This window comes from Saccopteryx bilineata, chromosome 1 (genome assembly GCF_036850765.1).
Source record: "Saccopteryx bilineata isolate mSacBil1 chromosome 1, mSacBil1_pri_phased_curated, whole genome shotgun sequence".
NCBI classification, from domain to species: Eukaryota; Metazoa; Chordata; class Mammalia; order Chiroptera; family Emballonuridae; genus Saccopteryx; species Saccopteryx bilineata.
Window position 1 is genome coordinate 259,280,768 of NC_089490.1, and position 122,003 is coordinate 259,402,770.

Sequence of the window (122,003 nt, forward strand, 5' to 3'; positions counted from 1 at the left end):
TCAATAGCCCTTACCTTCCATTGTTTCCCCCATGTATTTCCTAGTCATTTCCTTACAATTTATCCTCCCCTGAAGCCCAAACCCTCTTTCCTTTGTTAAGAAGGGCATATAAGCTCCTGGGTCTGCCTGCTTCTTTGAGTTTCACTTCCTTTCCATGAACTCTGCACATAGGCATTAATAAAAATTGTGTGCCTTTTCTCCTGTTAATCTGTCTAATGTCAATCAAATTGTCAGGCCCCACTCACCGAACCTAAGAAGGTGGAGGAAAAGGTTTCTTCTCCTTCAAAGCAGACATTTTCCCAACCTAAAGACCTACACCTTTTTCCTGGAAGGTTCATTATAGTTTATCAAATTAGCAAACAATTATTGATTCTTAGTGCATGTGGGGCTGCTGATGGATAATAACAAACACTTACTTGCCCTCAAACAATGGCTAGGCTGTCCGTGGTGGGATGAGGGAACACCAAACAATTACAGCACAGCATGAGATAAGCTATTGAAGAGGAAAACACAGAATGCTCCACTTGGAACTCACAAGCTGTGCTTCTAGCCCCTTCAAATCCCACTCTCCAATACAAAGGCCATAGTGATCTTTTTAATATAAATCAAATCTTGTTCCCCTGCTTAGACCCCTTGAAGGTGTACCTCTGCACTTAGAATGGACTCCTTACTACTTTCATGGCCTACAAGATGCAGGGTAGGCTGGTCCTGGCTCCCGCTCCACCCTCATTCACTAGACTTTTGAACATCAACTAAGCAGTCGGCCTCCATTCATCTCATACCGTGCCATCCCCTTGACTCCTTCCTACTCCTGGCTGGTTCCTTTTTTTTTTCTTTTCTTTTTAATTTTTTTTTTCTTTTTAATTTTTTTACAGGGACAGAGAGAGAGTCAGATAGAGGGATAGATAGGGACAGACAGACAGGAACGGAGAGAAATGAGAAGCATCAATCATCAGTTTTTCATTGCGACACCGTAGTTGTTCATTGATTGCTTTCTCATATGTGCCTTGACTGTGGGCCTTCAGCAGACTGAGTAACCCCCCGCTCGAGCCAGTGACCTTGGGTCCATGCTAGTGAGCTTTTTGCTCAAGCCAGATGAGCCTGCGCTCAAGCTGGCAACCCCGGGGTCTCAAACCTGGGTCCTTCCTCATCCCAGTCCGACACTCTATCCACTGCACCACCTCCTGGTCAGGCTCCTTCTTATTCTCTAGGTTTTGCTCTGATGTCACCTCAAGGAGTCCTCCAGCCACTCAAAATAGCTTCCCTGTATTTATTTTATTTTATTTTATTTTATTACCCCCCCAATGAGAAGTGGGGGGTGGGGATTGGGCAGACAGACTCTCGCATGCACCCTACCGGGATCCACCTGGCATGCCCACCAGGGGGCGATGCTCTGCCCATCTGGGGCGTTGCTCCACTGCAATCGGAGCCATCCTAGCACCTGAAGCGGAAGCCATGGAGCCATCCTCAGCACCTGGGCCAACTTTGCTCCAGTGGAGCTTTGGTTGAAGGAGGGGAAGAGAGAGACAGAGAGAAAGGAGAGGGGGAAGGGTGGAGAAGCAGATGGGCGCTTCTCCTGTGTGCTCTGGCCGGGAATCGAAACCAGGACTTCCACACGCTAGGTCAATGCTCTACCACTGAGCCAGCCAGCCAGGGTGCTTCCCTTTATTTTTTATCACAGAACTCTATTTCCTGCAGAGCACTTATCACTTTTTATAATTGATTAGCTTGCTTCCTTGTTAAATGTTTACCTTCCTCCTTAGAGTATAAACTCAGTGAAGACAAGGATCTTTTCTGAGTAGAACAGTGCCAGGCAGTGTCCAGGGAATGAACAGCTCTGCATAAAGAAATAAGTAACAGGTCAGCCTTCTGGGCCACTCCTCACCTCACCCCCGCCCCTGACATGCCGGCCTGGTGATGTCGGCAGCCAGCCACCCCTCACCTGATCCATGCTCAGACCCCTTTGCAGCTGCATTCCTGTTTCCCTCCCTTCCCTGGGAAAGCTTTGGAAAGCCAACGGGCTGGAAATAGAAGACTGTCCCTCCCCCACCCTCCTCATCCCATCTCTCATGCTAGCAATCTCTCTCTCTCTCTCACACACACACACAGACACACACACACACACTGGAGAAGCACACCTAGGGTTTCACAGAGGGAGACACAAACTTCCCAAGAGCATGTCTTATTAGGTGCCGTTTTGGCTTTATTCTAAGATCTTAAATTCCTGGTCCCTCACTCCCAGGCTGTTTCTCAGGGAGTTTGTGCTGGGCCTTTGCTCTGAGGCTCCAGCTGAAACCCACAGGTCAGGCCTGGAATGACCTTGAGGCTGCCTCCCAAAGCACCAACCATGACCATGGTTCCCGACAGGGCCAGTGAGTGACTGTGCACCCTTGGGTGACATCATGCGTGACCTAGCACTGGACTTTCAGTGCCACACAGCACTGGCTTCATCATCAGATCCGGAAAATACAAATTGGATGCCTCCAAAGCGAATTTGCTAAGAGTGGGATCAGACAGATTGAGCTGAAATGGGTGCTGGTAATACCCACTGATTGCATCTCAAGGACCATTTCCCTGAATGAAGCCTGGGACTTTCTGTCAGCGAGCTTATTCCTTTATAGCTGCATCCACTGGGAAAATTTTAGTTTGAAAGAACCTTTACAATTGTATAGTGAAGAGGGGATGATAATAATCTAATTTATTCTTAGGCTAGCATAGAACTTGTTATTGAACAGTAGCCGTGAAGAAAAACACATTAGTGCTCTCGGGGGGACACACTCAAAAGATTTGCCATCTGAACCCCACCATGTACGTCAATAACAGAAGCTAACAGAGCCCTTACTCTGGGCCAGGCATTGAGCAAAGAACATTTAAACTGACCACCACGAGTTATTCTCCCAATTTCACAGGTGAAAATTAAGGGTTAGAGAGGTTGAGTGGTCACACAGCTTGTGGGTGGTGAGTCTGAGCCCTTTGGCACAGGGCTCCATCAGCTTTTCCTGCCACTATGTCTGTGCTTTTGAACCAGGGGGTCAGCGAGAAAGCCCGGGGAGGTAACCAGCTTGAAATCCACCATCCACGGCCACACTGTCCTCCCTCTGCCCTCGTCTAAGTCATCTCATCACAAGCCACCCTCGACAGAAAGTTCTTAAGACCAACTCTTCGAAACAGGACCTGCAGGAGCAGTGAGGAGAACGAAGGGCAGGAAAGTGGAAGCCTCCAGACCCTGACCTGCCGCCTGCTCACACGGCCCTCGTCACCTATCTCCAGGCCTCCCAGTACGCAAGACGCTGATGACTTGGCTTGGAAACATAACAGTGCTTGGCACTGGTCACCACATTTTTACTAAAACTGAAAACAGCTTTTAAAAGCTGCTCTCTTTCAAAATGCTATAGACAGAGCTGAATTTATTGGATGCCCTTTAAATATAAGCTAGCACACATTTCTTCCCAATATAATAATAATAATAATAATAATAATAAATTCCATCTGTTTACTATTTACTACATGTCAGATGCTTTACATAGATATTCCTCTTAAATAGCTGTATCAGAAATAATGTACACAAAACTAATGCTTGAATCACTATTAACTTCATATTTATTAATGGTATGAATATACTAGTAAAGCATTTATTCATTTTAAATCATTTGCAAAATTAATAATTTCATTCTTTCAGACTCTTATACCACTTATAGTTTGGAACAGTTGCAGGCCTTATAAAATAAATGCAATGCTATTATCCCAGTTTTTGCAAATGACAGAACTAAAGCCCAAAAAGAGAAAGTAATTTTCCCAAGGTCATGTATCAGGTAGGTAGCAGAGCTGAGATGAGAACACTGGAATTCTTATTTCAGAGTCCAAACTATGCTCTGCTGCTTCACCTGCTTAATGATCTCAATGGCTAGATTCTTGAGAGGGTTAAGGAAAATTACATGAAATTAATAATTGTTGTTTTTTTTAAAAAAAGAAGGGGTAGCAGATTTAGGCAAGAGTCCAACCTGTCACAATCAGAATCACATACAATTTGCAGAAACACAGTGTTGAGATCAAAATAAATGATAAGGTGCTTAATGTTAAATGTTATAGAGATACTAATTTTTTTAATATTAAGTAAATAAAAATTTAGAAATGCCTACAACACTTATAAGCACTCCTTATTGTCATTGGTTAGGTCACCATTTATAAATGAACAGGAAGGGTTTGTAATCTATTCACTGGATGTTTATGTGGTCAGTGAATGATCAGGTAAAACCCGCATATAGATGATTCTTGGGGGAACATCCCTAGATGCGCAGCTGTATATCTGTGTAAAATATGTCTCAGCCTCGAAGACTTGCTGAGGGGAAACAGGCCCCTGGGGAGAATCCGTGTCTCCACAGCCGCAGTGAGACCGCGGCAGAGGCAGGATCTGAAGCAGGCCTGGCCCACAGCACATGGGCTTCCTCTCTCCACACTGCCTTCCTCAAGAACAGGGTGGGAAGGGATTTCAGTCTGTTTTCTTATAGAGCCTTGAATTGATGTTAAAAAACTATTAATCAAGAGAGGATAAACAGAACTAATACTCATGAAGTAAAATACATCTGCCACTCTTTGACTTACTACTTTTCTATCCTTCATAAATTTTATATTGCCAGGGTCTTAAAAAAATCATATGGGTTATCATTAAAAGGACTATTTAATTGATTGGTTTGAGTATGAAATTCTGTGAAGTTTGCGCGAAGCTTGGAATTCACACCTCGCAGTACTTTCTTCTAGTGGACCATAGAACTGTTCCTGTCTCCCTTTTTAGTAAACAGCTTATTTTAAACCAAAATGTACAGCAATTGTAAGGAATTTTGTGGGAAACATATCTGTGGATATCATTATTAGTTCATTGTCTATTGTTAGTAATTGAAATCATAAACCTTATCACCGAGAACTCTGGATAAGACGTGGTCTACAAAGCAGGCAAAGGAGAAAGGGGAGAGAGAAGGAAAATGGCTAGACTTCATCCAACTGGGTCACACAGACTGAACAAAATGCCTCTAAGCTGTGTTCCTTCCTTAAAATGCTTTATTTAAAAACCACAATTTGGCTTTCTTTTCCTTTAATCACATTTTCTGGAAAGTTTCTATCTTCCCCTTCACTTCAATTGGCCAGCTAACCCTGAGGTCATTCAAGATATCCTCCCTGATCATGTTAGGCACACACAAAGGATAATGGCTGTGACGTTAAAGGCACAGGCTGCTCCTAAGTTATTTAGATAATCACAACAGCAAGTGCGCCTAACCAGAACATGGAGGAGGTGAGGATCTGACTGCCCCGGCCCTCCACAACTTGAAGAAGAAAGGGACCCACTTGGTGGAAAGACCAGCTCTATGCTCTGTTGTCTATGCATGTCTCTCTCAGACACTTCTGAGACATGGGGTAAGGTTAAGACATGGGACAGGAATGAGCTAAAGCAATACTCTCAATTTTCACAGGCTGGGGCTACTTCCCTTCTTCCTCTGCAATCATCCTGAAGTGCTCTTAGTACATCCCAAGCAACCATAATGGCGTGGCATTTTCTGGCACCATGCTGAGCCTTACCCACATTACATGACAGTTATGTGGAGTGAGTTCTATCATTTGCATCCTCGCCCAGGTGAGCAAAAGGAGGCACCGGCTGGGACCACAAAGCCAGGCATCTGGGCTCCAGAGCTCGCTATACCAAAGACACAATTCTGCCAGCAGAGCACCCCCACACCCCTGCAGGAGTCTGGGTGCCTTGAGCAGAGTAATGGGCAGTAAGAAGGCAGGAGACTGAATGCCACGGAACAGCCTCATCTGTACCATGTCCTCAACCCTCTGGGTCTCAAGAGGTGAACAAGAGCTCCAGGCCCATCTTCTGGCAGCTATCCAGGCCTCAGATGTCTGAAGACGAAGATATAAATTTTCAACTTTCATTTTGGATCTACTGAAGAAAAAGGAAGACCTGCCTGAGGAAGGCTGTCGTGTGTCCCTGGTAATGGACTCCACAGGAGAGAACAGTCCTCTGTGCTGGTACTGAACTTGCTCTGGCAAACCAGGATGTTCTGCTGCGGCCCAGCCGACCTCCAGGGCAGTCCTCTTCTCTCCTCCTGTCTGTCCCTTTCTGTCTCCTCTACGGAGCTTCACTAGCTCCGTAGCTAGTATTTGACATTTTGAAATATTCTACATGACTACATTTTAGACAATAATTCCATGAGCTCCTTGAAATACAGATAATTAAATAGTTCTTGGCTCAGTGATAAGACTCACTCTGTCAGACTGAAAAAGATATAGTGTTTCAAAACCATTTATTCTCACAAATCACTACTCTTTCAAGCCTGAAACAAATATCTACAATTAAATGTTGATTGAATAAATTTTAAATTTTTTCTATGACCCCTAATTTTTTTTTTTTTTTTTTTTTTTGACTTTTCTGAAGCTGGAAACAGGGAGAGACAGTCAGACAGACTCCCGCATGCGCCCGACCGGGATCCACCTGGCACGCCCACCAGGGGTGAAGCTCTGCCCATCAGGGGGCGATGCTCTGCCCATCCTGGGCGTCGCCATGTTGCGACCAGAGCCACTCTAGCGCCTGAAGAAGAGGCCACAGAGCCATCCCCAGCGCCCGGGCCATCTTTGCTCCAATGGAGCCTCAGCTGCGGGAGGGGAAGAGAGAGACAGAGAGGAAAGCGCGGCGGAGGGGTGGAGAAGCAAATGGGCGCTTCTCCTGTGTGCCCTGGCCAGGAATCGAACCTGGGTCCTCCGCACGCTAGGCCGACGCTCTACCGCTGAGCCAACCGGCCAGGGCCTATGACCCCTAATTTTTTGAGCAATAAAATTATTCATGTTGACACCATCCCTGTAAATCTTTTTTATTTCTTCCTGTTGTTCTCCATATATCTCATTCAGCTAAATGACCGATGTGGATTTATTTATAAAATGAGGAGACCTTTAATGTCTCCCTTGCCCAAGGCCCCTCTGGATGACTACTGCCTCTCACAACAATGTTCATCGCTGGGGAATTTGTCCATTAGCCATGGGTCATTACCTCTCTCAGAATGTATTAAGTGTGGCTCTACATATGACTCTGTAACTGAGAGAAGTATAACACAGTGCTTTGGCATTAAGCAGGCCTAGGTTCAATCCCAACCTAGAAGTTCTACTTTTCCACATTTGCATAACGAGCCACGCACAGGGATAAATATTATAGCTTTGTTGTTGTTGTTTTTTGTCTTGTTTTATTTTTGTTTTTTGGGATTTTTTTGTTTGTTTTTTTGTTTTGTATTTCTGAAGTGAGTAGTGGAGGGAGGCAGAGAGAAAGGCTCCTGCATGCGCCCAACTGCATCCACCCAGAACGCCCACCAGGGGGTGATGCTCAGTCCCTTTGGGGCGTTGCTCCTTGCAACCAGAGCCATTCTAGTGCCTGAGGCAGAGGCAATGGAGCTGTCCTCAGCATCGGGACCAACTTTGCTCCAGTGAAGCCTTGGCTGCAGGAGGGGAAGAGAGAGACAGAGAGAAAGGGAGGGGGAGGGGTGGAGAAGCAGATGGGCGCCTCTCCTGTGTGCCCTGGCCGGGAATTGAACCTGGGACTTCCACACGCTGGGCAGATGCTCTACTGCTGAGCCAACCGGTCAGGGCTTACAGCTTTGTTTTTTTGTTTTTGTTTTTGTTTTTTGTTTTTTTAATTGTTTTTTTTTAATATTTTATTTATTGATTTTTTTTAGAGAGAGAGACAGAGAGAGAGAGAAGGGGGAGGAGCAGGAAGCATCAACTCCCATATGTGCCTTGACCAGGCAAGCCCAAGGTTTCGAACCGGCGACTTCAGTGTTCCAGGTCGACGCTTTATCCCACTGCACCACCACAGGTCAGGCTACAGCTTTGTTTTAAACAGAAAAATAAATAGAACAACCTAAATGTCCATCCTTAGGGAAATACATTGAAATGATACAATATACAGGAGTTAAAAGAAGTTATTTAGATAATCACAATAGCAAGTACTTACAATGGAATAAGTGGACACGTGTCATTTCTATAGCTAATAATTTTATGTCTATCCCTGTGCAGCAGTGTTGGTAACGTGTGCTTGAGAATACAAGAAGAATTCAGAGAAAATCTATAGCACCAATTTAATAAGCAATTCAACCTCTTTGTCTTGGAGATGCATAGCCAGGGGCATCTTTAATAACAGCAACAGCACAAATGCAGTTACTGAGCATTTCCTGGGTCGGGCACTGTTCTGAGTGGTTTACATGCTCAACCCAATTGATCCTCCTGACAACCCAACAAAATAAAAACTGTTAGAATCTCATTTTACAGATAAAGAAATTAGAAACAGAGAAGGCAGGAGATCTGCAAAGGTCACAAAACTAGTAATGGTAGAACTAGAATTCAACCCAAGCAGTCTGACTCCAATCCCGTGATCCTAACCACTTTTCTTTCTGTTTCTTTATTGGAATCTAAATGGATGGATGTCCAAATAAAATTTGAATTGAGTTGGGAAGGAGGATGCAGAATTTTATGTAAGATATCATTTATGGAAACTTCGCAAGCATATATAATAATGCCATGTATATTTTAGCTACTAATATATAAATGTAATACAGTGGTACCTTGAGATATAAGTTTAATTCGTTCTGTAACCGAGCTCGTAAGTCAGTCAACTCATATAACAAACAAATTTCTCCCATTTAAAATAACTGAAATAGATTTAATTCGTTCCAGCTCTGTGAAACATCCCCAAACCATCCTAAATTATGAAAAAAGACAGGTTTTTAATTAAGAAACACACATGTATACTTTACCAATGCATAACAAAATATATTAAATAAAAGAAAAAAGTGTTATTTAGTACGGTATTCTTACCTTGGAGACAGACGAGTGCGGCTAAGGGAGGTGAATGGCAGAGGAGGAGAGAGGGAGGGAGGGAGGAAGGGATGCAGGCACTGTAGACACGTAAACTAAAACTGCACTTTCTTAACACTAAATGTAAACTAAAACTGCATTTTCTTTACTTTAAACAAAACTAAAACTTTCTTTACTTAAAATGAAACCACAAAAACTTAATTGTAAAAAAATGCACTTTCTTAACTTTAAACTTAACCTAAGCTTAACATTACGTATTTTTCATTTAATCATCACCTATTTTTGCCTTTTTGGCTGCACTTCTAGCACTTTCACTTGCAGGACTTTTGAATAAAAATCTATCCAAAGAGGTTTGCTTTTGCCTGCCTTTTAAAATGTTACAGAAATGTGACAAACAAGTGTCATTAAAAAGTGCTGAAACACGACCAGTTAAAACTTTTTTCTGGGTGTTTCTTTTCAATGAAACTTGAAAGCTTCTCCCACATTGCCAGCATGTCTTTAATTTCACTTGTAGAAATCACTTCCTCTGACTCTACCTCCTCCTCACTACTAATCTCTTGCAGAAGCTCTGTATGTAGCATCATCTGTAGCTCCTTCAAGTCCTCAGTTGAGAGTTCCTCCTCATGTTCCTTAACAAGCTGGTTTACATCACCCTCATCTACCTCCAGACCCTTTGACTTTCTGAGGGACACAATCTCCTCCAATGCTTCTACCTTGGTCTCAGTCTCTGGTTTGAAGTCCCTGTCTGCAACAACATCAGGCCAAAACTTTTTCCATGCTGAGTTCTAGGTTCTTCTTGTAACCTCTTGCCATGCCAAGTCAATAATGATAAACATATCACGATGTAGTAGTGATCTTTCCAAAACTCTTGAAGGGTTAGAATTGTATGCTCAGTCACTTCAAAGCAGTGGCAGAACAAGTGCTTTGTGTAAAGCTTTTTAAAGTTGGAAATGACCCACTGATCCATAGGTTGCAAGATTGAAGTCATGTTGAGTGGGAGGTAGAGGACTTTCATGAATTTGAACTCATCAAGAATGTCATCTTCAAGACAGGTGGGTGGGCTGGAGCATTTCAAGGATTAGTAATGCTTTCATCGGGAGTTTATTTTCTTGAAGATATTTCTTCACTGCAGGATCAAAGATAAGATTTACCCATTCAATAAACTGCCGTGTAACCCATGCCTTAGCATTGGTGCGCCACATAACCTTCAGTTTTTCTTTAAGAATCTTGTGAGTCTTAAAGGCTCGAGGATTTTCGGAATGGTTCACTAGCAGTGGCTTTACTTTACAGTTACGGCTAGCATTTGCACACAATGCAAGGGTCAAATGGTCCTTCATGGGTTTATGGCCTGGCAGCTTCTTCTCCTCTGCGATAATGGAAGTCCTCCGGGGCATTTTTTTTCCAAAACAATTCTGTTTCATCACAGTTGAACACTTGTTGAGGGATGTAGCCTTCCTTTGCGATAACCGCAGCAAAACGTGTGATGTACTCCTCAGCTGCCTTAACGTCAGCACTCGCAGCTTCACCATGCCTCACCACCGAGTGGATGCCAGATCTCTTCTTGAAATTTTCAAACCAGCTGTGACTTGCCTTAAACGTATCTTCTGCTGCCTCTTTTGAGGTTGATGGTTCTTTCTTCTTCAAGTCACCATAAATAATACGTGCCTTTTCACATATTACAGGCTCCCTCACTGTCTCTCCTGCCAGCTCTTTCTCTTTCACCCACACCAGCAGAAGCTTCTCCATTTCTTCATGGATATTTGTCCTTAATTGGGACAGAATTGTAGTTCCTTCTACTGGATTTGTGCTTTTGATGGCATCCTTTTGTTTAAGGGTGGTACAAACTGTAGATGAATTGTGGTTGTACAGTCCTGCCAGTTCAATCACTCGTACACCACGCTCATGTTTTTCTATTATTTCTTGCTTTACTTCTATCGACATCATTCTCTTCTTCTCACCACTGTCCTTTACACTCACTTTCTTCGGCCCCATGATAGCACACAAAAAAAGTTAGTAAAAAATGCAAAAATGATGCAAGAATGAGTACAGCGCACGAGATTCGACTTGATTCTGCAGGTAACACGTGAGAAAGAACGAGATGCTGGTGTTGTGCTGCTGATACTGGACCCGTGCGCCAATGCGCCAACTAGCGGCAGCTTCCCAAATCACGACTCATATCTCAGAATTTCACTCAGATCTTGAACAAAGATATGGACCGAGTCACAGCTCGTATCTGGAAAAAAAAAATCGTATGTTGGTCTGCTCGTATTTCAAGGTACCACTGTAGTATTTTGTGTGTGCATGTTTAAAATTTCATTTTTATACATATTACATGGTTTAATGGTTTGAGGAATAGAAACAAATCACTGGTCATTTTCACCCCCAAGTATTTTCCTTCTAAAAAATATACAAAACCAAGATTGTAAAAGCATTTTTAAGTGGACTGGAAGAAGCTACACCCAGCTCCTGAGAATGGTTCATTAGAGAAAGACTGGGAAACACATGGGAATAACACATGGGGAGGCAGAGATGATGAAAGGTTGACTATCTCTAGTATTCTATCTCTTTTTAAAATAGATTCCTTCAACTTCAATGAGCATGTGAGGTTGATGCATTGCCCTTTAAGTTTTCCCTGTGCTCTTACAAGATATCCTCATTTCCCCCCTTACATTCATATTTGCATATGCTTTAATTTTAATCCTATCAATTACTATTTGCATTTTGAGAGAGACTTTAAATGGCATTTCCTTTTAAACAAATTTTATTAAGGTATGCATTTTAACAGTGTGAAAAGATTAGAAGGAAAAAGCAAAATAGTTTAAAACAAATTTGTTGTCTTATAATAAAAGTGACACAGATTCATTTAGAAACTTTAGAAAATTCCAATACGCAAAAAAAAGACACTTCACTACTATACTACTGTTTACATTCACTCACATGTATGTTATCCCAGGGTTTTTCTGATTAAATATGCCTGTATAATTTTATATAAAATGACATTATACTATTTATCCATCCCTATAAAAGGTGATTTTCCACTTAACATACAGCAAGTGTCTTTAAATGTACTTTGCATTATTTTAAACATATATTTCCTTCTATGGATGCACAATTTCACCAATTGTTATCTCCTCCTCAAAACGCATTTTAAATAAATAAAGACATTTTCAGAAAAAAGAAAGATGGGAAAATTTGTTGCCAGCAGACCTACACTACTAAATATGTTACAGGCAGTTTTTAGGGCTGGAGGGAAATCATTCCAGATGGAAACTCAGATCTACCCAAAGGAATGCAGAGGATCAGATGGTAAATATGTGGATAAACAACTTTTTTGTTGTTTTTTTACATTTCTATAAAAATTACTTACCATTTTAAGCAAAAATGAATAACGATGTATTGTAGGTTTTATAAAAATGTAAAATCAAAAGGTATGACAATATCACAAATAGGAGGGAAAATAGAAGCAAACTGTTGTGAGAGTCTTTACTATTCATGAAGTGGTGAAATATTATTTGAAATAAAATGTAATAAGATGCACACTGTACACCCTAGAGCAAGCACTAAATGATTACAGCAAAACGTATGAAGTAAGACAGTAAACACATTAGTCAAAGCAACAACTGGTATTTAAAGAAAGGAAGGGTCCTTCACAGAGAGATGCAGGCAGACTTTACTATTTCCCCTGCTTCTATCCAGAAATAAAAATACCGTGAACAATTTGACTCTAGTCTAATTCTTTAGTCCCACCTTTCAACTCAGGATATGGAGCCAACCAAATCAACTTGAGCAAACTCCTAAATAAACTGAATATAGGCAAATAGTCAAGAGGGGTCCACAGAGAGGATTAAACTTGATCAATTCCAAATATCCTTGTCCTAAGCCCATGACCTAAGCAGAAAAGCTTGGGATCTAAAGCTTTGACATGAATCACCTGTATTTCAGTTTTAACAACATTATCACCACTGAAGAAATATTTTTAGATTCCCTTTTAATTCAGTTTGATGTATAATAACCAAAGTGAAATGGTCCTGGAATTTTCAATATCGAGTGATTGCTTTTGCTAAGGTTCAGTTCCTTTTTGCATCCGTGTGTCCGCAGAGACAAAAACATTATGACTTGGGCGTGAATGAGCCATTCAGCGAACATCCAGCTTTTGATGCCAAATACAAACCAGAGTTCTGGTGATGGAAATCAAATAGACTTCCTCAATCATCACATCCTGTCGCCTAGACCCAGGCACAGCTCTGCGTATCTCTGTAAACTCCTCCTGCTCAGGAAGGTGCAGACAGTGGTTGCAGGGTGCCTACTGGTAGGATTTTTTAAACGGTCCCTGAATCTCAAAATATATATTTATTACTCAATACCCACCCTAGACTTCCTGTGAGGCTTTGGGCAAGTCACCTGAACTCCTAGAATCAGTCATCTCGTAATTATAGCTAACACTTAAGGCTTAGTATTTGCTTTCCATGTACTTGAAGTGACTATATATGTGTATGTGTATCTCAACACAATAAACCATAAAATATTGGTATAATAATATATAATATATATTCACTTAGTCCTCACAACAGATAATAAAACTGAGACAGAGAGAATGTGAGTAACTTGCCCCCAAATTACAGAACTAGCAAGTGGTGGAGCTTGGACTCAAACCCAAGACTCAGCGGCAGCTCTTCACTTCTGTATCACATGGCCTTGGATTAAAAAAAAAAAAAAAAAGAATGGTGGGAGACTGAGACATCATGAAATCAACTCTTAACAACAATTTCTTTTTCCTAGCAACAATTTAAGGTGACAGTAGGCAGACCTGGGACAGAGTAATCTCACCTCTTGCTCATGTCCCTACCACCAACCTGCTGCCCCCACAGCCTCTTTTGACCACCCAGATGTCCACCTTGTGAGCACTTTCCCAAAAGGGTGGTGGGTAATAATTGTCCTGCAGTCATACTCGAGAGGTCCATCTGTGTACCAGATCCTGTTCTAGGTGCTGACATGTCAGGCTCAATTGGCTTATTTTCCCTTCTTAAGGTATGCATTAATTTGTACATCCCGTAAACATTACAAATCACCTATTATGTCCTAGGCCAGGTGTTGTGCCAGGGACTGGGAATACAGTGCTGAACAAAAAGGGACAGTCCTCATCCTTGTGACACATATAACACTGGGGAACAAAATTTTTTTTTTTTTAAAAGACTTTTTTTAAATTTATTCATTTTAGAGAGGAGAGAGAGAGGGAGAGAGAGAGACAGGCAGACAGAGAGAGAGAGAGAAGAGAAAGAGACAGGGGGGAGGAGCTGGAAGCATCAACTCCCATATGTGCCTTGACCAGGCAAGCCCAGGGTTTCGAACCGGCGACCTCAGCATTTCCAGGTCGACGCTTTATCCACTGCGCCACCACAGGTCAGGCGAGGGGAACAAAATTTTTGTTGCATCCACAAAAACACTTGTTCTTACATAATTCAAGTGTGCTGATCTCAAATCTGACATTAGTTTTTCTCTGTAAGCTACAGGATTTTTTGCAATTCAAGGTTTTAGGTTTTCATCTTATTGTAAAATTTTCAACATTTAGTTTACATAATGAAGTAGAATGTCTTCTTGGACATCATCTTTGTGAAAATATAATTTATATAATGCAGTAAATACACTAATACACTAAAAGATATGATTGCATCAGAATTTGTCTACAATTTTGAAATAGAACATATTAAAACACTTATTTTAATCATAAAATTTGTGCAAAACTTATTTAAATTATATTCAGGCAAAAATTTGCATTTATAGCTCTTGCATTTGTGTACTTGTTGAGGACAATCTCATTTAATGCTCCAACAGTAGTCTGCTTATCACTAACAGCTCCAAGATTTTTGGGAAACTTATCAAGGTGACTGTTCAGGAAGTGAATCTTAACACTCATGTTACATCCAATGTTGTGGAAGCCAACAGCATCCTTTGAACCAGAAGTTCATAGTTTTCTGCTTTTTTTTGCCAAGGAAGTTCTTTGTAACTGCCATAAAAGACTGCCATGCTGCTTTCTCCTCCTTATTCATCTTCCTGGCAAATTCTTCGTCACATATGAGGGTTAGAATTTGAGGTCCATTGAATACACCTGCTTTTATCTTCTCAAAAGACAAGGCAGGAAAGCAGAAATAATATATTGAAAGCATTCACTTTCTCTATTCAAAGCCTGAACAAACTGCTTCATTAAGCCAAGTGTGATGTGAAGTGGGGGAAAAATGATCCGGTCTCAATTAACTACAGGTTCATTCACAATATTTTGCATCCCTACTTCCAGAGCTTCATGTTTTGGCCACTCCTTCTGTGTCTAGTGTTTCTCCCGAGCTCAGCTGTCCCACAAACACAGAATGCAAGGATACTTCGTAAAACCTCTCTGTTGTCCTAGAAGGAAATTTACCATTTTAAGATCCACACAAATGATCCAGTTATATTCCTCATACTTCAGAAAGTCGAGGACAATTTTTATGTCATTCTTACTAAGTCATTCAATTTGAATTGGCTAAACTGCTGAGGGGTTAATGACTGCTTGGCATCAGAAGAAGACCCTTCATATTCTACAACCATTTCCTCATGTATCTTATCAAAATACACTTAATCACCATGCTCACTTTCTTTGTCCTTAGAAGAAATAAAACCATTGAAAACTGGAACTGGGAGTGTCTCAGAGTGTGGGATAGGTGGTATTGCTGAAGGAATATTGGAATATGCTACCATATGCTGTTTTTTCTTGCTCATGCCCTTTATATGGATCAGACAGAAATAACAATCACTGCTGTGGTCCTTAGGTTCATGCCAAACCATGGGAATACCAAAAGGCATTCCTTTGCATTTTCCTTCTGTCCAGTCACAAAGCATTTCCTCACAATTATGACACACAATATGAGGGGTCCAATTCTTGTCTTGATCACCAAGGGGAACTTGAAAATAGGCAATATATGCACGTGTCACAAATGATGAAATATTGTGCCATTGACGTTGAAGTGTGTAACAGCCACATGTATAACAGAAGGTGTCAGGACTATGATTACATTTATGCCTACTTGAAGAAGCCATGATTCAGTCTTAAAACAAAGTAAGAGGGTGTTTTTATCAGATAATAATTTTTTACATTTAAAAACAACTACAATTATGTAAAAGTGATGTTTGTAAAACATTAATTGCATTGTGGTTATGTTCAATCCAAGAGTCGTTGCCTTTTAACTCCAATTTAAAAACCAATGCATGCCATTAACTGTAACAAAAAGAAATTAAAAGTGCATAAAAAATAGAGCATGCACCAAAAACCATATTTCAGATTTGGAATCAGAAATGCAGAGATATATAGAAACAGTTCTAAAACCTCATGCAACAAAAAATGAAAAAAAATTGTTCTCTAGTGATAATCAAGTAAAGAAGAAAGATGTCAAATTCATAATTATCAACTGCTTGAAGAGGGACGGCAAAATTAGGGGAAGTGTAATAGAAGAGTCAACATTTGAGCAGAATTTTGAAAAAAGTATAGTGGACTTTCAGATTAACTTTTAATTCAGTCAGACAAGGAGAATAACATTCTAGGCAGAGAGAGAACACACACAAAAGCATGAAAGAGGGACACATTTAAGGGTTTAATGGCTGTGGGATTATAGGCAAATGATGGCAGAATAGTAAATCAAGTTGAAGAGATTAGGCAGCCCTGGCCAGTTGGCTCAGTGGTAGAGCATCGGCACACCATATGGATGTCTCAGGTTTGATTCCTGGTCAGGGCACATAGGAGAAGCACCCATCTGCTTCTCCACCCCTTCCCCTCTTGCTTCTCTCTCTCTCTCTCTCTCTCTCTCTCTCCTCTCTCTCTCTCTCTCTCTCTCTCTCTCTCTCTCTCTCTCTCCCCCTCCCTCCCTCCCACAACCATGGCTTGATTGGAGCAAGTTGGCCCCCAGCACTGAGGATGGCTCCATGGCCTCCATCTCAGGTGTTTAGAAGAGCTTGGTTGTTGAGCAACAGAGCAACATTCCAGATGGACAGAGAATTGCCCCTAGTGGGCTTGCCAGGTGGATCCCAGTCGGAGTCTGTCTCTGCCTCTCCTCCTCTCACTGAATTAAGAGGGAGAGAGAGAGGGAGAGAGAGAGAGAGAAAGAGAGAGAGAGAGAGATTAGGCAGGCTCTAACTGAAAAAGGCCAAATAAGCAAGGCTCTATGCTCCCTCACCCCATTTATCCACCAAAATGACAGAGGAGCATAAACAAATAAGCTGACAACAACTGAAATGTAGTCAAAAGGTTATTCATGGATGTACAAAATAATTCATCAAGGTGGAGTGTTGACTCATGACGCGGAGTAGAGGAAGCCACACTCTGCACAGAGTGGCTGCAACCAAATTCAGAGCCCTTGACAGAAATCTAAATTTGAGGTTTCCCAAAAGCAGACCCTGAGACAAAGACTTGTATACAGGTAGTTTATTTGGCATGTGATTCTCAAAAAGCATAATGAAGAAGTCAGAAAAGTGAGATTGGAAAGGAGAGGAGAAAAAGCCAATATATATACTGTCTACAAGAGACCCACCACAGAATGAAAGATACACACAGACTCAAAGTAAAGGAATAAAAAAGATATTTCAAGCGAACAGAAAATGAAAAAAAGCTGAGCTACCAACACTTACACCTGACAAAAGAGACTTTAAAACAAAGGGTATAAAAAGAGACAAAGAAGGACTCTACATAATAAAGGGAACAATGTAACAAAAAGACATAACTATTATAAACATTTATGCACCCAACATTGGACCACCTAAATATGAAAATCAAATCTTGATGGACGAAAAGGGAAATATTTAACAATCCCATTGACATCTATGGATAGATCATCCAGACAGGAAATCAACAAAGAAATGGCATCCTTAAATGACACACTAGATTAAGTGGTTTTAATTGCTATTTTCAGAATAGTATACCCCAAAGCAGCAGAATATACATTCTTTTCAAGTGCACATGAAATATCTGCTAGGACAGACCACATGTTAGGACATAAAAAAAAATCTTAGTAAATTTAAGAAGACTAAATTTATACCAAGCATCTCCTCTGACCATAATAGTACAAAAGTATAAATTAACCAAAAATAAAACAAGAAACACACAAAGACATAAAGGCTAATAAACATGTTACTAAACAATAAATGGATTAACAATGAGATCAAGAAAGAAACCAAGCCTGACCAGGCAGTGACACAGTGGATAGAGCATCGAACTGGAACACAGAGGACCCAAGTTCATAACTCCAAGGTAACTGGTTTGAGCATGGGCTCATCAGGCTTGAGCACAGGATCATCAGCTTGAGTTCAGGATCACTGGCTTGAACATGGGATCATAGACATGACTCCATGGTCGATGGCTTGAGCCCAAACATTGCTGGCTTAAAGCCCAAGGTTGCTGGCTTGAGCCTAAGGTTGCTGACTTGAGCAAGGGGTCACTTGCTTTGCTGTAGCCTCCTGTCAAGGCACATATGAGAAAGCAATCTGTGAACAACTAAGGAGCCATAACAAAGAACTGAGGCTCCTCAACTCTCTCCCTTCCTGTCTGTCTCTAGCTGTTTCTCTCTCTCTGTCTGTCACACAAAAAAAATTAAAAGTATCTTGAAACAAATGAAAACGAGAACACAACAACACAAAATCTACTAGACACAACAAAATCAGTCTTAAGAGAAAAATTCATAGCATTACAGGACTATCTCAAGAAACAAGAAAAAATTCAAATAAATAATTTAACTTTACACTTAAAGGAACTTGAGAAAAACAAAGTTGAAAGTGAGCACAAGGAAGGAAATAATAAAGATCGAAGCAGAAATAAATGAAATAGTGTCTAAAAAACAATACTAATGATCAGTAAAACAAAGAGCTGGTTTTTTGCAAAGGTAAATCAGATTGACAAACCTTTAACCAGACTAATCAAGAAAAAAGAGAGAGGATACAAATTAAGAAAATCAGAAATAACAACTGACACCAAAGAAATTACAAAGGATCATAAGAAAATATTATAAACTATATGCCAACAAATGAGACAATCTGGATGAAATAGATATATTCCTAGAAACAAATAATCTTCTAAAACTGAATCAGGAAGAATCAAAGAATCTGAATAGACAAATTACTACTATTGGAGTTGAAGCAGTAATCAAAAGACTCCCAACAAACAAAAGGTCAGGACTAGATGGCTCGACAGGTGAATTTTACCAAACATTTCAAGAAACTCATTCTTCTGAAACTATTCAAAAAAATTCAAAAGGAGGGAAGACTTCCAAGCTCTTTTTACAAGACCAGTATGATCCTAAACCCAAAACCAGACAAAGACATTAAAAATAAAGAAAGCTATAGGCCAATACCCATGATGAACATAGATGCAAAAGTCCTAAATAAAATACCAGCTAAATGGATTCAGCAATACATTCCGATCATATACCATGATCATGGGATCTATTCTGGGAATGCAAAGTCGGTACTACCTCTGCAAATCAATATACGTGATACACCACATAAACAAAATGAAGGATAAAAAACACTGGATCATATCAATAGATGCAGAAAAAGCATTTGATAAAATCCAGTATATATTTATGATAGGAAAAAAACTCTCAGTAAAGTAGAAATAGAGGAAACATACCTCAAAGTAATAAAGGCCATCTATGACAAACCCACAGTCAACATCATACTCAGTGGGCAAAACTACCAGCATTTTCCTTAAGGTTACAAATCAGATGGAAAGAATGAAATTGCAACTGTTGTTATTTGCAGATGACATGGGACTGTATATAGAGAACCCTAAAGATTCCATTGAAGAAACTACTGGACCTGATAAATGAATTCAGTAAAGTAGCAGGATACAAAAACAAATATCCAGAAAATAGTTGCATTTTTATATACCAATAATAAACTATTTCAGACAGGAAAACTAAAAAAACAATCCCATTCAATTTGCTTCAAGAATAAAATACCCAGGAATAAATTTAACCAAGGATATAAAAGACCTGTACTTGAGAAAATTATAAGACACTGAAGAAAAAAATTAAAGAAGATACAAATAAGTGGAAGCATATACCGTGTTCACAGACAGAAAGAATTAACATCATTAAAATGTCTATATTGCCCAAAGCAATCTATATATTCCATGCAATTCCTATCAAGATGTCAATGGCACATTTCACAATACCAGAACAAATATTCCAAAAATTTAAATTGAGCCACAAAAGATCCAGAATAGCCACAGAAATCTTGAGAAAGAAGAACAAAGTTGGAAGAATCATGCTACCTGATATCAAACTATGCTACAGGACCATAGTAACCAAAACAATATGGTGCCCTAGACATTTCTCCAAAGAGGACATATAGATGATCAACAGACATATGAAAATATGCTCAATGTCACTAATCATCAGAGAAATGCAAATTAAAACCACAATGGATATCACCTCACACCTATCAGAATGGCACTCATCAATAAATCAACAAACAACAAGTGCTAACAAGGATGTGGGCAAAAGGGAACCTTCGTGCACTTTTGGTGGGAATGCAGACTGGTGCAGCCACTGTGAAAGGCAGTATGGAGTTTCCACCAAAATTAAGAATAGAACCACATTTTCACCCCGCAATTTTACTTCTTGGAATTTATTCAAAATAACCCAAAACAGTAATTCAAAAGAATATATGCACCCCATGTTGATTGCCATATTATTTACAATTGCTAAGATTTGAAAGCAGCCCAAGTGTCCATCAGTAGATGAGTGGATAAAAAAGCCATAGTACATTTACACAATGGAATACTACTTAGTCATAAAAAAGAAAAAATATTACCCTTTTGACAGGATGGATGGACTTGGGAGCATTATGCTAAGTGGAAAAAAGCAGGCAGAGAAAGACAAGTACCATATAATTTCACCCACAGTTAGAATCTAATGAACAAAATGAACTAACAAGCGAAACAGACTTATAGATAGAGAGCATGGTGACAGCTGTTGGGAGTGGGGCTAGGGGTGTGTGTGAGTGGAGGTATGGAGAAATAAAGAAAAAGAAGCAGAAAAACTCACGGACACAGACAACAGTGTAGTGATTGCAGGAGGGTGGAGAGGAGGGAAGGAGGTGGAGGAGGGTATATGGGTGGAGAGATGACTTAGGTGTGATCACACAGTACAGTGTACAGACGATATACTGTGGAACTGTGCACCTGAAACCTGTATAATTCTATTAACCAGTGTCACCCTGATAAATTCAAAAAAATGAAAAATAAAATTTTGTTTTATTATAGCAAGAATTAAATAAATAACTTCTAAAGTTGAAAAGCAAAGAAATGCTAATGTACACATTTATGTACTCATATCACCAAAATAACACAGAGAAATGGTTAAAAATGGATGCCTCTTTTGATAAGGAATGGATAAGAAAGCTGGAGTATGGGACTGTTGTGAGCTTCTCTATTATATTTATTTTTTAACTACTTGTAAGTATTACTTCATTTTTAAAATTTTTATTGATTGATTTTAGAGAGAGGAGGGGGCGAGAGAAAAAGAGAGACATTGATTTGATATTCTACTTACTTATACATTTCATTGGTTGATTCTTATATATGTCCTAGTGGGAATCAAACCCACAACATTGGCATATTGGGATGACACTCTAACAAACAGAGCACCCAGGGAAGACCTAATTTTTTTTTTAATTTTAAAGATTTTAAGCAAGGTCCAGAAAACTCAAGGATAACAAGTAAAGACATTTGAATTTTATCCCTAAGTAATAAGAACCAAAAATGGTATTTAAGCAAGAGTATGGCATAAATGAAAACATTTTTAAAGCAGGTCAGGGCAGCCTGCAATGTGAAGAGTGCACTGCATGACTCACTTTTCTGTGGAGTCTAAAAATGTCAAATCACTGAAACAGAAAGCAGAGTGGTGGTTACCAGGCGCTGAGATCCGGGGGAAATGAGAATTTGATCAAAGGGTACAAACATTCATTTAGAAGATGAATACATTTCAGAAACCAAATATACAGCATTGTGACTTTAGTTATTAATAACGTACTGTATTCTTAAAAGTTCCCACAAGAACAGATTCTAAGTGTTCTCACTGCATGTGAAGAAAAACACAGATCATTGGGTGATGGCTACGTCAGTTAGCTTGACCGTGATCATCACTTCAACAGCATGTATCAAAACATCACATTGCACACCTTAAATATATACACCTTTTATGTGTCAATCATACTCAATAAAACTGAGGAGAAATTAAGATTTTTTTTAAATGTAAAAGAAAGTAAATTGGAGGCCTACAGAATTCAGGGCACAAGATTGTATTGATGGTCAGAGGGGAACTTCCCACACAGGTTCTCAGAGCTGAACAGAGGACAGTGCATTAACATAGGCTTTTCATTTTATTCTACCAGTTATTAATTTGGGATATATGACTTATATATGGCCCCATACTTCACTGAGGCCCGATCAGGATGACTAGAGGAAAAAAAATCTTCCACTGTGAACCAGAGTCAGAGTGGACGCCTGAGGTTTAATGGTCATGGGATAAAGGTGGGGACAGAATGAAGATCTGAAAGGCAAGTATGTGTCTTCTCCAGATCTCTTCAGGTACCCTGGGTACTTCCATGCCCAATTCCCTGCAGCCATGCATGCGTGACACTTGGAGGTGGAAATAATCAAGTGTTAAGATACTTGATATTTGGCCTGACCAGGTGGTGGTGCAGTGGATAGAGCATCTGACTGGGATGCAGAGGACCCAGGTTTGAAACCCTGAGGTTGTCGGCTTGAACACGGGCTCACCAGCTTGAGCATGGGGTTACTGGCTTGAGTGTGGGATCATAGACATGACTTCACGGTCACTGGCTTGAGCCCACGGTTGCTGGCTTAAGCCCAAGGTCACTGGCTTAAGCCCAAGGTCACTTACTCTGCTGTAGCCATCCCCTACCCCATCAAGGCACATATGAAAAGCAATCAATGAACAACTAAAGTGCCACAATAAAGACTTGATGCTTCTTTTTTTTTTTAATAATTTTATTTTTTTAATGGGGCGACATCAATAAATCAGGATATATATATTCAAAGATAACATATCCAGGTTATCTTGTCGTTCAATTATGTTGCATACCCAAGGACTTGATGCTTCCCATCTCTCTCCCTTCCTGTCTGTCCCTATCTCTCCTTCTGTCTCTGTTTCTGTTGCAAAAAAAAAAAAAAAAAAAAAAGATACTTGATATTTGAACTGATTATGAATTTTCAAATTACATTTTAAAATGTTTCCCATAAAATCTTATCCCAGATGTTTATATAGAATGCATGAATGAAGAGAGAAGGGAAGAGTTTCAAAATGGTGGTTCTATCACTATGTGATGTGATCAAGGACCCAGATCATTTCAGCCTGCTCTGCCACCCTGGATGCCAGCTTCAGTTAACCTAGAACTGGAACATTCATAGAGACAGAAAGTAGAATAGCAGTACCCAGGGGCAGGGAGAAAGGGAAGCATGGGGAGGTACTGTGTAATGAATAGAGTTCCAGCCGAGGAAGATGAAAAAGTTCTGGAGATGGACAGTGATGATGGATGCACAACATTATGAATGTACCTAGTGCCATTGAACTGTGCACTAATATATGGTTAAAATGGTAAATTTTATTTTGTACAATAAAAAAGTCTCAACTATCCTTGTTGGTGAATATTCTTTTCTTTATCTAGAGATGGTTGGTTGGCAGAACTGACAGAAGTCCTCAGAGGCTTAAGTCCTCTGTTTAATCCACTGAGAAGTTACATCAAAGGCACCAAGGCATAAACACGTAACTCAGAAAACAATTCTGTGGAAGCGAAATGTCATCTGTCACTGTGGCCCATTATGTAAATACTTCTCCTGTTCTTGCTCGCTTGTTTTTGGTTTCATCTTTCTTCTTCCCCATCACCTTGGATAAAGCTCATTAGAAACTTTCAGTTATTGGTAACCACTTTTAGTAGTCAGTCTGAAGTGAGGTACATATAGATATCAAAATAAGGCAAACTTTTATCTAGCTTGTTAGCTAAAAAAAAAAGATATATACAACTTAATCTTTTAAATTCATGGAAATTAAATGTCTTGAAATGAACAGGTGCTCCATTCTGAAGTCCCCTGATCTACCCTTCCTCTGTGAAGTGAATCAGCTTTGGCTGTTTGAAGAAGCCTTTCAGGTGATTCTGATGCCAGCTAAAATTGAGAACCTTTGATCTAAAAAATTTATGGGGTGCTTTAAAATCATTCCTCCTAAAGATTTTGATTCCAATATTATTTTTTAAAACTCCTCAGCTGGAAAAAAGAGAGAAAGAAAAGGAAGGGAAGAGGAGGGGAGGGGAGGGGAGGGGAGGGGAGGGGAGGGGAGGGAAGGGAAGGGAAGGGAAGGGAAGGGAAGGGAAGGGAAGGGAAGGGAAGGGAAGGGAAGGGAAGGGAAGGGAAGGGAAGGGAAGGGAAGGGAAGGGAAGGGGAGAGAAAAGAAAATTAGAAAAAGACAGGAAAAAAAAACCTCCTCAGCTGATTCTACTGCAAAAGCCAGAGGAAAAAACCACTAATATAGTCCCACTCCTGTATAAGAGCTAAGGAAAGACTAGGCCAAGATCAGACAGCTAGTGAGTCCCACTACTTAGACAAGAACCAAGTCCCTTGTTTCCAAACTGAGCTCTCTGTCCAGCAAGCAATTCTAGTTCTCTTACTCAGAATGCTAAATCCATTCTGGTGCAGACTTAAATCAGCACGAAGACCCCCACTGTTCCCTTACTTGTAATGTTCAGTCCTAGGAACTTAATCCTTGTAAGGCCAGCAGTTGCCATCATCGTGGCCATGCACATGCAGGTTCGCATTGAATTCAGGCAGACGGTAAAGAAACAATGGAGCCAAAAAATGGTGGGCTATTCCTTTATTAAACTCTTCCACCAGCTGAGACAAGAAAACACACAGGGCTCCCAAAGCCACTGACACATTCTCTTGTTCCACATCCAGGAGAATCTTCTCTGGTTTCTCCTAGAATCAAAGGCTTCACCAGTCCCAGCGGAGCTCGTGAAAGCCCCTCACCTCTGGCTCCCCATCTGCATACCTTCTCCCTTCTCTGCCCAAACTGGCTTCTTCAGCACCCTGCTTTCTCTTCGCTCTCCCTGCAAAACATGGCTTCCCTCTCTTTTCCTTCTTCTCTCTTTTCAAAACTTTCTGGAGAAAGCCTCTCCTCTAGCAAACATTAGCAAAACAACGGCCCTTCCCAAGCAGGAATGCAATTTGCAATTTCACAGACCACATATACCTGGCGCTGTCCAGCCCCCAATGCAAACTATAAGTGAGCAAACATAAAAATCGCATTTTACAAACTTATTTGACCAACAATCCTCTAGTCACCTTTCCTATCCCTCAAGGTGGAAAGAAGTTAGAAGACAGGACACATTAAATCAAAGTTAAAGTAAAAGTACCAACAGTTCCAAAATATAAACGGGAGCCCCAGATATACTTGCAAACATTCCTGCAATAAATAGGCAGCATTGGCCCTGGCCGGTTGGCTCAGCGGTAGAGCGTCGGCCTGGCGTGCGGGGGACCCGGGTTCGATTCCCGGCCAGGGCACATAGGAGAAGCACCCATTTGCTTCTCCACCCCCACCCCCTCCTTCCTCTCTGTCTCTCTCTTCCCCTCCCGCAGCCAAGGCTCCATTGGAGCAAAGATAGCCCGGGCGCTGGGGATGGCTCCTTGGCCTCTGCCCCAGGCGCTAGAGCGCCTCTGGTCGCGGCAGAGCGACGCCCCGGAGGGGCAGAGCATCGCCCCCTGGTGGGCAGAGCGTCGCCCCTGGTGGGCGTGCCGGGTGGATCCCGGTCCGGCGCATGCGGGAGTCTGTCTGACTGTCTCTCCCTGTTTCTAGCTTCAGAAAAATACAATAAATAAATAAATAAATAAATAAATAAATAAATAAAATAGGCAGCATTAACATTTCAGAAGAGATCACAAATCATCTTTTTACCATTCATAAGAGACCAGCACTGTGGTCTTAAGGCTACCCAAGAAGTCACTTCAGTTCTACCTCCTGTCTTTTGGTATGGCTGTGTTTAAAATATCCCTAATGAAAGACTGTCAGATCCTTTTAGCCAGATTCTTAAGAGTAATCTAGAATCTTGCTCAGTGACATATTTCAGTAATCAAAAGGTTGCAATAAATCAAGTTTCTCATGTGGCAATTTAAACACTCAATCCATCCTATTTTTTTCAATCCTACTGATGGTGGTGGGGAGTCACATCCCCACCACCTCCTTTGAATGCTCATGTCCCCGAGGGATACAGCCCACAGTTCACTTCTCTATTACCTTTTTGACTCAGATACCATGTTCCAGTGGTTTCATTTCTGAAGTCTTTTTTTAAAAAATGTAGGCAGAAAAGTTTTCTTGAAAATAACACTAACCTATTTTATAAACTTTGACCTGCAGAACTTGCTAACCAGTTAGTGTGTGTTGCTACAAGCACAGAGCCCGACTCTGGCATATATTTTTTAAAAGATTGTTAAAAAAAAAAATACACCTGCCCTGGCCAATTAACTCTGTGAACAGTGTCGGACCTGCATCCAAGTTGCCATTTCGATCCCCGGTCAGGGCACAAACAGGAACAGCTTATTGTTTCTCTCTCTCTCTTTCTCTGTTCCCCTCCCTCCTCTCTTCCACTAAAATCAATAAATCTGGTGTGAATAAATTAACATAAAAAAATACAGGATGCCAGGGTACCTCTGCTCACATTGTCAGTAGCCAGACTGCCGGGGAGCCCAGAACAGGAGTGAGTGAGCAGCCTCTAACAGTTGCCTGGAACAACTCCAGGCCACTCGTCTTCCATCTTGATCCCTAAGCTCAAGAATCAAATGCAAGGGGGTCAACCTGGCCAAGACTCAGTGAGACGTCCTACGCTTAGCAGGGGACCAGGGCTGTTTGCTTGACACTCACCAAGACTGCAGAGAGCAGAAGGATAGCTCCCACAGGAAAATGAGGGTGCAGTTACCGAAAATGGAGGGGGGCTGAGCAGCTGAAAATACTCTCAAGACACTGATCCTGCTGCACAGGGACAGGAGCCAAGCCATACGTCTCTCTGTGCCCAACCCCCAAGGCAGACAGAGCAGGCCTCCAGGAGATGTTAGTTCATGTGAGCAACGTCAACTCTGACAAAGCTGAAGGATGCATCATCTGGTAACTAGTCTGTCTCACCAAGCCATCTGGCACACACTTATGTGTAGAATTTAAAAAGTTCTTAGCATGCCCTATTTTTTTTCTCCAGCTTACTTCTAACAATGTCATGTATTCTCTTCAGTAAGTTCTCTATTAAACCTTCACCTTCTAAAACCTTTCCCTCACCCCATCCGTCTACTTGCCCCAGTATTGAGAGAAATAAATGAGGAGGTAGAGGAAAAAAAAGAAAGAACTTGGACATCCGGAAAGAGAGAAGAAAAACCGGAAGGTCAGAGAGGCTGATTTTCCCCACAATTTTCCTCAAGTTCACACAATTTTCAGTAACTTGAACTAGGGCTGAACCAGGGCTGAACTGGTCTTCTCTGTGTCCTCCTCCCAGTCTAGGGTTCTCTCCAGAACCACGATGCCTCCCATGCATCTGTGCCGAGTCTTCACGACTTGTTAGCAATGTGCCATTATCACCTACATGCAACTTTTTTAAATTAAAGGGAACACTAGTGTCCTAAACAATTTCATTCCAATGAAGTCATTTCAGTATATAAAAGCACCAGGCTCATTATAATATCGAGCAGTACCGTACTTGTAGCATAAATGTACACTTATAGTGCAGCATTTAGCAACATGCCTTAGAAGTCTACACACACTTTCATCCAACTTCTAAAATTTTGTACAAATAATTGCAGTTATGTAAAGCAACCACAGGACATTTACTACAGCATTATTTATATTTGTGGGAAACCAGACATTACTGAAATGCCCAAAAGGGGAGTGGTTAAATCAAACAGAGCACCCATACAACGTAAAATCACACATCAAAATTATTGTACAGCAAATATTAAAAGACATGGAAACATGTCAATACATTTACACCACATTGCCGATTCACATTTTACAGAATGACTTTTTGCATGTGCACAAACTGGGATCCACCTAGAAACCCGTCTGGGGCCTACAACCAACCCAGCTATCTTCAGGTCATAGGGCTGATTCTCTAGTCTAACCAGTCAAGCCACTGGCTGCGGGAGGGGAAGAGGGAGAGAAGCAGAAGGTTGTTTCTCTTGTGTGCCCTGACCAGGGATCCAACAGGGACGTCTGCAGGGCTAGCCGACCCCCTATCCACTGAGCAACCGGCCAGGAAAAATCTCTTCCTTCCAAGAGCCTGTTCTCCGTGGACACTCCTCTCCCTCAACATAGTAGTACCTCAAACCTGGGACCTCGGATCACCTTTGAGAAAGAAAAAGCTGCCAGACACACCGGAATACTGGGTGCCCCAGAAAACAAAATCACCCTTGCACTATGGTAAACTCTTCTCTAGAGTCAAGTAAATGGCTCTGTAGAATGCTAATGCATATCACATATTTGATAACTTTCTGAAATCGATATTAAAGTTACAAAGCAGGCCAAAGGCCCATAGAAGCCAAAAAAAAAAAAAAAAAAAGGCAAAAGAATGAATTCCCCTTCAGTTTCCAGAAGGAATGCACTTCCAGAATGAAATGAAAACATTTCATATGCTCATGACAGTCTTCAATACCCTTCTAAAAATAAAACTTGCCTCTGAATTGAAATAATCAGTACACATCTCAAAATACTAAATTGACCTGATACAAAGGCAGCCTAAATTGAACACCACAACAAATGTTTGAAATGTTTATTAGGAAAACATCTGATCATTGTATTAGATCATATGATCAAATCACTTAATTTTAAAGTGGATAAACTAAGGACATTAATTAAAATATAGCTTTCTTTAAATTCACTCCACAGCTATTTGAGACCAAGTGTCAAACATCGGAGATACAGGGTAACAGGAGGATCCTTGCTCTGATAGAGCGTACATTCTAGCAGGAGAGCAGTATTACAGAAATGTTTATATTTCCTATAAACATAAGACAGACAGAGGGAGTGTATGGTGCTTTACAAAGGCACACTGTAGGTGAGGTGACTGACCCAGCCCAGGGAAGTCAGAGAAACAAAGACACGTGTTTAAGAAGATGAGAGAGAAGAACAGTTCAGGCAGAAGGAAACTTATAGACCCTAAGGCGGAAAAGGACTCTGTAGAAGTCTAGAATGGCTGAAGGACCAAGGGTGTAAAGAGGAGCCAAGAAGACGAAACTAAAGAATGGTCATGTAGGCCATTAAGGGTCTGGCAATTCTACAGAGAACCAGTGAAAGATTTAAGTAAGGGAGTAGAAGGACCAACTATGCATTAAGAATGGCCATCCTAATTCCAGAGTGATGGAGATTAGACCAGGTAAGACTGGAAGCAGGTAGACCGCTTCTAATGCCTGTGGCAGTGAAAGGAACATAACCGGGGAAACTCAAATAGGAGGAAGATCCATAGAGCTTGTTGACTGACTCTGCAGTTACAGTTAGATCCTCAGTGCAGAACCCAGCATATCTGTCAGACACGCAGGTCTGATGGTCGGAGAACTGTGGTAGGAACTGTCAACGCCGGAAACATCCTCATTTAGATGTCAACTGAAGCTGTAAGAAGGGCTGAAATGATCCAGAAAGATTCAATGAAAAAATGAAAAACACGTACATTTAAGAATAAGGAGACAGGCCAGGGCTGGGAGTTGGAGAATGTGAGTTAATGTGTTAATGTTTAACAGAGTTTCAGTCTGGGACGATGAAGAGTTCTGGAGATGGATGGTGGTGATGGCCGCGCAACAATGTGAAGGCACTTAGTGCCACAGAACTGTACACTTGAAAATGGTAAAAATGGCAAACTTTATGTTAGGTATATTTACCACAATTTTTTTCAACGAGGACAAATGGTGAAGAGGGTTGGATCAGCAGAGGAAGAGGGGCCGGCAAAGAAAACTGAACAAATGGCCAAAGAGGTGGGTAGGAAGCCTACAGGATTACACCACGGAAGCTGGCACAGCATTTCTAGAGGAAGTGCTCAGGAGACCACAGAGAAATTAAATCAGATACAGTTTAAAAAGAACCCACTGGTTTCAGCAACACAGAGCCCTAGCGAGGGCTGTTGGCAGTGGAAGCCAGCGAGGGGTTGGGTGAGGAGAAAATGGGTTGGAAATAGAGCCCCAAATGCAGACAGCAAGAGTCTGTAATGGGAAGAAAGGGGATGATGGCTAGAGGGAAAAGGAGGAGATACTTTTAAAAAATGTGTTACAATATCACCCATAATCAACAAAGCAACATTTCAGTGGTAATACAACTTTCTATTAAAAGTTTTGATGATACATGGATTTTATAGGTTATAGAACTTTCCGTTCCACTTGTGGGTTAGAAAACTAACTGTAAATTATCTCTCCATTTTAAGGGTGGTAGAGCTGAGTCACAGAAAAATCTAAAAAAATTTACAAGTTCATGGAATAAATATCTTCATTGATTTTTTAAGGGAGAAAAGTACAATGCATTGTGTTAATGAAACTATTTTATTATACTAGTCAAATATGGAAAAAGTCTAAAAAATGTAATGCTACTGAAGTATCAAGTTCTGGTGCATGTCTCATGGAAGATGCTTTGATATTCCAGTTACATCCTAAAGATGCCGAAGTCAGTCTTCTGGATTGGGGCGTTAAGGGCCGCACTAATACTCAGACCCAGGATCAGTCTGGTGTCCGCTGGATCAATAATCCCATCATCCCACAGCCTGATGAAAGAACAAAATATGAGTTACTAGGAATCCGCCACCAAACTAGCATTTCTACAGTCCCTGCCCAGAAATGCTGAGCAGGTTTTTCTTCAGATAATACATGGATCTTGTTGTAGTAATATTATGTTAGAGTAATTAAATATATAGAAATATAAAAAACAAAGATATGGAAGATATATAAAAGTAATTAAAATATAATATTAAAAATAATTAAGGAAATTAAATAAAATTATGCCATCTGGATAGGAATTAATATAGTGGGTGGAGATTTGATAAACAGACTGACTTTCAAGCAGGGCCCAGTTAGTGTGTGTGTGAAGTTACACATAGATAAGAAGTGGCTTGGCATCATAACTTTGTAAGTTAACGTAAATAAGAACATCTTAAAAAGTGGCTTGATGTAAACATTTCAGTAGATTAACATAAAAGGGGTTCCCTGCGAGAAACTCCCAGAAAGATAATTTGAGGTGATAATCCTGTAGATTGACACCTGTTAGAAGGCGTTGGCCAGAAAAGGTACTAAAGCTGAGGGCCCGGCTGCAGTAGTCGCCCAGACTCCAATGTGAACCTGAACTGTCTCCACACTGTTCTGAGCTCTGACCAAAGACAGCCGAGAGGAGCACACTGACAGGGCCCCTTAAACTGTACCCAGGCACGCCAAAAGGATTTGTGAGTAATAAATTGTCTGCGTGATTCTTGCAATTAACTCTGTGTGTTGGTCGTGTATTTCCTGTGGTGGCAGTTAGTGTCGGCACTGATCAGTAGCATCCTCATAGCCGCCTCAAGAGTAGTCTCGAAGAGGCTGCCAAGCCCTGCTGATAAGCAGGAATGTCCCACTGCATGGGGAAGTCGAATCAGGGACGCCTGATCCACCTAGAGCTTGGGCTCAACTGGGACAGATCTACTCATCAGCTTCTGTGTACTATTATGTCACAGCCTGAACTGTGTTCAAGAGGGGGGAAGGCCTGACCTGTGGTGGCGCAGTATATAAAGAGTCGATCTGGAATGCTGAGGTTGCCAGCTCGAAACCCTGACTTGCCCAGGCAAGGTAAGACGCAACTACCTATGAGTTGATCCTCCCTGCTTCTCCCAGCCCCTCTACTTTTTGCCCTCACTCTCTCTCCTCTCTCTAAAATCAATAAATAAAACAGAGTGGAGGAGAAAAAAAGAAAAATTAAGGAATTTCTCCCCAGGATGCCACACAACGTCAAATCAAGCTTATGGCCTTAAAATCAACTTGCTATAAGAAACCACAAAATAATCCCTGGCTTAAAAATATTTTTACTGCCCTGGCCGGTTGGCTCAGCGGTAGAGCGTCGGCCTAGCGTGCGGAGGACCTGGGTTCGATTCCCGGCCAGGGCACACAGGAGAAGCGCACATTTGCTTCTCCACCCCTCCGCCGCGCTTTCCTCTCTGTCTCTCTCTTCCCCTCCCGCAGCCAAGGCTCCATTGGAGCAAAGATGGCCCGGGCGCTGGGGATGGCTCTGTGGCCTCTGCCCCAGGCGCTACAGTGGCTCTGGTCACAACATGGCGACACCCAGGATGGGCAGAGCATCGCCCCCTGGTGGGCAGAGCGTCGCCCCTGGTGGGCGTGCCGGGTGGATCCCGGTCGGGCGCATGCGGGAGTCTGTCTGTCTCTCCCCATTTCCAGCTTCAGAAAAAATGAAAAAAAAAATATTTTTACTTATTTCAGGAAAACTTTCCTGTACCTCTTCTGCCCACATAAACATACAAATCAAGTTCATATATTCCTGTTATTAATAATATGAAGAGCCACATTATACCCAGGTAATAGTCTCAAACCGAAGTCTCTAACTGAAAAGGTATATCCCCCCAAAACTCCCTCATCTCTTAAGAAACTATGAAAATTACTAACTAGATTTCAAAGCATTTTAAAATAAAATACCTTTATATGCAGTTCTTTATTATTTGCTATAATATTCAATAGAAAAAAATACCTTTAAGCTACTTTCTGAAGAAACATTTAAGTCGAAATTTCAGTTTGCTTTTCACTGACAACATCAAATTTAGAAAACGAATGAGAAACATTCTTCTTTAAAGGTCATTGATAGGTGGCACCTTTGCTTTCTTTAAACAAACTGCCTTAGTACCTGGACACAGCATCAATTATTAAATCATACTTATGTTGACAGATCATGAATCAAATCTCTGCTCATAAAACATTTATAATAGGAACCCTGCCATATCAACTGCCAATAAAATAAAAGGCCACTCATGTAATTCGTAACCAGGTCAAGTGATTACACTCCCTTCGGAAGCCAACAGCAGAGTAATGCACAAGCGTGATGGTGCCGGGGGCAGGTAGGAGGCTGCTGCCTGATGGTCATTACAAAGACTGCTAAGAGTTCCTAATCAACTGCCTAGAAAGTTGGATTATAAAAACAGCTCTGCAGAATAAAACTGAGATGCTGCATATATGTAATGCCAGTGGCCGAGGCAATGCAGGTCCGTCCACATTGGATTCGGGCAGACGGTAGAGAAAATGCGGAGCTGGAAAGCGTTGGGCCATTCCGTTTAATTAAGTCGCAAAACAGTGGATGAGCACACAGGCAGGGGAAACTGCTTCTCAGGCAAAGAAACAGCAAGAATGGCCCCTCACAGGGGCAGGCAGGCAATCTGCCATCCGCCCTCTGCAACCCCCCTGAGCGCAAGCACCCATAGCCTTATATAGGCTGTGCACTCATGCCTCTGCCAGGTGCTTATGCATTGATCAAGGAAAGTGCTTGCAGCTGGTACCAGCGAGCAAACCTAACACAGCTGCCCCACATTCCACCCCTCTAGGGTTGCTCACCTCACAATAAGTATATATTATATACATATCAAAAGTGACAATTACAAAGATGCCCTTCACAATGTCTCCCTGAGCACTCTGCCCAGGGAGTTAACTGTAGGCCCACCTCCAACTCCCCACCACATGGTGCCAACATGCCACCCATCATAGGTGGGGGGCCTGTATAGTCCAGGGCCATGTCCATTGGAGAAAGTGACCTTGGAGCATCTCTGCAACTGGGTGGGAAGCAGTCCATGATAGACAGCCCAGTTGTCTGTGCAAATCACCAAGGTACAAAGTCCATTACAGGCAATGCCAACACCTGCTGCACATTGGAAGGGGACCAGTGGATTGCCAACTTCACATGGGGCCTCTGGCCACCACCCATCCTTCTCAGACAGGTCCATTACCCTTCCCCCTATTCAAACTGGGACAACAGGTCTTGAGGATCCTGCAACCTTAATGCCAGCCATTTTACTGGCAGATGCAAGGGCCAGCTGCTTTCCCCACTTTTTCAGAGGCTGGAACCTCTGTTCTGACTCAAGCTGCCACCAAAGTTCCAAGACTTTATTAGGCTTGCCATCTAATTTCTCTTTATCTGTCCTGGTTGCAATCAACTCTACCCACATCTGTGTTTGGGTAATCTTCACAGGCCCAATTCTCTTGCTAGTTGTACGGGGTTGGGGGCAGCAGGCTCACAGCCCTATGGTCCATCTCTGTTCTGGAGAGCATGATGCCATTCACCCCTATGTCCTGCAACTGCACCAAGCAGGCTGCCAGGGGCTCAGTGGGTTTCTGCCTGAATTTTACCCCCAACTCCATCAGCTCTGCCTGGGTGTAGGGCCAGACCACAGAGTGCTCCACTACCTGGGAGGGGTCTGTGCCTGCCCCTGAGGGGCTCTTGGCTGCTGGGTTTTTACCCTCTGGATGACCACTGTCTGGGCTCTAAGTCTGTAAAAAGCAGTTGCAGCCCAAGTCTCCCCTTCAGAAGAGTCAAAAACACCTGCTCTCACTGACTCAGAGCCACTCTGCTGGCAGGAATGCAGCTCCGTCTTCCACGCCCGCTTTAGTTCCTGTGGCTGCGGCTCTCAGCCTGAACCTGACTTTTGAGCTCCTGAGCCCAGTTATTTCTCCAATAGCTGTTGCTGCCAACGTTCAGCTTCCAGGGAAAACTGGAGCTCATGAACCTGCAACTCCTTCTCCAGAGACCATTCCAGTTCCAGGTGTAATTGGTGCTCAGCCTGCATCTTACACTGTAGCTTTCAAACCCGGTCAGCCTCATTCTCCAGCACTGGTTCCAGTTCATGCCGTTATTGCCGCTCAGTCTGCAGCTCACCCTGGAGCTTTAGACCTCGCTCAGCTTCTCACACAGAGCACTTGGTTTCTTCTCACAGGGTAAAAAAACACCCAGCCCAAAATCCCCAACAGGAGAGCCACTGGGAACAGCCACTCCTCTATTCTACCATTCAAGGGTGTCGGTGACTCCATACCAACCCGCTCCAAATCCTGCCAACTACGCCAAATGTAATGCTGGTGGCCGAAGCCAGGCAGGTCTATATTGGATTCAGGCAGACAGTAAAGAAACTTCAGAGCTGGAAACTGTTGAGCCATTCCATTTAATCAAGTCTCACAATGGCAGATGAGCACACAGGCAGGGTGAAACAGCTTATCAGGCAAAGAAACAGCAAGAATAGCTCCTCACAGTGGCAGGCAGGCAATCTGCCATCCACCCTCTGTAATCCCCCTGAGAGCAAACACCTGTATCCTTATATAGGCTATGCAAACATGCTTTTGCCAGGAGCTCACACACTAATCAAGCAAAGCAATTGCAGCCGGTACACCAGAAAGCAAACCTAACACAGCTGCCCCATAATATGTAACATGCAAGGATTAAGAAAAACAAAGGTTATAGAAGAGCAAATGACAGCTTTCTCTGAAAAGACATACTGAGCCATATGAAAGCCTTTTACTGTTAAGAGATTTGTCAAACCCAGGAACAGTGCTATATACCAGCTTAAAAAACCTTTCATCTTTGGAAGTTGCTGTCCCCGTGCCCCCAAGTGTTTCAACAGAAGAGTTAAGCATCTACAAAGTAACAGAAAAATCTTTTAATTTCAATATTACCAAAGATAAGTCTTGTGGGACATTTGCCCTCCAGCCTTGAATATAATCCATTAAAAAAATAATAATGTAAGTATAAAAATAATCAAGGATTTAGTCTTTCTCAAAATATGACTTAGCCAGGGCTGAAAAAGATTAATGACTCACACAAAGTATGCTATTTTTCAAAGTTTCAAATTTCAACTATTCTTGTGAATTCAGTCAAATCTTATGTTTAAAAAAAAATGTAGGTGTGCTTACAATGTATATTTTCTCTTAACCTTTTAAATGCTTTTATAATTCTTCTTTGCTTCTACTGGCTATTATAAAAAAGAAAAATATGTTTATTTCTCAAATCAAAGACTATAAAATATTTTGTTCTGAATTCAATGAATAACTCACCCCCAAAAACTATACCTGTAAGATTACTTGTTAAAATAAATATTTAAAAAAGAGCAACAGGCTTTTAAAAAAATCCCTAATGGCATCATCTGAATTCTGAGACTAATTATGCTCTGGAAAATAAGCATGTTCACTCTTTGAACTCCCAGCACTAGAAGCAGTGCCTGGAACAAAAGACAAGCTCACATCACTGAAATGGATTTTAACATTTGATTTACTTCTCTCCCTCCTCTTCAGTAAATGGCATAAATCACAGTGTAACCTTATTTTATTTTAATTTCTTTTTTTTTTATTTTTCCAAAGTGAGAAGCGGGCACGGGGGATTGGCAGACAGACTCCCACATGCGCCTGAATGGAACCCACCCAGCATGCCCATCAGGGGGCGATGCTCTGCTGCAATCTGAGCCATCTAGTGCCTGAGGTGGAGGCCATGGAGCCATTCTCAGCACCCAGGCCAGCTTTGCTCCAATGGAGCCCTGGCAGCAGGAGGGGGAGAGAGAGAGACAGAGAGAGAGAAAGAGAGAAAAGGAGGGGAGTGGAGAAGCAGATGGATGCATCTCCTGTGTGCCCTGACTAGGAATCGAACCTAGGACTTCCACACACTGGGTCGACGCTCTACTGCTGAGCCAAACGGCCGAGGCCGCGTAACTTAATTTTAAAAGACACAAATAGTTATTTTCTTTTTTCCCATCTGGACAAGGGATGAAATGAACCCATGAAGCTTATCCTTCAAATACAAAACATGAAAGTTGTTGACAACAGGAGACCTGCAAGCATGTGTCAGCAGGTCTCCAGCTGGGACAGGCCGGGATCACTTACCAGCTTATTCAGTGGCATGAGAAACAAGCAGAATAAGATCTGCACAGGAGTGTGAGGGGATTACTTGGGGGACACACGGGCTCTGGCTGTGCCTAATCACCTTCTCAATGAACAAGCACTTGTTAACAAGTGCCAAATAGTCTGCAACCAATCGCATGCTTAAATGGGGTAAAAACAAAATAATCAAAGAAAGGGGGACAACAGGAGTCCACGGGTTTAAGCAAAAATTATAACAGAACTGATTCCGGAAAGTTACAAAGCCAGGATTACAGCCCTTCACTTCCCTGCCCAGCCTGGCCCGCATCTGGCCGCGGTGCCCATCCCGGCCCCAGACACCTCAAGGAACAATGGGAAGAAGGCTGGAGGCTGGCAGAATCAGACCAGTGGCGCTGGATCCATAGCCCAGCCTGGGGGAAGGGGCTGTGTTTCAGCAGCAGGCATTCCCATTACAGAGACAGCAGGACTAAATTGAGTCCTAATGTTAAATATTTTTTGGCTCTCATAGCGGCTGGACCATCCTGGCTGCCCAACCCTGTGAAGCTGCTGCCCTGACTGCCAACACGCACGCAGCAAGGAGTTAGTCATTCTCTGGCTCCCACCTTGCGCTGGAATAGTAAGGGTTGCCCTCCTCTTCAAACCTCTTAATGATAGGCTCTTTTAAAGCTGCTTCATCAGCACTGGAGAACTGAAAGAAAGGAACCATGAGTAAATACACTGCAGTGAACACGGATCCACCCAAGAGAACCTCAGAATAAAGGGATACAGGTAGCATGAATAATACTACAACCAACATCTCAGGGAGTACAGCTTACAGGTGATGCTTTAACAAGCGTCTCTCACCTGAGACACGACTATCGAATTAGTGAAGCGTACATCTCCCTCATCAGGGACAACAGTCTGGGCTGTTGAATGATAGGTCAAAACCAAAGGTGTCATGTATTCCCGCACGGTCAGCCATACAAAGCAATTCTAATATATAACAAAAGGGCTACACAGCATTTAGCAGCTTCTGTTTAAGAAGTTGAAGAAATGGGGGATTTATCTTTCAAAACAGACAATTTTTTTTCTTTTTTTTTTTAACAGAGACAGAGAGAGTCAGAGAGAGGGACAGACAGGGACAGACAAACAGGAATAAAGAGATGAGAAGCATCAATCATCAGTTTTTCGTTGCGACACCTTAGTTGTTCATTGATTGCTTTCTCATATGTGCCTTGACCGCGGGCCTTCAGCAGACCGAGTCACCCCTTGCTCGAGCCAGCAACCTTGGATCAAAGCTGGTGAGCTTTTGCTCAAACCAGATGAGCTCAACCTTGGATCAAGCTGGCAACCTCAGGGTCTCGAACCTGGGTCCTCCGGATCCCAGACTGACGCTCTATCCACTGTGCCACCGCCTGGTCAGGCCAAAACAGACAAAATTTTAAACAATTTAAAGCCAAAAGGGATAAAATATCTACCATACCAAAAATAACCTCTTCAATTTCCCAGGTAGTTCAGATATTTTTCCCTAATATAAAATTTAATGGTATGCCCATCAGTATTGCCAGAAACAAGGGATAATCACTTCAGCTGTAAAAATTTTTATGCAAATTGATTTTGAAACCCTAAAATGTATTTCCAACTTAAAAAATATTCTACACCAAAACAAATGACTTATTTCAAATAAATTCAACCTTATGCTACATATTTTCCTAGTTTAATATCACTTATAGGTCAAGAATTAAGAGGGAGAACCACTAAAACCCTGTACTTTCTTATGTAAAAACAGATGAATTCATATATCTGTATCTCTACATAATCAAAAAAAAACTATTTAGGAAGAGATAATCGTGCTGGGCTAAAATTAAAGACACGTCTTCCAAATAATAGGTAGAACCATTTCCCCATCCTCCCCATTACCCCTCTACGCGCGTGCGCGCACACACACGCAGGCACACACGCAGCTACAATACACACAGGTGTAAGCTTTCCTTTTGCTTGGACACTGCTCAATACTCAGGTGAATCTGAAACCTCAGTTGGTCTTCAGAGTTCCTGCTGCTAGAAGACAACTGAGGGTGTGAGGCACGGCGGGATGCGTTCAGGGAGGCAGGAACCACCCTGGTTCTTTATTAGCTACACCACCAAGTAGGCGCTGGACCAGCTGCTCCCTAAAAGGCAGGACTGACAGCCTGAGCAAACTGGCCTCCTCCATGTTGCCCCTTGTTAGGAAACAGTGCACCTAGCATTCAGGAACATGCAATCATTTTCAGGTCTCGTGCTCACACAGAATAGTTAAAAGCTGTAGCTAGTAAAAATTAATGCAAACTTTCAGGTGACTCTACGGAGACACAAACAAAAGAATTCACTTGAAAAGCGGCCACTTGCTGATCTCCTTTGCGTCAAGCTTCCAGCCCCTTCACATCTGACTTCATTTACACCCTCACCCTTTAATACTGCTGATCAATTCCCACCAGAACCGAGCCCTCCCACGCCAGGTTTCCTTAACAACAATCTCAAAGTGAAAGAGGAAAAACTATTCTGCTGCTTTAGGTCATAAAATCAAAGAAGAAAACCAGATCTATTTAAAGCTCACTAACTGCGAATGACTAAGAACCAAACATCTTGATGCCTTGGCACTCGCAGTTTCTGAAGAGTTTCCTTGGGATTCTGAAACATCTGCACATTGCCACAAGAAGGCACCTCAAATGAATTGGCGCTAAAAAGACAGACAGAGAATGCGAAAGTCTCAACTCCTGAAACACTTCCAGAGCAGCGTCTTCTAAAGAGGGACCCAGCACATTGGACCCTGGCGCCCGACACGGAGGGCCTCCAGATGCGGATGCGCTGCTCCCTGGTTCAGGGTGTGCGCTGGTGAAAGCCAGACCTGGGGACCGAGAAGAAATGGCATTTACCTCCTTCCCTTCCCGCGCTCTCTGGTCCTTGGCTACTGTTGCCAGCACAGTGGCCGCCTGCTCTCCTCCCATCACCGAGACACGAGCATTTGGCCACATGTAAAGAAATCTCGGGCTATGAGGGAAAACAATGAATGACCAAATTAATCTACTGTACAACACAGATTTTCAGGGGCCCATGTTTACCTTTTAAACTTCTAGCTGCACATGAAATCAGCCGGGAATTAAAAAGATGCCAATGCCTGGAACCCACCCCAGGCTATCTCCAGAGGTGGGGCCTCAGAACAGTGACAATTTCTCAGTTCTCTAGGTGATTCTGATGCTGTTTGCATAAACTGTTTTTTTTCCATTTCAAGGAGATTTACTGGGTACAGAAGTATTCCAAACATGCCCTGTTATCTGTGGTCACGTCCTACTGTCCTGTCTAGGAGCTGCTCACTTGTGCCTTCTCACTTTATCTTTTAGTTTCACCAGGGGAGCATCGAGTTTGTCAGCCTTTCAAACAAAGCAACCTTGGGCTTTCTTGATTCTTCCATCTTATGTTTCTTCCTTATTATGTCCTATTTTCTAATTTTCTTGTATTCAAAATGCTGTTCTTGGCCTGCCTGAGCTAGCTGCTGGCTCATTGATTTTCAGCCTTACTTCTTTCCATGGCATATTTATGTCTACATGCCTTTCTCAAAACATCTGGCCACATCACCGTAGCTATGACAAGTAGCATTCTCATTATCAGCCATTTCAAAATGTTTCCTGATTTCCGTCAGGGATTTATTCCCAATAGTACCTTTAATATTAAATTCCATTTCGCTTCCCAGGATGATACAAATTACGGTATAATTGCTCAAGACCTATGAATGCCATTCTATATTTCAAATAAACTGGATAACTATTTATAATTGCAGCTGAGGGACGATGCTTTCCTTCAGAGAAAACTGTGACGATCACGTACCTATATGCTCTGCCACACATGCCGTAGTTGCCAGCCCCGTAGGATCCCCCAATGATGACAGTTATTTTAGGCACATTGGCACAGGCTACGGCAGTCACCATCTTGGCGCCATCCTTGGCAATTCCTTCAGCTTCATAGTCCCTACCAACCATAAATCCTACGAGAGAGAACAGAAAGACAGCTTCTGGCTGATGGATTAATGTGCAGAAGTCAATCCCACCAAGGCACTGGAAGGACAGGCACCTCGTCAGATTACAGTTTACTATAGGCCTCTCAGCCTAACTAAAGACTGATAACGTGAAATAAACCCCCAGAAAAGATTGCTTTAAAAATAAAATAAAATGTTCTTCAAATGGCCCGGCCAGTGGTGGCACAGTGGATAAACATCAACCTGGAATGCCAAGGTCAGCGGTTCAAAACCCTGGGCTTGCCCGGTCAAGGCACATAAAGCAAGCAATCAATGAACAACTAAGGTGAAGCAACTATGAGTGGATACTTCTTACTCCCCCACACCTTTCCTCTCTCCGTAAAGTCAGTGTTTAAAATAAAAAATAAATAAAATTTTAATAGTTCTAATGGATGCAGTGATCTTCCAACAAGGTAAGGGTTCAATTTAATTTATCTTTAAGGACTTATCTCAAACCAGTAGCTTGGTGATGACCGAATGTGACATGGCACACTAAGGAAAAATACTGTAGTCAGCCGAGCAGGGAAGGTTCGGTATTCAGTGACCTGGTTCAAAAATACAGAGTGTTCCTTCTGAAGTGCTGCTTAAACTTTGATGAAATAGAGATTAATGTTTCATAGAGCTGCTAAGAGTCCCTGTCACTGCCTCAACAGCAAAGTGAAAGAAGTTTTCATTGTAATTATGGAATCCTTCTGCTCCTTCAAACTCCCATCTCTGCTGAAACTGGTCTGCAGCTGCACTGGCCTCCCAGCCGGGGGCTCCTCCCTCTTTGCCTCATGACCACCAAGTCAGGCTTCACGTGTCTCCCTCCCACCTGGAGACTCACAAGCCCACTTGACTGTGACTGTTCTTGCTTCACAAACCTCCAGCTTCAAATCATCCCATTCAATCCGACCCGTTTTTATGGAGCACCTGTACTGCTGTGGATACAAAGGTAGTGACCAGACAGCCCTTTTCTCATCGGGTACCGTCTGCTTCCTCCAGCTACGCCTCCGAACCTGCTGGGCACTCAGAATATCTCAAGCCTCCTTTATCTCCTTTATCTCCATTCCTGCAATATTCCCCCAATAGCTCTCTCCAGTATCAGCATGCTAAGCTCTCCCCCCGCACCAGCCACAGCCCTTTTAGTACCTGTAGATGACTTTATCCTCAGAAACATAAAAAGACCCTGCATGAGCAGCTCAGGGTCTATTATAGCATCATCCCCACAACCCAAAGTTGTGGGTTCGATCCTCGGTAGGCCATACACAAGAATCAACTAATGAGTGCATAAATAAGTGGAACAACAAACTGATGCCTCTCTCTCTCCCTCCTTTTCTCTCTAAAATCAATAAATATATTAAAGAACAAGACTGAAGCCACTTCAACTGGCTTTTTCCTTTCTTCTCCCTTCCCCCGTACAAAACAACATAATCGTGCCCCGTTTCTCCTTTACTCTCATCTTTGTGAAAGAAAGCAGTTATTCACAGATTGTCCCTGAGCCCTCTTCTCTCTTCAAGGTATTCTCTATTTATTTTTTTTGTATTTTTTTTTTTGTATTTTTCTGAAGCTGGAAACGGGGAGAGACAGTCAGACAGACTCCCGCATGCGCCCAACCGGGATCTACCCGGCACGCCCACCAGGGGCGATGCTCTGCCCCTCCGGGGCGTCGCTCTGCCGCGACCAGAGCCACTCTAGCGCCTGGGGCAGAGGCCAAGGAGCCACCCCCAGCACCTGGGCCATCTTTGCTCCAATGGAGCCTTGGCTGCGGGAGGGGAAGAGAGAGACAGAGAGTAAGGAGGGGGGAGGATGGAGAAGCAGATGGGCGCTTCTCCTATGTGCCCTGGCCGGGAATCGAAACCAAGTCCCCTGCACACCAGGCCGACGCTCTACCGCTGAGCCAACCGGCCAGGGCCGGTATTCTCTATTTATTATACATAGCTTCAAATTCCGTCTCCACATTCTGATGATCCCTCCTTTTCACCTCCAGCTAATACACCTCTTCCGTGCTCGAGATTTTTCAACTGCCTACTACATGTCTTCAAATGGATGTCACACAGGTCCCTCAAGTGCAATGCAGCGAAACCAAACTCAGTCTCGTTCTTCTGCCCCCAACCCAGCCAAAAATAGAAAAATACAACAAAACAAAAAGTTGGGAGTCCTCCAAGCACACAGTTTAACTTATCGGCGGCTAATGAGTCACGGTTCATTATTAGACACAAGGCCCTGCCCTAGTGAAGTTTCAGAATTTTTTTTTTATTATTCATTTTAGAGGGGAGAGGGAGAGACAGAGAGAGAGAGAAGAGACAGAGAGAGAAAAGGGGGGAAAAGGGGGGAGGAGCTGGAAGCATCAACTCCCGTATGTGCCTTGACCAGGCAAGCGTAGGGTTTCGAACCGGCAACCTCAGCATTTCCAGGTTGACGCTTTATCCACTGCACCACCACAGGTCAGGCTCAAGTTTCAGAATTTTTATGTGCCGTTTTTTTTTACATTTTATTTATTCATTGTTTTTTTAGAGAGAGGAGACACAGAGAGAGAGAGAGACAGAGAGAGGAAAGAGACAGAACAGAGGGAGGAGCAGGAAGCAAGGCACAACTCCCATATGTGCCTTGACCAGGCAAGCCTGGGGTTTCGAACCAGCAACCTCAGCGTTCCAGGTCGATGCTTTTACCCACTGCGCCACCACAGGTCAGGCTGTTATGTGCCGTTTTTACAAGGTTTGCCACATAGGGCCCTCTCAGGCTGCTGTCTGGATATAACTCCTCTCAAAACTCATCTAACCAAGGATCTTAAAGTTAAGATGAAGATGTTTTAGCACCAGTAATATTTAAAGCTCTGTTGACTCTCAAGAGCCAAACTCCTTCTCATGACGATTTGCCTGATCGGAACAACTAATTAATAAGGCTCTTCTTCCTTTAAAATGGAGAAAATGATGGACGAGTTTGAAGACTGAAGAAAAAAAGTTTACAGCTAACCTGCTTATCTGAGTGTCTCCTGTATGTCAGGCACCATACAACACACAAGAAAGGGTAAACAGGAAAATCATGGAGTTCTACAAAAAAGAACTCCTGAACCACAAGGGACTTTAAATCATTTCATCCACCACGTTAAGATCATCTATGGAACATGAAATTCAGAGAGCTGTCAGAGATAACACCATTCTTCGGAGTCAAAGTCCCCCCCGGGGATGCAATGTACAGCATAGGGAATACAGTCAATAATATCGCAGTAACGATGGACAGAGACAGACGGTTCACTAGACTTACTGTGGTGATCACTTCTGAAGATATGCTGGACAGTGCAGCCCTGGAGTAAGTGTAACCAAACTGAATACACTATTTTCTTACCAGTAATGTTCTGAAGGAACAGCAGGGGGATCTTCTTTTGGCAGCATAACTGGATAAAGTGAGCTCCCTATAAGCAAGAAAGATCAAAGTCTTTTCAAAAGGGGGGTTAACCAATCTGGGTCATCATGCCTCCTACAAATGCCACACTTGAGGGTCAAAGAGAAGAATACCGCTATTTGGCTTTTCTGACTGTAGTAATAGTAAGAATAATATGCAGTGCTACCCATTATCAATGGACATGTGACTGTGGTTATACAGCATGTTTTGCAGTCACCTGTGTCATTAGGGGCACACGGCTGTAGGAAGCTGCTGTGACACGGATGAAGTCAATCACTAATGTTCCATAGAGGAAATAAAATTTATGTAACAAAAAAGGACTGCTTGTCTGTGAGACTTTCTGAGCCTCACTATGAGATAACTATCTAGTTCTCCACTTTAAAAAAGATAAAATATAAGCCCTGCAGGAAAATCTATGATATTTATATTTAATGCTCACCTGAAATTCTTTCATACACCAAGATTATATTAAAATATATACCGTATTTCCCCTTGTATAAGACGCTCCCATGTATAAGAGCCCGAATTTTGAAAAAAAAGTATTACATAAAGTTAATGAACTCAAGTTTTATTCATCATAAAATTCATACAACTCATCACTGTCAAAACTCCCATCCATTAGCTTGTCCTTATCTGTGTCTGATGACTAATCACTGTCTTCAACAGTGAGGGTAAAAACAAGTGCAAAAAAATGGGAAATGCAAGTGAAAAAAACATAACCACTGTATAAGATGCACCCAGTTTTTAGACCCCAAATTTTTCAAAAAATGGTGCATCTTATACATGGGAAAATACTTACATCTCTCTTACCAATATATCCCAAATAAATGGAATTTTAGATAAATGTTGGAGACCTTCTAACCTTGAGTTTAGGAAACTGTTTAATGATACAAAAATGTAGTCCTTCCCTGTCCTCTAAACATTATGTGAGTAAGAACACTCTTATAAATCATTTCCTTTGTATTTTACCATCTATTCACAGATCCCTTTAACTCTGCTGGAAATGCTTGGCAGGTACAAAATTTCAAAGCATTTGCTCAACCTCAAATACAAGAATGCCAAAATCACAGGCCTTTGATGCTTAGTTCTACATCTAAAACATCGGACTGAGCCAGGCTTAACTCCTCCATGTTTATTTGCGCCAAACCACCAAATAAAGCTAGGTAAAGTGTGTTGGCCTCAGCCTGACAGCTCCTCTATTGTAATAAATGTATTATATATTCATTAAAAGTCATTAGTTCAGGAATATTTAATATTTTAGAAAACACTCTCTCTATATATACTATTAAATAAAAACAGAGTGACGTCACGGAAATGGCGCCGTGAGCAGCGCGTCTGACAGATCTCCCCAAAATCTCAACAAATTTATCAACTAGAAACAGAGAAATTTATCCTCGGAGCATTCCGAGTTCCACACACACACTGAAAGCAAAAGGACTGTTGCTGAGGAGAGAGTACACCTGTGGTGAGTCAACCCACACGTGCAGCTGCCCGCCCACACTCGGGGACGGCTGGCGGCCGCCCCAGCATACCCTGAGAAACCGCGCGCGCGCCCCGTGCCACGGTCCCCGGCCACTGGCGTGCTGAGAAACCGCTAGCGTGCCCCCTGCCACGGTCCCCGGCCACTGGCGTGCGGAGAAACCCCGCGCGCGCCCCGTACCGCGGTCCCCGTCCACTGGCGTGCTGAGAAACCGCGTGAGCAACCTGTGCCGCGGTCCCTGTCCACTGGCGTGCTGAGAAACCGCGTGAGCAACCTGTGCCACGGTCCCTGTCCACTGGCGTGCTGAGAAACCGCGCTCGCGCCCCGTGCCGCGGTCCCCGGACACCGGCGTGCGGAGAAACCCCCCGCGCGCGCCCCGTGCCACGGTCCCCGTCCACTGGCATGCTGAGAAACCGCGCGCCGCCCCCCCACGCCAGCCGCAGTCCGGGAGGGGCGCCAAGGCTGTCTTTCCTAGTCAGGAGATTCTCTCCGTGGGCGGGGCACCTCACCCAGCCATTCAAGCTAACAATCAAGCGCTGGGGGAAGGGGCGTGCAGACAGCCTGAAATACTTTCTGGAGCACAGCTGCGGATCCAATCACTGAAATTAGCTTAACCCACGAAATCTACGCACCCATAGGGCTCTAATTGATAAGATCTCTCCCAGTTCAGTGATCCAAGACAAGAGGCGTGATATTTTTCAGTGTCTTTCGCTAAAGGGGCGGGGGCAACTTCTGATTGACAGAGCCTCCATATTCAGGGATATACCTAACAAGAGGGACTTGGCAGATATTAAGATCCATAAAGCAAACAGCGACTAGTGCTTCTTCTTCCCAGCCAAAACAGGCTACCAAGTGTGGAAAGCCTGGGTTGAGTGGTCCAACTGAATGATAAGCGCTGAACAGTCACCTTGACAAAAACTGACTCCCAGCCCCACCTGATTACGCTGGAGGCTCTGACTGCCAGAGCCTTACCCAGAGCCTTGCGCTGAGTGAGGATAGAGTGGGGATTTCCCAGCTCTTTGAGACTCTTACTCCCCAGACAGAAGCAGTGGCAGCCTCATAGCTGGATCACCAGGCTGCTAATTCAGGAAGGGGAGACTAGGAAAGAGACTCCAGGAAAGCAAACTCTCTCATTGTTGGACTTTGCAAATGCCAACAAGCCTTGACTACCAGCGAGACTAAAGCCAATTATATGACATTGCCATAGAATACCATCAACTGCAAATTCCTACCTAAGAGTGACACAGGGGCAGAACCTGGGGTACAGAGTCACCGACCAGGAAGATGGGGAGAAAAAAAAAAGGAAGAAGTTAGCCTCTCAAAATCAAGAAAAATCCACAGACTTTATAACTTGTTCCACTAATTCTTTGTTGTTGTTGTTTCTTTCTTCTATCTTATTGCCTTTATTATTATTTCTATTTCTTCCACCTCGGTCCTTTTACTCTCTGCCCATCTTATGCTACCCTTTTCTTGAACTACACTACCCATGAGTGTTACATTTTATTTCTTTTCTTCATCCTAACTCTCCTTTAGGGTTACACTCCAAAACCCTTAACTCTCACTCTCTCCCCTTTTGTTTTTCTTTCCTTTCCTTTTTTTTCTTCCTTCGTTTATCTCTTACTCTTATTTTTTCCTTTCTATTCATTTCTTCTTTTCTCCTTTTACTTTTCCTCCCATTTAAGCCTCAATCACGAACAAATTATTTAATTTGGGACTCAAGTTTTTGTGGGGGGTTTTTTTGTTGTTCTTTTTTTTTCTTCTTCTGCTTTTGTTCTTGGTTTTTCTCTATTTGTTTGTTTTTGTGGCATTTTGGGCACTTTTTACATTGCTTTTTAACTCACTAGCATTCCTCCCAACCCAAAGTCTCCATTGTATTTAGTCTTCGCTCCACTTAATACAACAGATTTTTACTTATTATTTTTATTTTTTTATTTTTTAATTATTGTTTTTTCTCTCCTTTTTTCTGTTTCCCTCTCATCCCTCTCATCATATCTCTTAGTCGACCATCACTTACAAGCAAATCATTTTATGCTTGTCTAAGATTTTCTCCCCCCCCCTTTTTTTTTTTTTTTGTATTTAGTAGGTCCCTACTCCCTTTTTTGCCCCTTGAACTCTTCACCCCAAATTAGGCCCTCCATTATAGGCAGTTTTTGTTCCATTTAGCATAATATAATTCACAGGTCACCACGATATTTCCCTAAGGAGGTGAGAGGAGGGGAAGAGAAGAAAGAAAAAAGGGGGAAATAATAAATTATTACTTTTTTTCTGGAGTGTTTTCCTTTTTTTTTTTTTTTTCCTTTTTATTAATTCCAATGAACACTATCATCAAGACCACCTTCAGATGCCAATAAGAAAAAGGAAATTGAACATTATGGATACAAAAGACAGAGAGGTAACACAAATAGATGTGGAAAAATCTATGGAGAAAAGATTTAACATATTGGAAGCCTTGGAGCCAAATGACAGAGAATTTAAAATAGAAATCTTAAAAATACTCAGAGATATACAAGAAAACACAGAAAGGCAATTTAGGGAAATCAGAAAACAACTCAACGATCACAAAGAATATATTACCAAGGAAATTGAAACTATAAAAACAAATCAAACAGAAATGAAAAACTCAATTCAAGAGCTGAAAAATGAGGTAACAAGCTTAGCTAATAGAACAGCCCAGATAGAAGACAGGATCAGTGAAATAGAAGACAAGCAACTTGAGGCACAACAGAGAGAAGAAGAAAGAGACTCAAAAATAATAAAAAACGAGAAAGCCCTACAGGAATTGTCTGACTCCATCAGAAAGAATAACATAAGAACAATAGGTATATCAGAGGGAGAAGAGAAAGAAAATGGAATGGAGAATATACTCAAACAAATAATAGATGAGAACTTCCCAAGCCTGTGGAAAGAATTAAAGCCTCAAATTCAAGAAGCAAACAGAACACGAAGTTTTCTTAACCACAACAAACCCACTCCAAGGCACATCATAATGAAGATGACACAAACCAATGACAAAGAAAAAATTCTCAAGGCAGCCAGGGAAAAGAAGAATACAACATATAAAGGAAGGCCTATTGGATTATCATCAGATTTCTCAGCAGAAACTCTACAAGCTAGAAGAGAGTGGACCCCAATATTTAAAGCCCTGAAAGAGAGGAACTTTCAGCCAAGAATACTATACCCATCAAAGCTATCCTTCAAGTACGAAGGAGATATAAAAATATTCACAAATACAGAAAAGATGAGAGAATTTATCATCAGAAAGCCCCCACTCCAGGAAATACTAAAGGGGGTTTTCCAACCAGATTCAAAGAACAAAAGAAAACATAACCACAAGTAACAGCTCCACCAAGAAAACAATAAAACCAAACTTAAACTGTGACAACAAAAGAAAAAAAAAAGGGGGAGAAAGGATGAAGATTAACAGTAGCAAAGGACGATGAAGCGCAGAAATACTCACAAGAAAGGGTACTACAATGAATATGGTAGGTACCCTTTTCATTACTTAATGGTAACCACCCTTGAAAAAACCACCACAAAAACACTTGACTTAAAAAAGGTAGCAACAGAGGAAAGAAGTATGAAATACAAACAAACAAAAACAAACAATAGAAAAACAAAAGAGAAGAATCAAACAAGATACAAAACTAACAGAAAGCAATTTATAAAATGGCAATAGGGAACCCACAAGTGTCAATAATTACACTAAATGTAAATGGATTAAACTTACCAATAAAAAGACACAGAGTAGCAGAATGGATTAAAAAAGAAAATCCAACTATATGCTGCCTACAAGAAACTCATCTAAGTAACAAGGATAAAAACAAATTCAAACTGAAAGGCTGGAAAACAATACTCCAAGCAAACAACACCCAAAAAAAAGCAGGTGTAGCAAAACTCATATCTAATAATGCTGACTACAAGACAGAAAAAGTACTCAGAGACAAAAATGGCCATTTCATAATGATTAAGGGGACACTGAATCAAGAAGACATAACAATCCTTAATATATATGCACCAAACCAAGGAGCACCAAAATATATAAGACAGCTACTTATTGACCTTAAAACAAAAACTGACAAAAATACAATCATACTTGGAGACCTCAATACACCGCTGACGGCTCTAGATCGGTCATCCAAACAGAGAATCAATAAAGATATAGTGGCCTTAAATGAAATACTAGAACACCTGGATATGATAGACATCTACAGGACACTTCATCCCAAAGCGACAGAGTATACATTTTTCTCTAGTGTACATGGAACATTCTCAAGAATTGACCATATGTTGGACCACAAAGACAATATCAGCAAATTTAAAAAAACTGAAATTGTGCTAAGCATATTCTCTGATCATAAAGCCTTGAAACTAGAATTCAACTATAAAAAAAGGGGGGAAAAACCCACAAAATTGTGGAAACTAAACAACATACTTCTAAAAAATGAATGGGTCAAAGAAGAAATAAGCGCAGAGATCAAAAGATATATACAGACAAATGAAAATGAAAATACGACATATCAGAATCTCTGGGATGCAGCAAAAGCAGTAATAAGAGGAAAGTTCATATCACTTCAGGCCTATATGAACAAGCAAGAGAGAGCCGAAGTAAACCACTTAACTTCACACCGTAAGGAACTAGAAAAAGAAGAACAAAGACAACCCAAAACCAGCCGAAGAAAGGAGATAATGAAAATCAGAGCAGAAATAAACGAAATAGAGAACAGAAAAACTATAGAAAAAATCAATAAAACAAGGAGCTGGTTCTTTGAAAAGATCAACAAAATCAACAAACCCTTAGCAAGACTCACCAAGGAAAAAAGACACAGGACTCAAATAAATAAAATCCAAAATGAAAGAGGAGAGATCACCACAGACATCATAGATATACAAAGAATTATTGTAGAATACTATGAAAAACTATATGCCACCAAATACAATAATCTAGAAGAAATGGATAAATTCCTAGAACAATACAACCTTCCTAGACTGAGTCATGAAGAAGCAGAAAGCCTAAACAGACCAATCAGCAGGGAGGAAATAGAAAAAACTATTAAAAACCTCCCCAAAAATAAAAGTCCAGGCCCAGACAGTTATACTAGTGAATTCTATCAAACATTCAAAGAAGACTTGGTTCCTATTCTACTCAAAGTCTTCCAAAAAATTCAAGAAGAAGCAATACTTCCAAACACATTTTATGAGGCCAACATAACCCTCATACCAAAACCTGGCAAGGATGGCACAAAGAAAGAAAACTACAGACCAATATCTCTAATGAATACAGATGCTAAAATACTAAACAAAATACTGGCAAATCGAATACAATAACATATTAAAAAAATAATACATCATGATCAAGTGGGATTCATCCCAGAATCTCAAGGATGGTTCAACATACGTAAAACAGTTAACGTAATACACCATATCAACAAAACAAAGAACAAAAACCACATGATCTTATCAATAGATGCAGAAAAGGCTTTCGATAAAATACAACACAATTTTATGTTTAAGACTCTCAACAAAATGGGTATAGAAGGAAAATATCTCAACATAATAAAGGCCATATATGATAAACCATCAGCCAACATCATATTAAATGGCGTAAAACTGAGGACTTTCCACCTTAAATCAGGAACACGACAAGGGTGTCCACTCTCTCCACTCTTATTTAACGTGGTGCTAGAAGTTCTGGCCAGAGCAATCAGACAAGACAAAGAAATAAAAGGCATCCATATCGGAAAAGAAGAAGTAAAGGTATCACTTTTTGCTGATGATATAATCCTATACATCGAAAACCCAAAGGATTCCACAAAAAGATTACTAAAAACAATAAACCAATACAGTAAGGTCGCAGGATACAAAATTAACATACAGAAGTCCATAGCCTTTCTATATGCCAACAATGAAATATTAGAAAATGAACTCAAAAAAATAATCCCCTTCACGATTGCAACAAAAAAAATAAAATACCTAGGAATAAACATAACAAAGAATGTAAAGGACCTATATAAAGAAAACTACAAGGCATTGCTAAGAGAAATAGAAAAAGACACAATGAGATGGAAAAATATTCCTTGTTCTTGGATAGGAAGAATAAATATAATTAAAATGGCCATATTACCTAAAGTAATATATAAATTTAATGCAATTCCCATCAAAATTCCTATGACATTTTTTAAAGAAATGGAACAAAAAATCATCAAATTCATATGGAACTATAAAAAACCCCAAATAGCCAAAGCAATCCTAAGGAAAAAGAATGAAGCTGGGGGCATTACAATACCTGACTTTAAACTATATTATAGGGCCACAATAATCAAAACTGCATGGTATTGGCAGAAAAATAGACACTCAGACCAATGGAACAGAATAGAAAGCCCAGAAATAAAACCACATATATATGGTCAAATAATCTTTGATAAAGGGGCCAACAACACACAATGGAGAAAAGAAAGCCTCTTCAACAAATGGTGTTGGGAAAACTGGAAAGCCACATGCAAAAGAATGAAACTCGACTACAGCCTGTCCCCGTGTACTAAAATTAATTCAAAATGGATCAAAGACCTAAATATAAGATCTGAAACAATAAAGTACATAGAAGAAGACATAGGTACTAAACTCATGGATCTGGGTTTTAAAGAACATTTTATGAACTTGACTCCAATGGCAAGAGAAGTGAAGGCAAAGATAAATGAATGGGACTACATCAGAATTAAAAGTTTTTGCTCAGCAAGAGAAACTGATAACAAAATAAACAGACAGCCAACTAAATGGGAACTGATATTTTCAAACGACAGCTCAGATAAGGGCCTAATATCCAAAATTTACAAAGAACTCATAAAACTCAACAACAAACAAACAAACAATCCAATAAAAAAATGGGAAGAGGACATGAACAGACACTTCTCCCAGGAAGAAATATAAATGGCCAACAGATATATGAAAAGATGCTCAGCTTCATTAGTTATTCGAGAAATGCAGATCAAGACTACAATGAGATACCACCTCACCCCTGTTAGATTAGCTATTATCAACAAGACGGGTAATAACAAATGTTGGAGAGGCTGTGGAGAAAAAGGAACCCTCATACACTGTTGGTGGGACTGTAAAGTAGTACAACCACTATGGAGGAAAGTATGGTGGTTCCTCAAAAAACTGCAAATAGAACTACCTTATGACCCAGCAATCCCTCTACTGGGTATATACCCCAAAACCTCAGAAACATTGATACGTAAAGACACATGTAGCCCCATGTTCATAGCAGCACTGTTCACAGTGGCCAAGACATGGAAACAACCAAAAAGCCCTTCAATAGAAGATTGGATAAAGAAGATGTGGCACATATACACTATGGAATACTACTCAGCCATAAGAAATGATGACATTAGATCATTTATAGCAAAATGGTGGGATCTTGATAACATTATACGGAGTGAAATAAGTAAATCAGAAAAAAACAAGAACTACATGATTCCATACATTGGTGGAACATAAAAACGAGACTAAGAGCCTTGGACAAGAGTGTGGTGGTTACCAGGGGTGGGGGGAGGGAGGACGCAGGAGGGAGGGAGGGAGAGATTTAGGGGGAGGGGGAGGGGCACAGAGAAAACTAGATAGAGGGTGACAGAGGACAATCTGACTCTGGGCGAGGGGTATGCAACATAATTTAATGAGAAGATAACCTAGACATGTTTTCTTTGAATATATGTACCCTGAATTATTAATGTCATCCCATTAACAATAAAAATTTATTAAAAAAATAAAAAATAAAAAATAAAAACAAGCAATACCTCTATATATAGTAAGTCCATACTTAATGGTGTTAAAGGTTTTGCAACTTTAAGCAAAATGACACAAAAAAACCATTTTATCATAGGATCCTATGGCATCTCATCAATGTTATAATGAATTTGTTTTTCTAGAACCTATTGTATGTTGACACTTCAATTTCATTTTTTTAAAGGGAGACTGTTTTGCCCGACCTGTAGTGGCACAGTGGATAAAGCACTGATCTGGAATGCTGAGATCAGCAGTTGAAAACTTCGGGCTTGCCAGGTGAAGGCACATATGAGAAGCAACTACTATCAGTTGCTGCTTCCTGCTCTTCCCCCACCTTTCTCTCTCTCATTCTTTCTATCTCTTCTCTCTCTCCTCTCTATAAAGTCAATAAATAAAATCTATTAAAAAGGGGGATTGTTTTGAGCGAAAGGCAATTTTAGCTTCAGGTTCAAAAGACGCTTCTGCTGCTCTTTTTAGAAGAACTTGAATAGGGGCCTTCACCCACAATACGAGAGTATCACTGATGTATGGCAGCTACCTGGCAGGGAAAATTTCTATTTACTAAAACATCTGCTCTCCATATCATCCTGCAATGACCTGTGAAGCCCCCAAGGTGCGCACTACCTCCTCCCCAGCTCAGAATATCTTACAGATCTAGATTCACCTTTCTGTCTCTGACTCTCTCACGTATGTGGGCTTCCCATACATATATATACGTGTTAAATTTGGTTATTTTATCTTGCTAGAAAAAGGTGTGGGGGACACTAAGTAACCATTATAAAATGTTACTCAAGATTATTTCTGGTATGAGTATAGGTGATTTTTATTTTCATTATTTTTACTTTCTTGTTTTTGTCTTAGAATTGTAGTGTGGGGAACAATAATGATCAGCAGAATATAGAAACTAACCTACTGATAAAACATTCCCCCTAAGACAATTCTTCCTCAACAAGGTCTGAAAGAGCTTAGCTGTTACCTGCATCAATGTGAGACCATTAACCTTGTTATTTCCTCCATCATTAGAAGTAGAAAAACAAGGCTAGACATTTTTTTCCTTAAGAAAAAACTTTATCAAATAAGTACATTAACTACATTTATTCAAGTTAGGCAAATGAGACAATGGTGTATGAAATTGAATACTAACCCAAAAGACATTTGTGAATTCCCTATTTCAAAACCAGAGATTCAGTAACAAAACCCACTACCTTCCCATTTCCAAAGAGTGAAAACAGTATCGAGTTAGACTAAGGATGGGAGAGAATAGAACAAACAGATCATGTCTCAGAACCACCTGGAAAGTACCTTTGAATTCCTCACATGTATTAAGCACCAGGGAGCAAAACACTTTCAAGACAAGTATTCTTATATTCCTAGAATATGTAAATGTCATTCAAGTAGCTGTAACTCAAATATAAGAACTTTCCTTAAAATTCTTTTGAACTTTTTAAAAATTGATTTTAGAGAAAGAGAGAAAGGAAGGGAGAGAGGGAGTGTGAGAGGAAGAGAGACTGAAAGAGATCAGTTTGTTGTTCCACCCCTTTATGCCATCACTGGTTGATTCCTGCATGTGCCTGACAGGGTATCGAGCCGGCAATGTTAGCATATTGGGTCAGTGCTCTAACCAACTGAGCTACCCAGCCAGGAATTTATTTTGAGAGTACATTTATTAAAGCTGGGTACAGTAAAACAAGGAAGGGCATAGGGTAAAAGAAACAACAAGAGAGAGCCTAGGTGGTGCTGCTTTGGCTCACTGGTAAGTCAGAAAAAAAGGGGGGCCTTAAAGACAGTTCAGGGCCTTGGCCGGTTGGCTCAGTGTTAGAGCGTCGGTCTGGCGTGTGGGAGTCCTGGGTTCAATTTCCGGCCAGGGCACACAGGAGAGGCGCCCATCTGCTTCTCCACCCCTCCCCCTCTCCTTCCTCTCTGTCTCTCTCTTCCCCTCCCGCAGCCAAGGTTCCACTGGAGCAAAGTTTGCCCAGGCACTGAAGATGGCTCTGTGGCCTCTGCCTCAGGTGCTAGAATGGCTCTGATTGCGGCAGAGCGACGCCCCAGATGGGCAGAGCATCGCCCCCTGGTGAGCATGCCGGGTGAATCCCGGTCGGGCGCATGCGGGAGTCTGTCTGATTGCCTCCCTGTTTCTAACTTCGGAAAAATAAAAAAATAAAATAAAATAAAATAATAAAAAATAAAGACAGTTCAGGGGGTTAGCCCAAAAGGAGCTGCCACTGCCCACTGCTTTGCTGGTTGCAAGTCTCATGGGGACGCTTACAGTTTAGGAGATGTGGCCTGAGAAGAAGGCGTGGTTGTGGCCTCAGAGGGAGAGCATGACTGAACTTTACTAGTGCTCACGATACTTCATTATGTTTGTGTAAACCTTCACAAAACAGTTTCAAACACTAACGCACGCACACACATACATGACCGTGCACACACACACACTATTCCTTTTTCCAAAGGCACCTGGTTAAATATCTTAAAGCTTTTATGCAATAAATTTTCATGCTTTTAAAAGAGAAAATCTTGAAACCTGTTTATCAGTACTTGCCTTTTTTGCAGATTCAGAAAAAAGAACTCCATTATTTCCAATGATACCAATTGGGTAGCCAAATATTCTGGCAAATCCTCAAAAGAAAATTGAAGTATAGGTTTATGTATTTCAGAAGGCTTTTAAGTCACAACAAACAGACATGTTTAACACTCTTTAATTCAAATCAAAGTTTTAAATGTTGAGATTTTGTCTATAGTAAAAAAATCAGCTCATGTCACATTTTATTTCTAAGGTACTGGAGTCTGGGTTTTTTGCTTTCTTGAAAGGGGTGCTTTCCATACGTGACCCCGTTAAGGCACATATGAGAAGCAATCAATGAACAAGTAAAGTGATGCAACTACGAGTGGATGCTTCTCATCTCTTTCTCTTCCTGTCTCTCATGATAGAAAAAAAAATGACAAGGACAACCAATCTATCTTTGAGAAAGAAGCAGAAATAGCTTTGACTTGCTTTAAACTGCTGCACAACGAGAGCTACATCCTGAACTAGTAAAGGACAAATCCTGTCCATGTATCAAACAAAAGCTCTTAATCACTTAACACCTAAATGCAAAAACATAAATTCCACTCCCAATGCAAACACTTCTCTTGTTCACAAATCACACCAGGAGAAAGTGAGGTGACTTATACATAAGCCTCAGTTTGTAACTTGTATTTTTGTAGCTAGTTGTTCATCCATTCTGAACTGTTGTCTTCAAACTAACTGCTACATTTCCGAGCTCTTAAAAGACCAAATAAAATACCCACATTTGTTTTGCCATTTGTCCAAGATAGATTATTATAGATCTAGCATCTATGTTTCAAATACTTTTCTTTGCAGGCCTAAAATTTAACACTTTAGATAAACGAATTAGCTTTTATAAATATCCTTGTTTTATTTTTTTCATATTTGTTATTCTGTCCTGTATTCTGGATCTAGTGTTTGCATAGATCAACATAATACCTACACAGAAGCTGTAAGAGGGTTTAACTCAGTCTATATTCTCCTGGGAAGGTGAAACATCATACAAATCTTCCCAGTTAAATTAGAGGCTAAATAATAAAAAAGTACTGAAATTCTCAAAATAATTATAGTTATCCAGAGAAACAAAAAGAACAAATATTTCTGCTAATTTTACTATGATAAGAAACTTTTCACAGATAATGCTGCTAAATCACAGATAAGGGCCTACACCTCAGCATCTAGACATCATCACTTTAAATTCTGGGTTCATGAAGCCATTCAGCTACAAATGATCTTTACAAAACAGCTCCCTTTAAATATAAACTCACACATTTGTACTGCTCTAAATAACAAACCTCATGCCAAGTGCATGAGGTAAGACATCACTTATTTTCTAAGCATCACAAAATTTCGTATTCAATTCTTCATCTGTATACCTGTAACTAATGTGTCTCCATATAAGGCTTTGAACTCATTGAATCTGCTCCCATCCACGATTCTAGCAATGACCTAAGAGGAAAAAATAACAGTGTCTCTCAGAAAATGTATTACAAAAGAACTGTTGCAGTAAAGTTATTTATAAGGAAAACAAATTTGTAATAAAGTCGTCACAAAAAATTTCATTCTACACACAAAAATCTTCTCACTAGAATTTCAATTTATACGCATGAAGTCACTCTGGACTCTGATTGTACACTTCACCATAAAGCAATAGCACCATGTTGCATACCAGAGAAGCAGAGACTCCATGGGCTGGTTGCTAGACTCAAAGCTTCACTGGCTGTTCAAATCTACCAGCCCAGGGTCAGGGATTCAATCAGAAAGCAAGGTATAGAGCTAGGAGTCAGAAGACTTAGTTAGGCGCCAACTTTAAGTATCACATGATTTGTGTACCTGGAGTAAGATACTTCAACCTCTGATCTCAGCTCTCGCTTCTGCAAAGATGAGATAAAGCTATGAAGATGTGAAGACCTAGTAGTAAAGTAACCTAATAAAATAGTGCTAAGATGAAGAACAAGCTCTGAGTCTCAGCCCACCACTAAGAAATGAGTCACAGTCTGGTTATCCAAAATCCTCTAGGCCTCAATTTCCTTATCTGTTTTTTCAAAAAAGGGTAATACTTTAAAGTGCTAACTACAGCTCACTTTCGGGTTGTCATTAAAAGGTAGCTAGTATTATTAAACCTTTGAAGGGGTTCAGAACAGGCCTTCCCAAGACGTGCTATTTTAGTTTGGAGATTATTTTGAGCTAAAGAAAACCAAACCCTGCAGGCTCATAAGAAACTTGTACACCTCCACTGAATAATTGAGATTAGCGGCCTTGCCCACATTGAGTTATCACTGACCTACCTCTAAGACGGGGCAAAATTCTAATTACTGAACATCTGCTCTTGTTACCGTCCCGTGAACGACTTTCCTCCCCTCTGAGGTTCTGAGACACCTTTCCTCATCCTGAGCTCCGAATGCCTTTCGTACCTAATTCTAACTTCCCGTCTCCAAACCTCTCGTGTCTTTGCGTCTCTGATTCTCTCGTACATGAGGGGGGCCCATACACACACGCCTAATTAAATTTGGCTGTTCTCTCTTATTAATATAATCTGCCTTGTGTAGATTTAATTATTAGACCAGACTAAAGAACCCTGATGGGTGGAGGGAACTTTCTTCCTTCGCCATACCTCAATAAGGTTCACTGATTCTGAATCAGATATACTTAAAGAATCATCTCATAGATATATGTGTGTGTGTGTGTATTATGTGTGTGTGTGTGTAATTAACCTAAAGGGAACAGAAATTACTAAATAGTTCATTGTTGGGGATCATCATTATACATTAGGACTATTTCAAAGATTTTCATATAAGAAGCATATTCCAAATTGCTTTGATACATGTCATTTTTCTATCTAGTTCAAAATTTATTTTCCTATTTACCACATTGATCTAAGCCTTCTTTTGCAAGATGCAAGAGTTCAAAAATGAATGAATGCTTGCTTCCCAATATCTTTCTTTCCAAAACATAAAAGCTTACTTTGAATTATTTTTATTTTCCTGAAAGATCCAATTATACAGTGGAACTATGACAGTCATTTGTTCTGAGTTTGTACCTACAAAATGGTACCTATTAAAAACAATCAACACATAATAGCTACCATTCTTCCATATGAAGATGAAGGCACTCAAAGGGCACAACAGCAGAGGGTCACTTAGTATGAAACTATCTTCTATTTGCTTGACGACGAACATCACCAGCCACATAAAATACAGAAACTCACCTTCACAAGGATTCAAACTTCAGAAAGCAGACCTGTCATGTATAGTAGTACTACTATTTTGTATCCAGAAACAGAAATCAGTGCTCCGAGTATCAACCCCAGAAGCACTGACTAGGGAAACAAGGGTTAGAACCTGGGTTTTCTAGTTCCTATTCCGTGGTCTTGTGCCACAGCTCTGTACACTGCAAAGACTTCCACACAGGCCACTTTGCTGTTATCAAAAAATATAATATTTTTTATATTATCACCACAATGATGAATATGAGGTAACAAAAGGTAGAAGTCCAGGATACTATTTCAGAAGGCAAAAGCCTATCTTATAAATAATCTCATTAAAATGAAACGGAACTACCATGAAATCATGGATTTGCATCTGTTTGGCTCTTTTCTGCACTCCTGGTACCCGAAACAATACCTTCATAGAACAAGTACTCAATAAATACTGTTGAATAAAGAAAAATGTGGTTATTCTTTTTTTTTTTTAATTTTTTTTTTTTTTTACAGAGACAGAGAGAGAGTCAGAGAGAGGGATAGATAGGGACAGACAGGAACAGAGAGAGATGAGAAGCATCAATCACCAGCCTTTCCTTGTGACACCTTAGTTGTTCATTGATTGCTTTCTCATATGTGCCTTGACCGTGGGCCTTCAGCAGACCGAGCAACCCCTTGCTTGAGCCAGCGATCTTGGGTCCAAGCTGGGGACCTCGGGGTCTCGAACCTGGGTCCTCTGCATCCCAGTCTGATGCTCTATCCAGTGCACCACCGCCTGGTCAGGCTATTCTTAAAAATAATAAATTCTTAACCATATAGAAAACTTTGCCATCTAGAACAACTCATTTGTCAAGTACATCAGATGATAAGTACCATTTTTTCCGTGCCTGTAATCAACTGAAAAGTCAAACTAAAATCCTAATTCTAAAAGTTATAGTTAACTAAGTCACCTTGTTAACCCTTTTAGTACGAACGTTCATGTATGTCCTCATCCCTCCTGACCATCCAGAGTACAGTCGTACATGTATGTCTTTAAACTTGGAGCTGGAGCAGTAAAGGCGTGCATACACGCCTCCCTTTCAGAAGCATTATAGCATGTGTTGCCATCTACCCTAGAGGCTGGTGAGCCCAATCATCACTATAAAGTATGTCTAAAGAGTGCTACCACCATATATACTCATAACTACGTTCAGCCTTGAGTACATGGCATACCATATGTAGCTGCCATAGTTCTGTTGACAGAACTTATTGCATTCACAGCTGGTTTTTGTCATTTTATGTTATTATTGTTGTTCTAATACCACGATATTCTAGATCTTACATGGTACAATTGTTGTTTTTATAATTTTTTGCTTTTTCCTCAATACTATACATCATTCATTCATCTAAAATTTTCAGCTCTTCCCCAGGAAAGATGCTGAGACATAATCAGGCAGTAAGGCTAGCTCTGAAGATAGTCATGATATCTTGACAAATGCAGAGTCTGATGATGAATATTCATCTTGCAATGATAGTGATTTCACTGATGAAATCATTAATTCTTTGTATGATGAAAGTTCTTCTGATCTTGGGCCAGCAACACAAGCAAAAAGGACTCATGTGACACCAGATAAACCACCTGTATTGAGGAAGTGGAAGTCCGCAGAAAAGTTTCTTCCAACAATTTCTCCTGTCTTTGATGATTCAAATTCAGGTATTTTCGATAGTTTTTCTCAGAAACTGGATGATGCTGATGACAATAGACTGGAAATTTAAATTTTCAAAGAGATTGTTGACGAAGGTTTTCTGAGCAAAATTGCAATTGAAATGAATAATTATAAATTTATTCTTGAAAATACAGACATAAAAGAAAATCAAAGTTACACAAGTAGAAAGGAATTACTGTTGAAGATTTGTATGTTTTTATAACTCTTCTTATGTTGATGGGGCACATAGAAAAGAACAGACTGAAGGACTACTGGTCAAAAAATTCTTTGATTGAAACGCCAATCTTTGGAAAAATTATGTCGTTGGATAGTTTTCAGCTGACACTCCAATTGTTGCACTTTTGTGATAACAATATTCAACCCCAAGGTGATCGACTGTATAAAATTAGGGCTGTTGTAGACCACTTCAGAAGACAATATCAGTCCATTCTTTACCCATTTAGAAATTTGTGCATCTGTTCACAGTGGCCAAGACATGGAAACAACCAAAAAGCCCTTCAATAGAAGACTGGATAAAGAAGATGTGGCACATATACACTATGGAATACTACTCAGCCATAAGAAATGATGACATCAGATCATTTACAGCAAAATGGTGGGATCTTGATAACATTATAAGGAGTGAAATAAGTAAATCAGAAAAAAACAAGAACTACATGATTCCATACATTGGTGGAACATAAAAATGAGACTAAGAGACATGGACAAGAGTGTGGTGGTTACCAGGGGTGGGGGGAGGGAGGACATGGGAGGGAGGGAGGGAGGGAGAGAGTTAGGGGGAGGGGGGGGCACAGAGAACTAGATAGAGGGTGGTGGAGGACAATCTGACTTTGGGCGAGGGGTACGCAACATAATTTAATGACAAAATAACCTAGACATGTTTTCTTTGAATATATGTACCCTGATTTATTAATGTCATCCCATTACCATTAATAAAAATTTATTTAAAAAAAAAAAAAAGAAATTTGTGCATCGATGAAAGCATAGTGGCTTTGAAAGGGTGCATTCAATGGAAACAGTTTATTCCATCTAAATTTGGGATAAAGATGTTTCTTCTTCGTGACTATGAAATGGGATTCGTCCTTGACCACATAGTTTATACAGGGAAGGAAACTGAGATTGAATATGATGAAAAAGTTGGAATCTCAGGTTCTGTGGTAAAGACATTACTTATTCCTTACACAGGAAAAAACCATAATGTCTACCTTGACAATTCATATACAAATCCTAATTTGTTTGAATATTTACATGAAAACAGAACTGGTGTTTGTGGTACCGTTAGAAAAAACCGAAAGGGAATGCCCAGTTTCCTAAGAATATAAAAAAGGGTGAATCCATCTCAAGACATACTACAATCATGTTAACTCAAAGATGGCATGACGGGCCCTGGCCGGTCGGCTCAGCGGTAGAGCGTCGGCCTAGCGTGCAGGGGACCTGGGTTCGATTCCCAGCCAGGGAAATGTAAGAAAAATCATGAAATGGTATATAAAATTTTTTTTTCATGAAATTGACATTGCTGCTTTGAACTCATACACTGTGAACCAGAGGAAGACTGAAAGAAGACCACAGCTATCTGACTTCAGACTGAAGCTCACTGTTCAGCTTTTGGAGGAGTTTGTGAAAGAGAGGAAATCACTCAGAGGAGGCCGACCATCATCAGTAGGAGACAGCCTTCGTCTTTCAGGGCATCACTTTCCAAAGCCAATCCCTGCCACAGCCTCAAAGGATTAACTAGGTCGAAAATGCTCCGCATGTCAGCACACTACAAGGAGGGAGTGTAACCCGAGGCACACAGGGTGGTGTGTACTGAACATAACAAACCACTTTGCTGCATCCATGCTTTGAGAAATACCACAGTCTGAAACATTTTTAAACATAAGGAATAAATAAAAATACCTCTAAATTGTCCTAAGAATATCATCATATGTGAGTACATATTTGAGATTCTGCTAGTAACAATACTTTTTATTTACAGATGGTAGGTATGCAAAAATTGCATAACAAAAATTTTTATTTTAAAAATGTGTAAAGCAACATTAAAAAAAAGGCAAATGTATGATCTTCTTGTTTCCCTAAATTGGTTATCAAACAAACATGTTTTTAAGTTAATAAAACTAAAACTAATTTCATTTTTTGAAAAATACTCACTCCTGAGGGTCAGCAAGCATGAAAAAAACTCACTACTCAAAGGGTTAAACAGGAACTCCAAGAATATCCAGGATTTAAGTCCTTCTAACAAAACAAAACAAACAAAAAAAGACCCTCAACAACAATAGGTTATTTCCTAAATAAATAATTATATACATCCATGAGAGAAATACTGAGTAACTACCACATTGCCAGGTACTTTTATAAAAAGAATTAGGATCTAGTTATGGAAAATGTTTCATGAGGAACCTTTAAATAATGGGGAAATGTTTGTAATTTAAACTGGAAAAGTATACTATCTCAACTATATAAAAATGTATGTACATACACATTAAACCAAAACACCAAAATATTGGCTGCTTTCTCTGAATAGTGAAATTACAAGCAATTTTATTTTATGTTTTTCTGTATTTCTATACTTTCACAATTAGTATAATAATAGTTTTATAGTCAAAAGTAAAAGTAACAAAATAGAAGGAAGATAAGCTGGTATTACAAAGATTTTGTAGCTTAAAAAGTATTCTGCCAGATACAGATATTGAATGAAATAAAAGATGACATGCTATATGCAGGGGCGAAAAGTATGACCAGTGTTGGGCAGATAAAATATATTATGCTCACTTTGTTAAAGATGGCACTGCACACATGGAAGTCAATCGCCCAGGTGATATTAATGTGTTGGGGCGGGCTGTGGGCAGGCAGGATCCTTGTAGCCTGGGGCTTGGTTTTAGGACTAAGCCTTTCTCACCCTTTTTGATGTGGGGTGGTGAAATCTCATCATGCCTCAGATAGGTGACTTTGTATTAGAGACTTCCTTGTTTGTATATTGGATTAAAGGTTTTGATTTCTGCACTATAAACTGGGGCAGACCAGGAGCTTGCTCTCTCAGTTCCTGAGATTAGCATTAGAGAGGAGAGCAGAAAAAGGCCACATGGAGGAGGCCAGGAGAAGCAGCCAAGATAGCAGTGCTGAAGGAAAAGCCAGTTGTGCAGAGAGAAGAAGATGGGGAACAGAGGTGAATAAGGCTGGTGAACTAGAAATCTTTGATTCTAGGAAAACTAGGATAGGTCAGTAGCTTTGTGAGCACTGAATGAGTGGGTTTTGGAGCCCAGTGTGTGTTTTTACTTGCCCGCTGGGTGCAAGCTAGGATTAAAGATGATGGCCCACCAGTTCTTAGCTCCATTGTTTCATTATCATTTGTCCGAATCCAGTGCGAACCTGCATGGGCCAGGCGGCTGTGATGGTGGCCCTGGCTACTGGCTTCACATTTGGCGTAGTTTGTGGCAGGATTCGGAGATCAGTATGGAGCCACCACTACCTTTGATGTGGATGGTAGAGGACTGGTTGCTGTTATGATTCCCCATGGCTGTCCTTTTGGGGACCATAGGCTGGCTGACTTTTACAGCCATGTGTGAGGAAACCAAGAGCTCTGTAAAAGAGGCTGCCTGGGACCCGCAAACCGAGCAGTAGAAGGAGCTGGAGCAAACGTGAGAGAAAGAGATGCCAACCCTGGAGCTGAAGCAAGCACCGGAGGAGGCCAACCAGGTTCGCGAGATTCGTTTGGAAATGGAGCAGATGCTAGAGAAGGAATCACAGGTTCGTGAGTTGGAGATTGCCCTGGATATTGTGGAGAGCCAGCAGCAGTGGGAGGCCGAGGCTGAGGGCTGCAAGGCCGGCAGCAGGAGCTGATGCTTCCAGTTCCTCTTTGGAGGACGAGGAGAATCAGGCTGGAGTGGCAATCCACAGTCTCCAGAAGGTGAGAGCCCAGCAGCAAGGAGTACTTACTATGTTCCTGGTAGGTCTGCGATTTTGATGGTGGCCACGGCCACTGGCTTTACAACCAGCATAAGAAACGGGTTTGTTGCTATTTTGAAAGAAAAAAATTAATCACGAGATACTTACTAACCATTGCATCATTCATCAAGAAGCCCTTTGTGTACGGACATTTCCAGAAGAAATTTGCAAAGTTAAGGAATTGGTGATTAAGATTATCAACTCCATTATAGCTAAAGCTCTTAATCCTCGCCAATTTAAAGACTTTTTACTTAAAACAAAAACTGACAAAAATACAATCATACTTGGAGACCTCAATACACCGCTGACGGCTCTAGATCGGTCATCCAAACAGAGAATCAACAAAGATATAGTGGCCTTAAACAAAACACTAGAGCACCTGGATATGATAGACATTTACAGGACATTTCATCCCAAAGTGACTGAGTATACTTTTTTCTCCAGTGTACATGGATCATTCTCAAGAATTGACCATATGTTGGGCCACAAAAACAACATCAGCAAATTCAGAAAAATCGAAGTTGTGCCAAGCATATTTTCTGATCATAAAGCCTTGAAACTAGAATTCAACTGCAAAAAAGAGGGAAAAAATCCCACAAAAATGTGGAAACTAAACAACATACTTTTAAAAAATAAATGGGTCAAAGAAGAAATAAGTGCAGAGATCAAAAGATATATACAGACTAATGAAAATGACAATACGACATATCAGAATCTATGGGATGCAGCAAAAGCAGTGATAAGAGGGAAGTTCATATCACTTCAGGCATACATGAACAAACAAGAGAGAGCCCAAGTGAACCACTTAACTTCACACCTTAAGGAACTAGAAAAAGAAGAACAAAGACAACCCAAAACCAGCCAAAAAAAGGAGATAATAAAAATCAGAGCAGAAATAAATGAAATAGAGAACAGAAAAACTATAGAAAAAATTAATAGAACAAGGAGCTGGTTCTTTGAAAAGATCAACAAAATTGACAAACCCTTGGCAAGACTTACCAAGGAAAAAAGAGAAAGAATTCATATAAACAAAATCCAAAATGAAAGAGGAGAAATCACCACGGACACCGTAGATATACAAAGAATTATTGTAGAATACTATGAAAAACTTTATGCCACTAAATACAACAACCTAGAAGAAATGGATAAATTCCTAGAACAATACAACCTTCCTAGACTGAGTCAAGAAGAAGCAGAAAGCCTAAACAGACCTATTAGTAGAGAAGAAATAGAAGAAACCATTAAAAACCTCCCCAAAAATAAAACTCCAGGCCCTGACAGCTATACCAGCGAATTTTATCAAACATTCAAAGAAGACTTGGTTCCTATTCTACTCAAAGTCTTCCAAAAAATTCAAGAAGAAGCAATACTTCCAAACACATTTTATGAGGCCAACATAACCCTCATACCAAAATCAGGCAAGGATGGCACAAAAAAAGAAAACTACAGACCAATATCTCTAATGAATACAGATGCTAAAATACTAAACAAAATACTAGCAAATCGAATACAACAACATATTAAAAAAATAATACATCATGATCAAGTGGGATTCATCCCAGAATCTCAAGGATGGTTCAACATACATAAAACGGTTAACGTAATACACCATATCAACAAAACAAAGAAGAAAAACCATATGATCTTATCAATAGACGCAGAAAAGGCTTTCGATAAAATACAACACAATTTTATGTTTAAGACTCTCAACAAAATGGGTATAGAAGGAAAATATCTCAACATGATAAAGGCCATATATGATAAACCATCAGCTAACATCATATTAAATGGCACTAAACTGAAGGCTTTCCCCCTTAAATCAGGAACAAGACAGGGTTGTCCACTCTCTCCACTCTTATTTAATATGGTACTAGAGGTTCTAGCCAGAGCAATCAGACAAGACAAAGAAATAAAAGGCATCCATATCGGAAAAGAAGAAGTAAAGGTATCACTTTTTGCAGATGATATGATCCTATACATCGAAAACCCCAAAGAATCCACAAAAAGACTACTAGAAACAATAAGCCAATATAGTAAGGTCACAGGATACAAAATTAACATACAGAAGTCAATAGCCTTTCTATATGCCAACAATGAAACAACTGAGAACGAACTCAAAAGAATAATCCCCTTCACAATTGCAACAAAAAATATAAAATACTTAGGAATAAACATAACAAAGAATGTAAAGGACTTATATAATGAAAACTATAAACCATTGTTAAGGGAAATCGAAAAAGATATAATGAGATGGAAGAATATACCTTGTTCTTGGTTAGGAAGAATAAATATAATCAAGATGGCCATATTACCCAAAGCAATATACAAATTTAATGTAATTCCCATCAAAATTCCAATGACATTTTTTAAAGAAATAGAGCAAAAAATCATCAGATTTATATGGAACTATAAAAAACCCCAAATAGCCAAAGCAATCCTAAAGAAAAAGAATGAAGCTGGGGACATTACAATACCTGACTTCAAACTATATTATAGGGCCACGACAATCAAAACAGCATGGTATTGGCAGAAAAATAGACACTCAGACCAATGGAACAGAATAGAAAGTCCAGAAATAAAACCACATATATATAGTCAAATAATTTTTGATAAAGGGGCCAACAACACACAATGGAGAAAAGAAAGCCTCTTCAACAAATGGTGCTGGGAAAACTGGAAAGCCACATGCAAAAGAATGAAACTGGACTACAGTTTGTCCCCCTGTACTAAAATTAACTCAAAATGGATCAAAGATCTAAACATAAGACCTGAAACAATTAAGTACTAAACTCATGGACCTGGGTTTTAAAGAGCATTTTATGAATTTGACTCCAAAGGCAAGGGAAGTGAAGGCAAAGATTAATGAATGGGACTACATCAGACTAAGAAGTTTTTGCTCAGCAAGAGAAACTGATAACAAAATAAACAGAAAGTCAACTAAATGGGAAATGATATTTTCAAACAACAGCTCAGATAAGGGCCTAAGATCCAAAATATACAAAGAACTCATAAAACTCAACAACAAACAAACAAACAATCCAATAAAAAAATGGGAAGAGGACATGAACAGACACTTCTCCCAGGAAGAAATACAAATGGCCAACAGATATATGAAAAGATGCTCATCTTCATTAGTTATTAGAGAAATGCAAATCAAAACTGCAATGAGATACCACCTCACACCTGTTAGATTAGCTATTATTAACAAGACAGGTAATAGCAAATGTTGGAGAGGCTGTGGAGAAAAAGGAACCCTCATCCACTGTTGGTGGGAATGTAAAGTAGTACAACCATTATGGAAGAAAGTATAGTGGTTCCTCAAAAAACTGAAAATAGAACTACCTTATGACCCAACAATCCCTCTACTGGGTATATACCCCCAAAACTCAGAAACATTGATACGTAAAGACACATGCAGCCCCATGTTCATTGCAGCGTTGTTCACAGTGGCCAGGACATGGAAACAACCAAAAAGCCCGTCAATAGATGACTGGATAAAGAAGATGTGGCACATATACACTATGGAATACTACTCAGCCATAAGAAATGATGACATCGGATCATTTACAGCAAAATGGTGGGATCTTGATAACATGATATGAAGCGAAATAAGTAAATCAGAAAAAACCAGGAACTGCATTATTCCATACGTAGGTGGGACATAAAAGTGAAACTAAGAGACATTGATAAGAGTGTGGTGGTTACGGGGGAAGGGGAGAAAGGGAGAGGGAAAGGGGGAGGGGGAGGGGCACAAAGAAAACTAGATAGAAGGTGACAGAGGACAATCTGACTTTGGGTGATGGGTATGCAACATAATTGAACGACAAGATAACCTGGACTTGTTCTCTTTGAATATATGTATCCTGATTTTATTGATGTCGCCCCATTAAAAAAATAAAATTATTTAATAAAAAAAAATTTTTTAAAGAAAAAAAAATAATTTTTAGTTGAAATGGAGAGTGAGTATGCAGATCTGCTGCTGCATAAGAAGGTATGTTGGTTTTCAAGAGGAAACGTTTCGAAACGTTTCGCTTCCTTATTAACAGAGATTAAAGCATTTCTCCTTGAGAAGGGTGTTCACTATCCAGAACTAATGAACAATCAGTGGATCCAAAAATTTTATTTTATGGTAGACATTACATCTCATCTAAATCAGCTTACTCGTAAACTACAGAGGAAACACAATTTTTTCGATGTTAGAAGAAGTTATTTCATTCAAAAACAAATTATATCTTTTTGCCAAAGATTTTGAAAGGAAACTTTGATTTACTTTCCAAGTCTGTTGAAACATTGCCAAGAAAGTAATTTTGATATTGACATTTGCTCTTTCAAAACAACACTTTTAAATATGAGGGAAGCTTTTCTCAACAGGTTTCAGGAATTCAGAAACAGCAAAGTGATGTTAGTATTTGTTAAAAAACCTCTTACTGCTACTGTAACAGAATTAAATTTTTCTCCCTTTAATATTGACATTTGGCAACTTTGAAATACAATTGCTGGATTTAAAAAACAAAGAATTGTGGAGTTCAAAATTTAAATGTCTGTGCTGATATAGAAATATTGGAGAAAAACAAATGTGAACTTAGTTCACAGCACAAGTGGTCTGCTTTGAAAGACCTGGAGAAGGAAGATGTGTTGGTTTTTAACACTTGGAATAGTATCCCTGACTCATATAATCAGCTGGAAAAACTAGTATTTGCTGTTCTTTCCTTATTCGGGTCTACATATTCATGCGAACAATCATTTTCAAGCATGAACCTTATCAAGAGTAAATTGAGAAGTCGTCTTATTGATGAGAACCTGGAATCGTGCCTAAAATTAAAAACAACAACATACAAACCTGACTTCCCAAATTTTCCAAGGAGATGCAAGGCCATTGTTCACATTAGTGTTTGTCCGTCATTGTCATGATTTAATTTTATGGATACCTTACAATTTAATTTTATCAATAAATAATATCATTATTAAGTAATCAAGTTTTATTCAATGTACCTATAATTTCACTAAGACTTAAAACTTTAACTAAAGATTATTAAGTTAACATTAGGGAATGCTGTAGAGTGAAAGAAGATGTAGTGTTGAGGACAGAGAAAGGTATGTTGAGATGGTTTGGACATACAGAGAGGATGAACGAAAGGAGATAGACAAAGCCAGGATACAAGATGAGTGTGGATGGGAGAGTTGGAAGGGGTCGACCTCAGCGAACATACCTCAATCAGATTGAGGACGTTTTTAGCAAAGGCCAGCTTAGGAGTATCCTAATTAAGTTAATAACAATGTACCTACCTATATAGTTTAAGTTTAAAAAATCTGGCTCTTAAAAGAAACTTTAATCACTGTACTGTTGATATTTGGCCCTGTTGACTAATGAGTTTGCCAACCACTGCTCCAGACTATACAAGGTTATGTCGACAATCTATAACCAAAGAAACACCTTCACCTGTAATCAAAAGTCTAATCTTTGCTAATGTAATATTGATCTAGAAAGGTATGTTGTTTTCTTTCAAAGGCTTACTGACACTTCATACATTTCCTCAAAAAAGAATACTGAAAAGAAACAGCTGAAAATTATGAAGTTACCCAACATCAATCCTAATCTACACATTACAAAGTACTATTACAAACATATTCCCCTGGCTGGTTAGCTCAGTCAGTTAGGAGTGTCGTCCTGAAATGACAAGGTTGCGGGTTCAATCCCTGGTCAGGGCCCATACAGGAGCAGCTCAACATTCCTATCTCTCTCTCCCTGCCTCGCTCAAAAAATTTAAAAAAAGAAAAAAGGCATTGCCATTGTGCAATGAAAATTTTCAGTAATTAAGAGGTTTACCCCTCCCTTAGTATTTGCTATGTGCCAATGATACCTACCCTATGGGAAGACCTTTCCCTTATATTCACTCCTTACTGAGACCCAAACCAGTTCCTAGGCATGAGCATTCTAAACAGACTCGGGCTTTGAAACCAGATACCCACAGCTCCATTTCACAAACCTCTCGGACATCAAAGTTCCTCTTAAGGTTGGCACCAACTATTCCGTACAATTCATCAGCAGGAAATAAAGGATCCTCAGAAGGCTCAATGGTAACCTGCAGAAAATAGAAGAACTCTATCAGCCATTTTAAAGAATTGTTTCAAGATGACACACATCAAAATGCTTTTCAGGAAAATGAGATATAAGAACACATCCAACTCACATCCAATTTTTTCTGATAATTTAGACTCCTCACAATCTTCCTAGTTAAGTGAAGGGCATGATTATCATCCAAAGCATAGTAGTCACTGACTCCAGACTTTCTACAGAGTAGAGCACATAAAATAATTAGAATATTGAAAGGGGAAATAATTCAATATCTTAATCCCCAAATATCTTCTTTCTTTCAGCTAAGGATGTCATCATTTTGACTTCCTAACCACTTTAAGAAATGTCATTTAATTTGATCTTCATAATGTCCCTGGCAAACATGGGCACGTACCTGGTATTATCCTTGTTTACAAACAGGAAAAACTGAGGTATGCATTAGAACCTCGCCCACAACCACCAGTAGCTGCACATAAACCATGCCCTCTGTTTCCCACGCTGACCTTCTCTATTAGAGCCCGGGGCCTTGTGGATAAGGACTTCCAGTTAATGGTCAGGCCATGCTCCTCAAACTATATTCTATGTGATAAAGATGGCATGCTTTTGTGATGCTCTTGGCAACAAAAAGTGTTTGTACCTAACTCAGCTCCCAAAGAAGATGCCAACTAAGGTCTCTCATTTCTGAAAGACTGCTGAACCCCCTCCCTACAAGGTTACATCTAAGAGCAAGCTGTCACAGGGTAACAAACACAAAGGTATGAAGACATTGTCCCTCAGATCATGGGTAAAACAGGTATTGATAAAATGATTCTATGATAGAACCATGGAAGTTCCTGTTCAATTTCAAGTTCAGTGTCAATGAAGTACGGGTTTGTTCTGGTTATTCTGTTCTGATTAGATGGCTTGTTATTTCAGATGTAAATGTTCTATGATATTCTAGTAAAATACATACAAAACTGTAAATGCACACAAAAGAACTGATTTTGGTTCATTTTATGAGTGAGTACTAAGCTGCTGCAATCTAAATTTTCTTGTCTTGCCTATGAAAAATGTCAAACCCTTGGGAGCATTTCGAAGAATTGGGCTCTCACAGTGGTGTTATGTCACTCTCCACCTCTGGACTGCATGTCTCTTAATTAACAGCAGAGCCAGTATTTACTACTTTTTAAGGCCCTCCAGAGCCTTTGCAATGGCAGGCTCTACCAATTCTTCAATACGATAATTTACAACTGACCATTTCATTTAAACATTTTATATGTAATACCAGCCACAATTGCTGACTTCTGGCTACACTGCAGTAATTCAGAAAGCAAACAGAAGCAGAAGGAACTGCTTCCAAATCAGTACATATTTAAAATAAACTGTTTTCTTTTTAAAAACTGCCTAGTATTTACCAAAACAGGAAAGGGAAACCTTTGATGAGTCTGTGTCAAACTAATTTCTCAGGATGACTCATTAGAGAGATATAAATATGTATTCATAAAGACAAAGAGAACCTTTAGAAATACACATTTATACCTCTTTGTTTAGACAGAAAGAGCCCAAACCAATCTGTGACTACTAAATTTTATGACACTCTTCCCATAAAAAGCCATCACCATCTCATCATTGTCCCATGATTTTGAACAGTTTATTGTTAGTAATAATAGCTCATAAATAGAGTTCTTAGTATGTACCAGGTACTGTGCTGTAATGGAGGAACTATTCTTATCTTCATTTTACATATGAGGAAAGGAGGCTCAGGGAGGTTAAGTTGTTTGTCTAGTCAGAATGGTACCAAGTGAGGAAAGTGGAAGATGAATTCCAGAACCTATACTCTAAACTGACACACTGCCTACAGCTTTCATGGGCACCAGATTACATTTATTAAACAGTCAAAAAAATTTTTAATTAATGCTCCTCAAATACTACCTTCATCGACTTTCCCTGATTAAGCACATATGAACAATGGCAGCCCATTCTGTCCTAAACCCACACTCACCCTATTCTACCCATGTCCTCTTTCTCTGCCAGCTGAAACATCCACTCACTGTCTCCTTGTAACAGTCAGTATATGGCTAGATATGGCCAGATAAGACAGTCATGTTGCATATCCACTCACTCGGTCATACTCAGGAAATAAAGCCATTTCATGTCATCATCTTTGTCACCTCATCCTTCTGCTCCCCTTACATGAAATCTATTAACAAGTCTCTCCATCCTCCCTTCAAATGAGAGCTCAAACTGTTCTCTCGCCTCTACCTTCACTACCACCATAAGCATCTATGCCACCAGCATCTCTCACCTCTGCTATCGATACAGCTACCCAACCGGTCCCCCATACAGACTCCTGCCAGCACTCCAAGCATTCTCCACTAACAGACAGAAGGAGCTATTAAAATAAAATACTCAGTAATAGCACCTTCTGCTCAAAGCTTTTAAGTGGTTTTCTAATTACTCTTAAAAGAGTCCAAAACTTTTAATGACCAATTAGGATGATAAACCACAGTAATAACAATGGTTGTTAACATTTATAGGTAAAAATTTTAAGTGGGTATTATTTCAAGTAATAATGTGTGCAGCTTTTCCTGATTCCATGCTCGGTGGTATCCTGTTAGTAGCTTGAAATCGGCTACAGTGGGATAATTTATACTACGGAAATGGGCAGATGCCACAAAGCAGGACATTTCCCTCCCCCTGGGAGTCAGCTGTTGAACATTTACCTGCCAAGAGAGAGATACTCCATGGTATTGTTGCCTCAGTATTCATTAAAGGCCCGGAGGCCTGCAGCAACTTTAAACTGACACTAGTACAGCTGCAGAATCACAAGCAAATGTAAGACCTGATGTGACTTTCCCAACAGCTCTGTGATCAGCAGTTCCCTTTTTCCCAGCGCCCCTTACATAAGAACCCCCATGGCGCTTACCAAAATTCCGCTCTTTTGGATTGAACTGACCTATCTGCCCAAGCCCAGGAACCACAAGCCACTCCAAACCTAGGACTCTATTAAATATACATGTCCCAGTATCTTTCTCTGTCTGCATTCTGCCTTGACCTTCCTGTGTGGCCCCTGGCCTCATGCCATGTACTTCCTTCAGGACCTGTGAGTAATCAACTTCTCTATCTCAGTTTCTCTTGTGGTCTGCTCTTTTCTCTTTTGTTTCTTTTTTCTTTATTCTTTGTTTGCTTTCCTTTTCTTTCCTTTTTGTGGTCTGTTGGTGAATTGCAGCTCACCACCCAGCACCCTGCACTCCACTTCACAAATGTTAACCAACCCACAGCATTTGATCCACCTCCTGTACTCTTCCTGCCGTTTAGCTTTTGTAGGCTTTATTACACATACACATTTATACGAATCTCCGGTAATGGTTCCTTTATCACCCACCTCCCTGCTTACACTGTAAACTCGAGGTCAAAGACATTGTCTATCTTAACTCAAGCACCTACAATAGTGCCTGTCTCTCCACTTGAAAAAATACTGTAAACTTTTAAAAACAAACAAGCAACAATCAATCCTGAAAAGATACAACCACTTCTGTTTCACCTGCAGTGAAGGTCAGCACCTCCAAGGTCCTCAGCTGACACGTCTTCTCCAGTTGCTGCTTTAACCTACAAGAGGAAAGGCATGGTGACATCTGTCCATCTGGAACAGACAACTGTTTTCCTAACACGCACATCTCCTATACTGACTATACGCACTGCTCTTTCTTCCACAGAGCTAAAGAATATCTTGGTTTTACATTCAACTGCCTAGCAAACCTAGATAACATGGTCTCTAGTCTCCAAATGAAAACTCTGAACCCAGAGTCATTAACGCACTTGCCCACAGCCCCTGAACAAGTGATGGAACTTGATGTGAACCCAGGCATTTCTGGCCTGAAGCCGGCACTGTCCCCTCCGTTAGGCCCCTCCCTCCATGTGCACATGTCTGTGCCTTTGGGTCTGGGCCCGCCCAGCGCCGGGGTGCCCTTCTCCCTCTCTCACCGTCCTGGTGACTCCTTGCCTATCCATCAACCCGCCACCCCCACACTGTGTGGCTTCCCCTGACCCACCCAGGCCTCTTCATCATTAATGACACTGCATGGTAATAATACAGCAAAGCTTGCTTATCGGTGACCCCAGAGAATTCCTCTTATACCTGCAACATGGCACTAGCCAGACTGCATCTCGGTAATTTACATGGGTCTCTGTCGTCTCCTCTATACTGTGATTTCTTTGATGGCAGGAACTGTGACTTGTGCATCTTTGAACACTCAATAAATATGTGAAAGTAATACCTTTTATTCACCTATGCTGAAACCTCCAGTGACTACTAAAAACTGTGATTATTTTCTTTTACTTCAAACAGGACATGCATTAATCAAAATAATAAACATTAGTATAAAATACAGCATAAAATGACTTATTCACTATATCAAAAGCTGTCATAGGATCAGAAGATGGTGACGGAGTAGGCGGACGTTCCAACTCCCACCTCCCAGAACCAAATTGGAATACAATTTAATTTAAGAACAATCATCTTGAAAAACCAACTTTGGACTACACTAAGGAATGTAGAACCAAGGATCACCGAAGAAGCCACACTGAGACTGATAGGAAAGGCAGAGACGCAGAAAGGGCTGACCCGCTCCCAGGAGCGAGCGGTGGCCCAGAGGGACTCTCACGGTGGGGTGGGTTGCCCTGAGCAGTGTGGGGGGTCCTCAGCTCCAGGACCGAAGCCCTAGAGACTAGAAGAGGTGTACAGAGAGTATTTAACTGAGAAAAGACCCAGGTCACTGTTTGACAGAAAGAGACAGAACCCTCAGACCGAGGCTCCGTCTTAAAGGGACTGCAGACAAAACATCGTTCACAGCCACTTACCTGGAGCTCCAGCAGCGGGGACAGCCTAGAGGACTGGAGTTGCCAGAAGAGAGTGTAATCTCAGGGGCACAGGGAGAGACACTGTGAGAAAAGGCCACCCCGGTGCTGAGCCATTTCTCAACATTAAAGTGGCCCTTTTTCTAGGAAAAGCAACACCAACAAAGGGAAGCAATTACCATGCCCACCAGAGATTCTCCCGCTCCAGTCAGAGCAAAGACTCGCTCAGAAGCAGGGGGCACGTCAGGGACACAAGTTTTGAGTGCTTGAGTGCTGAAGTCTGAGCTACACCACCATCCCACCCCCCCACTGCTGAGTACTTGCTGGAGGGCGGGTGGGCCCAGCTATTGGCAGTGGCGGCTGGTAGGAAGGAGGGTTCCCCACTAGACAGTAGGCAAACCAAACCTCTGGATCTGAGGCCACACCCACTGGACCTCTGTGGCCACACCCTTCTGAGAGTAACAAAAAAAAGTCTGGACAGAAAGACATCTGAGGCTAAGGGGCAAGCCACACCCACTACCCTTCCTAATCCCTGAATTACCTACCATGCTGAGCCCAACAAGCAGCCAGCAGTAAGAAGCGGAAGAAAGCGAGACTTGGGAACTTGAACTTTTAAGCAGACCTTACCCAGGCCAGCTGATATTTACAACAGTGCCTGGGCCCAACAGAGGCAGCCATAAATTCTGGATCTCTTGTAGCTCTAAGAAGGTTGCTAAGGGCCAGTCATAGGCAGTGACCCCCACTGGTCTGTGCCAGGTTCCTGCTAGGGAGTTCCAGGGCTGGCACATCCAGCAGCCAGATGCAGAGAGCTCAGGACCTAACAACCCTTGTTACAGTGGTATCTTATAAAAGGGCTCCTCACACTTGACCCAGCTAACGCACAGAAAATGCTGACACAAACAGCAAAAAGAACAGTAGCTGCAGACAAGTAGCCCACAGCAGGTTACAAACAACAGCTGATGCCAACCCAAGAAGATCTAGAAACAACACAACTGGAAGCTGGACACAGCTATCCCACTTTTAGGAATATATCCTAAGAACACCAAATTATTGATTCAAAAAAAGATATGTACCCCCATGTTTATTTCAGCATTGTTTACAATAGCCAAGATTTGGAATCAGCCCAAGTGTCTGTCAGTAGATCAGTGGATTAAAAAGCTGTGGTACAATGGAATACTACGCAGCCATAAAAAAGAAGAAAATCTGCCCTGGCTGGCTGGCTCAGTGGTAGAGCGTTGGCCTGGTGTGCAGAAGTCCCAGGTTCGATTCCCAGCCAGGGCACACAGGAGAAGCGCCCATCTGCTTCTCCACCCCTCCCCCTCTCCTTCCTCTCTGTCTCTCTCTTCCCCTCCCGCAGCCGAGGTTCCATTGGAGCAAAGATGGCCCAGGTGCTGGGGATGGTTCCTTGGCCTCTGCCCCAGGCACTAGAATGGCCCTGGTTGCAACAGAGCGACGCCACAGAGGGGCAGAGCATCGTCCCCCGGTGGGCAGAGCGTTGCCCCTGGTGGGCGTGCCGGGTGGATCCCAGTCGGGCGCATGCGGGAGTCTGTCTGACTGTCTCTCTCCATTTCCAGCTTCAGAAAAATACAAAAAAAAAAAAAGAAAATCTTACCTTTTACTACAGCATAGTCTGGAGACTATTATGTTAAGTGAAATAAGACAGGCAGAGAAAGACAAATATCATATGATCTCACTTATATGTGGAATGTAATGAACGAAGTGAACTGAGGAAAGGAACAGAGGCAGAGAAAAGGTCACAGGGACCAAAGGGACAGCAGTCAGAGGGAGGGGGGATCAGGGAATGGGATCAGAGAAAGTAAAGGGATTCGTGAAACTATATATACATAACACAGAGATATAGATAGCAGGATGGCAAATCCTAAAGGGAATGGGGGAAGAAGTTGAGGAAAGTGGGGCAAAGGGAGTATGGGGGATACATGGGGGTAGGGGATGAGGGAGCCGTATTTGGTGGGACACTTGAATCCATGTAAACACAATAAATTAAAATTAATTTTTTAAAAAGCTGTCATAAAGAAAAATTCTGGTCCTGGCCGCTTGGCTCAGTGGATGAAGTGTCAACTCGGTATACAGAAGTCCTGGGTTCAATCACCAATAAGGGGATGCATGAGAAGCACCCAACCACTTCTCTTCCTGTCCCTTTCCCCATTCTCTCGGCCTTCCCCTCTCACAGCCAGTGGCTCAATTAGTTCGAGGATCAGTCCCGGGCGCTGAGGATAGCTCAGTTGATTCAAGTTGCTGGGTGGATCCCTGTTGCAGTGCATGCTGAAGTCTATCTTTCCACCTCCCACTTAAAAAAAAATGATTGCACATGGAGAGGTAATTGAAATGTTCACCTCCAATTAATCCATGCCCAAAACTTAATTTCTGTTTCTCCTCACAAAAAATTTCAGTGTAAAATATTATTGGGTCCCGACAATAACAAATTATGAGAGGTGTCTGGATATTTAAAGTTGTATAAAGGAACAAACAACCAATATACTATGTTTATTTTCAGAGCTCTGACTAAACAATAAGGATTTGTCATCAGAGGGAATAAAACCAAATTTCCTCAAAAGGCAGATAGATGCTGTTCACTGCAGTATACAGGAACGCTACAGGCCAGAACTGTTTTTGATACCAACATTCAAACGATTTCAAACAAGAAAACTGCCAAGCCTTGAAGTTTTGACGAGGGAATAGAAACGAGGATGGGCTGAAGCACTCCTGACTATGAGTAAAGAGAAAAGGCTCGACGGGAGATGAACCTGACAGGCTTAGGGAAAGAACAGAGCCTGATGCCAGAATCCCAAGTGTAAAATTCACGCCCGAAGTAGAGTTAGCGGTAGGTGACTGAAATAGCACTGCTTCAGATCTAAGGACATCAGCAATGGCCTTTAAGAAACTTAAGTAACTAATTACAGCTGGTTAGCACTGAAAGGAAAGAAATAAACAAAAAATTCAAGGAGTTATGTTAGAATTTGTTTACTTTCTCCACAAACTTTTAGGAAATATAATCCACTATAAATCCCTGAAGTTTAAAATATTTCACTACTGCTGTGTAAAATACTGGTAAGGACAACTCATTTTACTTTTATCCCATGTTGTAAACTAAAGGGCTCAATGAAAATTTACCCAATGTAAAAGAATTAATGAAATTAAAGATAAATACATAAATGAGGACTGGTCATTGGTTAATATTTAGTGAACACCCACAAGACATTTGGTACTATGATATGTACAAAGATAATAAAAATCAAAAACAGAATTAAAACAGCTCATTCTACTAAATTCCTAGTTCAGAACATAAACAAGAGACAGGAGAACAAAAAGCTCCTTCACACTCTTGTATTATCACTATGCATTTTCCAAACCATGTTAAGCTACTGAAAACTACAGCAACTCAATCCCATATTATGTGTGAAACCTACAAAGCCTTTCCTCAATTTTCATAAAACAAGTGTCAAAATTTAGGTAAGGACACTGCTGCTGCTTCTGCTACCTGTGAACAAGTCCTTGGATGGTAGACTCCTGAACGAGGTTCAGTCTGTGACAGAGTACTTGTTAAATCTGAATCCATCAGTAACTGCCGACCTTTAGACAAAATCTTCTCTCGAAAATAGTTAGCATTGCCTGACCAGGCAGTGGCGCAGTGGATAAACCGTCAGACTGAGATGCGGAAAACCCAGGTTCGAGACCCCGAGGTTGCCAGCTTGAGCGCGGGCGTGGACCCAAGGTCACTGGCTCGAGCAAGGGGTTACTCGGTCTGCTGAAGGTCCACGGTCAAGGCACATATTAGAAAGCAATCGATGAACAACTAAGATGTCGCAATGCGCAACGAAAAGCTAATGATTGATGCTTCTCATATCTCCGTTTCTGTCTGTCTATCCCTGTCTATTCCTCTGTCACTGAAAAAAAAAAAAAAGAAAATAGTTAGCATTATTCTAGTGTCATGATGCTGCCTTCATTCCCAAAAAGATGTTTTCAAATTTTAGTCATATCTTTACTCATTCACTAATGAAAAAGAAACAAGAACTACTCATGAAGTTATGCACCCTTTCTAAACAAAGGTGAATTTTGAGTGAATTTTCCTTTAAGTGATAACTGCTATCACATACAGCTATAAAATTGTTAAAGAATAACAAACACCACAGGCTTTTTAAACGTGCCTTGAGGCTGTTGTCACACTTGAAATGGCAGGCTGATCTGACCCTCAATAAAAGTTATTAAAAATTAACACAATTGCCCTGGCCGGTTGGCTCAGTGGTAGAGCGTCAGCCTGGCGTGCAGAAGTCCCAGGTTCGATTCCCAGCCAGGGCACACAGGAGAAGCGCCCATCTGCTTCTCCACCCCTCCCCCTCTCCTTCCTCTCTGTCTCTCTCTTCCCCTCCTGCAGCGAGGCTCCATTGGAGCAAAGATGGCCCGGGCGCTGGGGATGGCTCCTTGGCCTCTGCCCCAGGCGCTAGAGTGGCTCTGGTCGCAACAGAGCGATGCCCCTGGTGGGCAGAGCGTTGCCCCTGGTGGGCGTGCCAGGTGGATCCCGGTTGGGCGCATGCGGGAGTCTGTCTGACTGTCTCTCCTCATTTCCAGCTTCAGAAAAATACAAAAAAAAAATTAACACAATCATTTAGAAAATGTATTTGCTTCACAACAAAGCATAAGCTCTTATCACACTTTTTTTAAAAAAAACTTGTTATTATTCCAAAAACAAAATGATTCACTGACAGACTTTTGAAGCAACAAACTTACTTTTTGAGATACAATTCTCATAACATAAAGTTCACCATTTAAAGTATACAATTCAGTGTTTTTAGAGTATTGACAAACTTGTGCAACCAGTACTGCTGCCTGCCTCCCTGACGTTCATCACTCCCAAAGGAAGCCCTGTGTTCATTAGCAGTCACCCCCTTCCACCAGCCTGGTCCTGGCAACTACTGATCTACTTGCTATCTCTACATATTTTACTATTCCAAATATTTCACAGATGTAAACCTATACAATCTTTGTCCTTTTGTGTCAACCATAACGTTCGCAAGGTTCATCCATGTTGTTTCATGTGTCAGAACTACATTCCTTTTTATAGCTGCATAATACCCCACTGTATATATAGTTTCACAATATGACATTCTTCTTTTCACCTATTTAGTATTCTTGAATTTCACTTATATAATGGGACATTGTGTTGTAAGGTGTAGGTATTACCTGTACCTTCACCCACCCTCTATCACGTTCAAGCCCAGGGCCACGCTGTGACGCCAGCACAGCCAGTGATGACTGCATTACTGGAAATCACTGGAATGGAGCTGAACAAGGGGAGAGGAGAAAGAGCCAGAAGGATATAATCCAGGCCTCAGTGCTGCAGCACCGGCAGGTGACCAGTGAGGTTACACAGGTCCCTCTCTCAGAAGAGCCCTGTGCTTCAGGTTTAATGCACACTGGTGGTCACCCTATTGTAATTCTGATTTATCTTTGAACTTGTGTTCTGTAAAAAAAGCTCTGAGAGGACATGGAGAGTGTGTGTTGGGGTTTACAGCTTCAGCTCTTGGCCAGTCTTCCTCCTGCCACTCTCAGGGATGGGTTCTTGGCTTCCTGGGTCCCTGCTAACTGCTGCCTAGGCCCTGGGCCCTGCCCTACCTTCTCTTCCCTGCCCCCTTCCTAATGACTATTACATGTGCGCAAGTGAGAGCCTGGCATGGCCTGGGATCAGCGCTCAGGCACTCAACCCACGGCATCTCGGGGTAACGCACAGCAGCACCGTCACTGTCCTGGCCTGGAAGTGCTGAACCGTGTTCTCCAGCAGATGACCCGCGGGCAGGGGGCATGAGCTGAGGGCTAGCTTTTCACCCACTTCCCATCCGGGTACCGGGCACATCCTAGGATGGAGGCTGCCCACCCTTGGGATTCATGTAAACACTGGGGTTGGTCTGGTAGGCTGCTGGAAGAAGAGATAGCTGGAAGGGAAAAAATGAGAAGGTTCTGGAGATAGATGGTGGTCATGGTTGCACAACAAAGTGAATACACTTAATGCCACAGAACTTTACACTTAGAAATGATAGATTTTATACTACTACATACATTTTACTTCAGTCAATCAATCGATACTATATACTATATTCTTACCAAGGGGGGTCCAGCCAAGGAAATGAAACCCTGCTTGCGTACAATGATTATTTCATCAGCCATTGCAGGAATGTAAGCACTTCCTCCTATGGAGGAACCCATGACAACCGCTATCTGGAATACAAGCATAGAAGAAACCGTCAGGAACAGCCAAGCAGGAAGTTATATGGTCTGTGACTATATGGTCCCATAAACACTGCTGTACCAGTGATACCACTAGCTGGGCCCTCTACTTCATTTTAAAAGTAGAGTCCTCTAAATATGAGAAATCATTTCCCAACTTCTTGTATCAAAGCATTTAGAAGAATTTATGTCAAACTTTTACAAAGTTTATAGACAATTTCTCAGACAGAGAACAGAATAGCCAGTCCATTAGCCTAAACAACTAATGGATAAGAAACTCACAACCAATACCCAAATTAGCAAAACTGTATAAAAGGATAACTCAAGTCTAATAATAGTAAGTTCTCTAAACAACAGCCATTTACCTCACCAGCATACTGAAATAATTCTCAAATGAGTGATGTTAATACTGTGGGTTACCCTGAATATCATATGTTCTAAATATAAAACTAATGTTTACATCACGGTTGAAATTCTTATGCAAAAGAAAGCCAATTGTATTGAAGCTAGGTGATGCGCAGAGGAGGGCTCACAGAACTGTTTTCTTGATTTTCATTTGCGTTTATATTTTTCATTAATAAAAGCTTAGAAAGTATTCTTTCTTAAGAGATTATTATGACACCATGACACAAAAAACAGTAAATATGGGTTATCTCTAGATAGGAATAAATATCAAAAAGAAAAGATGGTAATATTTTTTGAATTATCATATGAAATCAGTTTTTGCTAATAATTCAGATATTTTACCAGTTTTCCTGTGGTCACACAAATAGTTGGGTTTTTTTAAATTAATTGATTTTAGTGAGAGAGGAGAGGAGTAAAAGAGAGACAGGAACATTGGCCTGCTTTTTTATGTGCCCTGACCAGAGATCAAACCAGCAATATATGTGCTTGGGGACAATACTCTAACCAACCAAGCTATCTGGCCAGGGCACAAATAGCTGTTTTATTTTTTAAATGCCACACTAGAATTAATCCTAAAATGCAGCACAAGTCAACATTTTTCCATCGAAATGGGTATCACAAAAAGCATTTTCCCCTATTTCCTGACCATAGAACAAGTTTTGCAAGATTTGCAGATGAGTAAATAAAAAGAGTTGTATAAAGACATAATGTGCCTGACCAGGAGGTGGTGTAGTGGATGGAGCATCAGACTGGGATGCCGAGGACCCAGGTTTGAGACCCCGGGGTCACCAGCTTGAGCACAGGCTCATCTGGTTTGAGCAAAAGCTCACCAGCTTGGACCTAAGGTTGCTGGTTCGAGCAAGGGGTTACTCGGTCTCCTGAAGGCCCACGGTCAAGGCACATATGAGAAAGCAATCAATGAACAACTAAGGTGTCGCAATGTGCAATGAAAAACTAATGATTGATGCTTCTCATCTCTCTGTTTCTGTCTGTCTGTCCCTGTCTATCCCTCTCTCTGACTCTCTGTCTCTGTAAAAAATAAAAATAAAAAAAAAGATATAATGTTAGTTCTGTTAAGGCCATAAATGTTTCCTGATGTCTAGATTCCAGAAAAGCCCTCAGGATGCTGCTTTAACAACCTCTGGCCAAGATAAAAGGCCAAGATGACCGAGCACATTCTTTTGCTCTTTGTAAAATACTTCGCTGAGCACTCTCTCCCTAGATTGTCCCAACAATAACCAAAAGCTTGTTTCGCTTCTGTAAAACTGCTTTGCCTGGGTGCTCACCCCCACCCCTCGCTTCTTTTTGCCTTTAAAAGCAAACCCCTAAGTTTGTTCGGGGCCGCAAGTTCTTTAGGATGTGAATCCACTCGTGGTCGCCGGCATTAAAGACTCCTTAATTTAGCTACTTGATTATGTGGCAAAACTCACTGTCCAACTACAACAATGTATGTTATCAATAATGGCTGCAGCCTGACCCCTGGTGGTACAGTGGATAAGAGCATCAATCTGGGACGATGAGGTCCCAGGTTCAAAGAATTGAGGTCACATACTTGAGCCAAGCTCATCTGGCTTGAATGCAGACTCACCAGCTTAAACATGGGATTGCCAGCTTGAGCATGGGATCATCAACCCCATGGTTTCTGGCTGAGCCCAAACATGGCTGACATAAAGCCCAAGGTCACTAGCATGAGTCCAAGGTCACAGTTTAAACAAGGGGTCACTGGCTCAGCTTCAGCCCCCTGGTCAAGGCACATATGAGAAAGCAATCAAGGAACAACTAAAGTGCCACAACTATGAGTTGATGGCTTCTCATCTCTTTCCCTTCACCCTCCATTCTCACTCGCTAAAAAAAAATAATAATAATTTTTTTTAAAAAGCCACAATATTTCTTTGTCAACATACTACGGCAATGTTTGTCACTTATCCTTTTACTTATCAATCACCCAGAAATTTGTTTCAAAAAAGGGAAATTTGTTTTCAAAATATCTATAACTACAAAAACTCACACCTGTGAGCACAATGACACATTCTTTGTAGCAGCGTTCATCACAGTGAAAATATACAAAAAACCAACATGTTCATCAAAACATTTTGAAAAGACAAATAAATTATTAATAAGTTCTTAAAATTTTTGAGGCAATAACACTGAAAATGTTAATACTTCATAATTTCGAGTTGAGGGTAGGTTTTGTTCTATTATTCCTGTACCTTCTGCATGTCTGAAACACTTAATGGGATTTCCTTTAAGGTTCTATCAGGAGTAAAGGACCAGATTTCACCTTGTAGCCTGTTCTCTGTTCCAGAACACCGGATTCCGCTTAAACTAGTTCAGTGCTAAAAGAAAGCCAGGAAGCAGAGAACAGGTACGATGATGTAAAAATCTGAAAGAAGACACTTTCCAAAAGTAAGACCTTTAGGACTCAGCAGGCACAGCAGGGTTCCATGAAAACAACCAGGGACAAAAGGAGAGAAAAGAGCAGCACTGCCAGCAAGTATTCAGACACCAGGGATGGCGAGGAGGTGGGGGTGGAGGAGACAAGGACAAAGGAAGGAATTACCGTATTTCCCCATGTATAGGATGCACTCTTTTTCAAAAAATTTGGGGTCTAAAAATTAGGTGCATCTTATACAGTGGTTGTAGGTTTTTTTACTTGCATTTCCTGCTTGTCTACTTTTCAGATTTTGGGCCCCAAAATTAAGGTGTGTCTTATACATGGGGACATATGGTAGTGGGCCAAAATGTAGCAAGACAAAAGTTGAGGGAAATGACTGTGTTAAATGTCAATTAAAAAAGAAAATTAAAAACAATAAGGAAAATTAAATTGAATGCCATTATGCTGTCTCAGGGGACGAAGAAAGATCTACCAATTTAGTAGAATGGTCTCACAGTAAATCACACATTTATATCTGGGAATTTTACCACATTCTGAGGACACTTCCGATGCATTTTCTACACATAACCACTGAAACCAAGAAAATCAACAACCCACTTCTCTGACACCAGCTAATTACATCCCCTAATAATCCCTGACTATGGTACCACAGACCTCTTAAGTGTGTAGTGGATCTGGTCGTGTGCTTCTTCTACCAAATGGCAAAAGTCATGTCTGTGATCAAGTTATGAGACACTGATTTGTATTCTTGCCAAATTTCTCTCTTGCCCACCTGCTTGCTCATTCTGATGAATATAGCCGACACATGGTAAGACACTCTATGGCAGAGATAAGGAAACTTTTTGGCTGAGAGCGCCATGAACATCACATATTTTAAAATGTAATTCGTGAGAGCCATACAATGACCCGTGTATGTTACACATTATCCAATAAAAATTTGGTGTTGTCCCGGAGAACAGCTGTGATTGGCTCCAGCCACCCACAACCATGAACAAGAGCAGTAGGAAATGAATGGATTGTAATACAAGAGAATGTTTTATATTTTTAACGTTATTATTTTTTTTATTAAAGATTTGTCTGCGAGCCAGATGCAGCCATAGGTTCCCGACCCTGCTCTATGGAGAGAAGCCCATATGGGAAGAAACCAAGGAAACCTTATAATAGCTGGTAAAGAACTGAGTGAGGCCTGCAAAGAACTAAATCCTGCCAACAACCTGCTCATATAAGCTAGGGCTCAGAGCAGTGGTGGGATTCAAATAATTTAACAACTGGTTCTCTGCCCTAATGACCATTTTAAGTATAAAAAAACAATATATCGAAAAGTAATTATTTCCTGCATTTAATACTTAAATAAGAATAAAAGAGATACACAAAACTAGATTATAAAAAAGAGTTTTAAAATATTAGTGAAAAAATATTAAATAATACCTGACAAAAAACAATAAAACTGTTATTTATATCCATATTGCTGCCTTTTTTCTTTTTAAGCGAGAAACACAGAGTGGGACAGAGAGAAATAGGCAAGATGGGAAAGAGAGGAGACGCATCAATTCTATGTTGTGGCACCTCAGTTGTTCATTGATTGCTTTCTCATATGTCCCTTGACCAAGGGGCTACAGCACAGCAAGTGACCCCTTAGCCAGCAACCTTGAGTTTCAAGCCAGTAACCTTTGGGCTCAAGCCAGCGACCATAGGGTCATGTCTATGATCCCACGCTCAAGCTAGCGACCACGCACTCAAGCTGATGAGCCTATGCTTCAGCCGGCAACCTCAGGGTTTCAAACTTCAGTCCTCTGCATCCCAGTCCAATGCTTTATCCACTGTGCCACCTCCTGGTCAGGCCCATATTGCTTCTTGATTGGCATCCTCACTTGCAATTTTTTTCACCTATGGACGGAATGAATATTAGTCCAGGTATTTAGAATATGCTGTTGTGCAAATGAACGTTAAAAAAAAAGTACGGAATGTAAATTTGTGATTTGCACATTGCGAAGCTGCCAAGCTCCCTTTAGAGAGAACTCTGATTACAAGTGCCATTTTAGCAACTGGTTTGCTGAACTCAACAAAAAATTAGGTATCCGTTCTGCCAACCCGGTGTGAACCGGCTGAATCCCACTACTGGGTCAGAACCTTCCCACTCAAGCCCTGAGATGACAGCAGCCACAGGAGAGAGCCAGAGCTAGAGGATCCAGAGGACTGTGCTCAGATTCCTGACCCACAGAAATTGCAGATAATTAATGCTGATGTAATAAATTGTTGAGCAAATAAGTTTGTAAAATTTGTGTTATTTGGGTTTGCTCACTTTTATTGTTAAAAATGGCCGCTGCCAAGGTAAAACTGCTAATTGCCTTTCTGCTTGGAAGGGACTTTATTATGCTAGTGTGTGCTGGAGAAGGGGTTTTGGCACCAAAAAGTTTTAAGAAGAGAAGAAGGGAGAAGAAGGAGGCCATTTTTTGCAGAGTGAGAACAGAGAGGAAGTGCTGGAGAAGAAAAAGTCAAGATGAAAGGGAAGGAGAGAGAAGCCAGTTTGTGCAGAGTAGAAAGCCATGTTGGCAGATGGAGAACCAGAGGTGACTCAGACTAGTGGGGGCCTTTGATTCTAGAAAAAAACAGAAAAGATTCTCCTGGTTGTGGAACCAGAGAATGTGTGAGTGAGTTTTGGTGCCCTTTGTGTGTTTTCACACACCCACCAGTTGTGAGGCTAGAATAAAGGAATGGCCTACCAGTTTTTGGCTCCACTGTTTACCTATCGTCGGTCAGAATCTAATGGGAACCTGCACCTGAATGGCCTTAAAGGCAGCGGCTACTGGCCATACACTTGTCCTGCAGCGATACATAACTAGTACAGGGAGCCAAACTGTCCACCTTAAGACACTGCAACTAGCTCACATCTGAAGACTTAGCACAGTCATAAGTCATGAGAAAGACGTGGATAAACCCTGAAGCCATTATGCTAGGAGAAACCAGTCACAAAATACCACTTATCCTATGGTTTTCTCCACTTGTATAAAATGTCCAGAATAGGCCAATCCATAGTCACACGGAGTGGATTAGTGGTTGCCAGGGGCTGAGGAGACTGGATAGAAATGGAGAATAACTACTAACGAATATGGCATTTCCTTTTGGGGAGACAACAATGTTCAACAGTGTAAATATTCTAAAAAACATTGAACGGTACATATAAAATTGGTAAACTGTATGGTATATAAATTATATCTTAAGAAAGCCGTTATAAAAATATTTTTATAAAAACATTCACAGATACAGAAAAGATGAGGGAATTTATCATCAGAAAACCCCCACTCCAGGAATTACTAAAGGGGGTTCTCCAATCAGATACAAAGAACAAAAAAAAAACAGAGCCACAAGTAAAAGCTCCAAGAAGAACACAATAAAACCAAATTTAAACTGTGACAACAACAAAAAGAAAGAGGGGGAGAAGATGGAGATTAACAGTAGCAAAGGACGATGGAGTGCAAAAGTACTCACAAAATAGTTTGCTACAATGAACAGGGTAGGGACCTTTTTCATTACTCAAAGGTAACCACCATTGAAAAAACCACCACAGAAGCACATGAGATAAAAAAGATAGCAACAGAGGAAAGATGTATGGAATACAACCAAATAAAAACAAAAGATAGAAAAACGAAAGAGAAGGATCAAACAAGACACAAAACTAACAGAAAGCAAGATATAAAATGGCAATAGGAAACTCACAAGTATCAATAATTACACTAAATGTAAACGGATTAAACTCACCAATAAAAAGGCACAGAGTAGCAGAATGGATTAAAAAAGAAAATCCAACTATATGCTGCCTACAGGAAACTCATCTAAGTAACAAGGATAAAAACAAATTCAAAGTGAAAGGCTGGAAAACAATACTCCAAGCAAATAACATCCAAAAAAAAGCAGGTGTAGCAATAGTCATATCGGATAATGCTGACTACAAGACAGGAAAAGTACTCAGAGATAAAAATGGCCATTTCATAATGGCTAAGGGGACACTGAATCAAGAAGACATAACAATTCTTAATATATATGCACCAAACCAAGGAGCACCAAAATATATAAGACAGCTACTTATTGACCTTAAAACAAAAACTGACAAAAATACAATCATACTTGGAGACCTCAATACACCGCTGACGGCTCTAGATCGGTCATCCAAACAGAGAATCAACAAAGACATAGTGGCCTTAAACAAAACACTAGAGCACCTGGATATGATAGACATCTACAGGACATTTCATCCCAAAGTGACTGAGTATACATTTTTCTCCAGTGTACATGGATCATTCTCAAGAATTGACCATATGTTGGGCCACAAAAACAACATCAGCAAATTCAGAAAAATTGAAGTTGTACCAAGCATATTTTCTGATCATAAAGCCTTGAAACTAGAATTCAACTGCAAAAAAGAGGAAAAAAATCCCACAAAAATGTGGAAACTAAACAACATACTTTTAAAAAATGAATGGGTCAAAGAAGAAATAAGTGCAGAGATCAAAAGATTTATACAGACTAATGAAAATGACAATACGACATATCAGAATCTATGGGATGCAGCAAAAGCAGTGATAAGAGGGAAGTTCATATCACTTCAGGCATATATGAACAAACAAGAGAGAGCCCAAGTGAACCACTTAACTTCCCACCTTAAGGAACTAGAAAAAGAAGAACAAAGACAACCCAAAAGCAGCTGAAGAAAGGAGATAATAAAAATCAGAGCAGAAATAAATGAATTAGAGAACAGAAAAACTATAGAAAAAATTAATAGAACAAGGAGCTGGTTCTTTGAAAAGATCAATAAAATTGACAAACCCTTGGCAAGACTTACCAAGGAAAAAAGAGAAAGAACTCATATAAACAAAATCCAAAATGAAAGAGGAGAAATCACCACGGACACCGTAGATATACAAAGAATTATTGTAGAATACTATGAAAAACTTTATGCCACTAAATTCAACAACCTAGAAGAAATGGATAAATTCCTAGAACAATACAACCTGCCTAGACTGAGTCAAGAAGAAGCAGAAAGCCTAAACAGACCTATCAGTAGAGAAGAAATAGAAGAAACCATTAAAAACCTCCCCAAAAATAAAAGTCCAGGCCCTGACGGCTATACCAGCGAATTTTATCAAACATTCAAAGAAGACTTGGTTCCTATTCTACTCAAAGTCTTCCAAAAAATTCAAGAAGAAGCAATACTTCCAAACACATTTTATGAGGCCAACATAACCCTCATACCAAAACCAGGCAAGGATGGCACAAAAAAAGAAAACTACAGACCAATATCTCTAATGAATACAGATGCTAAAATACTAAACAAAATACTAGCAAATCGAATACAACAACATATTAAAAAAATAATACATCATGATCAAGTGGGATTCATCCCAGAATCTGAAGGATGGTTCAACATACGTAAAACGGTTAATGTAATACACCATATCAACAAAACAAAGAACAAAAACCACATGATCTTATCAATAGACGCAGAAAAGGCTTTCGATAAAATACAACACAATTTTATGTTTAAGACTCTCAACAAAATGGGTATAGAAGGAAAATATCTCAACATGATAAAGGCCATATATGATAAACCATCAGCTAACATCATATTAAATGGCACTAAACTGAAGGCTTTCCCCCTTAAATCAGGAACAAGACAGGGTTGTCCACTCTCTCCACTCTTATTTAATGTGGTACTAGAGGTTCTCGCCACAGCAATCGGACAAGACAAAGAAATAAAAGGCATCCATATCGGAAAAGAAGAAGTAAAGGTATCACTTTTTGCAGATGATATGATCCTATACATCGAAAACCCCAAAGAATCCACAAAAAGACTACTAGAAACAATAAGCCAATACAGTAAGGTCGCAGGATACAAAATTAACATTCAGAAGTCAATAGCCTTTCTATATGCCAACAATGAAACAACTGAGAAGGAACTCAAAAGAATAATCCCCTTCACGATTGCAACAAAAAAAATAAAATACTTAGGAATAAACATAACAAAGAATGTAAAGGACTTATATAATGAAAACTATAAACCATTGTTAAGGGAAATTGAAAAAGATATAATGAGATGGAAGAATATACCTTGTTCTTGGCTAGGAAGAATAAATATAATCAAGATGGCCATATTACCCAAAGCAATATACAAATTCAATGCAATTCCCATCAAACTTCCAATGACGTTTTTTAAAGAAATAGAGCAAAAAATCATCAGATTTATATGGAACTATAAAAAACCCCGAATAGCCAAAGCAATCCTAAAGAAAAAGAATGAAGCTGGGGACATTACAATACCTGACTTCAAACTATATTATAGGGCCACGACAATCAAAACAGCATGGTATTGGCAGAAAAATAGACACTCAGACCAATGGAACAGAATAGAAAGTCCAGAAATAAAACCACATATATATAGTCAAATAATTTTTGATAAAGGGGCCAACAACACACAATGGAGAAAAGAAAGCCTCTTCAATAAATGGTGCTGGGAAAACTGGAAAGCCACATGCAAAAGAATGAAACTGGACTACAGTTTGTCCCCCTGTACTAAAATTAACTCAAAATGGATCAAAGATCTAAACATAAGACCTGAAACAATTAAGTACATAGAAGAAGACATAGGTACTCAACTCATGGACCTGGGTTTTAAAGAGCATTTTATGAATTTGACTCCAATGGCAAGAGAAGTGAAGGCAAAAATTAATGAATGGGACTACATCAGACTAAGAAGTTTTTGCTCAGCAAGAGAAACTGATAACAAAATAAACAGAAAGCCAACTAAATGGGAAATGATATTTTCAAACAACAGCTCAGATAAGGGCCTAATATCCAAAATATACAAAGAACTCATAAAACTCAACAACAAACAAACAAACAATCCCATAAAAAAATGGGAAGAGGATATGAACAGACACTTCTCCCAGGAAGAAATACAAATGGCCAACAGATATATGAAAAGATGCTCATCTTCTTTAGCTATTAGAGAAATGCAAATCAAAACAGCAATGAGATACCACCTCACACCTGTTCGATTAGCTATTATTAGCAAGACAGGTAATAGCAAATGTTGGAGAGGCTGTGGAGAAAAAGGAACCCTCATACACTGTTGGTGGGAATGTAAAGTAGTACAACCATTATGGAAAAAAGTATGGTGGTTCCTCAAAAAACTGAAAATAGAACTACCTTATGACCCAGCAATCCCTCTACTGGGTATATACCCCAAAAACTCAGAAACATTGATATGTAAAGACACATGCAGCCCCATGTTTATTGCAGCATTGTTCACAGTGGCCAGGACATGGAAACAACCAAAAAGCCCGTCAATAGATGACTGGATAAAGAAGATGTGGCACACATACACTATGGAATACTACTCAGCCATAAGAAATGATGACATCGGATCATTTAATACAAAATGGTGGGATCTTGATAACATGATACAAAGCGAAATAAGTAAATCAGAAAAAACCAGGAACTGCATTATTCCATACGTAGGTGGGACATAAAAGTGAAACTAAGAGACATTGATAAGAGTGTGGTGGTTACGGGGGGGAGGGGGGAATGGGAGAGGGAAAGGGGGAGGGGGAGGAGCACAAAGAAAACAAGATAGAAGGTGACAGAGGACAATCTGACTTTGGGTGACGGGTATGCATCATAATTGAACGACAAGATACCCTGGTCTTGTTATCTTTGAATATATGTATCCTGATTTATTGATGTCACCCCATTAAAAAAATAAAATTATTTAAAAAAAAATATTTTTAAAGCAAGACCTAGAGTTTCTAAGTATACAAGAATCAAAATTCTCAAATTTTCATCAATAACAAAGGCCATTCCAGTCACACATATCCAACAGGAACAAAAGTTAATATCACTAAAGCCAATTCCAATTAACAGAAATAAAAGTTACTGTCCTGGACAGATAGCTCAGTTGGTTAAGCATCATCCTGAAGCCTGGTCAGGGCACACACAGGAACATATCGATGTTCCTGTCTCTCTCTTTCCCTTCCTTTCTCTCTCAAGCTATCAATAAATAAATATGTTTTAGAAAGAAATAAAAATTAAACAAAGAAACACAGGTAGGTCACCATTGTCGCACAATTTCCTCTTCTCATCATTTAATTCTGAGCCATTCCCTCAGTCACAAAATAGAGTGAATGTGCACCAAGAACAGCCCTGCCTCTATCTGCTGCTGCTTCTCAAAACCGCACCGAGGGCCCTGGCCAGTTGGCTCAGTGGTAGAGCGTCGGCCTGGCGTGTGGGGGACCCGGGTTCGATTCCCAGCCAGGGCACATAGGAGAAGCGCCCATTTGCTACTCCACCCCCCCCCCTTCCTCTCTGTCTCTCTCTTCCCCTCCCGCAGCCAAGGCTCCAGTGGAGCAAAGATGGCCCGGGCGCTGGGGATGGCTCCTTGGCCTCTGCCCCAGGCACTAGAGTGGCTCTGGTTGCAGCAGAGCAACGCCCCGGAGGGGCAGAGCATCACCCCCTGGTGGGCAGAGCATCGCCCCTGGTGGGTGTGCCGGGTGGATCCTGGTCGGGCGCATGCGGGAGTCTGTCTGACTGTCTCTTCTGGTTTCCAGCTTCAGAAAAAAAAAAAAAAAAAACCGCACCGAGGACTTTGCAAGTCCCAAAGCACTGGTGTGTGGTACAACAAGATCTGACACTGGGCTACGCTGGACAAAGGATCTGGAACCCCAGAAAGGAAATGCCGCCGCTTTCTAAACTAAAAGGACATTAAAAGGACATAACATGCTTGGCCATAAACTCTTCTGACCACACTCAGTGTTGCGTGGGAGGCTCAGTGCAGGAGAGACATCACAGCGACCCTCGGTACAATGGAGCACTCCCAAGGACTGCACAGAGAGGCTACGTCCACCCATTCACCTGAGATGGGTCTGCTCTGTGACACGGACAAACCAAGAGTCTCTCTTGCAGGGTGAGGAAGTTCAAGGTAAATCCAAGACCTGAACCAACAGTAAGAAAGACAGCAGCAAGAAAGGCTAAGAATGATGTGTAGCTGACAGTATGGTACCAGTCATCACCAGCACAGAAGGCACAAGCTAAACTTTTGAGTAAAAAGCAAGAAAGAGAGATGCTATAAAACTGAGGTAACAATCTTAAAGAAAAACAACTATACACAGAATTTCATTACCCCCCAGGTCTTGTCTGAGCAGAGGATGGTTCTTACTGTATCCAAAACAAATTACAAATCATAGGTCAGCAATCTGTCCGATGGAAAGGGTCTCTGAGAGGAAATCAAGAGGTTTCATACCTAATTCTGAAAAGCTGTGTGAGATCCTAACGACCTCCATCTTTCCACTGAAAAACTGCAGACTATTCACTTCAAAGATGCAGGGTGATAAATGTAATATAACTTCAAGGGGAAAAAACATGTCAGTTGCTTGATAAAAAAGCCATTAAAAATGTATTTTTAAATCTCTCATCTTACTTCTTTTTCAATTCAAAGTAAATGCAGAAAGCAAATACTGCCTTGGCCCTGTCAGGTTGGCGCAGTGGATAGAGCATCGGACTGGGATGCGGAGGACCCAGGTTCAAGACCTCGAGGTCACCAGCTTGAGCAAAAAGCTCACCAGCTTGGACCCGAGGTCGCTGGCTCGAGCAAGGGGTCACTCTGTCTGCTGAAGGCCCACGGTCAAGGCACATATGAGAAAGCAATCAATGAACAACTAAGGTATCGCAACGAGAAACTGATGATTGATGCTTCTTATCTCTCTCCATTCCTGTCTGTCTGTCCCTGCCTATCCCTCTCTCTGACTCTCTCTTTGTCCCTGTGGAAAAAAAAAAAAAAGGAAGAAAAGCATCCACCTTAGAAGACAAGGATAAGTCTCACACTTAGAAAACCAGCAACATGAAAACCACAACGAGGAAAAGAAAAGAAGGGTTCTTCCAAGCTCATCATGGATCACACACAGCAATTGGCTGTATATTTATTCTACTTTTTTTACTTAAATATTTGACACTTATGTTGATGCATACAATTATACTTCACTCACTTTAACAGCTCAAAATTGTATTATTAATCTCCCATTAATAATCATTTAGGTTGCTCTTTAACTTTTGCTGTAACAAACAATGCTACAACGAACTGTCTTATACATGTCTCCTCATATATATGCTCCAGTTTCTCCAGAGCACAGTTCTAAAGAACAATTATTCAGTGCCCAGTCTTTTTAAAACTCTTTTTCTTTGGTGAATCAGTAGAAGGGTATTCCCATAATTAAAGAATCTGATTGAAAGTAACCTTAATATATTTTCTGTGAAAAAAGCCTCAACACTGAATTCACTAGTGTTAAGTCATCTCAGAGTGCCTACATTACAAAATCATTTATAACAAAAAGCAATATTATCTCACTCATGAGAAATTACCTGTGCAATATTTTGAGAAGACATAATCGCTTGATGATAGAATATGCGGCCAAAGTGATCTCGATCTGCAAATGCTTCTGCTTGTCGAGTTATGTTTCCCCCTCCTGAATCAACTGAAGAGAAGGGAAATGAAAAACAATAAGGACATCTCTATGAACAAAATACGCTACACTCAGGAAGAATTTATCAATGACAGCATCATTTCTTAACCACATTCACAAAAACTTGCCATCTTTCTAATTGTTCTACAGCATCTTCCTCCAATCCAACGCAGCCTAAAGGGTTCACTGTTCCCTCAAATCCATTAGGCTCTCCTACCCCTATACAAAAGGCAACTTGAAATGTGTAGGGTATTCTCTCCTCTGAGAACCAGCCTATTAAAGCTCCAGAAATATTGTAAATGCTTAACCCATTCAGCTAAAAAAGTCTCTTTTCCTCTTTTTAATCAATAAAAACCACCTACAGAATTTAGTGACAATTTAGCACATATAGCCTCTGGTATGTTTTTTCTGCAGGTTAGAGTGGTGCATAAGAATGTGTGCTGAGTTCAAAACAGAGTTTGGTTACTTCATAGCTTTTGGTCACAGGAGTGTTTCCTAGCCATTCTATGCTGCGGTTCCCTCACCTTAAAATGAAGATAACAACAGTAGCTATCCCACAGAATTCTTATTGGCATGACATGAAATATGTGTGTGATATACTTCGTTCAGCACATACTATGCACACAGTCATACTATAAAAGTTATTAGTATCATACCTATTATCCTTGCCTCCAACCATAAGTCTTTTATTGTTGTTTGATACATTATATCTTGTCTCCTATCATTACAAGTGGACTGAAGACAAGGACACCATAAAACTCTTCACTGCACCCTCTAGTGTGTAGCATAGCACCTGCAAGCAGAAGGACCTCATTTGCTGTATTCTAGATATACAAAGTAGTCAACCAGGCAAATTGATGTTGTCAGGGAAAAACAAAAATTGAAAAGAAAACATCTCTACATCAGTACCTGTACATTGACAGAAGTGAATAGTATCTCTTGGCATTTTACTGAAGTAAACAAGTATCCTGAAAGTGGCAATATTATACTGTCTTACATTTATGTTCTTTTTCAAATATCCTTATATTTAATTGTATTTTATTTTTAAATATATTTTAATTTTAAACATAAATTTACTTTCATTTAAAATTAAATTAACATATTAGAGTTAGTAGGGTGAACATTTTGTAAGTACATAATTGTCTAATCACTATTTGTACACCTAAAAGCAATATAACTGTTTAGTAACAGTTACTAAAACATTTTTAATAAATAAAATTTCTTCTTCAAGTTTTATCTGCTCAAATTATATACATACTCAAGCACTTAACATAGTACTTGACATAAGAGATCTAAAATTATTAGCTATTATTTCTTCATTGTTTGAAACCATTATGTTTAACAGAAAAATAAAATATATAGAAAAAAAGAAGCACACACAGGTAGAGAAAGAACTGGCACAAACCAAAATACTGTCAGAGATTATTCCTCAGTGAGTTTATTATGGGTAATTCTTTTCTACTTTTTCTCCCCAAGTTCCCAGCCAAGACCATGCATTTCTTTTGTAATTACGGAAGAAACTAATAGTTTTTTAAATACTCATTGATAATATAATGAGTATTTATATTAGAAGGCTATACAACCTTCTAAGCCGTCATGTATTTTACCAGGTTGTTTCATAAGTCTGTGACTTGCCCAGGTAGATGCAAGGGAGCCGGTTTTGCAGTGCGATTTCTTGTGCCCGTAAATGTTTTTTCACAGTCACTGGGTAGTAGACACCTCCTTTGATAGTAGCATCATTGGCAAAAATCATGCATTCTACTCTGAAAGGCAGAAATTTCATTGGAAAGAGAAGATGAGAGATTTCTTCATAGTTAAAGCCAATTACATCGCATTCTAAGACACTCCAATGTCACCTTCAACTTCTAGTACAGATGACCAATGACAGATACTACTAGACAATCTTATGATATAAAAGAAAGATTGAATCACAGGTCACATATTCATTTCTATAACAGAAAATGGTCGCTTTTAACAAGAGTTATCAGTCCTACATTAGTAGTGAAAAACTAACAACCTACGCCACATTTCATAATTGTTATTTAAAATGAAAGGGTCCTAACAAGATAATAATAATGCTGCTACTCCCTGACCCCCCCCATCCAAATCTCAAGGGTGAGGAAATCCCTCATAATTAACTACAAGTTTCCTTTTAGTAAGGTAATTTGCAAAAATAGAAACTGACCCATCAAAATTATGTACTTTTCATGTTTTCAAATGTTCTTCAACATTACTGCCATACTCACCTTGCTTAAAGAAACATCAGATGCAATCTTTAAAACAGCATATTAAAAGCGTATGCTATAATGAGTCACCAACGGAACCCATTCTCACCAAAACCAGTGTGTTGGGTACCTCGGCCCACAAGGAACACACAGAGACCAAGGTGGTGAACAAAGATGTCAGGTTAAGGAAACTGCTTAGCACCGCCAGGAAATCCGGAGATCAGAGGTTCCACTTGAAACCTGATACAGTGACATCCGAGAAATGGCACCGTGAGGAGTGCGACCGACAAATCTCCCCAAAATTTCAACAAGTTCATCAACCAGAGACAGAAAAATCTATCCTTGGAGCATCCTGGAGTTCCACACACTGAAGGCGAAGATAGGATTGAGCGAAAAATTGACTAAATATATAATCAACCCTAAAGGAAATAAGTCGGACAAAGGAACACTCTGCCTTCCTCACTAACCTGAGCAAAGGCTGTTTTCACTTGGAACTGAGTGTCAGGGGGGCTAAGGGTGTGGAGGAGGCTAGGCTGTGGCACAGACGCTGGTTCAAGCCAAGGAAAGAGTGTGCCTGTGGTGAATCAGCCCACGCAAGCAAATGCCCGCATGCCACAAGCAGCAGCTGCCAGCGGAGCGTGGGGAATGCGCCAAAGCGAACTTCCCTACGCCCCAGTTTCTCTAGGTGGGCGGGGTGCCTCAACCAGCCATTCAAGCTAACAATCAAGCGTCAGGGGAGGGGCGTGTGGGCAGCTTGCAGTCCTTTCTGGAGCAGATCTGGGATCCAATCGCTGAAATTAGCTTAACCCACAGTCTGCTCACCTCCCAACTGACCTACATGGCTCTAATTGACAAGATCTCTCTCAGTTCAGCGATCTAAGACAAGAGGCGTGATATTTTTTAGTGCCTCTTGCTAAAGGGGTGGGGGCAACTTCTGATTGGCAGAGCTTTCATACTCAGGGATATACGCTAAAAAGAGGGACTTGGCAGATGCTAAGACCTCCTGTACTGCAGGCAGTGACTAGGGCATCTTCTTCCCAGCAAAAACAGGTTACAAAATGCAGAAAGCCTGGGAAGAGTCGTCCCACAGAGTGCTAGGCATGCTGAACAGGCCTGGAGGTGCACAGAAAGTCACCTTGAGAGCAATTGGCTCCCAGCCCCACCTGATTATGCTGGCGGCTCTGAATGACAGAGCCTTACCCAGGCCCTGCGTTGAATGGGCATAGAGTGGGGATTTGCCAGTTCTTTGAGCCTCTTACTCCCCAGGCAGAGGCAGTGGCAGCCTCATAGCTGGATCATCAGGCTGCTAATTCAGGAAGGAGAGACTAGGAGAGAGGCTCTGGGAAAATGGACTCTTTCATTGTTGGAGCCTGCAAACGCTAACAAAGCCTTGACTACCAACGAGACTGAAGCCAAATACATGACATCGCCGTAGAGTCTCATCAACTGCAAATCCCTACCTAAGCGTGCCACAGCGGCAGAGCCTGGGGTGCAGAGTCACTGACCAGGAAGAGGGAGAGGAAAGAAAAAGGAAGAAGTTAACCTCTCAAAATCAAGAAAAGTCCACAGACTTTATAACTTGTTCCACTATTTTTTTGTTTCTTTCATCTTCTTGCCTTTGTTATTATTTCTATTTCCTTCACCTTGGTCCTTTTATTCTCTGCCCATCTTATTCTTTCCTCTTCTTGAACTACACTACCTATAAGTGTTACACTTTATTTCTTTTCTTCTGCCTTACTCTCCATGAGAGTTACACTCCAAAACCCTTAATTCTCTCTCTCTTTTTGTTTTTTTTTTCTTCTTTTCCTTTTCCCCTTATTCTTATTTCTCCCTCTCTATTAGTTTCTTCTTTTCTCCTTTTACTTTTCCTGTCATTCAATCCTCAATCACGAACAAATTATTTAATTTGGGACTCAAGTTTTTTTATTTGGCTATTTGGGTGCTTTTTACTTCGCTTTTAAACTCATTAGTATTCCTCCCAACCCAGGATCTCCATTCTATTTAGTTTTTGCTTCACTTAATACAATAGTTCTTTTTTTTCCTTTTTCCTGTTTCTCTCTTATCCTTCTCATTATATCTCTTAGTCGACCATCACTTACAAGCAAACCATTTTATACTTGACCCAAATTTTTTCCTTTTTTGCATTTTGTGGGTCCCTACATCCTTTTTTTCCCCTTGAACACTTCCCCCCAACTCAGGCCCTCCGTTATAGGCAGTTTTTGTTCCATTTAGCATAATATAATTCACAGTTTATCATGATATTTTCCTAAGGAGGAGGGGAGAGGAGGGGAAGAGAAGAAAGAAAATGGGGGGGGATAATAAATTATTCTTGGTCTTTTTGTGGGTCTTTTCCAAATTTTTTTCCATTTTTTTTACTTTTTTTTCTTTATTAATTCTCATTAGTGCTATCAAGAAGACCACCCTCAGATGCCATTAAGAAAAAGGAAATTGAATATCATGGATACAAAAGATAGAGAAGTAGCACAGATAGATGTGGAAAAATCTATGGAGATAAAATTTAATATATTGGGAACCTTGGAGCTAAATCACAGAGAATTTAAAATAGAAATCCTAAAAATACTCAAGAGATCTACAAGAAAACACAGAAAGGCAATTTAGGGAGCTCAGAAAACAACTCAACGAACACAAAGATTATATTACCAAGGAAACTGAAACTATTGAAACAAATCAAATTGAAACAAATCAAACAGAGATGAAAAACTCAATTCATGAACTGAAAAATGAGGTAACAAGCTTAGCTAATAGAACAGGCCAGATAGAAGGTAGGATTAGAGACATAAAAGACAAGCAACTTCAGGCCCTGGCCAGTTGGCTCAGTGGTAGAGCGTCGGCCTGGCATGTGGGGGACCCAGGTTCGATTCCCAGCCAGGGCACATAGGAGAAGCGCCCATTTGCTTCTCCACCCCCCCTCCTTCCTCTCTGTCTCTCTCTTCCCCTCCCACAGCCAAGGCTCCATTGGAGCAAGGATGGCCCGGGCGCTGGGGATGGCTCTTGGCCTCTGCCCCAGGCGCTAGAGTGGCTCTGGTCACAGCAGAGCGACGCCCCAGAGGGGTGGAGCATCGATCCCTGGTGGGCAGAGTGTCGCCCCCGGTGGGCGTGCCGGGTGGATCCCGGTCGGGCGCATGCGGAAGTCTGTCTGACTGTCTCTCCCCGTTTCCAGCTTCAGAAAAATACAAAAAAAAAAAAAAAAAAAAAAGACAAGCAACTTCAGGCACAACAGAGAAAAAAAGAGAGAGACTCAAAAATTTTAAAAAATGAGAAAGCCCTACAGGAACTGTCTGACTCCATCAAAAAGAATAACATATATCAGAGGGAGAAGAGAGAAAAATTGGAATGGAGAATATATTCAAACAAATAATAGACGAGAACGTACCAAGCCTGTGGAAATAACTAAAGCCTCAAATTCAAGAAGCAAACAAAACTCCGAGTTTTCTTAACCCCAACAAACCTACTCCAAGGCACATCATAATGAAAATGGCACAAACCAACGACAAAAAAAAAAAAATTCTCAAGGCAGCCAGGGAAAAGAAGAATACAATATATAAAGGAAGGCCTATTAAATTATCATCAGATTTCGCAGCAGAAACTCTACAAGCTAGAAGAGAGTAGACCCCAATATTCAAAGGCCTAAAAGAGAGGAACTTCCAGCCAAGAATACTATACCCATCAAAGCTTTCCTTCAAATATGAAGGAGAAATAAAAACATTCCCAGATACAGAAAAGATGAGGCAATTTATCATCAGAAAACCCCCACTCCAGGAAATACTAAAGGGGGTTTTCCAACCAGATTCAAAGAACAAAACAAAACCACAAGTATAAGCTCCACCAAGAACACAATACAACCAAATTTAAACTGTGACAACAAAAGCAAAAAAGGGGAGAGGATGGAGATAACAGTAGCAAAGGACAATGAAGTACAGAAACACTCATAAGATAGGGTACTACAATGAATTTGGTAGGTACCCTTTTCATTACTTAATGGTAACCACCCTTGAAAAAACCACCACAGAAGCACATGACTTAAAAAAGGTAGCAACAGAGGAAAGAAGTATGGAATACAACCAAACAAAAACAAATGATAGAAAAACAAAAGAGAAGAATCAAACAAGATATAAAACTAACAGAAAACAATTTATAAAATGGCAATAGGGAACCCACAAGTGTCAATAATTACATTAAATGTAAGTGAATTAAACTCACCAATAAAAAGACACAGAGTAGCAGAATGGATTAAAAAAGAAAATCCAACTGTATGCTGCCTACAAGAAACACATCTAAGCAACAAGGATAAAAACAAATTCAAACTGAAAGGCTGGAAAACAATACTCCAAGCAAATAACATCCAAAAAAAGCAGGTGTAGCAATACTCATATCTAATAATGCTGACTACAAGACAGAAAAAGTACTCAGAGACAAAAATGGTCATTTCATAATGATTAAGGGGACACTGAATCAAGAAGACATAACAATCCTTAATATATATGCACCAAACCAAGGAGCACCAAAATATATAAGACAGCTACTTATTGACCTAAAAACAAAAACTGACAAAAATACAATCATACTTGGAGACCTCAATACACCGCTGATGGCTCTAGATCGTTCATCCAAACAGAGAATTAATAAAGATATATTGGCCTTAAAAGAAACACTAGCCTGACCAGTGGTGGTGCAGTGGATAGAGCGTTGGACTGGGATGCAGAGGACCCAGGTTCGGGACCCCGAGGTCGCCAGCTTGAGTGCGGGCTTATCTGGTTTGAGGAAAAACCCACCAGCTTGATCCCAAGGTCGCTGGCTCCAGCAAGGGGTTACTCGGTCTGCTGAAGGCCCGCGGTCAAGGCACATATGAGAAAGCAATCAATGAACAACTAAGGTGCTGCAACACACAATGAAAAACTAATGATTGATGCTTCTCATCTCTCTCCGTTCCTGTCTGTTCCTGTCTATCCCGCTCTCTGACTGACTCTCTGTCTCTGTAAAAAAAAAAAAAAAAAAAAGAAAGAAAGAAACACTAGAGCACCTAGATATGATAGACATCTACAGCACACTTCATCCCAAAGAGACAGAGTATACATTTTTCTCTAGTGTACATGGAACATTCTCAAGAATTGACCATATGTTGGGCCATAAAAACAACATCAGCAAATTCAGAAAAATTGAAATTGTACCAAGCATATTTTCTGATCATAAAGCCTTGAAACTAGAATTCAACTGCAAAAAAGAGGAAAAAAATCCCACAAAAATGTGGAAACTAAACAAAATACTTTTAAAAAATGAATGGGTCAAAGAAGAAATAAGCACAGAGATCAAAAGATATATACAGACAAATGAAAATGACAATACGACGTATCAGAATCTTTCGGATGCAGCAAAAGCAGTAATAAGAAGGAAGTTCATATCACTTCAGGCCTATATGAACAAACAAGAGAGAGCCCAAGTGAACCACTTAACTTCACACCTTAAGGAACTAGAAAAAGAAGAACAAAGACAACCCAAAACCAGCCGAAGAAAGGAGATAATAAAAATCAGAGCAGAAATAAATGAAATAGAGAACAGAAAAACTGTAGAAAAAATTAATAAAACAAGGAGCTGGTTCCTTGAAAAGATCAACAAAATTGACAAACCCTTAGCAAGACTCACCAAGGAAAAAAAAAAAGGACTCATATAAACAAAATCCAAAATGAAAGAGGAGAAATCACCACAGACATCATAGATTTACAAAGAATTATTGTAGAATAATACAAAAAACTACATGCCACCAAATTCAACAATCTAGAAGAAATGGATAAATTCCTAGAACAATACAACCTTCCTAGACTGAGTCATGAAGAAGCAGAAAGCCTAAACAGACCAATTAGCAGGGAGGAAATAGAAAAAACTATTAAAAACCTCCCCAAAAATAAAAGTCCAGGCCCAGACAGTTATACTAGTGAATTCTATCAAACATTCAAGGAAGACTTGGTTCCTATTCTACTCAAAGTCTTCCAAAAAATTGAAGAAGCAATACTTCCAAACACATTTTATGAGGCCAACATAACCCTCATACCGAAACCTGGCAAGGACGACACAAAAAAAAAGAAAACTACAGACCAATATCTCTAATGAATACAGATGCTAAAATACTAAACAAAATACTGGCAAATCAGCCCTGGCCGGTTGGCTCAGTGGTAGAGCGTCGGCCTAGCATGTAGAAGTCCCAGGTTTGACTCCTGGCCAAGGCACACAGGAGAAGCACCCATTTGCTTCTCCACCCCTCCCCCTCTCCTTCCTCTCTGTCTCTCTCTTCCCCTCCTGCAGCCGAGGCTCCATTGGAGCAAAGATGGCCCGGGCGCTGGGGATGGCTCCTTGGCCTCTGCCCCAGGCACTAGAGTGGCTCTGGTCGCGGCAGAGCGACGCCCCGGAGGGGCAGAGCATCGCCCCCTGGTGGGCAGAGCGTCGCCCCCTGGTGGGCGTGCCGGGTGGATCCCGGTCGGGTGCATGCGGGAGTCTGTCTGACTATCTCCCAGTTTCTAGCTTCAGAAAAATACAAAAAAAAAAAAAAAAATACTGGCAAATCGAATACAATAACATATTAAAAAAAAAAACACATCATGATCAAGTGGGATTCATCCGAGAATCTCAAGGATGGTTCAACATACGTAAAACAGTTAATGTAATACACCGTATCAACAAAACAAAGAACAAAAACCACATGATCTTATCAATAGATGCAGAAAAGGCATTCGATAAAATACAACACAACTTTATGTTTAAGACTCTCAACAAAATGGGTACAGAAGGAAAATATCTCAACATGATAAAGGCCATACAGGATAAACTATCAGCCAACATCATATTAAATGGCATAAAACTGAGGACTTTCCTCCTTAAATCAAGAACAAGACAGAGTTGTCCACTCTCTCCACTCTTATTTAACGTGGTGTAGAAGTTCTAGCCAGAGCAATCAGACAAGAGAAAGAAATAAAAGGCATCCATATCGGAAAAGAAGAAGTAAAGGTATCACTTTTTGCAGATGATATGATCCTATACATCGAAAACCCAAAAGACTCCACAAAAAGATTACTAGAACAATAAACCAATACAGTAAGGTCGCAGAATACAAAATTAACATACAAAAGTCCATAGCCTTAAAAAAAAAAAAAAAAAGTCCATAGCCTTCTTTCTATATGCCAACAATGAAACCTTTGAGAAAGAACTAAAAAAAACAATCGCCTTCACGACTGCAACAAAAAAAATAAAATACCTAGGAATAAACATAACTAAGAATGTAAAGGACCTATATAACGAAAACTACAAAGCATTGTTACAGAAAATTGAAAAAGATAAAATGAGATGGAAAAATATTCCTTGTTCTTGGATAGGAAAAATAAATATAATCAAAATGGCCATATTACTCAAAGCAATTTATAAATTTAATGCAATTCCCATCAAAATTCCTATGACATTTTTTAAAGAAATGGAACAAAAAATCATCAGATTTATATGGAACTATAAAAAAACCCAAATAGCCAAAGGAAAAAGAATGAAGCTGGGGGCATTACAATACCTGACTTCAAACTATATTATGGGGCCATGACAATCAAAACAGCATGGTATTGGCAGAAAAATAGACACTCAGACCAATGGAACAGAATAGAAAGTCCAGAAATAAAACCACATATATATGGTCAAATAATTTTCGATAAAGGGGCCAACAACACACAATGGAGAAAAGAAAGCCTCTTCAACAAATGGTGCTGGGAAAACTGGAAAGACACATGCAAAAGAATGAAACTCAACTACAGCTTGTCCCCGTGTACTAAAATTAATTCAAAATGGATCAAAAACCTAAATATAAGACCTGAAACAATAAAGTACATAGAAGAAGACATAGGTACTAAACTCATGTACATGCCTGGGTTTTAAAGAGCATTTTATGAATTTGACTCCAAAGGCAAGAGAAATGAAGGCAAAAGATAAATGAATGGGACTACATCAGACTAAGAAGTTTTTGCTCAGCAAAAGAAACTGACAACAGAATAAACAGACAGCCAACTAAATGCGAAATGATATTTTCAAACAACAGCTCAGATAAGGGCCTAATATCCAAAATATACAAAGAACTCATAAAACTCAACAACAAACAAACAAACAATCCAATAAAAAAAATGGGAAGAGGACATGAACAGACACTTCTCTCAGGAAGAAATACAAATGGCCAACAGATATATGAAAAGATGCTCATCTTCATTAGTTATTAGAGAAATGCAAATCAAAACTACAATGAGATACCACCTCACACCTGTTAGATTAGCTATTATCAACAAGACAGGTAACAGCAAATGTTGGAGAGGCTGTGGAGAAAAAGGAACCCTCATTCACTGTTGATGGGAATGTAAAGTAGTACAACCATTATGGAAGAAAGTATGGTGGTTCCTCAAAAAACTGAAAATAGAACTACCTTATGACCCAGCAATCCCTCTACTGGGTATATACCCCAAAACCTCAGAAACATTGATACGTAAAGACACATGTAGCCCCATGTTCATTGCAGCATTGTTCACAGTAGCCAAGACATGGAAACAACCAAAAAGCCCTTCAACAGAAGACTGGATAAAGAAGATGTGGCACATATACACTATGGAATACTACTCAGCCATAAGAAATGATGACATCGGATCATTTAATACAAAATGGTGGGATCTTGATAACATTATACGGAAATAAGTAAATCAGAAAGAAAAACAAGAACTACATGATTCCACACATTGGTGGGACATAAAAACAAGACTAAGAGACATGGACAAGAGTGTGGTGGTTACCGGGGTGGGGGTGGGGGTGGTGGGAGGGAAGGAGGAAGAAGGGAAGTGGGAGGGGGAGGGGCACAAAGAAAACTAGATAGAGGGTGACGGAGACGATCTGACTTTAGGTGATGGGTATGCAACATAATTGAATGACAAGATAACCTGGACGTGTTTTCTTTGAATATATGTACCCTGATTTATTGATGTAACCCCATTAACATTAATAAAAATTTATTTATTTAAAAAAAAAGAAACCTGATAGAACAGTGTGTTCCTTACAAAACACAATCTTCTTTATTTTATGAACTTTTTGATACCTCACTCTACATTCTCGAGAATAATTCTAAGGTAACACGCATTGAACCCCTGTTGAACACAGAGAGCAGAACTGCACACACAGCCTCAGGTAGTGCTGGGGTAGATGGGCAGCAGTGCTCACAACATAATAGGGCTCCTCTCCCTTGAGCATCTGTTTTGTTCACCTACATCTGTGGATGAAAAAACAAGTTCTAGGCCCTGGCCGGTTGGCTCAGTGGTAGAGCGTCGGCCTAGCGTGCGGAAGACCCGGGTTTGATTCTCGGCCAGGGCACACAGGAGAAGCGCCCATTTGCTTCTCCACCCCTGCGCCGCGCTTTCCTCTCTGTCTCTCTATTCCCCTCCCGCAGCCAAGGCTCCATTGGAGCAAAGATGGCCCGGGCGCTGGGGATGGCTCTGTGGCCTCTGCCTCAGGCGCTAGAGTGGCTCTGGTCGCAACATGGCGACGCCCAGGATGGGCAGAGCATCGGCCCCTGGTGGGAAGAGCATCGCCCCATGGTGGGTGTGCCGGGTGGATCCCGGTCGGGCGCATGCGGGAGTCTGTCTGACTGTCTTTCCCTGTTTCCAGCTTCAGAAAAATGAAAAAAAAAAAAAAAAAAAAAAAAAAAAAAAAAAAAGAAAAAAGAAAAAACAAGTTCTAGCCCTGGTACAGCATCAGCCTGGCGTGCAGGAGTCCCGGGTTCGATTCCCGGCCAGGGCACACAGGAGAAGCGCCCTTCTGCTTCTCCACCCCTCCCCCTCTCCTTCCTCTCTGTCTCTCTCTTCCCCTCCTGCAGCCAAGGCTCCACTGGAGTAAAGTTTGCCTAGGCGCTGAGGATGGCTCTGTGGCCTCTGCCTCAGGTGCTAGAATGGCTCTGATTGTGGCAGAACAATGCCCCAAGATGGGCAGAGCATCACCCCCTGGTGGGCATGCCGAGTGGATCCCGGTTGGGCGCATGCGGGAGTCTGTCTGACTGCCTCCCCATTTCCAGCTTCAGAAAAATACAAAAAAAAAACAAAAACAAAATAAACAAACAAGTTTTATGGAACACAACCTCACAGGTTGATCTGGTCATAAATTCTGAGGTGGGAAGGTCATGGTGGGTAGTCGTGACCCAGACATTTAACTTTTTAGTGAAGTTTCATCTTTGCCTTAAGTACGCTGTCCACTGTTTCTATGCATCTAGAAACAGTTCATGCCATAAACTGCAAACTCACGGGGGCAGAACCTTGTTAAGGATCCTGTAATTCAATCCCCACTTTGTTTTTTTCCCCCTAAAGGTCATCTTCCTTAGTTCCCTCCTTAATTTCAAATTTAAAAGAAGATACAAAATTGTTAACTCTTTGGAGCATTTGTGATCTTGCTCCCAGACATGTGTCTATGTCATCAGTTTGGCTCAAATAAACTCATTATAATTCTCTACAGGTTTGGATGTTTCTTACACTGACAGGTAATAAATATAAAACTTCATAATTCTACATTACAATAACATTGTAGAGAGTAGAATACAAACTATTAATCACTTTTAACTTTAAACAAACTAGACTTCAAAGGGAACTTAGGCTTAGGACAGATGGCTGGGCCATAACTAATATCTCCAGAGTGTGTTCATACTTCCCTGCCCCGGGCGTGCTGCACGGGAAAAGCTTAAGAAGTTCTGGTATTGGACGGTGGCAGGCTGTGAAGTCAGAGAAAGCTAGGCTAAAATTTTATTCAAAGGTCATAGACCTGTTACAGAATGTGAAATAAAATCAGTCCACAAAAATATTACATTGTATACTACCAATTTACCTATCCAGCATCTCTTATTTTTGCAACAGAACTAAACTATTTTTCAGAAACTAGCTCTTCTCTAGTTTTAATCTAAGTGGGACTGACCCCAAAGCCCATCTTCAAAGGTGGGCACCAGCACCAGAGCTTTATACTCAGAGCTACACCGTGACTCAGCAATGGGCTGGCACAAGGCCTGTCCCCACAGGGGCTCCCCTTCTACTGCAGCTGCTACACTTACAGAATAGGAACCAGGAAAGCCTGCGGCCAGCTCTGAAACAATGACCAATGGCTAGAGCTGCACCTCCCCTGTAGGCCTGAGCTCTGGAAACGCGGAGGAACACACACCAATAACCAGAATCTGAATCCAATCTACTTGTATCGGCTCAGAATCCAATTGCCTGAGGTCAAATCTGACCTTTGCCATTGCCTTGATCTTGGGCAAGTAACTTAACTCTGTAATTCCTTTTCCTTATCTTCAGAATATTTATTTCAATAATAATACCCACTCTCACTGATCTGTGGTGAAGATTAAGACAACTAATCAGTGCAAATGCTACAGTGTCTGGCAGGGTAACTTCTTAGAAAATGTGAGATCATATAAAAATAAATATAGGCCCTGGCCAGTTGGCTCAGCGGTAGAGCGTTGGCCCGGTCTGTGGAAGTCCCGGATTCGATTCCCAGTCAGGGCACACAGGAAAAGTACCCATCTATTTCTCCACCCTTCTCCCTCTCCTTCCTCTCTATCTCTCTCTGCAGGTACCTCCTGCAGCTAAGGCTCCATTGGAGCAAAAGTTGGTCCAGGCACTGAGGATGGCTCCGTGGCCTCCGCCTCAGGCGCTAGAATGACTCTGGTCACAATGGAGCAATAGCCCAGATGGGCAGAGCATCGCCCCCTGGTGGGCATGCTGGGTGGATCCCAGTCGGGCGCATGTAGGAGTCTGTCTGACTTCCTCCCCACTTCTAACTTTGGAAAATAAAAAATAAATATATACAAAAACACTCATCTTCTAGCAATCTAGATAGAATTCTCTAAATCTACAGTATGTCTCCAATATTCGCACTTGAGAATACTGATTGCAGGATCCCACCCCCAGAGGACGATTTAGTACCTTTGGGAAACCTGATGACCTACATTTCTAACAAAGTCCTTAAGTGACACTGATGCTACCTGAGGACCACACTAGGCGAGCTACTCCTCTAAGACAGCGGTTTTCACCCTAGATGTGAGGAGATCACCTGTGGAACCTGGAAAACCACACAAGCCAAGTCTACCTGGAGATTCTTATTAAGTAGGGAGATCTGGGTTGGCTCCTGGGATCTTTACTAGGGTTCCTTCCCTTCAATTTTTGTCCCTAAAGCACCACAAATGTATCTAATACATTCCTGTATAGGAAGCTGCAGCCCTATAAAATATCAATAGCATAAAACTTGCATGCTAATATACAAAGCAGTGAGTGCTGGATGCCGTGCCTTGTCAGTCTTGCTGACTCTCGATGTAGAGTGTAAGTAGAATACTCACCCTGATACTCTCCCAATGCCCGTAATAATGCCACCTGCAGGGACCTCCTCATTTCCATATAACTGGTAACCGGCAAACTGGGATAACTCCAGAAACGGAGACCTGAGGGAAAGAAAGGATGTTGTCTGAAATAATGTCTTTTTTTTAAAAAAAGTATATTTAAAAAGTTACACATGGAAAAAAAATTTTTTTCTTTAATGAATCAATGTTTAATATATGCATATTATATGTAAAGACTATGAAAAGAATATCTCAAACAAAATCTAGTGTGAATATTGGGGGATTTATATGGCATAACCATACAACAAAATACAAGTTTCTTATTTTAAAACATGTTTAAGAATGTGTTTATTGCCTGACCAGGTATGGCACAGTGGATAGAGCATCAACCTGGGATGCTGAGGACCCAGGTTCAACTTATGAGGTCGCTGGCTTGAGCCTGGGCTCACCAACATGAGCACAGTGTCACTAGCTTCAGTTGAGCATGGGATCATAGGCACGACCCCACAGTCGCTGGCTTGAGCCCAAAGGTCACTGCCTTGAAGCCCAAGATCACTGGCTTGAGCAAGAGGTCACTGGCTCAGCTGGAGCCCCCAGTCAAGGCACATATAAGAAAGCAATCAATGAATCACTTTAGTTAAAGTGCCACAACTATGGGTTAATGCTTCTTATTTCTCTTCCTTCTTATCTCTCTCTCTTAAAAAAAAAAACTGTAACTGTGCTTACTAATATAGAAAGAGCATCGCACCTAAAACTTATGTAGCACTTACTGTGTGCCAGGCACACTTCTAGGACTTTCAGAAATCTAACTCATTACACCTAAGAACTACCTTCTCAGGTAGATCCTATTATAATTCCATTGACTGATGAGAAAACTGAAACACAGAGACTGAGTCACTTGCCTGAGTCACTGGTAAGTAGCAGAGCTGGGTTTTTCGTGTGTTTTTATTATTATTATTTACTGATTTTAGCGAAAGAGGAAGGGGGGAGAGAGAAAGAGACAGGAATGATATCTGTTCCTGTATGTACCCTGACCAGGGATTGAACCAGTAATCTCTGTGCTTCAGGACAATGCTCTAGCCTAGTGGTCCCCAACTCCCGGGCCGTGGGCCCATACTGATCTGTGGGCCATTTGGTACTGGTCCGCAGAGAAAGAATAAATAATTTACATTATTTCTGTTTCATTTATATTTAAGTCTGAACAATGTTTTATTTTTTAAAAATGACCATATTCCCTCTGTTACTTCCATCTAAGACTCACTCTTGATACTTGTCTCGGTCACGTGATACAGTTATCCACCCACCCTAAAGGCCAGTCCGTGAAAATATTTTCTGACATTAAACCAGTCTGTGGCCCAAAAAAGGTTGGGGACCACTGCTCTAACCAACTAAGCCATCCAGCCAGGGCAGAGCTGGGTTCTAATAAGCAATCTGGAACCAGGCTTTTATCCACTGATGTATTCTAGCTCTTACTAAATGTTCAAAATACAGTAAGTAAGAAAAAACGGAGGAGTAGAATACCCACATTCAGTATGATTCTATTTTTCTTTTAAAAAATTATGTGTCTAATACACATACTGTACTAACAAAAATGATTTAGAAGGATATATGCTAAGTGTTAGCAGTACTTGTCTCCATTTCGGTGTGTGTGCACCCAAAAATACTTTTGGAGTTTTTATTTTCTTCTTTCTACCCCTCCATATCCTTCTAATCCAGTCCTTCAGGAATTCCTATTGGGTTAGCTCTGTCTTGACAATAGCCCCAGAACCTGACATTCCCATCATCTCATTACTAGGAAGTAGTACCCTAGTCCAAGTCGCCATCATGTCTGTCCTGAATCACTGCCATAGCCCGCTAAGTGGTCTCAGTGCTCTTAGCTTTGCTGCCGCAGTCTACTCACAACATAACTCTTTTCAAACAGAAGTCAAATACATCATAACAATCTCCTTTTCAAAACCCCCAAAATCTTTTCCATTTTCAAAGGGTAAGAGCCAAAATTCTTATCCTGGCCTACAAAGTCTTACAGAGTTTGATCCCATGTCTACTACTCATGTTTCATGCCCTCTACCCCAAACACATTGGCCTCCTGGCTCCTCGAGCCCATCAGTACATCTGACACATTCTCACTTCAGGGCCTTTCCACTGGTCATTTCCTCTGCCTGCAACAGCCTTCCCTCAGATATTAACAGAGTTGTATCTCTTCACTCCTTCAAATTTCTGCTCATATGTTGACTTCTTGATGATGTCTATGCTAACTACCACATTCAAAATTGCAACTTGAGCCCTGGCCAGATAACTTGGTTGGGTGGAATGTTGCCTAGGTTGTAGGTTTGATCCTTGGTCAGGACACATACACATACACACACACACAAAACAAACTACAACTTGATTATCATCTTCTTCTCCCTAATTCTAGTCTACCTCTTCTTCCCATGACAGTTATTACCTTCTAACATACAAAAAATTTTATCATTTATTTCTCAATCTTCTCTGCTACAATGTAAACTCCAGAGGGCGGGGATCTCTATTTTGTACATTGATGTATCACTAGCACCTAGACCACTGCCTGACACATATTTGCCTCTCAATAAATATTTGCTATAGAATCTTATGATATGATCAGCATTTAAAATCATTTATTTATAGCCTAACCAGTGGTGATGCAATGGATAGAGAGTTGACCTGGAATGCTGAGGTCCCAGATTCGAAAGCCCAAGATTCTTAGCTTGAGCTCTGGCTCACAAGCATGAGCACCAGGTCGCTGGTTTGAGAGTGAGATCATCAACATGACACCAACATCACTGGCTTGAGGCTGAGGTTGCCAGCTTGGGCCAATGGTCACTGACTTGAGCAAGGGGTCACTGGCTCAGCTACAGTCCCCCAGTCAAGGTAAGTACAAAAATCAGTCAATGAACAACTAAAGTGAAACAACTACAAGTTGATGGTTGGTATTTTCTCTCCTCCCTTTCTCTCTCTTGAAAGAAAAAGAAAAATAATAAAATCATTTCTTTACAAAGCTCTCTGAGAAAAGTCCCATGGAATGGAGAACACTGAGTTAGCACTTGGGTAGATACCAACCCTGGGTCCAAAAGACCATCGACTCTTTCTCTGGCCAGCAGTTTTCCTCTTGATATGTGGAGCTGTCTGGCTTTCTCGCTACTTCCTATGATAAAAGCAGGATTAGATTAGACTGACATGCTATTAGGTCTCCTTTTAATGCCTGTAAAACGTTAACAGTCCAAAATCCAGAGCTTTTCCAAGTTTAACATATCCTATAAAATAGCTAATTTTTCAGGTCATTCACTCAACTTACAAGCTGCCAGTTTTCTGAAATAAACAAATAAACAGGTGTTTTTTCTTTTTGGATCAGTCTACCCCTATTACAATATTAGGGGCTATAACTATGTATGGTGTCGGAGGTAAGACAATTATAAAGGGGATCGCTTTGTAAGTTATATAAAAATCTGCCCTGGCTGGTTGGCTCAGCGGTAGAGCGTCAGCCTAGCGTGCGGAGGACCCGGGTTCGATTCCGGCCAGGACACACAGGAGAAGCGCCCATTTGCTTCTCCACCCCTCCGCCGCGCTTTCCTCTCTGTCTCTCTCCTCCCCTCCCGCAGCCGAGGCTCCATTGGAGCAAAGATGGCCCGGGCGCTGGGGATAGCTCTGTGGCCTCTGCCTCAGGCGCTAGAGTGGCTCTGGTCGCAACATGGCGACACCCAGGATGGGCAGAGCATCGCCCCTGGTGGGCGTGCCGGGTGGATCCCGGTCCGGCGCATGCGGGAGTCTGTCTGACTGTCTCTCCCTGTTTCCAGCTTCAGAAAAATGAAAAAAAAAAAAAAATCTAATCACTATGCTGTACACATGAAACTACTATAAAATTTAATATAACCATAATTGGAAGATTTTGAAATTTAAAAGAAAATAAAAAATAAAACTATCTCCGACTTCACAGCATGTCATACATTTTCTGAATTCACTAGTCATTACTTAAAGAAATAGCACAGTATTTTCTCTACAGTTTGTGCATTGCAAAGACTGTCATCTGTACCACACGTATTAAATACCTACTACAAATACTCAGCACTGTGCCACATGAAATTTGAAAAATTCCTACCTTCATCTGTACCAGGTAAAAGTATTATTTTAGACATGACTTCCATGACAGCACAGTAAAACTTATCTAACGGTGCCATTAGTGACCCATGACTTTGTACGCTGTCTCCAAACAGAAGAGAGTTAAACACCTTCCTTATATGGAAATTACAACGTCCCCTTTTGTTAGTATCTTGACTCAGAGGTTGTCTCTGGTGTTTCCTGATGTTGCTCCAGACCAAAAAAAAATCACAATTATTGAAGAATCTGCTGAGCTAACCTGATGAGGCAGCTCGAGGTGGGCAGCGCACCAAACCTCACCCAGCCGGAGGGCTGCTGGGCTCCAGGTCTGAATAGCAAAGCAAACTCTCCCCAAACCAAGGCAACTGATCAGAAGGATCAGACTGTACTTCTACTATGCTGATTTTCACTGTTGCCTAAGAATTTCATCTTAACATATCCTCTGTCTAACGAAATGTTCAACTATTTAAGAAAGCTATTTCTTTGTTTCTTTAGGTGTGAAAATAGTTCATATCTATTTCAAAGAAGCTTCCAAGTATGGCCTTTTTTTTTTTTTTTTTTTTTTTTTTTTTTTGTATTTTTTCTGAAGCTGGAAACGGGGAGAGACAGTCAGACTCCCACATGCGCCCGGCCGGGATCCACCCGGCACGCCCACCAGGGGCGACGCTCCGCCCACCAGGGGGCGATGCTCTGCCCCTCCGGGGAGTCGCTCTGCCGAGACCAGAGCCACTCTAGCGCCTGGGGCAGAGGCCAAGGAGCCATCCCCAGCACCCGGGCCATCTTTGCTCCAATGGAGCCTTGGCTGCGGGAGGGGAAGAGAGAGACAAAGAGGAAGGAGGGGGGGGCGGTGGAGAAGCAAATGGGCGCTTCTCCTATGTGCCCTGGCCGGGAATCGAACCTGGGTCCCCCACACGCCAGGCCGACGCTCTACCGCTGAGCCAACTGGCCAGGGCTAGCCTTATTTTTCAAACCAGGTCTCTTTCCTGTATCTAAGGAGATTTTGATTTCTGCTGAAGAGGTAGATATTTTTAAGATTAAATCTGTTGTAAGGTTACAAAGGAAACATTACACATCTACTTTATAAAAATAAAAATAATTCTGAACAGAAGCAACTTAGTTACACATGGTAGAATTAAATCAATCCCTTTTTATCTTTTCTCCCAACCACAGGGAACTCCGAGTTCCCTACCGAGCTGACTTTAGGGGTCTGAGGTGGGGGAGGAGGGAGGAGGGGAGGAGGCAGGACTGCCAAGGGGCAGGAGAAACTTCTGGGATGGACATGTTCATTACGTTGATTGTGGTGATAGTTTCATGGGTGTATACATATATGTCAAGATTCAAATTGTACTCTTTACATGATGCAGTTCATTGTATGTAACTTATACCTTAATAAAGCTGTTTAAAAATACAGAAACAGTGAAAGCAAAATGAACCTAAAGCATCACAAGGTTGGCCAGGCCTTGGTGAGGGTCTCTGGAGAGTCAGGTGACGTAAGTGCCCACTACGGGGCCAGCAGGGGTAGGGGTGGCAGGGGAGGGTGGGATCACAAAGACACGATAGAAATGTTTAAGCACTTAAGACAGCCCAGCTTCTTCTTAATTCTGCCTACAGTTGAATCTGCAATTTGGAACAGCTAGTGAATTCCACTTTAATTAAGAAAATCCAGAAAGAGGGCTATCCTGATACAGAGTCTCAGATCACAGAATTAAGCTTCTCTGACATTTAAACTGACCGAGGATATATGGACCACAGACAGCTAGCTCAATACAGGATATTAGTTTTCTAAGGACTATTCTGAAAGATTTTGTGTTAATTATCCCCATTCCCACAGACTCAGAGCCATAAAAGCCTGTTTCCTTCTCTCTCATTTACCATATTGCATCATTTTGATACATACGTTTTGTTCACATTTTAAGATCCCTGAAATCAGGACTCAGTTTACAGCATCTTTCTATCACTGTCAGCAGCGGGCGATCGAAACACCGCTAGCAGCCTCTGCGTGCACAGCGTGCTGCTGTGGCTGAAACAAATCTTAAGAAGCCTCAGTTCAACAATCAATGAATCTTAATTTCTACTTTTCCCAAATAGCAGAAATGCTACACGAGCAGGGAAAGGGCCAAGTAATAGGAACAAATAAATGTCTCCAAACAACCAAATGCACAAAAGCTTAAAGCTATTAGTTTTTTCCCAAAATTGGTAACTATGAACAGATATCTTAATTAAAAGTGTAAAAAATAGCCTGACCAGGCGGAGGTGCAGTGGATAAAGCATCAGATTGGGACGCAGAGGACCCAGGCTAAAACCCTAGGTCAGTGGTCTCTAGCCCCCCAGCCGCGGACCAGACCGGACCGGTACCAGTCTGCAGAGAAAGAATAAATAACTTACATTATTTCTGTTTTATTTATATTTAAGTCTGAACGATGTTTTATTTTTTAAAAATGACCAGATTCCCTCTGTTACATCTGTCTAAGACTCACTCTTGACGCTTGTCTCGGTCATGTGACACATTTATCCAATCCCCCCCCTAAGGGCCGGTCCGTGAAAATATTTTCTGACATTAAACCAGTCCGTGGCCCAAAAAAGGTTGGGGACCACTGCCCTAGGTTACAGGCTTGAGCACGGGCTCACCAGCTTGAGCACGGGGTCGCTGGCTTGAGCGTGGAATCATAGACATGACCCCATGGCCACTGGCTTGAGCCCAAAGGTCGCTGGCTTGAGCCCAAGGTCACTGGCTTGGGCAAGCCATCACTGGCTCTGTTGTAGCACACCCCACCCCTGTTCAAGGCACATATGAGAAAGCTATCAATGAACAACTAAGATGCCGCAACAAAGAATTAATGCTTCTCATCTCTCTCCTTTTCTGTCTGTCTGTCCCTTTCTGTCCCTCTGACTCTCTCTCTGTCAAAATAATTTTTTAAAAATGTGTGAAAAATAATACAAATGGACCCACTACCAAAGGAAGTCAGAGCTGCCATTTCAGACAAACTGCCTTGCACATCTTATTCCTCAAACTTCAGAATGTTAAAACTGGACAAAACTACCTTGGACTGGACCTAAGGCAGCACTGTATTCCTAACAAGTATTTGCAAAACAATCGAGAAAGCAGACATGACTACTGGACTGAAAACTAAAAGCATTCTTTAGACTTATCATCAATCACTGTTAGCTTATCTACAGAAATTCCTTCCTTAGTGTATTAATACTCATAGAATTCCTTCACTTTCTATTCATGTAATTATTCCACCTAACTTTCCCATAAATATACTATCTTCACCTCCTAACTGGAACACTATAGTATTTGGGTTCTGGCCTGAATCAGTGCTTCCCGAATAGCTATTGTTTTGGATCTCAAATAAATGCTTGTTGCTTCTCACTTTGACCTTTTATTTTTAGGCTAACAGCCGCATAAACTGAAGAATAAATAAGGGTTTACCTCGTCTTATTTTCTGAGCTCGTTCATGCAGTTGCTTTACTAGTGCTTTCATCTGTTCATAGTTTTCCTAAAACAAACAAAGAAAATTATATTAGAAAGCAATTATCTGTTCCACCAAAATAAGTGTTAAGAAGAATACCATGCCCTGGCCGGTTGGCTCAGCGGTAGAGCGTCGGCCTAGGGTGCGGAGGACCCGGGTTCGATTCCCGGCCAGGGCACAAAGGAGAAGCGCCCATTTGCTTCTCCACCCCTCCGCCGCGCTTTCCTCTCTGTCTCTCTCTTCCCCTCCCGCAGCCAAGGCTCCATTGGAGCAGAGATGGCCCGGGCGCTGGGCATGGCTCTGTGGCCTCTGCCTCAGGCGCTAGAGTGGCTCTGGTCGCAATATGGCGACGCCCAGGATGGGCAGAGCATCGCCCCCTGGGGGGCAGAGCACCGCCCCTGGTGGGCGTGCCGGGTGGATCCTGGTCGGGCGCATGCGGGAGTCTGTCTGACTGTCTCTCCCTGTTTCCAGCTTCAGAAAAATGAAAAAAAAAGAAAAAAAAAAGAAGAAGAATACCATGTGCCTGCCCCATGTGGCCTTCACACTGTGCCACCCCATCCACGTGGTCTCCATTCTATGGAAAGATTAATTGCTGCCTGTAGTTTTGGTCAAGCTCTTCACTACCCCACCCCTCTCTGGTCCATCTATGGGAAGGGTTTATTTCAGGGACATTATTTGGGGCTAATACCCAAGTTAGACCTTCCAATCATTGAAATATACTTCTCCTGCTCATTCCTGTTTAGCTCTACAGCACTAGGAAGGGAAGGAATAGGCAGGTTGCATTGGAGCAATTAAAGAGGGGCGTTCAGCAACCCTTAGTGTGGTTTGTTGTCATTGCTATTAACTTTCTTTCATGCAAATTATCAAACATATACAAAAGCAAAGCACTAGTATGATGAAATGTACCCAATGCACTTCTACAACTATCCATACATGGCCAACGTTGTTTCCTTTATGCCCCTACCCCGAATTATTTTGAAGAAAATCCTAGATATAACACTTGTCCTGTAAGTATTTCCAATTCTCCAAAAGATGAGGACCACTATCGCCTATCAATAATCTGTTAATATCATCAAATATCCAATTAGTGAAGACATTTTCACAAATATATTTGTTTTTTAGTTTGTTTATTTGATAGGATCCTAAGAGATGTACACATACCTACAATTGACTGATATGTTTCTGAAGGCTTTTCTAAAATATAACTTCAACCATCTTTTTTGTCTTGAAATGTTCTATTTGTCTCATAGAATTTCCCCACAGAGCTAAATGCATCCTCACAGTGTCCTTTACAAGTTCTTATCTTGTACATCTAGAGACAATGGAATTCTGGTGTGCCTTTAGTTTTTTTATTCTTTCTCCCCCCACACGCAATTCCCATCAAAATTCCAATGACATTTTTTAAAGAAATAGAGCAAAAAAATCATCAGATTTATATGGAACTATAAAAAACCCCGAATAGCCAAAGCAATCCTAAAGAAAAAGAATGAAGCTGGGGGAATTACAATACCTGACTTCAAACTATATTATAGGGCCACAACAATCAAAACAGCATGGTATTGGCAGAAAAGTAGACACTCAGACCAATGGAACAGAATAGAAAGTCCAGAAATAAAATCACATATATATAGTCAAATAATTTTTGATAAAGGGGCCAACAACACACAATGGAGATAAGAAAGCCTCTTCAATAAATGGTGCTGGGAAAACTGGAAAGACACATACAAAAGAATGAAACTCAACTACAGTTTGTCCCCCTATAGTAAAATTAACTCAAAATGGATCAAAGATCTAAACATAAGACCTGAAACAATAAAGTACATAGAAGAAGACATAGGTACTAAACTCATGGACCTGCCTGGGTTTTAAAGAGCATTTTATGAATTTGACTCCAATGGCAAGAGAAGTGAAGGCAAAAATTAATGAATGGGACTACATCAGACTAAGAGGTTTTTGCTCAGCAAGAGAAACTGATAACAAAATAAACAGACAGCCAACTAAATGCGAAATGATATTTTCAAACAACAGCTCAGATAAGGGCCTAATATCCAAAATATACAAAGAACTCATAAAACTCAACAACAAACAAACAAACAATCCAATAAAAAAATGGGAAGAGGATATGAACAGACACTTTTCCCAGGAAGAAGTACAAATGGCCAACAGATATATGAAAAGATGCTCATCTTCATTAGTTATTAGAGAAATGCAAATCAAAACTGCAATGAGATACCACCTCACACCTGTTAGATTAGCTATTATCAACAAGACAGGTAATAGCAAATGTTGGAGAAGCTGTGGAGAAAAAGGAACCCTCATACACTGTTGGTGGGAATGTAAAGTAGTACAACCATTATGGAGGAAAGTATGGTGGTTCCTCAAAAAACTGAAAATAGAACTACCTTATGACCCAGCAATCCCTCTACTGGGTATATACCCCCAAAACTCAGAAACATTGATACTTAAAGACACATGCAGCCCCATGTTCATTGCAGTATTGTTCTCCCCCCACACTACTTCAACTACCTGCCACTCTCCTCTCAACTTTGCAAACGACAGGCACCAAAGTTCAGAGCTGATGAAAACAGTTCAAATGCGTACAGAGAAAACAAATAAGTGTATTTACTTAAAGAGTTCACATACCACAGTGTACAATCAATGCAGCCAATGAATTGTCCAACATAGAAGGCAGCAATCAAAGCTAACGCTGGTCTTTCCTCTCATCGCCTTACTCAACAACCTTCAAGATCCAATTCACTGCTTCTTTCCTACCAGCAACTTTCTGTAACCATCTTTTCAAGCTTTAGGTGCTACTTGCTACTTATCAAAATGTACAACCATTAGGATGGTTAACTCTTTCACAAAATGCAAATAATTTCTGGCAGACCAAAACCAGCCTGCCTGACCTGTGGTGGCACAGTGGATAAAGCGTCAACCTGGAAACACTGAGGTTGCCGGTTCAAAACCCTGGCTTGCCTGGTCAAGGCACATATGGGAGTTGATGCTTCCTGCTCCTCCCCCTTCTCTCTCTCTCTCTCTCTCTCTCTCTCTCTCTCTCCCTCCCTCCCCCCTCCTCTCTAAAAAAATAAAAAAATAAAACCAGTCTGTGGACCTGTGGTTGAAAAACACTATTAAACAAAGTCACCACTTAATGTTTCTGAATTAAACATTCTCTCTTGACCTCAGGAATCCTAAACATTTGGAAGCTTCCCTTTGGATATTGTTTGTTTCAGCCTACTGATTTTCTTTCAATTTCCTTGTTTTACCAAAGCCAGAATTTCTTTAAAATGTCTTCTCTGAATGCTATTTACACAATTTAAATGTTACCTGTATAAATTTAGAAAACATGGGACAGAATAAAATGTTCCAGCTCTGACAGTTCAGAAACTGCAAGTTTTTTCTTTGACCTTATAACAACTCCTAGTTCCAAGAAAAGCCATTCAAAGATACTGTGGGAGAAGTATTTTCTATTAACAAAACCAAATACTGAACTAACGTTTGATAAGCACAACTTCCAAGGTTACCTGTCCTGAGCCAGTGGTTCTCAAAACTGGCTGTCACCAGGCCCCGAGGACTTTATTAACCGCGTGAACACCGGACCTCACCCAGAGACCCAAAAGGTCCAGGCGGGGCCCGAGTTCCCCAGCGACAATGTTAAGCACGGTTTTGAGAACCACTGATTTCAAAGATACTAAAACAAACGAACGAACAAAAACAGTGTCAAAGCTAAAAGTAAACTAAAATGTATTTGATTGGGAATTTGTTTTCAATCTTCACGACCCTAGTGCATCCCAGAATCATGGCTGAAGCTCCAGCTCTTAAAACGTGTCCACCTGCCTCGTAGACCAGATACACCTAGTCCCGCGGGCGCGGCACGAGCGACGCGAGGGAGGAAACCAGACTCCGCTCGGGGCTCCCGGCCCGGCCGCTCGCCGGGCCTACCTGGTACACGGCCGAGCCCGAGTCCGGCTGGGTGCCCAGCGCCGCCACCGAGTCCCCGTGATAGGCGCGCGGCCGGGGCGCAGCAGCGCGGCCGCACCGCCACAGCGCCAACCTCAGGGCGGCCCACATGACGGCGGGCCCACAGCGAGGAGGAAGCACGAAAGAGCTGTCCTCCCACAGCCGGTACTGCTTCCTCTATCCCGGCTTCGGATACGGCTCAGCCAGAGGCCCGCAGCCCCACGCTGCTTTAAACACCCAGTTGTCAGGCCAGCCCTGGCACGTGCTGAGAACCTCGCCCGTGATTGGTGGGGACTACCCAACTCAGCCAATAAGGGACAGCGGGGCGGCCCGCGAGACCCGGTCCTGTGCGAGCCAGGAGCTGGGGGTCGGGCCATTCCGCCTCCTCTGGCACCTGGTGGGTTTTCGGCGGGAGAATTTTCTCTGAGCTTTCTTCATCCCCGCTATCAGGAAGGATATTCCAAAACTTGAAAAAGTCCGTTCTTATTTAAGAGCTGGGAACTGAGCAGACATTCCGCTTCCCTAAGGAAACTTTTTTGGGG

At 41.0% G+C, this 122,003-nt stretch overlaps 1 protein-coding gene and 1 non-coding gene across 2 annotated transcripts; one reads left to right on the forward strand and one right to left on the reverse strand.

Moving 5' to 3' along the window:
* Positions 1-28,502: 28,502 nt before the first annotated feature.
* On the reverse strand, positions 28,503-121,676 carry LOC136312112 (methylcrotonoyl-CoA carboxylase beta chain, mitochondrial-like). The gene is made up of 17 exons (XM_066241586.1): positions 121,444-121,676; positions 117,462-117,528; positions 112,994-113,078; positions 109,916-110,017; positions 96,935-97,062; positions 95,199-95,311; positions 81,869-81,982; positions 74,439-74,503; positions 71,031-71,130; positions 70,827-70,922; positions 57,369-57,441; positions 55,987-56,063; positions 44,129-44,195; positions 40,615-40,771; positions 39,666-39,780; positions 37,375-37,460; positions 28,503-30,660 (listed from the first exon to the last, which is right to left on the reverse strand). Exons 1-17 carry the CDS (start codon positions 121,570-121,572, stop codon positions 30,543-30,545), a joined length of 1,692 nt encoding a protein of 563 aa, XP_066097683.1. The 5' UTR covers positions 121,573-121,676; the 3' UTR covers positions 28,503-30,542.
* Positions 117,604-117,679, forward strand: TRNAP-AGG (transfer RNA proline (anticodon AGG)). The gene has a single exon. It is a non-coding gene; the product is annotated as a tRNA-Pro (tRNA).
* Positions 121,677-122,003: the final 327 nt, after the last annotated feature.

What these genes read in the sequence shown, in the direction of transcription:
- LOC136312112 (XM_066241586.1), bottom strand. Translation starts at nt 121,572, where the DNA reads ATGTGGGCCGCCCTGAGGTTGGCGCTGTGGCGGTGCGGCCGCGCTGCT. An exon ending in AGCTCAGAAAATAAGACGAG is followed by an intron (nt 113,079 to 117,461) that starts GTAAACCCTTAT and finishes CTTTTATCATAG; the next exon opens with GAAGTAGCGAGAAAGCCAGA. An exon ending in GGTGCTGACCTTCACTGCAG is followed by an intron (nt 71,131 to 74,438) that starts GTGAAACAGAAG and finishes TCTACTCTGTAG; the next exon opens with AAAGTCTGGAGTCAGTGACT.